Genomic DNA, 119,979 nt, shown 5'->3' with positions numbered 1-119,979 from the left:
ACTTGCGGGAAAGACACTTTCCGTAAGAGTTAGGAACAACCTTTTTTTTCTACAAGCGCATAAAATAAATTGAAACTCAAATGTTTGATTAAATATTCATATATACATCTGAATGAAGGACGTAATTCTGCATGTCGTTACCATAGTCATCCCGGTTTTTCCGCACCGTGTGGCTAATTGACTCTTGGTGAGTAATGCGTGCGGAAATAGGGTTTAGAGCACACGCTTGTAGAAAAAAAAAACAACTCAATATTGTCGTGATTACAAAACCAATTAGTTCAGATTTTGAGTGTTCATATGAGATAGCAAGGTCTGTGCAAAATTTCAAGCTGATCACTCCATCAGAACCATATGAAATTCAAGGGAATATCGGAAAAAAATTCTTAATATTTCTCTAATTCTGTGGTTATTCCGTTCATTCTTCCACATCTTGTAGAACAAAATCGTGCGAGAATATATCAGAAACGCACAGTTTTCATGGTTATATTTTATTATCATATGTTGGTACTCCGAACTTTCCGCCACGGCTTTATCTGTCAATTCATCAATTTGCCTTGAAGAAATCAGTTCTGCCAACCAACATTTTTCAATGCAAAAATCACTAAATGATATTTATGGAAATATTTCATTAATTACAATTAAAATGCAATGAATTAGAGAAAATAATGTATAATACTCGTACAGAAGGCTCATTCTACCACTCGTTCATTCAAAAACTAGCCACTTCGTGGCTCGTTTTTGAATTTTGAACTCGTGGAAGAATATCAATGCCTTCTGAACTTGTTTCATAAATAACTATTCCGTGTTAGATTTTGCGATATATACAGGGTGTAACATGAGTGACTGGCCATAGCCTAGTGGTGAATGCAGGTCATTCAGGCCTTTCAAAAAAGTAACTTGCTTTGTATCCTAAGACTGTTAGTTTCGGAGATACAGGGTGATTCATGCAAATTGGCCTTAATTTGTGATCTCCATAACTCGGGAATCAGCAGTCCGATTTTGTTCAAATTTTGTGTGTTTATTTACTTCATCCAACCCTTCAAAGCAATTAATGTAATTTCAATATTTTCAGAGCAGTACTCAGATTATTGAGTTTTTTTATTAGATATCGAAATCTATATTTTTTACACGTTTTGGAGAATAATCGTTATTGGCATGAAAAAAGCATAATTCAGTCTAACCAATTCAATTTTTACTTTGAATAGCACGTTTCTTTCAAAGGAGCAGCAAACGAAAGAATTCATGTATTGTATTATATAACTTTTTTAGAATTGTTCGCATTACTTTTGTGATAATATTTGATGTAATCTGATAATTTCCTCAGATTTGATAGCTTTCTGGTTCAACTCTCTTTCATTGTAAAACTTCAGCACCTACTGATTGTTGTAACAGGCTGCTTAAAATATCAATTAGAAGTATGCTCTTGATGAAACAGTGAATTCTTTTGAAACTAGATGTTAATTATAATTGAAAGAGCTCAGACTTCAAGAATATTTCATCTCGGTAGAGAATGTCGAACAATATCATAATCCCAATTTTTCAGATTTCAAATAGGTCCGCAGTTATCCAGAAACCTCTAATAGGCATTGGATCTTCGGCCACCCTTATTTGTTCAGAAATAAACACCCTTAAATCCTTCAACGAGAATACATCTCTTATTAATCCCTTCATGCACTACAAAAGACTCTAACCCGGAAAGAACATTATAGTTGTGAACAAAATGCCACAAGTATACTTGTGGCACTTTGTTGTCTATTGACATTGACCTCGACCATCTCATTTTGTCAATACCTAGACGTGAACGCGGCTGTCGGTAGTATACTCAGTTTTGGAGTAACCGAATACATTAACGTTTTTACCTAATGCATGTTGACAACATTTTTCACAAAGATTTTAGTTTCATTTTCGATGTGAAAACTTTGTAAAAACATATCGGGTACGGAGAAACTCTTCTTTCTGGGTGTAAAATAATAATAATGCCACTTAATCAAATGTCGTGCTTCGAATTCGAAATGATCCAAACTCTGCTGGAGTGTTTAATTCAATTCACGTAGCCAGACTTGTATTATTTTTTTATTTGAACTTAAATTACAACTTTTTAAGATCGAACTCAACAAAGTTCAATGGGATAAAAATATTACATATTTTCTGCATGCAATTCAATTCCAAACATGAAATTCAATAACCGTTGTGCAGTAATAATAGGTCCTTTTGGATTAACATATAATGTTTTGAACAGTTTTAACAATCTACAGACACAGATGAATTACAAATAATTTCAGGAAATCAAATAATACAGATGAGTAAGATTGAAATAACTATTTGGAGATAATCACATGAAATACGATATTGTATTACATACGACTAAAAATGGCGAAACATGCACATTAGTATAAAATGGACTACTTTGGAATTTAATTGATTATAATCAGTTTTCTTGGCAATTTAAATTATTAATTAAAATAATACTAAATAAATCTTATTTAAAGCTGAAATAATATGTTGTCAGTATAGAAATGATTCCATTCTCTCAGAAAAGTCATGCAGAAACATTCATGACTAGTTAGATACCACGTTTTGTTAACCCCGTATCACACTAGACCTTTTTATTATCTATTTGATGACAATTTTCATGTATGAAGAGTCATATGTCAATTGTTCTGAGTACCTATCTTTTGCTCTATTCATTGAGTTTTTCTCCCTGAAATGTCTAAGGGCAGATCGATCATCCCGGACATCTGTCAGAAATATGGACACGAAAAAGTACTAGGGTAATACAGGGTTAGAAGTCTATTAATCAGATCAGAACTATGCATGAATATATAGACTAAAGAAGATGTGACCCAAATATCTTTCACAACATCAGAATGGTTAAGAGCGACCAGAAATGTCTCTGGACATTTCACTCTTATATAGTCCCTCCCAACACAAATTCTTAATACCTGTACAAGTCATATGTTATGCAATGAATGACGAAGAAACTTCAAAATTCTGTATTTCTCACATACACTTGATACATACTAACTGCAGATGTTTCCTTGTATACTCAGTTAAGTTATATACATGTATTATGTAATGTATTTAGACCACAAATTCCAAAGAAATAAACTAACCGTTAGTGGAATATATAAGTTTTGAAGAAGGCAGGCATTAGACTTAACCCTTTCCAGCCACGTGATGCTATATGGTATTATCAGCAATAAGCGCTCCCATTAATCACAAGATGCCACTAAACACCTTGTTGCTTATTTATATTTCTATAGACATCAAACATTTCAAGTATTGAGTTATATATTTATGTTTATGCACTTTTGCATCTAATAACTTGCAGTTTATATTAATAATCATTTTTATTCATAAAAATTGAGAGCACAATATATCCCTACCACTCCCATTCTTTTGATAGATGTAATCCGCCAAGTTGTTTTCAAAGACTACAGCACTAACATAGGTGTGCGGACCAACATGATATGTTAGTGGAACTTAACCCAATAAATTTTACTGTCAAGCATTTCTATCTCCGAATTTTTTTTCAATATAGTAGACATGTTAACTCTTGGATATTGTACAAATGGCACATGATCCAGAAAAATGATAAAACATGTCACTAATAGTCTTCTGATCGCAGAGAGCTGATGGTCTCCTCAAGACAGAAAAATAACATCCAGCGAGTAAGGGAGAGACCTTCCTCTACATCAAATTCACCTTTACCTATGCATCAAAGCCCAATGAGGGTGTAAAATATGATAAATATGACCTAGGCACTAGAAATCAATGAACAAAAGCAGCATTGCAAATTTTGTGTCACAGCATATTCTATGGATGGAATGCAATATTGCTCTATGCCCAACAAAAGGCAGAATTTGTTTTTATCTTTTCATTCGATATAAAATATTATATAGTAAGATCAAATAAATATTTATTCTGTTGAAATGAAGAATTATAAAAATTCTGTCGATGTTTGGGTAACTCCCAATGATGCCATATGGTATCATGAGTCCTGCAAAGATCAGGACACTTTTTAACATCCATTTCTCATATATTTGTGTTTATGGAGTGTATCTGAATTTCTTTTAGTGTATAATTTTTTTTTTTTTTTATAATTGATAATTTGGACTGGAAAGGTTAAGTCAATTCGCGGAATTTTAGCATTAAAAACAAAGTTAGTCTTCTCTTGAACCCACCCTCTTAATGTAATGTTCAAACAATATTTCAGCTTCAATAGATCGAAACAAAACATATTCAATAAAATATCAAATTACACGCAAAACCTTCTATAAATCTAAAATGAGGAAATCACAGAAAGAATAGATGGTACGTTAATAACACGTATCTCTGAAAGTTTTCAAATACCATTATGGTCATTTTTTGACTAGTCTTACACTTATCGTTAATAATACTAAAAGGTTGTGAAGGAAATGGAGCAAGTTGTATGGTGTCGACTGCATAGAGCAATTTGATTAGGTTCAGTTCTTCTGAAATTGTAATTCTCTCACTATATCGGGAAGCTTATTGTGACAAATTTGTGAAGGGAATTATTTAAATTCATATTTCAACAACTTTTCACCATCAGAGTAATTTTTCATAAGAGTGTATTTGAAGAAGGAACTTTGAACTTGTATGAAATATGGTAGTTAATCCTACTTAATGGATAATCAAGCAAATAACTAGACAATTGCATTCAATTTTAAGATACCATGAGTTCTAAATAGAATAAAACAAAGTCATTTCCACAAATATATTTTGTTTTATTTTATTTATAATAAATTTCCATCAAGTGAGGACCGTATCCATTAAATACCTTCAGTTTTATCTAGGATTTCATAAAGAGTCCTTATTCTTAATTTGTTCAAAGTGAATGAAAAAATAGTATGAGTGCAGAAAACTCAGTTATAGAGTCGTTAAATAAGACAATATATCTTGAAAGCGGTGTGGCGACTTTTTGCTATCTCGAGATATGGGGCCGCTCGCTTCGCGATTCTCGGCACTGCTCGAGACATAAACCCAACCGATCTACGGCAAAGTTATCATGCTCCGCCGGTGAATATGACAGGGACCATTGAATTGCCATTGTATTTTGTCTACACAATTTCGAATTAATTATGGAATTCTACTTCTGTATTCTATGTACTCAGTCAAAATTAATAATGAACAGTATTTGCTATTTATTGCGTAAAAAAACTCTAACTCTGTACGTTTTCATCAGTACTGAATCTTTTTCCTATAACTCGATGAAATCTGACCATACACTTGCTCCTTATAGCTAGTTCGAGGTGCCATACAATTGATAAATATTTATCGATAACATATTACACACACTATTAACCTTAAGACATAATGAAACAACATGAAATTCTAATCTATAAAATGTGAAACACTTCTGACACAATATAATATAGCTAGAAGAAAATACATTGTTTAATCCTTCGGTCCCCGAACAACGATAAACATTCGATGCACAAGATTCGAGATTGCGCCAAAATAACATTTCGAGAAATGGTATGGAGTAATTTATTTGAGTAGAAAACGATAAAAGACTAAAAAAAATATTTATATAATATGAGATGAAAATGAAGAAAAATAAATGTTTGAAGACAAAGACAATAAAATCGAATACGGAAAAAGTAAAAACGTAACTAGAAAATATACAAGAAATACTGTTTGAAATATTCACGCCTTTAGAATAAAACAGAAATGAATTTAAAAAAATAACAATAATACATAATATAAAATATATAAAAAAATCAGTCAAATGAATAAATAAAATCAGACAATGTGTTAAACTGATACTCAAAGCAACAGTACGTTACGGGACTTGTCCTTTTTTATTCTTCTTTAAGGATACATCATCAACGTCCTCGCCTTTCTTAACTTCAGTGAATCTCTCTCCTTTAAGACTCACGATTTTGTTGTCTCTGTAACGTATAAGTTTTTTGGGTTCTACTTTAGGGGCCACAGGGCGATGCTCTTTAGTGAAAGCATCTTTATCAATATACGAATAGCGTTCTATAATCCTGTTCTTGAGTTCCGTGTCATTGATGGTGGATTTGCTGATGTGCAAAGTAAGGGAATTATTTGGAGAAAGACACTGGCCACTTTCTTGCCGATCAATGAGGATTTGAGTTGCTCTCTCTAAATCCCCGCAGGCAATAGTTAAGCAATGTTTCACCTGTAAAATTAATACTTTCGATATACTCCATGACTCAGTCACTCAGATAAATAATTAAAGTAGAAACCAATCAGGCACCATCATAGAACCATTTTCATCTCGTTATTTAGAAAATGATTTACGATACTTTACATATTAAATATTAATATGTATCATATGGATTACACAATGGCAGTATATATTACACATAAAAATGAGAAAAGCACTGGTAGAAGTGAAGCCAGGAGCCTTTGATCGCATTCATGAGCTAATTGCATCCATATGACTAAACTAGGTGAATTTTTTTCGAATAAAAAGTTGATGATTTTGTAGGGAAATCCCACTTATGCTAGTTCCTCTTCCATTGCCTTCACTCTTGTGTGGGGAGGGAATTGACTTTGGAATTTAAAATGGTAACTCCTGTTTTTAAAGCAGATCCGTATTCTACGGCAAAAAGACATGAAGACGTTTTTCTCGATAACGATCGTGGATGTGTAAAGATTACAAAGGACAGAAATATTTATGAACAAAATATAGAATTCATTTCATCCTATAGAATCTACCAGCGCCGTACTACAAAACAGTTTATGGGTATCTCCCTGTAGCTTTATTACTCCGACACGGGCGTAGCCAGGTTTCAGTTTCGGGGGGGGGGGGGGGGGGGGGGGGTTTCAAGTCAAAGGCGTATACAAAAAGGATAATGGGAGAAATAATAATTTTTTTAATAGAAATAAATAAGGGTGCGTATTGTGCCTGCATGTACATCATATAGCAAAAATATGAAACTCGTTCTCTGTATATGCCACTGGTTCAAGAAAATAATGCGAATAAAAGTGCTTGACATAACCATAATCATATTTATTATAAAATATATATTTAACCATATAAAAAAACAGAAAAGAACAAGTACATTTGATTTTATTTACATATTATAAAGAAGTCTTCTGTTTTTCTTTTTAAATAACGGGTGTTTTTTTTCGAGGTATATAACTTTAAGTTGGCATTACTGTTCAAGATGGCAACCGATTCAACAGCTGTCAAGTGATTTATTCTCAGTTTGGTTTGGCAATTCATCATGAATAGACTCACGCCTGAACAACGCTTGCAAATAGTGCAATTTTATTTCGAAAATAAGGGTTCTGTGCGGAATACGTATCGCGCACTACGTCCATTTTATTTTGGTTAGCGATGAAGCGCACTTCTGGTTGAATGGCTACGTCAACAAACAAAACTGCCGCATTTGGAGTGAAGCTAATCCTTAAGTGTATGTCGAAACACCGTTACATCCAGAAAAACTGACTGTTTGGTGCGCTTTATGGGCTGGTGGAATCATTGGTCCGTACTTCTTCAAAAACGATGATGGCCAAAACGTTACAGTCAATGGTGATCGGTATAGATCCATCATTATACTAACTTTTTCATTCCTGAATTGAACAACCATGATGTCCAGGAGCTGTGGTTCCAACAAGACGGCGCAACATGTCACACAGCTCGTGCCACAATCGATTTATTGAAATACACGTTTGGTGACCGCCTAATTTCACGTTTTGGACCTGTGAATTGGCCTCCAAGATCTTGTGATTTAACACCGCTAGACTACTTTCTGTGGGGCTATGTAAAGTCATTGGTCTATGCGGATAAGCCACAAACCCTTGACCATTTGGAAGACAACATTCGCCGTGTTATTGCCGATATACGGCCACAAATGTTGGAAAAAGTCATCGAAAATTGGACTACATCCGAGCCAGCCGTGGCGGTCATATGCCAGAAATCATATTTAAAATGTAATGCCACTAGATTATCTTGCGGATAAATAAAATTTATGTCAATCGAATGATCCATCGTTGTTTTATTGCAATTTAAAGTTCTATAGCTCTAAAAAAACACTCTTTATATCAACTTCATGAGAGCCAACCCATTCAGTCTATTTTCACTAGTTTTATTTCTCAAGTATGTTTTGAAAAAAAAGCATTTTCACTTTTTGAAATTTAGTTTATTTATTTACATCGATTCCTATGAATATATTCAAGAAATAAATATCGTCGCGTCGTTGTATTTATACAACAGAGTAGTCAAATTGAAATTGAAGTTTGAAATACAATTCTGTTATCGTTGACTGATGAAATAGCAAGGTTTTTGGGTATCATAGATAAATTATGGCGTACTCATGTCATTTTATCTTATGAAATTACTTGAAATAGTAATTATTTGTGTTTGATGATAGTAAATATTTGTGCTCGATCCCGGATACAAGAGAGACGGAAGTTTAGTGTCGCCAATCACAATGGAGCTAGTCGATTGTGTCTGCGAGCCATAGGCGTGGAAAATATTGATTTATGAGGAATCCTGTTTTCATAACTTCACAATAGCTTAATCGTTAAACTGAGAAAAACATTAACCTTTTCGAAACACGAAAGAATTTTTATGAATAAATCACATTGTAACTATTTTTGAGCTGAATTGATAATTTTGAAATCAATCAATTTATGTTATGCTACTGCTATAGTGTTCCGTTAGACAAGGAGTGACGAATGTTGGCATCAAAACAAATGCATCAGTTACAAAGCAATTTCCGTACTTCTTATTAATGTTCTTAGAGATAGATAGATAACTGTTCTTTATTGAAATGAACAAATATCCATCGTAATAAATTATACGTGTTTGTGAAAAAAACAAAGATATGGCTGATTAGGAGCAAGAGCGTTAATAATTTCTAGAATTCATTGAATTGTTAAAGAAAAATGGGAACATGTTGACGAAATCGAGCCTGAAGATATACATATTTCAAATGTTGTTAAAGAAAATAATCAAATTGGCCTTTTTTCCATACAATATTCATAACCAATTATGGAGAAATTTACTTAAAATGAATAATTATCTCTTGTAATGAATTATTACTGTTCCCAAAAATATTTCAGATTGACACAGATAAATTTGAGTTTATTCAATATACGTACATATTGAAGACTGATAGCGTATTCTACTGGCTGCACCAGTTCGAATTAATTCGTGCTTTAGCACTACAAAAATTCGAATTAATTCGCACTGGTGCAGTCAGTCGAATATGCTATGAGAATTAATATTATAATTTTAAACAATTGTCAGTTTGATTTCAATTTTTGAAATAAATAACAGGCATTCATACATTAATGCAATGGAAAAGAAAAATGTCAACCAAATATATTTATTTTACAATAAAATCAGGAACTATTCATCAAATATAAAAATATAATACAAGGAGAATAAACTCTGTTATCTATTCAAGCCATATTTTAACTATGTCACCGAAGATTCCAGAGGTCAAAGGAAACACTTTATTCCTCTACCACTTTTTTCCGATTCGGCTCGGTTGAAAAGATACAGGCTGTTGAAAATCGATAAAAAATATGATTTTCGGCTATATCTCTTTCAAAGAACTAAATAGAAGAAAAAAGTGACATGAAGTAGGGAGGAAAGTCTCCCGGTCAGACAACAGTAGAAAATAGGAGAAATTAAATAAGAAGCGTAGGGGATGTAAATTCCGGACCTTAAACAAAAAGAAGATCTGATACACTTGTTTCTTCACAATAATATGTACTTAAATATTAAGTAGAAAGTAGAAATGAATAGTGAAAAGACCCTATGAAATTTTCCTTCTTAGAAAATAATTCCCTGATTAGAAATTGAACAATTAATTATTTTTGAAAATCGGAGAAGCCTGGAATTTGAAACAATATGGAAGAATGGGGTTTCGAAAATATGAAACTGACACAATAAATCTTACCTTTTATAGTTTAGAAAGAAAATGATATCATTCGAATCAGGAGTCCAAAGCTGAAAAGAAACTATTTACACCAACACCGTTCAGTTGAAATAAATATGATAACTATTCAGAAGAAATACCAAACAAGTGTCTTGAATTTTGCATCCCTTTCACCATACAATATCGACGGTGGCATGTACCTAGATTTCAAAGGGATGAAGACAACTTTAGTGCCACTGTTGCGCGAATTTATTGCAGACAGAAAAATTGGAGACAACATACAGAAGCGGAACCTTTTTGTTTTGATTTAATTTTTTTACTGAATTTTTGCTCTAGGACTGGTCGCGTTTCATGTGATTGTGGCAATTTACACTTTATTCGCCCTTTTTTTTTGATTTGATGAATCTTTTCCAAAGATAAAATTCTATCTAAGTTCGGTTATTTCCAGAATGCCCGCTATACTAATTGAGAAAAGAAAAACGATTCGGAAAACATAGTAAAGGAAAAAAGTGTTTCTTTTGACTTCAAGAATCTTGGGTTGAAATACACACATCGTCAAGAGTCTTGCCCCCCTAGATTTCTCAAGGAATAAACAATCTATGTTCTGTAAGAGCCCGTTCACATGACAAGCGCTCAACGCGCGTTTTGACTACGCGCGTTTACAAGTACATGAATTTTTCTTCGAAGCGTACACATGCCAACGCGCGTTTTTATGGAGAGGGCGTAGAGCCAATACCTCCTAGAAAGTAGTCTGTAGTCTAGGAGGTATTGGTAGAGCGCTGTTGCGCGCGTTGGCTCGCGCTTTGAGATCATAGGTTTCTAACCGTTCAGATGAGCGCGCTTGCACGAGCTGATAGATGCCAGAGACGTATTTAAGTATTTTCTTTCGATCCGTTCGGTCAGAAATATTTCAAATCAGATCAAATCAAATAATTTTATTCCCAAATCAATGTACAATACATGAAGAAGAACATATCATAACAAAAATAGAATACAAGTTAATATAAATCAGCTATACTAATCCTTTACACTTACAGTGATCTAAATATTCTTGAACATTATAAGGTTCAGTTTCAATTAGAAAGTTTAATATTTCTCTTTTAAAATTTTTGAAATTATCGATTTGTTGAATCTTTCTTGGTAAAGAGTTATACAATTTCAGGCACATATATTTGACATTCTTCTCAGTCAAAGTTAAAGAGTGTTGTGGAAAATGAAAGGGAATCATTTTCCTTGTACTATTAGTATTTCTGAATTTTTCGAAATAAGAACTTTGCTGCCGGAAGAAGAGTAGGCACTTTTTCACGTATAGCCCCGTCAATGTTAGTATTCCATTCCTCCGAAAAACACCACGGCAGGAATCTCTGTATTTCATGTTATTCATAATACGTATTGCCGATTTCTGTACAATAAATATATCAGATGCATCAGAAGCATTACCCCATATCATTAATCCGTATTGTAGGAGAGACTGAAAGTTGGCAAAATAGACCACCCTGAGAAAGGAAGAATCTACTCTCCTCGACAGTACTCTCATTGTATATATTACCGAGTTCAATCTTTTTCTCACGTTTAACACCTGAGAGCTCCAGCTTATATGGCTATCAAGGATTACACCGAGAAAGTTGGTTGAAGACTGGAACATCTTTCCGCCACCTTCCAGGGATACTCTATCAGGAAACGTCAGTTTGGAATTATGTGTCGTAAATAAAACACACTCTGTCTTCTCCGAGTTTACTATTATTTGGTTATTCTCACACCATTTCAAAAAAATTTTATATTCAGCTTTGATGTCATCAACTGCGTCATCTAGGAGTTTTCTAGACACTATGATGTTTGTGTCATCCACAAACATCAGAAGCAGACAGTTTTGGACACAATACGGAAGGTCATTTATGTATAGAAGAAATAGTAGGGGACCAAGAATACTTCCCTGGGGTACCCCCATCTCCACAATCCGATCAGCCGAGAAATAGTCTTCCCCATTCAGCTCAATTTTTACCTTCTGAATCCTGCCTCTCAGAAAGCTCCGGATCAGTTCCAGTTGATTGTCTCTGATCCCACAGTGGAACAGCTTCTCCAGCAGCAGGTCATGGCTAACGCAGTCAAATGCCTTACTGAGATCCAAGAACAGACCAATTGAAGGATTTCCATTCTCTAATTCCGAAATTATTTCATCAACCATTTCAAATATTGCGGTCTCTGTGTTCTTCCCTTTCAAAAAACCGTGTTGATTACTCGCAAAGATATTATATTTGCGAAGAAACTTAATTTATCTCACTGATAGTATTTTCTCGAATATTTTTGAGAATGCGCTCAGAAGACTGATAGGTCTGTAATTTCCAATATTGTTGACATCATTTCAAAATGGAACCGGACGCTCCTAATACTGAATTATTCATAGATGAAATTGAGAATTGTTCTGTAATATGCGACATGACAAGTAGTGTACATTCAGATAAAAACTCAAGGAGACGGGCTTGGGAAGAAATCGTCATCATATCCCGTGAAGGAGAATAATATATTATGTGAACACATAAAAATGATAATAGCTCTTTATTTAGAAATCACGAGATACACGTAGAACAAACACAAATGAAAAAAAATAGTATCGAAATAACATTCACCTACCACTTAACAGCCGAAATCTTCTATACTATATGGTTCTAAATTTAACAATAAATCAAATATCTTCTTCTTAGATGGTTTATAATTATTTATTTCTTTGATTTCATTAGGCAGTCTATTGGAGAACTTTAAACAACTGTATTCAAGCTTCTTTTTGTGTTGAATTTAATTTACATTTCAGAAAATTATATGATATTGTCCTTGTGTTATATTTATTTTTGATATTTTGAAATGGTAGGAAAAAACATTTATTTTTTGCATAAATAGTAGACAAATAATTTTTCTACATATGATGTTATTTTGCGTCGTTTGAAAATAAACCGGTGTAAACTTAGCAGACCGTTTCCAGCAAATATTCACTAGATCGGATATTTATTTAGGAAGTGGGTTCCGTATAGGATTCAGAGTATCCGTCGGAGGTAATATTGATTTTCTAGAGACATCGGGATATTTTAGCAACGTTTTTATTCAAATTATCATCTGTCTAATTTGAAAAATTCGTATCTCCGGAAGTACGCGTCGGAGCATAACCATATTTAGCATGTAGATTACTATTAGCGATATAATAAACTGTGGAAAAATTAGTGACTTCCCTTGAGATCCAGGGGTAATTTTTTCAACCCTTTTAAACTTCGAAAATTCGAATTTCCGGAAGTACGCGTCGGAGCAGAACCATATTTAGAATGTAGATTACTTTTGTGAATAAACTGTAAAAAATCATTGACTTCCCTAGGGATCCAGGGGTTTTTTTCAACCACCTTTCAGGTACTAATTCAGTAGTTGAACACTACGATACAAAGAAAGTCGACAAAGTTGCCAATGGATGCTGGAATTTCTCTGTCTTGAAAGATATGCTACTATGTAACTAGAAAAAGTTACTCTAGTTCTATTCTCATAAAATGAATGTTTTGTTACCGAAATACATGTTTTCAATTGTTTTTCAAATACGGCTCAGTAAAAAACCAGTTCTTCAGTTTTAATTGATGAATAATAGAAACTATTCGATCTGTAATTACCAATCAAAACTTAAAAAAGTTGTTTAATTTTCACCTAAATCTGATACTGAATCAAGATTCAAACCAAAATGTAGAATTCAAACTTGCGGCAACGCGCGTTCAGCGCTTGGCAAGCGCGTACCATGTGAACGGTATCCAATTATCCAGCGCTCATTCAACGCGCGTTGAGCGCTTGTCATGTGAACGTGCTCTAAATGAGATGAATATTTTCCTCTATTTCAACTGCAATATATTTAATAGAAAATCTTTATTTGTTACTCTTTGCTTCAAGCAGGCTGAGACGAAATAGGAAAAGGGAGAAAAAATTGGATTCAGTTGTGGAATCCAATATTATTCCGTATTACCACCTCTTCTTTCAATCAACTGCCCAATATACCTAGGCATCCAAGAAATCAACTCATTAATGAAATTTTCAGGCATATCGTTCCATTCTTCCTGAAGGGCTAAACTCAATTCCTAAAAAATTGAAGGTGGGTTTTGGGGATTAGAGATTATACCTCCCCAGCACATTATTGATACGCCTAGAAAGGGCACAAATTCTCGGACTCTCTCTAGTCGCTCTATTCTGCCTGGAACTCCTCAAACTCTTTCTCGTCGACTATCACTTTGAAAACCGAATCGTGACTCGTACGAAAAAATTACGTTGCGCCATTATGGTAAAAGTCAGTCTTGGTGGTGTTCTGCACATTGCCGACGGGTAGTTCTATGGCCAGGTGATAGGCGAGGTACTCTTGCCCTTATAGATAGATAGATATATTCTTTATTTCAAATTAAACTGTTGAAGATTTTAATGCACATATAGGATGGATTTTTTCTGTTAGAGATAACTTATGCTGTGGATAATTTATATTGGCCGTTCTCGTATTGTATGTGAAATTAGTGTTATTTCTAAGAAATTCTACTTTGTTTTTGTGTAGGTAGAGAAGGCACTCATGCAGATATAGACCATAGACTGTAAGTAACCCCAATGACCTGAACTTGTCCCTGCAGGAATCTCGGTAGGTACCCCATATTCAAAAATATTCTAAGTATTCTTTTCTGACTTATGAATACTGATTGTACAGATGTACTCACACCCCAAAATATTATACCATATCTAATTAAAGATTCATAGTTAACATAATATAAATTTTTTTTTACATTTTCATTTATATATTTGTGTACCACTCTGAAGGCAAAGATCATCCTATTCAGTTTTCTTAACAGATCATTAATATGTGTATTCCACTTCAGAAATTCGTGAATTAATATTCCTAAGAATTTAGTATTCTCAACAGTGTTATTGACTTGGTTGTTAAGACTTACTTCTGCAGGTTTTTCTTTTGAATTGCTCGCTCTGAATACAATTACATTAGTTTTACTTGTGTTTATAACCAGACCATTTTTTGAAAACCAATTCTCTACACAACTATATAATGAACTTCAAGCTTCCTTCAAGCTTTCAGTGTTCTGTCTCGACACCAGAATATTAGTGTCATCTGCAAAATTTATAATTTCTGAATCTTCTACTTCATTTGTTACATCACTCAGGTCATTTATGTATATTAAGAAACGTATCACCCCTAAGATGCTACCCTGGAAAACACCAAATTCATTACTTAGCCATTCAGAAAAGCGAGTTTCATTACATTTTGCTATTTTAACGCACTGCCACCTGTTGGACAGATAGGAGGCAAACCAGCTCAGGGCACTTCCCACTATTCCATATTGTTCTAATTTTTTAATCATATAGTCTCCATTAATGCAGTCAAATGCCTTTGAGAAATCTATAAATAGACCTGCAACAAGTTTATTTTCTTCCAAAAATTTCAAAATATTGGTTGTTAACTGAAAAGTCGCAGTTTGAGCTGATCTACCCCCTAAGTTTCCATGCTGAGTGTGACTGAAAAGGTCACAATCATTAAAATACTTGATAAGACGAGTGGCCATAGCAATTTCAAAAATCTTAGAAAAACTATTTGAGAGATTAATTGGTCTATAATTTTCCAATTTTCCTGGATCTCCAGACTTGAAAACTGGCACTATCATGGACATTTTCAGTTGATCAGGAAATATTCCAAATCTAAAAGAGTTATTAATAATATAACATAAAACCTCTTTTACATAAACTATACTAAGTTTTACAATGTTTATCGGAATTTCATCAATACCGCTACTATATTTATTTTTCAACTTATTTGATAAATCTGAAATTTCCGATGGGAGAAAGGGTTTCAAGTACATCGAAGTATCAGTCTTAACATCACAATGAAAGTTTGACTTATGACAATGTTTTAATAGGTTTGGAACTATGGTTATTAAAAATTCATTATATTTTATTGAAATAGACCCAGAGGAACCATGTATTCGACATTCTGTCCCATCAGATATTTTTCCTTGAATTTGTTTACAAATGTTCCACATGCTTTTATTCTTATTGTCAGATGCCAGTATTCTGTTATTATAATATTCTTTTCTTGATTGAATTAAGATATCATCATATTTTTTTTTTCATTTCTATACTAAGTTTTATATCTTACATCATGGCTACTCAAACAAAATAGCACATCTAAACGATGTTTGGACTGTGAAATTTAAGGATCATCATAAAACTTTTCTTTTGAATTTTCATTTTTTACTATTATTTTTTTTTTAGGAAAATACTTTTCAAAAATTTGTGAGAATATTGTGAAAAAACAGTTCCACTGTCCATTCACATCATCAATTCCAAAACTAAAAACATTTAACCAATTCTGGTTACTTAACTCATTGAAAAAATCTTGTTTAGCTTCATTTGAATATAACCTGATTTGTTTATATTTAACATACTTATCAACTTCAACCTTAAAACATATTTTCTGCGCACTATGATCAGAAATATGATTCAAAATTATGGAGCTATTCAGTTTCTGTTAAATTTGAAAATATGTTATCAATACAACTGTTTGTGTTATGAGTTATTCTAGTATCCTCAGATATATGTTTCACCAATGAAAACGAGTCAAAAATTGAAATCAATTCAGTCCTGAACCCGTTCTCTGCTCTGAGTTCAATGTTAAAGTCATTAATTTATTATTTTGTTTTCTTTATGTATAGCAATTAGTAAACCCTCAATATTTCCTTATTTCCATTACATGGTCTGTAGATTGATACCAGTATGTATTTCCTGTTGTGAAGTTCACATTCTACCACTGCACACTCCATCTCACCTTGTACTGAACACTTACTGAGCTCACTTCTATGTATATGCTTCACTCCCCGTCGAACATAAATTGCAGCTCCTCCATGTTGGTTTTCTCCCCTGCTAGATCATAGTTATTTATTGATATCGTTTTCAGCTGCTCCACAGTTTTCCAGTGCTCGGTTACCATAAAGAATTCGCATTCTCCCTCTCCATGAATGAAACTCTGAATTCTGTCCAATACGTTGCCAATTGACTGTACATTTTGATGAATAACACAAATAATAGCTTCCTTTCTGTTTTTATTTTTCACCACTACATTTCTATTCCTAGTACTCGAACTTAGGACTCTTGAATGCTTTTCTGAAAATTTCCGCTTCTTTCACTCAAAAATTTCTTATTTTTTTCAAAGTCGAATCGTTTAACACCGACATTTTTGGGCCAAAATTCTGGTTGATACATTATATCTTTTTTTATTAATGGGGCCGTAACAAGGAATATCTTTAATTGATCTTCACCACTTGGAATTTCTTCTACATTAGTTATATGTTTGTCAAATCCAGGTTTGTTAGTGATATAATCAATTATTTCTTTTTCTGTCGTTACCCTGTTGACTCTGTATATATAGAGCCAGACTTTTCTTTCTCCACCAGAAAACCCATTTTTAGTTTCATCTTCACTTATTTCAGCTGTTCCTAACTTTTTTTTTGGTCTCTTTTTTTTATATGTAACCTTTTTGAATTCCATTTTTTGTATCTGACTTTCCGGTTTGTCTTCCACTATTTCTTGTTTGTTTATATTTGAGCGTGCATCTTTGTATTGTCGACTGTCATTTGATGTATCTTTTCTAGATGCCTGTAATGAGGATGTAAACACCTGTTGGATCGGTGTTGTACTCATTATGCTGCTGTATATTACATTCTTCAATCTGTTACTTGACATCTGATTATCCGGCTTATCATCTTTCAAAATTATTGGAGTTTTTGATAATGAAATATTTTCTCGTTTTTCGATGTTTATAGTAGGACAATTTTTTTCTTGACTGCTGTTTATATTAACTATTGGAATTTCAGTATGCATTTGTGTTATTCTTTCCATCAAAAATCTATTATTCTCTCTGAGAATTAGGTTCTTATCATTCATTTCATTTAAAAGCCGTTCTTTGTTTTCTTTTTGTCCATTCAATAAATATTTAAGTGATTTATTTCAGCTTGGAGTATCTGTTTTTCATACCTCATTTTGATGTTTTCTTCTTTGAGTCGAGTATTTCATTTTCTCGGCCTCCGTTGGAATTATATATTAGTTCCCCCATTTCACAGCATTTCACATACGTTGTGTCCAGGAATGACAGACCCGTTTTGTTTACTAGTTTTCTCGGACAAGAATCGTGATATGCACCACCACAATTTTTGCATATTAACGTTGAGCATGTTTTCTTTGTACAACACTTGAAGAATTTGTAAATTTTTGTATTTTTCACTTCAGAATCAGCACTTATATCAGAGCACTGATCATTCACGTCATCTACACTTTCCGCCATCTTCAATCTTCAATATATTTGCGAAATGCAACCGCCTCCTTATGGTAATGGTCTTCCCTTGCAGATGTTAGTCTGGGTCGACCAGGTACCGGTCTCTGGGCAACACTAACACATAGCCGGTTTCCAAGAAAAGGGCCACTATGCGCCTTACTAAAGTTCATGGAATATTCAATCGACAAAGCTTCTTGTCCTTCTTGATGTAGAGCTAGTATTGAGTATTCTTGCCAGGTCAAACTGAGAATTGGATCCCGGCATTTTCCACGAAATATTCTCAATATTACAACTCTCATTATTCGCTGAAAACTGATTAACTTCGAATACCCTTGTATTCTCCCGTACAAAACACATTTTTGCTGGTTTATTGTTTTCATTATTGATAAGATAGTGAAGATTCCCCACACAAAAAATTGTCATATTACATTCGCCAAGTTGAGAGTAGATAGGTGGGCCAAGACTTTTGATGATGCGTGTATAATGTATCTGTACAAGTCAAAGACTCACGCTGTATTTAACTGCATTCCTTTAAATACCAGAAGAGAAGAAAAATGTTGTAATTTTTGAGAGGCAATTTTTCCTTGATTTTCGAAGACCCTATTGTTTGAAAGAATTCCATTCAACATATTATATACAGTGGCGGATCCATGGTAATGTTCAGGGCTTGTAATGAATATTCAAAATCTCATATGACGAAAGTAAAATATGAATATACGAAATAATAAATAATATAGGAATGAGAACGAAAAATTTTTAATTGATTACCCGCTTTAAACTCCCTCCCTTGGATCCGTCATTGGTTGTATGTATATTATAGGTAATCCAATCCCGCGCCAAAATATCAACCCCGCGGATCCTCAAGAATGCGGGATTGTTAACAATATATACATATACTCTTTGTACTCAACCTATTAAACATGCTCATAAAAAGGTCTCGTCTCATACTATTAAAAACATACTGTAGTATAATAGTGTTTATTTCATGACAACAGCAGACAAGTTTTGCCGAGAGTAAACTCGAAAAATCTGCCGACAAGTGCTGTCTCGCAGTTTTTCCAACTAGAAACCATTTGTTATTCAAAATGAGCGTTTGTGATTGGTGTAAATTAAGTCGATGGTCGGGATTGTAAACAGCTTCAAAGTATGTACCCACCTATTCCATCTGCATTCAAAACGGGTTATTTCACCTTTTAATAACTGGTCGAGTGTTGTTCGTAGTCGTGCTCGTACAGCCATAGAAGAAGCCTTTGTCTGGTACCCACGAAGTACGAATACTATGATACGATTCCTCTTCTAAATTCAAAGGCTATGGTTCACGTCTCGTTGCTAAATTAGATGAAGGTACTTGATCCTCATCAGCATATGTGAAATGGTCTTCGGTTTGGGATTGTGTTTTGTCTCCTAAAGACGTCTGGCCCGAAGAATAATTATGCGGAGAACCATTGAGGGATGGTACCCGACTCAAGCCATGAACCAATATTACATAACTTTCACTAATTACTGTATAAGTAGATTGTAAATATGCAATAAACAGTTAAAAAAAAATTGCCGCCTGTCAGACAGACTCTCAATTTTATTTCGTAATGTTGATTTGCTATGAAGTACAAATGTATATTCTTGTAGACATTGACTGTTATCCCAGAAATTCCAGATATTTGCCTGGGTTTTCTGTATACGGTACCATACTTGTCATTTATGAACGGCGTTCGTTTATCCTAGACAATAAAGCTTTAACCATTTCTTTACTCAATGTCGAGTTAAAATGACTTTCCGATTTGCTGATCATGAATCGTAGGGTAGTTTCAGCAGTAACTAGTGTTGCATATTCCCTTAACTTACCAGTGGTTTCTGGGACGTTTCAAAAGACGTTTGCGCTTTTATTGTCTAATATGCAATTTTAAAATTGATTCCAGCAGATCCCGCATGGAAAATCCCACAATTTTGATCCCGCAGAATTTAAGAGGGATTCCGCATTTGCGGGATTGGATTCCCTAGTATATTATAATATGGCAACATGATAACACAAAAATTACTAGTTTTAATCGAAATTAAATAATCGAGAATTGCCGAAGGTTTTTCTATGTCACAAGCTTCTCAAGCATGACTCGATGCTTGGAATGGTCTTGGCCAAGCACATCTTGAGCACGGGTTAGAGTTCCGACTATGAGTACGGCCATTAGTGTTTTTCAAATTAGCTTGTTCTTTCTCTGCTATTGAATGACTGCAACTTCTGTTTACATCCTTATCTTGGAGAAATCTAACATTTTTAGACTATAGTATACCATTTTCTTTCAGGACTGGATACGCTTCCTGTAGAAGTCTTCAGCATTCTGTTTTGCATTATTATCATTATGTGTATCTTTAGGTGGGTCAAAGGTTTAAGAAACTTGGCAAGCATTTATTTTTGATAATACACTAGGACTAGACTCAATTCACTGCCTACTTTACTCTGATTGCATCACATATAAGATATGGTGTAATCTTGTGAACATCGTCGGATGTGGGATGGGTCTTCCGGATTCAAAGAAAGTGCCTAAGAATTCAAATGAATTTTGAATATAATGTGAGAATGTTTTTAGAGCTCTGAGAATTCTGCCTTATATTACGAGTACATATCTTCAATTCACTCTTATAAAATGAGGACGAATAACAATCGAATTAGTATTCTCATAATAACAACATGAGAGGTAATGATTTATTGCGCTAAAAAAGACTGAGCAGATCATAGAACCGCCCTAGATTTTGTTGTTTGAAATTTTATAAGAAATTGTCAAGAGGTCCTTGATGGCAATGTTATTATTCGAATTATTGTTGTGTGATTATTTTACTTCTGTTCAAACACTGGGGAGATATCTGAATGAGTGAGGTTACTAATTTTTAATTGTTTGTACTTCTGTTTTAATTTTGAAGCTTGTTCAGGAGATTGCCTCATTACCTCCTTAATTATAATCTTAGGATATTTTTGCGTTTTGTATGACTTGTGCTAAAATGTGAAATTTATATAGGTAGCAACAATGAAATATCAGTATAACTAGTTCCACATTGGAAATTTGGCATTTTACACGTGGAGATTACCGACCTCTGTCCTAGAGGACACAAATATACACTCTTCTAATAAAACTAGCAATAACTTTCTGAAGTGAAAAAATAAACTTACTTCTATAGAACAAACATCTGGAAACATCTCTTGGAGAACATCTACTTCGTCAGCGAAATCACAACAGGAACTATCCACAGAACTTCCGTCGCTTACTTCTGAAAGCTTATGAACTCTCTTTGGCACATCTGAAACCTCTGATACACTTGACGTCCTAGAAGATAGGTGGAATAAATAATGTCTCTAATTTGAAGTCAGAGAATATTTAATAAATACAATAAGAGAAGGGCTATCTTAAAAAATGATGAAAATTGTTTCTTTGAAATTCGCCAAATAGGAGATATTGTCGAGTTTAACGTGTGTACAGGGTGGGCAAATTTCGATGTTTTAGCACTACAACTTTTAAACCAGATGAGATAGACAAAATCTGATACCCCATTCTCGGTCTCTTTTTCTGAGAAACTAACAAGGGTAGTATTCATTTTTGGCCACCTTTTTTTGTTTTCGAGTTATAAGCGAAAATTGGAAAAATGGCAATATCGAAAAACATTGATGCTTTTTCAAAATATCTTTTACACCACAACCAATCAACGAAGTTTCCACCTATTACAACATTATTCAGACGAAATCGATTGTTATCATCAAGCCTAAAGATGCTGAACAAGCGAATTCAAAGACCTAGCTCGACATCATGAGAAATATCGATACTATCGATCTGAAATTGGGAGTCTCCTAAGTAAAATATATTAAAGAAGGAGGCATTCTGATAGGCTGCGATAACCCTGAGGGCGCCAAAAATTTCAAAGAAAAACTGTCTACTGATTTCAGATGCTAAGAAATTTCTAAAAAAAATTAGAATAATTGGCTTAGTCGAAAATTAGTGATGATATTTTGAAATTTCTTGAGAGGTCAAAATAATATTTTTTTATGAGACTCATCTGATAGTTTCGAAAACTTGAACCACACGTAAGAATCCTGGACTCCGAAATATGTAAGGGGTTGTCCATTAATCACGTGATCTTTTTTTAGCATTTTTTAACCCCCCCTCTCCCATTGGTGATAAGTAGTGAGGTTTAAGACCACCCCCCCTCCCCCTTCTCAACATCACGTGTATTTTTAGTACCTACAACGAATCTTAAAATTTTCTGAATATTATCTCAATTTAAATACAGGTATAAACTATAATCTTATTTTATTCTGAAATTAAGGACCATAATAAAAATGTCTACACCAGGTTGCAAGTTTTTTTTGATTGCCATAACAATAATAATAAACGAAGAGTGTAATCATAGGAAAAACATGTATTGTACAGTGCATCCCATTTTGGGTGAGGCAGCCAGGTTTCTCGCTTGTTATTTAAGATAGAGCCTTGCGGTTTTCACGTTCCTGTCCTACTTTTTCGTGAAACTCAAGTTGGTCTAATCAGATTCTGCATAACTCTTTCCGTTCAAAAGATACAGGGTGATTTTGGAAATTGATACTTTTCGGACCCCTCCTTTATCTCCGAAATTATTAGAAATAATGCTGAGCTGAAAACTACGTCTGAATCAGAATTCTGCGTAGAATCCAGTGGCGTACTCAATATTTTCTTTCGGGGTATGGTTTTGAAGATTCAACACAAACCTATATTTTTTTTAATGGAACACCCTATATATCATTACTTCGTTGAATTCGTTATTTTTTTCCCTTCAAAATGATATATGATACTATGTAGGTAGGATGTTCAAAAATGTTAAAAAAACACTAAAACGTCAAATAATGATGATTTTTTGTAAATAGGCCATGAATTTTCTATGTTTCAATAAGAGGATTATTACTTTCGATTTTTAAAAGTAGTAGGTCATTGATGACACAAACATCCTTGTTGTTATTATGGCTACTATGCATTTGGGTGCATTGTTTTATCAAGTAGGCATTGGAGGGAAAAAACCAATCTGATCTAGCTGTCATCGCTATAAATTTATTGTTATCATTATTGATTCTTCTTTTCTATGGAAATCCATTGCGCATTAACAAAAAATCATCATTATTTGATGTTTTAGTGTTTTTTCAACATTTCTGAACATCCTACCTACATAGTGTCATATATCATTTTGAAGGGAAAAAAATAACGAATTCAACGAAGTAATGACACACATGGTGTTCCATTAAAAAAAACATAAGTTTGTGTTGAATCTTCAAAACCATACCCCGAAAAAAAATATTGAGTACGCCACTGGATTCTACGCAGAATTCTGATTCAGACGTAGTTTTTACCTCAGCATTATTTCTAATAACTTCGGAGATAAAGAAGGGGTTCGAAAAGTATCAATTTCCAAAATCACCCTGTATCTTTTGAACGGAAACAGTTATGCACAATCTGATTAGACCAACTTGAGTTTCACGAAAAAGTAGGACAGGAACGTGAAAACCGCAAGGCTCTATCTTAAATAACAAGCGAGAAACCTGGCTGTCTCACCCAAAATGGGATGCACTGTACTAGTACATGAATATATTTAATGTATATTGTCCTCGGACCACGGATTAGCAAGACATTCTTCAACACTAACAACTGGATAAGCATCTTGCAGGTCAGTTGTTGGCACTGTGCTTTGTTGAAAATCAACATCGGTTTCATCAAGCCACTCAGTGTCATCATTTTCGCGCAGAACGCAGAGAATTTCTTTCGATCTCACAACTCATTAAATTCTTTCTGAGCAATACTAGGTTTTTTCCTTTCTTATACTCGGCGAAAAGGTCTTTATACAGATCACCTACTTTAAACATTGTTTTCATGAAAAACGTATAAAGTAACGGTTTACGCATGTATTCGGCGCCAAAACAACAGAATAACTGGCGACTGCATGCCGAGCGGCGCGTGCGCGTGAGGCCTCCGTTCTTTGCCTGGCAACGGCGAGTCAAGGTCACTACACGCCGCGCCGTGCCGCTTAATATTTGTTTAAAAATCGCGCGTTTGACGAAAAAATAAATACACGAGATATCTTACTACACCCCCCCTCCCCCTTGTGTTATTTTCGTGATTTTTATCAAACCCCTCCCCCCCCTTTCAAGCCTCACGTGATTAATGGACAACCCCTAATGATATAATATACTGATTTTGAAAATTCACCCGAAAACCTAGGATTTAGCGTACAAATCTGCAAGTCGCAACTGGCAAGCGTAGTGGGAGATCTGTTAGTCGGGTCTGAAGTCTCTCGGTCTAGACTTGCGTGCGCGATGGAATCAGTAGCAATCCAAAAGTGATTTGCGTTAGACCATATCGGTTTGAAAATTAATTATGTTCAGTTCACAAGAGAAAATTGAACAAATAAAATGGTATTTTGTTGGTCAATCAATTTAGGAGACAATAAATTCATTCATTGTTGCCTTTGAAGGTAGGACGATACCTTCAAGATCCGCGATTTCGAAAATAATTAAAAATTCGAGACATGTAGATGTTTACAACAATGTAGTCATTGCAGAATTGATAGACCTACCAAAACCATAAATGAAAATCGTCTAAATAGAGAGGTAGAAGTGTGTGCTGCTGTTGAAACCAGTGAACCTTGTTCGAGTAATCGAATTGCCGAACAAGTCCATATGAGTGATAAAACTGTTCGGAATATTTTGAAGAGAAATGGTTATCGATCTTATAAGGTTAAAACAACTGGGGAGATTTTTCCAGAAGACCATATCAAACGAATCGAATTTTGTGAAACGATGATGGAAAAAAAAATGAAAATAGTTCATTTTTGAGCAATGTCTTATTTACTGATGAGTCATCGTTTTCCTTGAATAGAAAACAACCCATCAGTAGTAAGAAATTGGTCTAGAAAGAATAAACGTCTGAGTATTCCTGTGCGTACCCAGTATCCTAAAAAACTTAATGTTTGGACTGGAATACTGCGGAATTACATCATTGGGCCATTTTTCATCGATGGTAACCAAAACGCTGCAAAATATTTGGAGCTTTTAGAAAATAGAATTATTCCGACAGTTCGACAGCTACCAATTGACTTCGATCTTGTCTGATTTCAACAGGATGGCTGTCCAAGTCACAACACACGAGCAGTCACACAATATCTCAGGACGACATTTTCTGTGATCTGTGATCGTCATTTCTACAAATGACGATCACGATCAAATGGCCTCCCAGGTCACCAGATTTATCTCCCAATGATTTTTTTCTTTGGGGATATCTGAAAAATTTGATTTATGTGCATGAAATTGACAGAGCGACAAATCTTGTTGAATTAAGGTCCAAAGTAATCGAAATTTGTGCCAAAATAGCAACTATGCCGAATCTGTTCACAGAGATGTGATTATCTCTTTATAATAGATTTGGCTACTGTTTGGCTCAACAAAGTGGATTATTTGAACATTTAATTTAAATTTGTCGATCTCTCAGTTTTTAGAATTTGTTTTTCAATTTTTTATTATGTAGAATACATTTTATTTTCAAACCAGTTATGGCGAAAAATAACCTGATTTACACTGAGAAAATAATTTGTTGCATTTATTGTGGCAAATAAATTTCTCGCATACACACAACAAAATGATCGTAATAACATTAAAATCAAACCGATACGGCCTGACGTCCTACACACCACGTTTGGAGTGCGAATGTTTACTTTTACTGATCGCGGTTCGCGGACCGTTAAAACTCCAGAACAACACATCCCCACTACGCCTGCCAGCGGCCGTTCGCGAAGACCAGATTTTTATTTGATATAGCATCGCACTCATGTTTCGATTTTTCCACTGTTCCATTGGAGCCAGAGCGACTTGCAGATTTGTACGCTAAATCCGATATTTCCCAGTGAATTTTCCATATCTGTATAACGCTAACTTAATTATTTTGGGAGTGTTCAATAAACCAGATTATGTCACTACTTTGTGCAATGTCAGGGTCGAGGCCATAGAGAATTTCATGGACTTTATCGGGTTGAATCAGTGTAATGGGGTATTGAATGCCAACCAAAGCTAGGTTATTAGATCTTGAATGCAGTAAATGTCCCATTGTAGTATGGGAATCTTTGTTTCCTCTCATCTCCATAGATGCGCATCATCCACCTATAGAATTTTCTATTTCTTCGAATTATAAACCGATCAAGTTTCAGGAAGTCACTTTTGAAGATTATAATTTCATTGGATCTAATTTGTCGCGCCTTTATGACATGTTCCTAAACACAAACTTAATTTTTTTGGGAAGAATGCGGGGACATTATTCTGGCTTGCGACGCTTTTTATAAAGTGCTACATCGTGTATTCTCGGAATGTGTACCCCGATTTTCTGAAAGAAAGATCTCGTACCCGCCTTGATTTACAAGTTATGTAAATGAATGTAAAAAATAAATATTTACGCAAATACGAATCAACCGGCGATAGTCAAGAATGTGAAGACGGAAATTGATAGCGCGCAAGCCGATTTCATCCAGAAGGGCGATTCATCTGAAAATCCTAATAAGTTTGGGGTTATTTGAACACCATAAGGGGCACTTCATCTATTCCTGGTTCTATGAATTACCAAAATCGGCAATTATCAACTCTTCAAGACATAGTCAATGCGTTTGCATCCTTTTTTGATTCGGCTTCCATTGTTTCTTCCAACTACCAGCATAATGATTTCTCTGACATCTCTTTCACGCAGTCTCTGGCTATTCCTGAGATAACCGAGGATGATGTACTCAGATCTCTCAAAAAAAAGGCAAATATGACTTCAAAGCCAGACGGGATTCCATCTTTCCTGTTGAAAAACTGCGTGATTATTCTGGCTAGACCTTTGATTATTTTTAGACTATCTTTTTCTGGGCACTTTTTCCCTATAATCTGGAGGAAGGGTAGAGTTAGTCCTGTCGATGGTCGAAAACTATAGATCGATTGTTGCTCTGAGCAACTTCCGTAAAGTATTTGAAAGATTACTCTGTAATATTGTTTACGGCCACCTCGGTTAGGCGTGGTTTTTTAGTGGGACGACCGCCCTTCAGATTCTCTCCGGCGAGTCGCTTCCGTACTTTTCTGGCGGAAACTTCGTCGTTCATCATCGTTGTGAGACAGGCAACAAACTTTTTCCGATTTTCCAAGCACATGTCCCTTATTTTTCAATCGGTACGAGGAGTTATGGTCTTTTTCCTGTCACATTTTCCGGCTCAGTCAGCTTCCAGTTCTTCATTTTTGTCCATGTTTCAAGTGTTGCCACTTACCAAGCACAATAATAATGATATCAGTAGCCATAAAAATTAAACAAATCCTTTAAAAATTCTTTGTTTGCCCCAAAAACTGTCGAAAACTGGAAATTCAATAAATATGAGCACTGCCCCTAATAATTTGGCCACCCACTATAGATCATCTGTAGATCTTTCAGTACACTGGGATGTGTATGTAATGTTTATTGCAACGTTCGAATATATATCACCACCCCGAATGCCGTTCAACCGCGTATAATAAGAAAGTTTCAACTCATAAGTTTCGAATGAATGTGCCTTTTTTGGTACTAGTATACCTACCGTTTTCCCAGAAGAGGATGTAAAAAGGGACAAGTAGTGAAGCGCGAGCTAGTTGTATAGGGCGGAATCATGACTATCATGGTTTGGCGTGTGTTCTCCGCTGTTGCTATGATGACATGGATCGCGCTGCGTTGCAAATATTGATTTTTGATCAACAGTCTAGTAGCCAGAAACTTTCTCGCCACTGAGCTGTGCAACTTTGGTTAGGTAAGTGCAGTATCGAATCGTCAGTAAACAACACAGTGATAACTTCAATCTGTTACTGCGTTCGGTATATGCCCACCGGTGCGGAGCGTGCGGTGTAAACGGTTGATAGGTGACGTGACCACGGAGCAATAGGTGCGTTCTTGATTTGCCGAACGATGACGGAGCTAACGGAGCTAATATCGAAGAATTTTTGAATGTGTTTTGTGAAAAGAACAAGAGCAATTTAGTCGATTGAAATTATTGGAGACGGCCAGACTAGATCTAATTTGTCTCCTCGTGATATCAAGTGTTCATCTTGAAATAGTTGAAAGGAAATAATCCTGAGGATATTGTTGATGAACCACTTAATGAAAAAGTTGGAAATTTTGTAGATATCGAAAATATGTATCATCAATCAGGAAACCAATTAGAAGAGAGTAAAAGGAATTTTATAATCTATTCTTTGTACATGGATGAAAGATTTCTTCGCTGAGATACAATTATGTACTTCGTAAAATAAACCTTTATTTTTAATAATAATATTTGTTTTCTAAATGCCTTTAACATATACAAACATAAGAAAAAACTCTAAATATATAAAGAGATTTCGTATAATAAGCTTATAATTCATGAATATTGTATTTCCAAAATTCTCAGATTCGTGCATGATGTTCAAAGACAACCAATGCATGTACCTATTTTCGAACCAATCCTTGATTTCTAATTTATAGGTTCAAAGCTTAATACGATCTAGCGGATTTCAAGAGAAAATTAATATAATCAAAAAAGGCATCACTTGTAATATTTGTAATGCCCGGTTTTGTCTCCTCTATAAAAATAAATTTATTTCTTATTGTGAAGTCTCCAATTTTCATTTGTATTGTCCTGAATATAAAATTTATTTGTGTTCAATATAACCTCTTGAAATCAAAAATTCCTATCCCACAGAATTTGGCGTACTTCTTTTCTTCATTTTCATGTTAATATTATTATAATCTATGCTCCACAGTTCGCACCCTTTTCTGCGTCTACCTAGGCGGTGCGAAAGGTTAAGCACCGGTGCCATTCGGTTGACATTTACCGAATGCAGAAAAGTGCAGACGGTGTGATTTGCCGAACGCTTAGGGAGCTCACGGACACGGTGGGAATGGTATCGAACGCAGTATATATCGCGGAGTATAGATGAATAACTATGCTCCGCATAAGAACGGTGCCATTCGAGATATATTGCTAGCCAGGGACGTCGCTAGGGGGTAGGCAGGGTAGGCGGTCGCCTAGGTCGGCAAAATTCAAGGCCGATCAACAAAAATGACATGTGTAGAAATTTAAAGTACCAAATGAGATTTAATTCACTCAGCAACAACAGGAAGGAATAACGACAAATTTAATTAACATCAATAACCATCAAAGGTGCCGCAATATACATTAAACACATGAATATCCAGATGTGGCGTAATCCCCTCATAGTGCTGTTTACGAGTTATTGACGCCAACAAAAACACATGCACTCCATCAGGCTTGTCGGGGTAAGCTTTAGGTTGCCGAATTTTATTGCCACTTGGGGTTCTGGATTGTTTTCTTTTCAATTTCTTAATAAGAATGTTGATTCCTCAGAATGGAATGTAAAATATAAGAAAACGATTCCATTTCATCACTTCCAACTGGTCCTTCTTAAGAAATATAAGAAGCTTTATTATTTCATATCACATTCCATTATTTCATAATATTCTCCATTATTTTAATCAAATTAACTAGTATTGGGCGTGGACGCATTCGAATTAAATAATGGTTCATCCGCATCATCCGATTGTTTTACTCGATAATCTTAAATGAAAAAAAAAACAAATTTTCAAGCTTTTTCTTAAATGAAAGCTAGGAACCTGAAACTGCAGGGCTCACTCTAAAAGGGCAGCAAATAATGGAGGGCGGCATTATCTACTTCTCTCGGGACATCTGGATTACTGGAAGAACGAATTTAATATTTTTTTTTGATCTAAACGAATTTCACCAATGATTTTTTTCATCAAATTTACTAATCTTAAACATCTTTGCATCGTGAATATCTGCAACATCTATTCGAATTTAAAATAATTGTTCATTCGCATCATCCGGTTGTTTAATTTAATCATATCAAAGAAAAAAAAACGAAATGTTCGAGCGTTATACATAGGTAGTCAGAACTCAGCAGAAGGATCTGAAACCTGAATTCAATCATACATTTTATCATTATCAGAATTCAGTTGAGTACGTTTATTGTTTTTTACATTCCATTTATCCTAAATCATCTTTTGGATTAAAATTTGAATCCATAAAAAGTAATTAGGTACACTTAAAATACATTTTTTCTTTCCTTGATTACTTTTTATAAAAAAGTGTGGAGTTCTTCACACTTCCACACTGAATCTTTCAAAACAAATTCACCAAACCAACATCCACCCTAAACCCCGCACTCTTTTGCTTAGTACAAAATCTCAAACCTGAAAGGGTTCTGATTTGTATTTTTGCCGAGGCGGAATGAACGCTTGAGCAGGCGCTGGGCCCCGATTATCCAATATTAATTTTTGGCATTCTGCAGAGTTGGGGCGGCAAAATGGGTCTCTGCTTAAGGCGGCAGTTTGGCTAGCGACGGAACTGTTGCTAGCTGAATAGCTAGCAATATATCTTCTCCTATTCAGGAGAACGGTAGAATGGTGCCGCAGGTTATGCAATACTTATTGCTCAGCGGCGCTATTCTACAAAGTATTTTAAGACAGAAGATATAAAACTAATAGCAATTTCCATATAATAAATAAGAAACAGATTAGAATAAATAGTAGTTAGCGATAGTCTATCAACTACCGCATTCTTAGTAAACTCTACATATCGGATAAGTATTATTTTAATATGAGCAATAGTTGAGCGGATTACTCTTGAGGTTCCACCAACCGTAATCAATACAAACGGCTGGCGGAGCGTCAACACGATTCACGAATAATACGGTGAAATTTTCATAAAAATTATACATAAAAGGAACGCTTAATATAAAAATAATGATATAACTACCTTATCTTTGGTTTCAACACTATCTCTGGAAAAGATAGGTCTATAAGAGTATTCTTTTCTTCTGAGTGATTATTCCTTAATTGTGCTTCAAGTTCAAACATCCATTCATACACGGTTGAGTGGTTGATAGATTCAAATTCTGGGAAGTAAGCAGACATCATTTCGCAAAATTCTGTAAACAATATGAAATATCTTCAATTCACAGTTTTATTTATTCTATGTTATGATGAAGTAATCTTTATTTTTATGAAAATGACAACATAGTTGTTGAAACCTTAACCGCAAACAAAATGGGATATATTTGACCTCAACTTTGCTCATTGAAACTATTATGTGATAACTTTGTCTTAGTAAGGAAGAAAGTTTCCAGAATTATTAAAGTTAGTAATATTCAATTGTTCAGTTATAAATAAATCAGCAGTACTTCTGTGTGATATTTTATTTTGAGTGAAAAACCAAGCGCTTCCGGTCTAATTGAAGACCATCATCAGGGTTTTCCTGGCATGTCAAATGAAGTTGTATCATAATGATCAAATAAATAATACAATTAATTACCCGTCCAGGAAATTATCGCAATTGTCAGCAAGCAAGTACAGGTATTACAGCAATAAGTGAGGCGCATTCAAAATGGGGCAAAGCTTAAACTTCGAAAAATATAAAATCTTTTCAACGACGCAATAAAAATTTTATATTTTTCGAAGTTTGAATGTGCGGGACTCGAACCCGCAACCCCCGAATCACTAATCCGATGCTCTACCTGGTAGAGCAATCTTCGTTGATATTTTGTCCGTTCTTTTACTATGTGTACAGACAATTACTTGGTTTTTATGTATGGATTTTTTTTTATGTTCTGGTTCCCACAAAAGGAGATATCCTGTAATTTTCAAAGAACATGGTGAGAACCAAGGAAAAGAAGGTAGGAATTGGCGTTCTTTTTGAATTCCTGAAGGTTATATGCCTTTGAGAACACCTCCCTTGGCAATGTATTCCAGAGCCTCTCTGTTCGCTGGATGAACGAGTCCTTGAAAATAGATTTTCTGCAGTTCTCCAAAGTGACCACAAAGGGGTGTATGTATGTATGTATGTATGTATATTGTCTTTATTTCCAACTAAACTTACATCAATTAGAGAAAAACAAACAAAAATACAATTGATATACAATATCAACAACAAAATATTGTTGAAAATGAAACTGATCCACACATCAGAATACTCAACATTGAAAATACTAATTTGAAGAGCATGCACAAGAGAAAAATATAATTTTGCAAGAAAGTATTATGCTGCTGCATGAAAAAATAAGAATTATGGAATTCTCCCAAGCAAAAAAAAAATACGCAGATGGCGTGGCAGAGAGAGAAGAACCTAATCAAAACATAGTACTCTCCAGCCCAGCCACCATTAAGAGCTTCTCGGTACAGCTCCGAAGCGTACTTGTACTGTTCCAGTAAACAGGGCATCAAGCCCTCGCGTTACCTTCTCCTTTACCCTGACGCACCCCCCGCATTTGCGGGGCTTCGAGCCATGACAGGTGTGAGAGAGAAAGAAGACCGTTACTTCCATAGACCTAATATCCATGGACCGAGTGTCACGTGATTTTTCAGAAGCTCGTAGAGGAGAAAGACCTAGAGAGAGAAGAATATATGATTTCTCTTGATTCGAACAGAGATGCTACTGATGGAAATCTGTAAAGAACCTAAAAGCAATAAAATAGGTGATTTATTACTCTGAGATGGTCAAATGTCAAAATCATCTGATTGAAAGATATAAAGACATGATATTTATTTATACGTTTTATGAACTGAATAGAATGAAATTTACATACTTTTTTATATTTATCATTTCGATTTGCCTAATTCAATGATGGAATAAAATATGGCATATATTTGGATGAACTTCTACCATGTGAATCAGGAAAATTGAGAAATTTTAGACCATACTTCTTTCTGACATTGTGGGGACAGAACAGGATTTAATGTAACAATGAGTTGGACTCGTTGATATCTCAAGGAAATATAATATACATATAAATAATTGCTTATAGGAATCAGCAATACTCTTATTGGCTATAGGTGAAGATAAGTAATATTCGATTCAATCATCTTTTGAATTGGTAATATTTCTTTTACTTCAGGTAGAAAAATTATGCTACAGAAAATTTTTATTAGATAAAAGAGAACATTCATTCATCCATGATTATCAAAATACCATTAGTTCGTCATAGTAACGTTCATTCGAGAGTTACAAGATTTCAGGATAAATTTGTAGTGCCGAGACATAAAACGGCTTTATTTCAGAGAAGTTTCATCTTTCAGTCAATAACATTTTACAACTCCCTACCGAATGAGTTCAAATTGTTGAATATCAATAAGTTCAAGTATAAAGTTAGAAAGTATTTGTTGTGTGAGCAATAATTGATGTATATTATTTCAAGGGTGTGTATGGTTGTAATCTTCATGCTGTGGATTTCGGGTGCTCATTGGGTATACATTTCATATTTTGTTTTATATGTAGATATATATTGCTGACTTGTTAATTATTATGTACTTGTTGGATGCTAGCTCATTGCCGGTTTGGGGAGGGTTGAGTTTGAATAGCAGTCTGCTAGACTTCGCCTTCCGCTGCTAGGTGATGGGTTCATGTATTTCTCTATTTTCTTTTGTGAAATAAAGACGTCATTTATTTATTTATTTATTTATTAGGATTGAGCATTGAGGTTCTATACTATTCCATTCTCCAACTCATGATCTATTTCACCTTTCAATCTATTTCGATTAATCATTTTCCTGAAAATGATTGCTGCATATCCTTGAATATTGAGTAGGAACAAAATTGGCTCTTCTCAAAGCCAATATCCATTCATTTCTCAATGTGCCTGGATTCGGAAAACTGTAAATTCGAATGTTTTTCATCAGTTTTCGTTGCTTTAAAGGGATGATAAAACTTACGAGTGTAATGTTATATTCTCCCCTTTCTTTCTTTTAACTGTGCAGTTATATGCTGAGCAACTTTGAGGCATGATGGATGTTCTCAAAAGAACAAAAAATTTGAAAGTCTTTCCCAACAAAATAAATTTAGTAGCAAAATTCCACTAAAAAAAGTCTCTTCTTCTCACTAGATTCTCTCAAAATAAAAGTACACTGCCTTCGTAAGTAGCAAAATTTGTAGAGCTAGTATTCACAATTCTTTGCTTTAAATTCAAATTTGAAATAACGATTTAACGTTCAACTCTTCGAGTTGAAAGAGATGTATATTGTTCTCTTTCTCTAGGGCAATAAATCAAGAGAGTTGACAGACTTCCATCCGATGTTCCATCTCATTCGTTCTCTCGACTTCTCTCTCTAACGCGACGTCCATGGATATTAGGTCTATGGTTACTTCGCATAAAATACGAGATAGCTATAGAACGCTGGTTTGTTTACGTTTAATTTGACAGTTTGGTTTTGGAGCGTTCCACTCTAGGGATGTGTGGTTCGTTCAATTTCGACGAACCGGGTCGAACCAGATCCATTGCTGAGACGACCCGGTTCAAAAGACCCGTTCAATTGACCCAATGGTTCTTTTCAGCTCACTAGCTCAGATCGAATCATGTACGATTTGCGCATGATTCAAAGATCCGTAGATCTGGTTCTTTCTTTCTTTGTTTTTTTTCTTGTTAAAGAATGTTTATACCAGCTTTGTATTTGTTAATCGGTATGTTTTTAATCGGATCGTGAATTTGTGATAAAGATTTTTTTGAGACATAATCATAAACATAAAGGAGATAATCCATTATCATAAAGAATATAATAAATTGATAGCTGGTTCATGTGATGATTATAGACCTTTCGAAAAAATTTCAAAATCTAATACCTATGTATTCCTCGTTCAAATTGATGATTTTGGAATATTTAAATGACTAATGAAGAAGTAGAAGTAAATCATGAATGTACTTTGTACAGAACACTAAATTCACGAGGTCTCGAATTATTAATTTCAACGAAAACTACCTAATGATCATTACCTGTAGTATCTATTCCAACCAAATAAATACAGAAGATTTGAAATCCCTCAAACTGATATTAACCCTTATTAATATTTCTTGTTCCCGAAAAATATTCATTTTGATCAACTTTACAAAGTGAGGTTTGAATATATAGTTAGAAAAATTCTCAAAAAATAATGAACAATATTTTAGACCATAACATTTTCAAGAAATACTAATTGGTGCATCTAAGAGAGTGCAATTACAGAGCCCAGTTTCTTTTACTATCTATCATCTTCCTTCAAAACCGGTGCCAAGTGCCGAGTCGATGATTCATTTGCGAAATGGATGTATTTTATTACAACCCTCTTTAAGGTCAGTCCAAACCGAAACCCATCTACCTAGGCTCGGATAACGAACCATTCTTTCTATGGATCTTTGGGTCTTAAAAGATCCTCAGATTGAATGAACTGAATGTGAAAGTTTGGCTCATTCGGATCGGTTCGAACGAACGAATCATTTTCAGAGAGACGACCCGATCGAACCATTCGTTCTGAAGACCCGGGTCTTTTGATTCGTTCGTTCGTGAACGACACATCCCTATTCCACTCATAGCAAGGACTCGACGCTCGCCGAGCCCCGGGGTGACACGCACCTGATAATGGACAACGTAAGCAAAGGAAGAAAAAAATCAACATAACCAACAAGAAAGTAAAATCGCAATCGAGCCAAATCAAACAGATCAAGAACATCATGTTATACCATTTTAACCACCAACCAAAGAAATGTTTCCATCTCAACAAAGAGAAAAAGGAAATGGAACTTACCTTACAGTTAACCCTATTTCTCAATCACGGTTGTCATGGAAAACGGTTCTTTCAAAAACACGGAAACGAAATCAAATGAAAACCCCGGCGCAAACAAATTTGGAGATTGAAATTAGTGAATACCAGGAAAAATATAGTGGACATTAAATACAAAGGAAACAAAGAAGTTCTGACATCGGAATAGGTGATAAAGACGAAAACTCCACTTTTAGATCCATCAGATGAAAATACAGTCAGAGACCCAAATAGAAGAATACATTCATAAAAGTTGCAAAACAGATAAGCAGCAAGTTTCAGTTGAAAATTTGCAACTAAAACAAAAGAATATAACAGCTTCATTGTAAGAGTTCCGACTAGTCAGAAAGAAACAATTTACACCAAGGATTTTTGGCCTTATGGAGTGGCTTTCTCACGTTTCAGCTTCTCTAGAGGACACCATTCTTTGGAGTAGACTTGACAACCAATAGTCAAGTAAAAATACCTGATCACTAAAAACTGAGCATTTTAAACCTAAATATACAATGTTTCAGCAACACCAATTCCAACTACTTTTACAAGGCAAAAAATCTGATTTAATAATTCTAACAGAAACTTGGATGAATAATGAGACACTTGGAGACATTAACCCAAAGGGGTATAAGATTTCAGAGGATTTTTCCAGAGTAAACAGAAAGCATGGAGGACTCGCAAATATAACTGACGAAACAATAGAAACAAAGATACTAACAATTACCACCAGTCTAGCAGAAGATATAAACTTTGAATGTTCAACAAATGAAATACAGTATTAGTAGGCAAAAAATGAATTATTCTCAAAAAAAAATGGATAAAATTATATTACTAAGAGATATTCAAAAATGTATATTCATAAACCAATCCACTAAGCTAAGTGAAGAACTCTTGAACAGCATGAGTACTTTCAGACTGCTGCAGGAAACCATCAAGAACTAAGGAAAATGAAGCAACATGTATTGATAATATATTTTCCAATAACAAAAACTACCATTCTGAAAATAGAGAGAGAAATACCAGACAAGGCTTTTGATTCATGTTTTTTTTTTTTTTCTTTTATATGTGCCAGGTTACTTAGACCATCCACACAGCGAATACTTCATCAACTATAAGACTCTTATCAAATTCATAAACCTCCACCAGACATGCACAACATCCATGACCTAGCCAGGATTCGAACCCGGTACCCTCGGCACCACAGCCAACCTCTCAGTCCACTGCACTACCAAGGTAGTCATTGATTCATGTTCATGAAGATACTGAACAGAGAATTCGAAATAACATGCCCCATTGAGAAGATAAAAATAAAAATTCAGAGGAGGAAAATTTCATAGAACATAATAGAATTGAGGGAACTCAAAAATACGCTTGACGCTGTTGAAGTCATTGCAAGATCAACAAACCATACAAGCACAAACAATATATAGAGAAAACCCAAGAAAGAGTAAAAGGAGTAGATGAAAATGGCTAAAAGGCAGTCGAATCATCAGCATATCCAGCAAGCTCATAATACTCAAAAAGCATTATGGGCAATAATTGATGGAATTACAACTAATAGAAAAGACTCAAAATCGCCATTTTCTACAAGAGATTTCTATGAATATAACTCCACATACAAATAAATAAGAAATCTTTTGCACCACAAGAATTTTCTTCTTCAAGTGCTATCTTCGTTCCGAAGTTTGGCTATCATCAAAAATATGCCTATTCTCGATACTGCAGATCTAAACAATTGGCAGGTGTTGCAATTGTACCATTCTCTCAAGTTCTTCAACCATGAGTTTCTTCTTCTTCCTATTGATCTTTTGCCCATTATCTTCCCCTGTACAATAAGCTGCAGCAACTGGTATCTATATCTCCCCTCATAATATGTCCCAGGTATTGCAGTTTGCGCTTTTTAATAGTCAGTACCAATTCTTCCTCTTTCTGCATTCTCCACAAGATCTCCACACTCGTTACTCTTTCTGTCCACGATACTCTTAGTATCCTACAGTACATCCACATCTCAAATGCTTCTATCCTTCTGATATTAATCTTCTTCAATGTCCACGCTTCCATTCCATAGAAAAAAATTGAGAGAAACATTCCTACTTTCTTTCTATTTGAAATAACTGAAAAAGAGGTATCAACCAGAAGGATTCAAGCTAACAAACAAACATCTATGGACATAGCAATGTGATTCTCAAGAAAATAATCATCACCATTGCAGAACCATTGACTCTTCTGATCAATAAATGTTTTGCAGAAGGAACATTTCCAACAGTGATGAAAATTGCAAAAATTATTCCAACAAAAAAAGGGAGCAAAGACAACATGAAGAACTTTAGACCTATCTCTATTTTTCCAACACTATCTAAAGTACTGGAGTCCATACTTAATTTCAGGCTTACAAAATTCTTTGACAAATACAATCTCCTCAACCACAAAAATGGCTTTAGAAAACATAGATCCACAACAACTGCTATTTTCAATATTGTAGACCAAGCACTTAGATGCAAAATAAATCAGTTGAATTGCATGTTGTGATTTATCAATAGCATTTGACTGTATAGACCATACTAAACAAGCTAGAGCTCAATGGGCCTATGGCTTAAGAGGTGATATGCTGAAACTTCTAAAATCATACCTTGACAACAGCAAACAAGTAACTCTATGGAATAGGAAATATCCCAAATGATCTTCCACAGAATATTATATGCACTGACCTTTGCTTATTTGCTGATGACACAAGTGTTTAGAACCACGGTCTAAATATTACTGATGTTGAGGGAAAAACCAAGTGCTCACTGGCACAAGCGAAATCTTGGTTTACAAGTAACAAACTAAAGATGAATGATGAGAAAACTCAAATAATAAACTTCACAGCCCAAACTTCAGCCAAGAAAGAAGTCTTGAAATTCTTAGGAATATACTCCCAACAGAATTTCAAATGGAACAGCCACATGGAAATGCTGACAAAACAACTGTCGAAAGCGACATATGGTATCAAGAGTATCATGGATGAAGCAACGATGCAGGCTGCTATCATCATTTACTATAGCAATTTTCATAGCAGAATCAGTTATGGTTTCATATTGTGGGACAACAGCACAAACATTGACACCTTACTGAAGTTACAGAAGAAATGTGTGAGAATTATATGTAAAAAGCCAACAAGAACTAGCTGCAGAGAATTATACAAGAAACTGAGAATGTTGACAGTAACATCAATATATATCTTGTCTTGCAAATGGTAGTTATCATTACTATTCAACTAGGAAAAAGGATGTGATACAAATACCTTACCATCAACTGAAGGCAAGCCGGCAGGGTATCAACTATGACTGTGTGAGGCTCTACAACAAGCTGTCACTGGATATCATAAAATTGAATAGAAAAGCCTTCAAGAAAAAAGTTATCGCACTGTTGCTGAACAGGACAGAATACAATATGAATGAATTTTTGACAACTTGTACATTTTCTTAGTAATGTTTTGGGGAGTAAATTTATTATTATTATTATTAAATTATATAATAGTTATATGTACCTACTACATACACCAAGAGTGTTATATTAAATAGGTTCCTAATATCATTCTAATATTTATATGAGTATCTGAAAACTGAGTGTAATCAATGTATTATATTATAAAATATAATATTAATTCCTAAGATAGATTATCATAAAATATCAATTGGTTAAGTGAGCTTTGCAGATTGATTATCACTCGAAGTAACTATTCTGTAAAATAGCTTTGGCCTCCAAATTTTACATTGCATACAATGTAACAATTTAAGCCTAAAGCTTATTAATATTCTTTCTTTTTATGATTGAAAATAATTTGGAAACTAGCGTACCTTAAATTTATTAATTTTCCTTATCGCAATTCATTCAACATATTAGTATAGTTATTTCTTCCCTACAGTGAATTACCTTCAACATCAAAATTTGGGTCATCACCAATATCTTCAAGAATAGCAACTGCATAACTTAGAATTATATCATCAATAAGATTCAGGTCTGCATTAGGGATGTGTGTTTTCACAAAATTTAACAATGACTCTTTAATTCTTTTTTCTTGTCCAGCGATCAATTGTTTCGACATAGTGTCTCTGTCCTAGTATAATGCAGCAGTTTTTTGTCTGAAAATTATTAGCAATGAACAAATAAGTTCGATTAATTACGAAAATAAAATATAGTAAGGTATGACTATAAAATAAAAGGTCTTGAATTAAAAATAGTACCCTTTTTTATGTTTTCGCCGAACTATTAATTATATCATACAGTATGGTATATTAAAATTTAAAATCGCAAACTAGAGGAGCCAATGATTTCCACTAACATTGTTTATATTTTTCAATCAATAACCAACAATGCCATGTTTCAGAATCTTATAAGAATTTTAAATGTAGATATTCGGATTACTGGCAACATTGGATAGATAGATGACAGATAAATTCATAGGGATGGGATGATACGGCGATTTTGGAAAAGTAACCGGTTCCAAAGTAATCCGTTACAGATAACGTAGTCACATACTACAGAGTAAAAATAGAAATTGATACGTCGAAATATCTTTAGCGCGTTCGGTAATAGCATTCGAGAGCGGACGGTTATTTTAGTCACGCGACCACAGATTTTACAAACAATCACGATTTATCTGAAATAAACGAACGGTACAGAGCATCCTGAGCTTCAGATGTTATGTCAGTTCTTTGATATATGCATGTGGCGCCCTTCGTGGCTAAATGAAATGAAATCATTAGTAAAACATAAACAATATTCATAATATACACTTTTACTGTCTTGCCTGCTGAAGAGGCGTTAGAAGTTTATGCTTTTTTTAACTATACTAAGAAGTTTTGATTTAATTTTGTTTTCAATATTGAAAAATATGGAAAAATTCTGAAGGTATAGACTTTAATATTATTAATTATTTACTGCAAGAAATTCACAAATTCATTGCTATGTAGTTTGTTGCCACAATTCATATTACAATAAGAAAAAGTAGCTCGAGAAAAAGGAAAGATATGGATTATTAGTGTGAAAAGAGTTTGATAAGAATATTTGAGAAATGATAGCAAATGTCATTTAAAACTCATTGTAGTGCTGATCATACTTATTTGAGAGAAATGGCAACCTGAAGTATTCCATAAAATATGCAGAGCTCATTTTGTGTGAAACGTGAGGAATAATGATCATGAGAGAACTTCATTTAACACAAAGATTTGTAGAGGTTAGTTAAAATTATGTTACGTTTATCTAATCTCATTCTACTTATTTCAGAAGTATAAAAAAACGCATACCTAATTCCTCTACTAAAATGAAAAGATATAAAAGAAAAATGGTCTGATCTTACTAGATCAGACCATTTTTCTTTTGCATAATATCTGATGGTTTTGCGAGGAGGTTTGAATCTAGTTGATTCAGTATCCTCATATGTCCAACCCAATTCCCAGGAAGGGGCTTTCCATTATGGGAAATTCTTATTGCTTCGAGCAGGCTACATTTCCTCACATGTAGGTGTAAGGGAGGCAAGTCTAGTATGACCTCCAGCGCTGCCGTGGGAGCTGTGCGCATAGCTCCTGTGACACCAATACACACCAGCCTTTGCAGTTTCTGCAACCTGATGCGTGTGGTGACCTCCTCTGTTTTTGTCCACCATGCTAGAGATGCATAGGTGACAATAGGGCGTACCACCACTGTGGTTATACATAACCACAGTACAATTTTCGGTTTCACTCCCCATGTCTTTCCAAAGAGTCTTTTGCATGCCCACATAGCAGCCGTGGCTCTGGAAAGAGTCTTATCTATATGTTTCCCCCAGTTCAGTTTACTGTCCAGGATAACACCTAGAAATTTACACTCACTAGAGAAGTGCAGAGTCTGACCATTTAAGACCAGAGCTCTGAGGTCGAGATTCCTTCTTCTAGTGAACGGGATTATTAATGTTTTCGAGGGGTTGACAGTAAGCCCCTCTTCCCCGCACCAATTTTCAATAATTTTGAGAGCAAGTTGCATTCGGCTACTTATTGGGCCCCCATGCTTGCCTCTAACCGTCACCACTATGTCGTCTGCGTAAGCCTGGACGTTAAATCCGCCTGTTGTAAGCCTCTCCAAGAGGCCATCCATGACCAAGCTCCACAGCAGGGGTGATAGAACCCCTCCCTGAGGGCATCCCCTGCACGTCAGCACAGTCACTTCGGTTTCTCCCAGATAGGCTGTAACAGTTCGTCCTTTCAACATAGCTGATATCCACTTAACAGTGGAGGGTTCTATCCCTTTCCTTTTGGCTGCATTGCATATGGAGGTATGTAGGCCCCTCCGATATCACCGAACATTGCAAGCAGAATCTCCTTTGCGTTGAGGGTGCCTTCCACCTCTCTAAGAAGATGATGAAGGGCGTCTACAGTAGATCTACCCGCCCTATAAGCAAACTGTTTGCTGTGGAGTTTTAAACTTCCTCTTATATTATTGTCAATTATTTTCTCCATGGTCTTCAGGAGAAAGGAGGTGAGGCATATGGGTCGATAGGATTTAAGCTCCGGGGAGCCTTTTCGCCCCTTTTTGGGTATGAATACTACTCTCGCCTCCCTCCATGATTTCGGGATATAGCCCCTTGTACAGCTGGCTTTAAAGAGCTCAGTTATCGGAGCTATAAGCACTTCAACACCTTTCTGAAGCATGGCTGGAAAAATACCATCCATGCCTGCTGATTTGAAGGGCTGAAAGCTCTTTATCGCCCATTCAATTTTTTCTGGTGTGAATAGTCTACCAGCTTTCTGAGAATCCCACCTGGTGGGGTTGTATACTTCCCCAGCGGGGGCCCCATCTTCACTGGTAATCTGCCTGGAGCCAGGAAAGTGAGTCTCTAATAGAGCTCTTAGGCTCTCTTGAGGATCATTCGTAAATTCCCCACATGGCTTCTTTATTTGGCCAATTGGGTTAGAGTGATCCTTAGATAGTACCTTTTGAAGTCTAGCTGCTGGGGCTGTTTTATCTATTCCCCCACAAAAGCTTCTCCAGGACTGCCTTTTGGCTTTCCTGACCTCTTTGTTGTAGTTGGTCAGGGCTAGTCTGTAGGCATTCCAGCTGCCTTCTCGCTTAGCCTTATTGAAGGCTTTTCTAGCAGTTTTCTTGAGGTTTTCAAGATGATTGTTCCACCAGGGGACGTCTCTGGAGATCGTTTTCTTCCTGAGTGGACAACTGTTTTCAAATGCCCTCTTCAGACATGATGTGAAGTGAGCAGATGCGTTCTCCAGATCCTCATTGGAGCTGATGTTGTATTTCAGGCCCTTCAGATCTGAACTTATGTGGGCTATGTGAAGTTCCCAGTCTGTCTTCCTGGGTATCCTGCACTCAACATCAGCTGAAGCAGTTGCTTCAATGTTGAATTCTATTGCCATATGGTCTGACATGGATGGCTCTTCTGAGACCCTCCAGTTCTTGACCATCCCCGCAATAAAAGGTGTCGCCAGTGTAAGGTCAATTACTTCCCTTCTGATCGCATTCATGAAAGTTGGACTATTACCCACATTTACTATCTCTATGTTAGTAGAAAATAGAAAATCAAGCAAATTCTCACCTCTATGATTTATATCTGTGCTGCCCCATACTTTGTGGTGTGCGTTCGCATCGCAGCCCAGAATCAGTTGTTTCTTCTCCATGCGGCACCATTCGATGAGGCGTTGTACTTTCTCCGGTTGTGGGCTGATGGCGTCTCCTGGAAAATATCCTGAGGCGATAACAAGCTGCCTCTTGATGTTCTCAGTTCGCACCTCAACCAATGCCGCAGCAAGATCCCTTGTCAGGAACTCTGTAAGTGGAAGACAGGTTAATCCCCTTCTGAGTATTATTAGGGCTCTTGGACTTACTGCCTTATCGCAGTATATCGTCTGATATACTTTGTTTGGTAGGCCTCTTACTTGGCCTCCATTGATCCAGGGCTCTTGTATCAGCCCTATATCAACATGCCTTCTAGATGTTCTCCAGCATAAGGCACTAGAGGCTGCCTTCGAGTGCTGGAGGTTTATCTGAAGGCATGTCAGACATCTGCCCCTTATGAGGTTGGATGTCCGCTAGGCTTTTCGGAAGGGACCACAGGTTTTTTTCCGTCGGACCCCCCCTTATCACGCCTTTGCGGATCAGCCCTCCCCCCAGAGCTGGTGGTCGGTTTTATGGCCTCTTCATTTCCTGGAGGCTTCACCACCTTCTTCTTTACCTCCCCTTTGGGTCTTTTCGACGCCGGACCAGAGGTTGAGGCCTGAGGTGCTCCTCTCCTCTCGGCCATTGTCTTTGCTCCCTTAAGGCGAAGATTTGTTTGGCCGAAAAAGTAGTTTATCTGCCAATTCTTCGCTCTAAGTCTCTCGACCGATGTTCTATCAGCCGAGATGACAAACTCGAGCATGGGTACTGATGGTCCCCTTCGAAGGACTCTCCAGCTGGAGGTTTTGAGCCCTGCGTTCTGATTCTCTACCGCCTTGAGAATTTTCTCATTGGAGAGATCATGGCTGTCGGGGAGATATCCGACCAGGATCTCCGGGTGAGGCAGTTCTGCCTCTTCGGCTATCCTCAGATCAGCTCCCTCCCAAGGTTTGAGTTTTGGCTGTATGCTCTTCAGCCACTCCACAGAACATGTCAGCCCAAGCCAGCCTGGCCTCATATGCAGTTGCTGGAACGTAGGCGTTATGGCGTCCTCGTTCCCCAGTGCAATAATCTCTTCTATTAGCAATTTTTTGATGGCCATTAGTTGGTCCATTTCCAAAATCACCTCTGGAAACTTTGTGCATTATCCCCACCTTCAGACCAGCGGTAACCTGGCTGTAGGTGGGCCCACCTGATGCAGGAACCTTGGGAGTTCCTAAGGGCTGAGCCCTGGAAGCTCCTGAGGACCGTGCGACTTTTGAAGCCTCACATTTGGCACTCTTAGGCGTGCTGTCCTCCGACCTAGTTCTATTGGTCCCTCGGCTTGTTGTCTGCCTTGGACCAATTGGTTTGGAGGCTTCTTTCCTGGCATCGTCAGGAACCATCCCTTTCTTGAGGAGAAACTTCATCCTCTTTCTGGCGGCCTGGAGAGTCTAGGTCTCCTGACCGTCAGCTTTTCAAGGCCAGCTACGACCTCTTCATCGCCGCTCTTCAGCAGCATTTCCTCCGCCATGGGGTCAGGAATTGCCTCCTGTTCCTCAGGCTGAGTGAGGCTCTGTTCTTCCTCAATTAGCACATTAGGGCTAGTGCTAGGCCCTTCTTTTTCTACTATCTGGTCCATATGAAGTCCCACGTGCAGCTATGGAATTTCAGTCACCAAAGGCAGAGCCCCGCATGCCCCTGGAATGCCAATTAAACCAGAGGTCGCCTGGTATCTGGAGTTCGCATATTCAGGACTAGATCCTCCCACTAGCCACGCAGACTTCGGCATACGCTGTTCCACTTTGTCTTGGGGAAAGTTTTTATTGTGTCTTTCATACACTCGGTTCAGGCGGTTAAGCCAAATCCCCCGGCATGTGTCCTCTGCTCGCGAGACATGACCACAGACATCAGATTCCACATGTCGGTATATCAGGCATGAAGGTGCTGATCCCTTGCATACCTGGCATCGTAAACCCCGTGCAATACCCCAAGCCACGACACTACAGCAGGGTATGGGGAGTCGCACCGCATTGGTGATTGTCAGTCGATCACTGTCCAACTCTCGCCCCGAGGAGGCTGCGGTGAACCATGCCAGCACAGACCTTGGCATGGCTGGGGTCGACTAATCCCCCGAGAGCATGTTTGTAGTTACAAATTATCAAATAATATTTACAAAAATGATTCCTAAATAAATCACTCAACCTGTATATTGTATGATCCAATAGCAAATCCTTTACTCTCTTACTAATAACAACTGGACTCAAATTTTTGAATAATCTGGAAGTTATAACATGTATAACTTCAGACCTGTATGATTCGGAACTTTTCTTATTCTGGATGGTCTTATTACAGCACAATTAAGACTTGGAAAAATATCTTTCTAATTGAAAAATTTTAACTTTCATGCTACACAATGTGTAGAGCATATTCTTAAAATAAATCATTTCAAGTTTTAAGAATTATGAACAGTTTTGAACGTCTTATCACCAGATGAGAACACGATAGAGTCACAATTTTTCAAATTCATAAGTGCCATACTTAATCAGACTCTAGCATAATGTTTATTCATTCTTTCAAATTAGCTGGCTTTTCCTCTTCTCAAATATTGGCAGTGGTGCTCAGTATTTTCAGCAGAAATAATTTTACCTGAAATCATAAACAATTATAAAAATAATCTCTATAACTTACTAGAAACTTACCAATGAATAGACATTTGATTTCCAATAATTTCACTGACTCCCCGTTCTTGAAAATAACACCATTCAGAAAAGCAACAAGCCTCGGGTCCGACTGACAAACTTCAAGTCCTTTTCCTGAATATGGTATTTTTTTCTCTGAAACTTTCGTATGATAATAAACTATTAGCTGACACAAATATAAATATAGTACCTTGAATACACTGATCTGGCTTTATATTCCCAATTAATTCCATGCTGGGTATATTTATTGCCAAACAGGACATTTATAAAATACTTCTGGGACACTGATGTCCCAGTCGATACCCTTGAAGGAGTAAATTTCTTCTGCTTTATGCTTTATCCATTACATAATTTCGATATAATAAGGTGGAAAATTCACTGAAGTCTGTCTCATTTATTTAGAAATAATGAAACCAGTCCGCTTCATATATTGTAAACATGGTCAGCTTTTTTAAAAGCTTGGCCTTTTTCTTCATATCCCTAGCTTGAATGTCTATCGCTCTCCTGAATAAACTGAACATGCACAACGCTTTATATAATTACACGAAAAAATTATCTGTCCCCAAAGTCTTAGTAATGATATTGTCCAAAGTCACCACCAGATATCTCATTCCAAAAATATACACACTTCCTATTCATTTGTTATCAGCATTCCATACCCATAATTTTATTTTTCTACATTCATGCAAAAAGCAAAACTTTATTGAACTATATTTAGTGGAAAAAGAAGTTTTTTATTGCACTAGTGCAATAAAGTTTTTATTGCACTCATTTGTCATTCTACTTCAACGTGCTGTCATCATGACAAACAAATATTTCAGCCTGAAGGAAATAACGATGTACAGCGTGGGCAAATAAGCGAGGTAAGCGGCTATATCTCAGGATCCACTCATCGTAGAGACTTGCGGTGAAAAATTTTACCGCTAAAGTGAACAAGAGAACACACTGGAAATTATTTTGAAGTTCATACCTCTACCGCTAGGGGACGTAATAGCTACCGTCGAGTAGAAAAATGAATTTTCCTCGAAAATGTTTCATATGAAGTTGAAGAAGAAATATCATCACTGTAATCCTTGGAAAATTCTCTATCTTTTTAAATTGTCACTTTCGATTTTACGACATCAAATAAGGATAGGTGAAAGAGAGAAATCTGACTGATTGAAACGCCTGTAACTTCAGTTTGGCTCAACATTTTTGAGCAAATTAGATCTCGTCTGAAAGATAATGTCTTGTCGATTGAGGACAAAAATACTCATGATAAATTTGTTTTTGCTGCTTTCGATAAGGGGCGCTAAGTCAGAAGTTCATTGTTTTGTTCATTTTACTCCGAAATTTCAAATGTAATGATAGGATTTTCTTAACAGAAACAGAAATTCCATCAAATTTGCATGAAAAAACCTGAAGGTCGCAAAGCGATAATTTCAGGCGTTCTGAAGTTATGACCGAAAGAAGATATTCTTCAACTGATGCACTGCGAAAAACCAAATTGTGTTTTTAGGTTCTGACAGAAACAGAAATCCCATCAAATTTGTATGAAAAAACCAAAAGGTCGCAAAGAGATAGCTTCAGGCGTTCTGGAGTTATGGCCGAAAGAAGACACAATTTAGTTTTTCAGTGCATCAGTTGAAGAATATCTTCTTTCGGCCATAACTCCAGAACGCCTGAAGCTATCGCTTTGCGACCTTTTGGTTTTTTCATACAAATCTGATGAAATTTATGTTTCTGTCAGAACCTAAAGACAAAATTTGGTTTTTCGCAGTGCATCAGTTGAAGAATATCTTCTTTCGGCCATAACTTCAGAACACCTGAAATTATCGCTTTGCGGCCTTCAGGTTTTTTCATGCAAATTTGATGGAATTTCTGTATCTGTTAAGAAAATCCTATCATTACATTTGAAATTTCGGAGTAGAGTAGAGTGAACAAAACAAAGAACTTCTGACTTAGCGCCCCCTATCGAAAGCAGCAAAAACAAATTCATCATGAGTATTTTTTGTCTTCAATTGACAAGACATTATCTTCCAGACGAGATCTAATTTGCTCAAAAATGTTGAGCCAAACTGAAGTTACAGGCGTTTCAATCAGTCAGATTTCTCTCTTTCACCTATCCTTATTTGATGTCGTAAAATCGAAAGTGACAATTTAAAAAGATAGAGAATTTTCCAAGGATTACAGTGATGATATTTTTTCTTCAACTTCATATGAAACATTTTCGAGGAAAATTCATTTTTCTACTCGACGGTAGCTATTACGTCCCCTAGCGGTAGAGGTATGAACTTCAAAATAATTTCCAGTGTGTTCTCTTGTTCACTTTAGTGGTAAAATTTTTCACCGCAAGTCTCTACGATGAGTGGATCCTGAGATATAGCCGCTTACCTCGCTTATTTGCCCACCCTGTACAGTTACCAAGTACTAGTACGTTTATAGCAGTAACAAATCAAGAAGTGGATTTAAAAAGTGCTTCACTACGAAATATTCATATTGAAAATTGTATCAATTGTTTATTCACTTTCAAAATTGAGGGTAAAAATAAAGTTTGAGTTAAATTGTTCGTAACGTATCAATTCCTGTTTCAATGCAAATCGATATTAATAATAAAGTATTCAAGTTGCAATTTTCATATTCCTTCACCTAGTGCCCACCTCAATAAATCATTTTTTGCTTTTTGCATGAACGTAGAAAAAATGTTGTATGCAACTCGTGCAATAAACATTCACTTTTTGCACTTGTTGCATAAATAACTATTAAAATCCAATTATAGAAGTATAACAAGTTAGGTATTGAAATTTTTCAATACAAACTACGACGAAATGTTAATTTTTATAAACAAACAAGCATTATAGACAGATAAAATCCAATAATTCATAGACAAAGGTAAACTCTGTGGATAAAATCGTTTTGCTAGGTCGAAAACGTCCGACGAAAAAGATTGACATCTGATTGATCAGATTTCTTTGCCGAACGCTACAGATGTGTATTCCCCTCAATCTGGATGTAATAAACGAACGGTTCAGACAAGTCCGAGCGGTCCGAGGTAATAACCGAACGCGCTTTATATATACTTTTAAGGTATCGGTAACTAAAGAATCGATATAAAAGTGTTTGGAATCGTTTTACAGAACATGTCATAAGAGAACATAGACATAAAATAATATTAAATGTCTATGGTTCCAGAATTAAACGTCCACTTTCAGGTTTAATACCATTTTTTTTACATACAATAATATTTGTTATTTGAATTGTAATGAAATTTGATATTTGAAAATGGCTGGATATGATTTCAAGTCTGAAGAGGATGTGAAAGAATTTCTTAAAAATCTTGGTATTGAATATCGTTTTGGATGCTATAGTGAAAAAAACCCGGAAGGTGAGGTTAGGCCTACTCATTTTCTGAAGAATTTTCCACTATTTCATTCGTATTAAATGACTTTTCTAGGAGACTCGAAAGAATTTTAGAAAGTAATTTTTTTTAAACCTTTTTTCGATTATCTAATAAATAAATGTCGCGACACAAGTAACCTCCATAGTTTTTTTCAGTATGCCATTTGTTGGGAGATTACTTGGAATCAATCAAAAAGGATTACGAAAAAGCAGCCACAGTTTATAAAAGTAATTGTGATGATTACAAGTATCCTAAGAGTTGTTTGAAATTTGGATCATATATGTTACTGGGTAAAGGAGTGAGGCAATCTGACTACAAATGTGCATATGATTATTTTAACAAAGGTTGTGAATTAGGGAATGATGCTTCATGTTTACACCAAGGCTTACTGAGTATTTGTGATAACGAGGATAAAAGATTAGTGAGAGATGTAGCTAAGGCAAGTACATTTTACTTTCAAATCAATTTTAAAAGTGAGTTCTTAATGTTGACTTCTTTAAAGCAAGATTCTTGGGGACTAATTTGCTTGAAATACAGTTATCAACAAAATTATGGAATAATATTGATGGGATGAGGTCATAGACCTAATATCCGTGGACCGAGTGTCACGTGATTTTTCAGGAGATCGTAGAGGAGAAAGTATTAGAGAGAGAAGAACTCATGATTTCCCTTGATACGAAAAGAGATGCTACTGTGGGCAATCTGTGAAGGATCTAAAAGCAATAAAATTACTTACTGAGATTGTGGGGATAGAACAGGTTTTAATTTAACAATGAGTTGGACTCGTTAATATCGCAATGAAATAAAAAAAAGAAATTTTTTTTAGGAATCAACAAAACTCTTATTGGCTATAATGTGGAGATAAGTTATAAATTCAAATTTCAAATAACCTTTGGGAGAGAGATTATGTTGTTCCCTTTCTCTAAAATCAAGAGAGTTGACAGACAGCCCACAAGTTGTTCCATCTTATTCGTTCTCCCAACTTCTCTCTCTAATGCGACGTCCATGGATATTAGGTCTATGGATGAGGTAAAGATATAGGTTAGTGCAATGATATTGAAGCCCATGATCATAGCGAATTTGATTTCGAAATGTGTGCTGAGTTACCAGTTTCGGAAATTAATAATCCTTCAGTCGATTCATATCATAGAAGCAACGAAACAATAGCCATACTACCTCGCATACTACTGTATAACAAAAAACGAGCTCTTTCGATCATCATTATAGTTGAAATGAGTGGGAACAGGGAAAATCAAAAAGTTGAATTAAAAATATAATTAAAATGCATTATTGATGTAGAGATGAAGGAAATTTTTTTATTTTCTCACCTTCTGATTTTTTACTGTTAGAATGAGAATTTAAATACTAATTCAAAGTAATAACAACGATTTTTTTTCAATAAATAAAAATAAATAAACGGTTACCAGATAATCGAAAAACACGGACAATGGAAATTTCTCAAAATACGCAAAACAACTATGAAAATTGAAGAAATGCATGGGGTAATATTATTTATTGGGCAACAAAATTAATAGTAACTCAATATCATATAAGAATATATAAATGAAAAACAAATCATTGCTTTGCCACCTATATTACATCGATTGTATATATATACAATCGATGTAATATAGGTGCCAAAGCAATGACTTGTTTTTCATTTATATATTCTTATATGATATTGAGTTACTAGTATCTAGAGTCCATATATTCTCTCCTTGTAGCTTTTTTATTTTTATTGTTCTTCACATAAAGTGAAAATATTTCAAATTTTTCCGCTTCTGTGTAGTGCATATTCCATGAATAGTTTCATTCAATGACAAACGTATGTCATATATCGTTGCCAACGAGATAACTCAAAAAAGGGGATTTTAAATTATCGTAGCCTTGAAAACTTATTACTTAGCTTGCCAGGTGGTTCTTAAAATTTGAAACTCTGTGGTACTCAGAACAAGAGAGATAGGACAAAAATATGTTATATATTCGAAATCAGGGGAAGAAAAGCTAGTCAAATATAGAAAAATCTACATTCCATTTAAAAAAATGAAGTTGCAATCAATATATTGCCCAGTCTTTATATATATATCATTTTTTTAAATAATTTTAAAAAACATTAGCCGATTTCGTGAAACTTTTGTAGAAAACATTTTTTTGTACCTCTTTCAGTAACAAAGTTGAAGGGGGGGGGGGTCAAATTATGGTGAAAAACCCGGTACATTGACATATTGCGTTGTACGTTTCATATAAAAGTTTTCCGTTTTATCCGGACAATAGGCAAGATGACAAATTTTTGAAAATCTTTCTGCATATAATAAAGTTTTAGTAGGCAAAAATTACATTTAAGTTTTCAGATTTAAAATTCGCACCAAAACGCGTGAAAGTGTCATGGCGTCGCTAGTGACGTCAGCTTGCAGCAGTTGACCAGTATACGCTAAAACGCACCAAATATCCCAATCCTAGGCCGCACCTACATTAGGTCCGCATTTCTCCCGATCCGATCCGATCCGACGTTGTCCGATGGTCGGACGACGTCGGAAGAAAAACAAACACCTTTATCTTAATGTTAGTGCCTACAATTGAAACGAAGCTTCCGAATTCTCGATTCCCGACGACTCACGACACTATCCGATTTCAATTGTAGGCACTAACATTAAGATAAAGGTGTTTGTTTTTCTTCCGACGTCGTCCGACCATCGGACAACGTCGGATCGGATCGGATCGGGAGAAATGCGGACCTAATGTAGGTGCGGCCTTAGAATATAGATAGATTATTAATGTTCTAAGTCCCAATCCGATCGATGATTCGGGTATCTTCGTGAATCGGTTGCTTCGTACTTCCTCGAGCTTCGGGTACGAATATTTGGACCGTTCTAGCACAGACTAATGCTCGCCACTCACGAAGCGTTTCTTCCAGCGTTTGGTAGCTAGCGTCGAAGAGATTCCAGTCGGGCAGTCAAGTTCATACTCTGATTTACACTCGTACGGCCGTGTCCCGAGCTGTCTGACTGGAATCTCTTCGACGCTAGCTACCAAACGCTGGAAGAAACGCTTCGTGAGTGGCGGGCATAAGTAATCTGTGGTTCTAAGCTTCTAGCGTATCCTAACTAGTAATGCGTGACGTAATTCGCTCTGATTGGTGTTCAACATATCATGGCGCACATTCGAATTTTATAATTTTGTTTTATGAAAATAATAATTTATCTCGCAATAATTAAGAAAATAAATGCTTGTTTCGTTTTTTTTGACACAAATTTCAATTCAATTTATTGCTTTCTTTCTTGATTTTCCATGTTTTGGTCATGATGATTTCTGCAATTTTCCATCTTGATGGAAAGTAGCGAGTTTTCATAATGGCGTTACAGATATTCCTTATCTTCTCGATGTGATGTCTGGTTAGTGTTTTGTTTGTTGATTTTATCAGGTCCGGGTGTTTTTTTTGGTTTTGGATATTCAACTATTCCTTTAATTTCCTTAGTTGTTACTTCGTCGATTCTTAATTTTCAGTTATTTTTGATTTTTTTTCTGTTGTGTCGTTCTAATTGTATTGTAAATTTCCTGTTTTCAGTTTTGTTAGATTTTCTGCGAATATTTTCGCTTTGTCTCCATCAGATGTTATTGTTTGACTGTTTTGTTTTATGAACGAGTTAGTTCTTTTTTCCTTAGTTAGAGCCTTAGCGATATTTCAGGGTGGTGTTAACTCAATATTACGATACTCGTATACTTTCCTACCTACATGAACATTAGAATTAGATTGATTGGTTGATTACATGTAATGACAGCCAAAACTTCAAGAACCTCAATTTTGAACGAATGATATTATGCCTCTTGTAATATCTTCCATTTCATTATCTTTTATATTTTAAAACGATAATAATTTAACAATTTCTCTTGTACTTCCGAAAGTTGAACTGATCATATAAGAAAGGACCATTTCGGCTAAATCGTTGGTTGAATTGATGGCGCTCCCAATAATATTTCTAGATCTATAATCGGGACGAGAATTGATTTAAATTTTATCGATTAAAAGAACTACGACAAGGTCCAAAATGTGAAATTTTTTCGCTGTATGTATTAAATCCATAGAAGCTATCTTTCCTCATTTTTGGAAAATTGAAACAACTGAAATAAGCATCATTTTCCTTAGAGGAATAATTTCTTTTACAGAAAGAAACACAACATTTCCTAACCATCTTTCTAAGCTTATGATCGCACTCACATGGTACTCACGAATATAAAGTTATCCAAAGAATATTCACTGTTGCACTAACATTCGAATCTATCAAAGCACTGAAATCACTATATTGCAAAATTTCACACTTTATTTTCCACTAAATTATTCACTAAACACAAAAAAAACGAAAGCACGTGTATACAAACCGGTCTCCTGCAAAAAACTATGGGCCAGACTTGTTAAATGTAGAGAGCTATGACAACTGGCAGGAATTACAGTGACTTGATGAGACTATCAAGTCACTGTAGCAGGAATATCGACAAAGTTAATTACCATCAAAAAGATCTCGCATCACAAAAATAAAAACAATAAAAATTTATTATGGTTTTTCACTCATACCAACTCTAGGCTTCTTCGTATCTCCCTGTGTATTTTCTTAGCAATTCCTTCACATACCATTACGAAAGCTGCAATTCCCCAAAATTCTGAGGTCGTCCACTCTTTCAGCTCGTTGGTAGTGCCTCCGCTGTTGCCTGCTTGGGTGATGATGCCCTCTTCTTCTTTAGATTTAGAAGAACCCATGTTTTAGCTGTGATGTCGTCTTGGGTGTAGGTAGTATGCCTTTTTCTATCAACCAAATCTGCATGGGACTGGCAGGATCGCCATGTGATGTTCTTACCAGGTACCAGTCTTATCGTTCATGCAGGGTGAAATAAGACACACACTCAAGGGAGTAACAGATGAGGTTTATTCATTGTATCACCAACTTTACATTACACGAGATCGTGTGAAGAAACAATAATGTCGAATCTAGAACTCTCTAGCACATTTCTTATGGAACTGCCTATATCGGCTTATATGCATATTTATATATGAGAATATAGTTTACAAATTATCATTGACGACATAGTAACACATTATTGGTAATTCAACAATGAATTCCAATAGTAGCTACCTTGCGGAAATATCGCTACTGAAATTGATATTGGAATTTGACCTACATTACATAGTCATAAATATCCAGATTGACGCTGAACTTATTAGGGCTTGTCGACGTTTCCTTTGCCGATGAAGAAATAAAATACAATTGGTAAACGCGTTCATGAAATACGAATATACGTTATACTATTCGCGTGAATACTAATGAAATCAAAGGTCGCCATTCACTATCAATGTAAACCTATCTTAAAGCATCTTATCCTATCGTATTTTAAAGTTATGACAAATATTATGATTGAAAATTCAAAACAAAATTTTTCATTTGACAGTCTAAAAAGCATCAGGTAATTCGAAAATGAAAATTTAGAAAAGCATTACTTGTAAGATTAATCTTAGTTGTTATCTTTACATCTCCCTTCTCCAAGGAACAATTGCGAATGTCGAGGTTGCAGTTGGAATTGTTAGTGATGTCACTTCTAATGAAAATTATGACATTCCTAATATACTTTGTACGGACAGACGAGAAACACTGAGAATTTGAGTGTTCAAAATGCATTTTGCGAGCCGACATTTTGAAATCGAAAACCAAACATTTTTTTTTTATTTCGAATCAGTGGCGACGCTAGGGGGGTGCAGCCCAAAAATTCGGCTGACCTCCCCTTAAATTTGACATACTGAGGCTAAAAGGACTACAAAATAAGCCGAACTCTAATTTCGAATTACTTTGACCCCTCCCTGTTGTTGATAGCTGGCGTCGCCACTGTTTCGAATATTATACCTACAAAGGATCTTATATCTATATAGGGATATATCCATTCGTATCAGATTCTGGTAATTCTGGTAGAGAAAAAAAATATAATGAAGGGCGAGAATACAATTCATTGAAAAGAAGGCGTCAGTTATTCCATTTCATGAATATAAATAAGTTTTAATTACGAATATTTTCAACAGGGCATGTCACTATTAGAGAAGTCTTGTAATTTGAATAATGCAAACGCTTGTTATTATCTTTCTGGAATGTACATATCTGGAATTAAGAAAGAAGAGAAAGGAGAAAACTTGCCAGGTCTTGAAAGCTACCAGGTACCAAAGGATATGAAAAAGGCTTTCGAGTATGCTCTACAAGGTTGTAATTTAGGAAACGTTTATAGCTGCGCTAACTTGAGCCAGATGTACAGAAAAGGAGATGGTAAATATATTGTTTTAAAATCTAATACAAAAATACTTTTATCGTTCTAATATGTAATACTTTTCATTGAATATCACTTATATCGGGTGTCCCAAGGTGAGTGGCCTATTAGATTATTATGGAAACTATTGATGGTAAAGATTTCAAATTTTGTGGATAGATATTTGGCCAGTTAAGGTACATTTTTGAAATAATTTCACATTTCCAGTGTTGCCGGATGTACGACAATTTGGCAACAACTTTGTTATTTTAAATGGGACATCCGGTATTTCTATTTTTTTTATGATACTCCATAAAATATTAAATCTATTCACTCTTACTTTTCCATCCCTATCTTCAACGGTTTTTGAGTTATTAATTATTTTTCGAAATTTTAGATCAAATTGGCGTATTACGAAAATGACTCTAGTTCGCTCAATATTTGAGATTTAAGTCAGAAATTTTGCAAGTCGTTAGATATTGATCTGATCTGTGTCACTGCTCTTGAATTATGGTTGTCAATAATACAGGACGGACCAAAAAAAATCATCATTTGCCAAGTTACAAAATTGTAAAAAAGTCTATTTTTTCAAATTAGACACCTAGTATATTTTTCAATTTTTGGAATCAGTACAACACATTCTACAAGTTTTCTATTCACTTACACAGACTTTTTTACTATTTTGTAACTTGGCAAATGATGATTTTTTTTGGTCCGTCCTGTATTATTGACAACCATAATTCAAAAGCAGTGACACAGATCAGATCAATATCTAAGGACTCGCAAAATTTCTGACTTAAATCTCAAATATTGAGCGAACTAGAGTCATTTTCGTAATACGCCAATTTGATCTAAAATTTCGAAAAATAATTAATAACTCAAAAACCGTTGAAGATAGGGATGGAAAAGTAAGAGTGAATGGATTTAATATTTTATGGAGTATCATAAAAAAATAGAAATACCGGATGTCCCATTTAAAATAACAAAGTTGTTGCCAAATTGTCGTACATCCGGCAACACTGGAAATGTGAAATTATTTTAAAAATGTACCTTAACTGGCCAAATATCTATCCACAAAATTTGAAATCTTTACCATCAATAGTTTCCATAATAATCTAATAGGCCACTCACCTTGGGACACCCGATATACACTGATCAACAATTGCTAGGGATCACTTATGAACTTCTCTTCATTTGTATTTTTTTCAAGTTATCTCGTGAATATCTGTACATTATATGTTCTCTAAGGAAAAAGTAAGATGTTTTGAGTTGATTATATCAAAGTCTTCCTCACTTCATCGGCTCTTGTTCACAAAATCGATTATTATCTGTAGGCTGTTACAGGTGGAGTGAAAAGCAATGTGGTATTTGTTATTAAACCTGTTTTTTTCTCTCGTTCAAACACATAAGGTGACAATAATTGAAGAAATGAGAACAATATCAGCTTATTAGTCATGCCGAGAAGACGTTTGGCAACTGGACCAAATCATACGGTGGATACAGGAAGGTTTGTCCCAGCGAGAAGTGTCCCGGCGGTTGAATGTTGAATGTTTCGCAAAGTGTCGTGAGTCGGGCTTGGAATAGGTTCATCCAAAACGACTCAGTAGCTTATGTTCATGGGGGAGGTCGGCAGCGCAATACAACAGCTGCCCAAGATCGTCTTTTGATCCTCAATGCTAGGCGTCGCGGCTGAATAGATCACTGAGAGTTGCAACAGGAGTTCTAATTTCGAACCAGACTGTAAGACGACGACTACATGTTCGTGGTTTGAGAGCACGTAGGAGGGTACAACATCCCCGTTTGAATAGGGAACACCGGGTTCATCGACGGCAATGGGCTGAGGAGCACCGCAATTGGACACTTGAAGATTGGAGCCGATGTTTATTTACGGATGAGTCTAGATTTCGTTTGGTCAACTCCGATGGACGTATTCTTGCTTGGAGGAAAAGAGGTCGAAGGTATGCAGAACAGTTTATGGTACCCACAACAGCTTTTGGCGGAGGTTCTATATGTGTATGGGGAGGCATTTGTTTGAACCAACGCACAGAGTTGGTTGTTCTGCAGAACACCACCATGACCAGCCAGAGATATCACGATATGATTATTGAACCCATAATTGTTCCGTTTGCGGCTGCCGTGGGCGAGAATTTCATTTAAATTGACGATAATGCCCGTCCACACCGAAGTCGTCTGGTTAATGAAGCGCTAGAAACTCATGCTATTGATAGGATGGACTGGCCAGCTCGCTCCCCAGACATGAATTGCATCGAACATGTCTAGACTGATATGTCTAAACAATTGTCAACCCTAGAACAACCGATCAATAACCTGGAGGACCTTTCTAACGCTTTACGGGATATTTGGACGAATTTGCCCCAAAATTTTATAAATCGTTTGATCGAAAGTATGCCTCGTAGGGTAGAATGCTTGAGATGAGCTCGTGGGGGACCAACTAGGTACTAGCTTAACCGAAACTCCAGCCTTCTTGTGGTTTCATCATAAAATTTTTATGTTATTCAAACACAGAATTTTGAGTGTTCCTAATAAAGTCTTTTTTTCTCTCCAACTTTCCATTTTTTCATTCTTTTCTCAAGTGAACCATATTATCAACTGAAAATACTCTGATATCTGACTAAATTCATAATCTTGGGGCGAATATTTCAGAAATAAATTTAGAACAAGTAAGTGATCCCTATCAATTGTTGAGCAGTGTATTTATATAATTACCTATGTATTCATCTAGTGATTAATCGTTTCACGGACTACTTTTAAACATTTCTGCTTATATCAATCCATAACAGAAGGTATTTAAAAAATCAGAACCTATTTGATTTAGAATTAACGCAATCTGAATGACCAAATCACTAAGGTTGATTATGTGGGAAATTCTCTCAACTAGGTGCTCATAATTTTCGATACAAGCAAAGAGAAGTAGAAGGATAGTTTAATCATAGTATAAGGAATTCTTTTTACTATGGTATAACCATACTATAAAGAATTATTTACATTATGGTACAACTACCGGCCGATACTTAACACGTTCACTTCGACTATAGATTTTGCCCATTTCAATGTGCGGCACATGGCCCCGGGGATACGTGTGAAAATTTTTTTCGGGCTCTATCTAACAAAGGGGTAATCTAATCTTCGATGTACCAACTGTTGGAAATCATTTTGGAAATAGTAATCTACTCAAGGACTCAGCCGCACTTGCCTCCGGTGTCCTGGTGCCGCGCAAGGACTAGATGGAAATTCAGTTCCCTTATTTATTTAGTATTAGTTCGACTTCCAGGCAGAATTTAACAAATATCAAGTCATTTTGTTCTTTTTTCAAGTATTTTTGTTTAATAAAAATAATAAACATTGTTGGTCAGACTATCATCTTTCAAAATGGTTCATAGGTAGTTTATTCATAGTTGTAATATTAAGAGACATATTATCGTCATATTTTTTTCAGAGAACAGAATTATGAATGTGCAGTATTAAATCAACTTGAGCTACTGCTTAAGTACAGGTTTCCCTGTACAATCCGAACAAAAATAAATTACCCGGCGAACTTCTCAGTATGAACAAGGAACGACACGTTTGACACATGCCCCGGGAGGCATGTGCCGCATCAAACTAATGAAACATTAGTTGTGTGCGGCACGTATCCCCGGGGACATGTGTTGTGATAAATATTCGAATAAGTATATTTACAAATAGAAATCATTTGCTATTTGCATCGTTAAAATCGGCATAAAAATAACTTATTTATGGCTTTCGCACTGAAGTAATTCACTCGTGTTTTGTGCCGCACTAACTTTAAGACTCAACACATGCACCCGGGGATACGTGCCGCAGTGAACGTGTTAAGGACCATGGAAGGATATTCTTGTGCGCACACTTACTAATTATTTCTGTTTCTATGATGTGTTGTGTGAAAGAATGCACAGGCGCGGAGGAAGTGGTGGCGTTTATAATAAACGCGTTAATTTAAAACTTGAATGAGGAAACAGGGCCCCCGCAAGGGTCATCAACGCCCGCGTGCCGAAAATATTTTGGCGCCCCTTAAGGGGGGAAAGTGGAGAAAAACGTCGCAGGATAATCGGCAAAAAATGTTTGAGTTTTTGTTAGGAATTTATTTGTAGAAGGGTCAAAAAAACTATCAGCAACCTTTATTGAATGCCTTAAGAACTTTATGCTGTCAGTTGTTGCAAAATACATTTTTTAAATGTTTCATTATTTTATTCAAGCATTCGATCAAAACCGCATTTTATTTTAATTTTGTAATGAAACTGCAGAGTTTTCAAAACCTGAGCTTTATTCTTCTTTAAATTATTCATAATATTATATTAAAATATTAATATTATTATTAATAATTATAAAATATTATTCCATACTCCCAGCCATCTTCTCCCTTTGTTGAAGTCTAGCTTTTTTTTGCTCTCGAAATTTTGCATCAGAAGGTCGTTTTCTCTTGTATGGCTCCTAGAATTTAAGGAAAACTTGATCCAAAATTGGTAAGGACATTCACCCATGATTTACTTTGCGCCATCCCTTTGAGAATAACCCGTATGTTTTCATTTTTATGAATTTAAACCTTAAATCCGAGCCTTTAAACCTAAATGGAGTTAATATTAATAATAATAATAAGTTAAGACCGATCTGAAGCACATACCCTGTTCCTGTTATAATAATTAATTTTTGGCAAAGGTGAAATATAATTTTTTTAGAATGTCAAACGGCTACGAACATCAAATAGATAATACAGATCCAGGGTGCATATTAAAAAAAAATTAAGTATAATATGATGGTGGCCCCAGGAAACAAATTCAAAATATCAAAGTCGATTCAATTTTTTCACAATTACAAACAATACTTCCCTATTTGAAGCAAATAAAATAGTAATTTACGTAACAAGTCCGGAAAATAGGGTTTTTTTCGGACGAATAGACAAAATTCCAGGACGAGCGTAAGCGAGTCCTGGAAGTCTGTGAGTCCAAAAAAACCATTTTCGGGCGTGTTGCGTACAATATTTTTTCGGCAACCATGTAAAATAACACTATCGCTGCTGCTTTCCATATTTTATTGCGATTGCGATAAAAAAACATGCAAATTTTTGACAACTAATTTCATATGAACTGTCAGCCGTTATCTCGGTTGCTATGGATTCTATGATTCTTTTCCGGCCTAGTCCGGGAAGTACGTACTTTCCGGACTAGGCCGGGAAATGATACTTTCTCAGAGAAAAAGCGTCCGGGAAGTGAGCACTTCCCGGACGGTTGCAGAAAAATAATATTATAGTATATAGGTATGGGCTAATTTAGGATGTGCACCATTTTAAACAGAAAAAAAAAATATCGAATTGTATAGACTAATAGAAATGCTAATACTGTATGTGGATAGGTACTTACCATTTCATAAAATTTAATTTAATCACAACAAGAAACAGTAAAACAAACCATAATTACACAAAATACAAATTTTTCCAATTATCTGAGTATTTTAATTTTTTGCGTCTTGACCTCAACCCCTAAACGTTTCGAAACAAAATAACTATTCTTTGGATAGGTTTCTGCTGTTATAGCATAGCAAGCAGATTTTGGTAGTTTCAGAAATTCTCTGTAACATGTAGTATTTTTCCTACAGATGGTGGCGAAAGTTTCAGTAATTCCCCTGGCTAAAAGCTATCGCTTCGGTATTTATGATTGTTTATGTGTACCATATGCGTTTTAGTGATGATCGAAGAAATGGTGCCCGCCGTCCGGTGCAAGGTGGTCCATAAAGAAATCACGTACCGACAAAGGGATGATTATTTATGATTTGTTTACTCGAAAAGAATCGTATAATTGCAATCTGTGGCCGAGGTTATTTTATAGGGATTGTGACGTTCGGGAACTTGTTTGGATGTGTGAAAGATGTCTTAGCACGTTTAAAATTGTTGAAAAAATAAAAAAAATCTTTTTCAAAAATCTTTGGTCTTTCGAATTTTCATGCGGTCTATAAGAGATTTTGGCGCCCCTTAAGAGTGGCGCCCGCGTGCGGTGCACGCGTTGAACGCGCGGTTGCGGGGGCCCTGTGAGGAAATATAGAAAAGCTCTATACGAAAAAGTTTGAAAGAAATTTGGATTTGAAGATTTTGAAGTTAATAGAAATGAATGAATATTAAACTGCTAATGATTACCTATTTAATTCATGAAAAATATCGATAACAAAAAGTTTATTTTTTCATGCAAGTCATTGGTATGATTTGTCTAGACGCAACTCTCCATCTGTTTTTAAAGGTTTTAACAGTTCCTGCTTCGAAAATTGATATCGGAAGGGATTGGGGTTGAAAACCCTATTAAGTGAAAAGTCCAGTTTTATAGATGTTCTGAAAAACTCATGGCTCAGCTTCAGGAGTAAATATTTTTGATCTACTCGTCGAAGTAGTCAACTGCTTTCTTTATTAGGACGATGAAGTGCGTAAGGGAAGCGGGTAGCATTTTTCCGGTTCCTATGTGGCTAGCGCAACCAGGTGCTCTAATCTAATCCATTAGGGAACGGAGGCGCGCGAAACAATTCCGTTCCCTGTGTGGTTTGCACAACTCGCACATTTATTGACCATGCTTCAAGTATGTAAAGTTGCGAGCACACTTTTGACTTAATATTTTTGTAAAATAGGTCATTTCCAAATTTATGTAACAATGCCTTGAACTTTATGGGTGTGTTTATTTCAAATGTACAGGGTGTTCCAAATTAGATGCTCACTGAAAGCATTTCGAGAACTATTAAAGATTTATGATAGGTTTTTGCACCATTCCTAAGAACCAAGAATAAAACGCTAACAAATCTATGAGGGCGTTTATGCACTTCACCTAAGAACTATAAACTAATGCTAGCACTATAAAGTTGATCAACTTTTAACTTAGAACTCTCAGTTCAAATAAAGAAGTGAGCATGCGTTGCATAGAATTTCAATAATGACAAGTGACAGTGTCTACCGTTTGATGTTCATCGATGAAAAGTATTCGGTGTATCTGAAAATAATTACATTTTATTTTTTCACAATCAATATCAATGTCAAACATCAAAGTATAGAACAAATACAAAGAATTTCGAGCATGTGTGCTTTCCTTCACTAAGAACTAACAAGAGAGTGCATTAACGCCACTGAATGCTTAGGTTTAGTTCTTAGGAATGGTGCATAAACCAACAATTAGTTAGAGTTCTTGGTTTTTAGTTCTTAGGGGTTAGGAATGGTGCATAAAACAACCATTAGGGTCGTTTTTTTCACAAGCAAATAAATATTTTTATTCCTCTTGCACAGGTTTATACGTAGATAAAACCTGCGCTAAAGGAATACGTACTCGCTTACATATGACGTCGTCATATGACATTTCAGAATTCGGCATTCACCATCATACTCTTTTATGAGACCTTAAATAATTTCCATTGTAATAAGACTTGATCACAACACAATTAAAATGATCAAACAGATAAACGCATGGCTTGAAGACAGGGACTGCGCGGACGCAACATTTTCGGACGTGTTCGGAGTAGGCAGGCAACTAGCGCATAAGTTGCGCAAACCACATGGGAACGGAGTAATCTCGCGCGTCTCCGTTCCCTTATGGATTAGAGCACCTGGTTGCGCTGGCCATGGGCCCCCGCAGAAATTTTTCTCAGGGGGAGCAAAATGAAAATTATTGAAAAACGATAAGGCGTCCATGATTGTCATTGAAAACCGGAAAATTGTTGAGAATCCATTACGTTCCTTTTTTCCATGCCCTTTGGATTGAGAAAGTAATATTGAGGGTGTTGTGCTGAAAAATGAGGCAATCCAAATCTCAGGGGGGCCATGGCGCTGGCCCTAATACGAAACGGAAAAATGCAAGCGGGAAGCACAACGGTGGGTCGGTGGAGAGACTCCAGCATACCACAATCATTCATTTTCGAACTCTACCATGCTGCGGCATATTTCATAATATTTCGTGTACACATTTGTATTATTCAAAAGACCAGATGTTTTGTGGTTGTAGCCATGAAAGGATTAATAAAATAGATAGGCTATTTGCATATTTTATAAACTTGTTCTGTGAGATCATGGGTCATTGTTAGACCAAGATCACAATAAAGGTTTGGACCGACTTCATCTACCTTATAGTTGTTGGTATCTTTGGGTTATTTTTTTCAATATGAAATACCACATACTTATCCAGATTAAGGGGTATCAACCAATAACAGCATCATTAGGGACTCTTGAAGTCCCTTTGGAGAAGATTCACAGACCTGCCATCTTTTGTATTCTCACCATCAATATTTTGATGGGTTTAGTGGAAAACACATCTTTACCATTCAACACTTTTGTTCACTTTATAACTTATCTTTATTAATTTTTTCAGGTGTGGAAAAGAATGCAGAATTAGCAGAAAAATATAAAGCTATAGCACTAGATATACAGGAACAAATTACTAGTAATAAAACACTTTCTTTCCAAGAAGGGCTTCCAGCTACATGAAGTGTTCTAATTCAACTCAATAGTCATACCAAACATGTTTAAGTATTATCAATGCTTATTATAAATAAAAATGATTTATCTATTGGAACAGTATGTTCTAGTTCCTAACTTTATACATCTCTGGTTTTGAAGGTATATTTGTGCCAAAAAAATGTTAGGTGCTTCATAGAAAATCCAGATTATTCGTCTTTCAGATCTTTTTTTATATCATTATTCTAGATTTAGCTATATTGATTTGTAAGAACCATAAACACATTGAAACACCTGGTGATCAGCACCAATATGTGGGATTCTTCATCAATGCAGTTAATTGAGAATATGTAGGAACTGGACAATTTATTTGATCCTAAAATATTTGTTCATCTTGAAGTTTCTATATTCAGATCGAGATAAAAAAAATGCTCTCAAGTGCGTATTTTCGAAAAAATTCAAATGTTTTCACTCCTCGGAGGATATATTGGATATGGTTAAATAGTGTTGGATGTGCTTGAGCTATGTAGCCTCCTTTTTGTAAAATGTATACCACATACGATATAAATAAAGTCTATTCTCTGTATAATTGAAGGAACACCCAACGAAACTCATTATGCGTCATACCCAATTATAAATGCAAATGCAGGATCCCGCTGAAATTCTGCGGGATTCAATTTTAAAACTGCATATCAGACAATAAAAGCGCAAACATCTTTTGAAATTTCTCAGAAAGCAATAAACCACTCATAAATTAAGCCTCTTTTCGAGGGCGGCAAATTAGCCCAGTTTGTGGCTGCCTTTTCATATTTCTAAAAAAAATAGTCTTGGTTCTTAAAAACAACATGAGGTTGGTCCGCTCCGCAGCGTTTATCAATATTCTCTGCAATAAAAATTACCAAACAGTCTTTACTAAGCCGCCTGTTCAATAAATAACACATGACAACTCAACCAATATAAACAGAATATCAGGAAATACAAATATTCAATCAGTGGAACAAGAAAATTTTTCAATTTGATCTCAATGTACGATTTTTCTGAAGAGTGAAATTCCACCATTGAATAAAATTTTTGGCCAAAATTTTCGGTGAGTTGAATGACGTGCGGTACATTAAAATCTACTGCTCGTTCCGAATATTCCCATCGACTTCCAATATTCCACTATACAGGGTGTTGAATCTCAGCTTGTGAAAAGTTCCATATTTTTCTAATACGGAACTGAATTTTTTAATTATTTCAAAGATCAATCGATATACCTGATGGCATGAATTGTGCATTTCAAATATCAATCAAATATACTGGGTGGTTTAAAAGTTATAAGGAATTGAAAATATTGGTAAATTCATAAACCACCCTGTATCTTGGCTATGGGGAAGATTAGACCTATCATATATAGGTCTTTTGGACTCGTCTAGAGTAGCTCTACCTCAGGTTAACGTATGTACATTTACCAATGAAACACCCTGTACAGACCGATCAGTTTGCTACCCATAATGAGTAGGTGGAGAACAAAAATGATCATTTATAAAACCAACTGTCTCATAGCTGAGAGTTTTTGAGAAAAAAGTTTTGCACAAGATATTTGGACTGCTTCGGAACCTAGTATCACAGTAATATAGTGTAGGAACCAATCAGGAACTACTGGAATTGTACAAAGACCAAGCAAACCTAAGGACTATGGGGATAGAACAAGACCCAGCACTGATCGAGGATAAAAGTGGAGGCGAATAGTACAGTCGGCCAAAACCGACACCAGGTTGTAGAACTATGGAGTAAGCAATTATAAAAATCAACTAACTGGAAACCCAAATTTGGGTTTCCAGACAATTTGTACAGGGAAGGACCAGACAACTGTCGACTGATGAAATCCTGGCCTGAATATCTTCCGCAATAAAACGAATTATTTATATAATTAGTACTAATAAGTAGAAATGTCAATGGGCATCTCACTTTCAATGTTCGACTGTATCAGCTGTCCCAAATTCGTTGTCTAGTGAAGGTATCTCAGAACTCCTTTGACCTAGAAAAAAATTAATAAATAGGCTCGCTTTTTGAGAGAATGAATATGGTGAAAACCTCAACCTAATAAATTAAACCGTCTTTAAGCTATAATAGAAAATTGGATAATGGCATGAAATGAAAAGTTCTCATAACTTCTTTATTACTGGTGCTATAAACATGGAATAAAATCATTCTACAGGCAATTTCATCAGAAGAATCTATTGGTGTTTTCATTTATTTTTTATTGACATTAGTTTTGATGTTATAATACAGACTTGTGTTTTTTTAATGTAAACCATAACAATTGCTATAACAAATAAAATTGCTTTTTTACACTTTTCATAAATATACGACATCATATATGAATTTCTAAGCAAACTAAAACAAATCATCAGAAGTTTCACAAGGCTAATCAACCAAGTGGCTATCCATAATTATCTGTGATAATTAAAACGTGGGGTGGCCATCAATGTCTCCGGATTGAACATCATTTGATGAAGTGGATTGTAAATTAGTATAAATAATAAAAAAAAACAACTAGTAACAAATTTGGATTTTATTGTTATATATATAAATACTCTTCTTCTTCAGTCATAAAAAAATTATTTCATCATGACATGCTAAAAAAAAAAAGTTTTTTTAATATGTTTATTAAATTGTAAAATGATTAATTACCTTTCAATCAGAGTATCCCTCATATAAGTACTCGACATTTGTTTTGAATCCACTAGTTTAAATATTGATTCCACTATTGTAAGTTCTGTTGCTGATGTCTCTAAACCAGCAAAGGCACACCAATCATTTACCACCAAACCAGCACCAATCAAGTTACTTCCTCGGTTAACAGTTCCAGCCTAAATGTATTTAATAATTATACTTCAGCAATAAATGACATTGAATTATATCAAGGAAATTAGGGTAATTATTTAGAATAAGCCATTAATAAAAAATACCTCTCTGATTGAGATCACATTTCATTTTTCAGACTTACCAATTGGGGTCTATATTACAAATATTCAGTGAAAACACTGCAATAACATTTGTTTAAAAAAAAAATTGGTAAGTCTGGAAAATTTCATCTCGATCAGTGTTATTTCTGATTAATGGAATACTCTGAAAAATTCACAAAATTAGTAATAAAACAAAAGAATTATCAATTGAAGATTACCTAGTTAATTGACTTACCACTAAAGGAAGTTGTAACAATGATGAGAGTTCATCAATCTCAATTGTTGTGGAACCCGGATGCACTAAACCTCCCTGATTACTCAATACTGAATAAGTACCAACCAATACATTTTTTGCAACAGTATTTCTAAACACTTCAACTTTGAGTGTATCTGCTATTATTTCTTCTGTCTCCTATAAAATACAACTTGAATATTAGAGTTCAAAATTAGAATATTGAGTATTTCAACAAATATATTTACTCTATCCAAGTCTGGGTGAACCAGTGCAACATAATCATTGCAGGCAATCACATTGCCTAAAGCAGAAAGTCTTTCTTCCACTCGCTGAACCTTTATGGATTCTGGAAGTGCATTTCTCAAATGCTGTAGTTCATCATCTAATGTGTTATTGGGAACCAGAAGGCCGTTTTTATTTCCCACACAAAGTCTACCAACTATTCTACATCCAGCGATAGATGCATGAATAACCGGAATTGTCTCCGATAATTCGGCCTCCAATACACTATGAAATAAAAGAAAACATTAAAAAATTACACAACGTGTTCTAACTTTTTATATCTACCTGAAGTAGTTTTCTGAGGCTCCTACGCCTACCAGAGCATAACTATTGGTGAGTCGAGTAAAAACTCCTATTTCATTGGAATTTTCGTACTGCGTTCTTACTGCCATCGTTATTTATAAAAAAATTAAATTACGAAATAACCTAAAATACACCGTACTTGCCTTTGCTAATATCACAATAGAGATCACAGATGACAGAATTTAGATTAAAATGCTGCTTTACCATAGAATTAATAAAACCAAGTCATAGACCTAATATCCATAGAATTAATAAAAGTTCAATGCCTAATATCACATTTGATATAAGGTCAATGAACCAAATTCAACTACTTCACTGAATAATCCGAATTGTATGTCCAAAAATCCGCGCCATCCGAAAAAAAAACCAATAGTTCATAGAACCATTTATTATTTGAAAAAAAATAGATATTTTTCATCCGCTCAAGTTAAGAATAGTTATTTATAATACAAGTGCAGAAGGCATTGATATTTTTCCACGAGTTCAAAATTCAAAAACGAGCCACGAAGTGGCGAGTTTTGGAATGAACGAGTGGTAGAATGAGCCTTCTGTACGAGTATTATACATTATTTTCTCTAGTTCATTGCATTTTCATTGAAATTAATGAAATATTTCCATAAATATAATTTAGTGATTTTTGCATTGAAAAATGTTGGTTGGCAGAACTGATTTCTTTGAGGCAATTTGATGAATTGACCATATTCACCGTCGCCATATTGTTATGCGACAATACCAACTACCCAGTGTTCCCAACGGAGAAATATTGAGTTTACTACAAAAATACCGCTAATATCAAAAATACTATCAGCCATAAAGACTATTCTTCCACTGACTATTTCCAAAAATGGAGCGAAGCATTCATTTATACACTCGGCCACAATTAATTTGTTCAGAAAACCACCTTTCACTAATCTTTTTATTTCCAAAAGGTGAAATTTTTGCACAATGTTGTCCCAAACAAGCCTATCTGGCGTAGCAGCCAGAAAAGGTACACATAAACTTCACTTATAAACTTTATATTGTGGAATTTTTCTAGTAAACTCAATATTTCTCCGTTGGGAACACTGGGTAGTTGGTATTGTCGCATAACAATATGGCGACGGTGAATATGGTCAATTGACAGATAAAGCCGTAGCGGAAAGTTCGGAGTGCCAACATAGAATAATAAAATATAACCATGAAAACTGTGCGTTTCTGATATATTCTCGCACGATTTTGTTCTACAATATGTGGAAGAATGAACGGAATAACCACAGAATTAGAGAAAACATTTTACTGGCTCTTTCTGGTTTACAATGAATGCCCAATATTATATTTAATAATATGGTTTCGCTGGTGTTGCCATCTAGCGTTAATATTTAACGAAATGGTTTGCCTCATAGACCTATAATAACCATAGACCTATAACAATGGACTGGCCCTCAAGTGCATAGAACAAGTATATACTTACTCTATGCTCAAGTGGCTTCTACTCGCTTCGCTCTGCTCTGCAAAGATTTGTTGCTCTGTAGACTATCGAAGAGAGAGAGGTGTTGTGAAGAATGGAAGTAGAAAGGCAGAAAATGCGAATTTACTAAGGGAATAGCGCGTTTTTAATTTTTTTCTGGAGAAATATTGAGTTTTTCGCATTAGTTGATTATTGAAATAGCTAAATGGCTATGGGAATAAAGCGTTTTTAATTTTTTCAATAAGAAATATTGAGCTATTATGATGGAAATAGTATTGAAATAGCTTGATATGGCTAAGGGAATAACGCGCTTTTTATTTAAAAAAAAAAAAATATTGAGATATTCGGATGAGAATAGTATTGAAATAGTTAAATGAATCACATTTAAGAATTGTAAGGTACAGATTTTCATGTTATCTAAAATTTCTTTCAGAAAAAGGTGAATTTTATTGAGTGCTACCTGAGAGAAAATATTTTTTATTTCTATTCCAGAGTTTTTAGATAGTTCAGTATATCAATAATATTATAGATAATTAAATTTATATTCGATATAGTGTAGCTACAAGTGTAACTGAGCTTTAGGAAATTCAAAATTTATGATAAGTAAAAACACAAAAGAAAATTTATGAATTTTTTAAAATTTTATATATTTTATCTTCAGAAAAAATAGCCCAAATATTTTTAGGAATAGACTGAGGAAATAAAATAGTGGGCGTTAATGGGAATGAAAGTGCCATATTTTTACTATCAAATAAGGACAATTCAGCCGTACGTTCCAAAAGTATACATCTTCCTCTACTCTAACGGTTTAAAAAAGTACTGCAAATTTTATACATGGTTTTATTATATTATTTTTATCATCAAATATTCAAGCACATATGGAAAAAAAACATAGGTATAATAATTATCAATATAAAAAAATTATGATTAACATCCGTCGAAGAGATTCGAATCAGGGCTTCGAAACTGGAATAACATGGTCAAAAATTCATAACTCCGTATCTATGAAGAGTAGGAATTTGCTGTATAATATTCATTATTATTTTAGTAAATTGATATCAGCGAGGATATTGTCAGAGGGTACCTCTTCTTCTTCTTCTTCGTCAGCCTTCCCTTATCCACTCCTGGATGTAGGCCTCTTTCATGTTCCTCTATGCTGTCCTGTCCTGAGCTATCCGAAACCATATATTTCCCGCATACCGCTTTATATCATCAAGCCATCTTTTCTGTGGTCTACGTACACTGCGTTTCGTCGTTCTTGGTCGCCAGTGTGTTACTTTATAATATGTCCAACTCGATTTGTCCTGTCGAGCCACGTGTCCTGCCCACTGCCACTTCAATTCTGCAACACGCGCCATAATATCTACGACTCTAGTTCTTTGTCGGATTTCTTCATTCCTTTTTCTGTCTCTAAGACTGACATTGAGCATAGTTCTTTCCATCGCTGTCTGCATCACCCTCAGCTGGTTTGCGGTCTTCTTAGTTATTGCCATAGTTTCCAGGCCATATGTCGCTACCGGTAATATGCAGGCATCGAAAACTTTCCTTTTAAGGTTTATTGGGATGTCGTTATTCCTGAATATATAATTAATCTTTCCGGGGACCGTATTCTCGACAAGTGATCTTTCAAAACGTATACGTTCATTATACGTTCATTCAGTGTTGTTAGCATTGAAAGAACGTATACGTTTTGAAAGATCACTTGTCGAGAATACGGTCCCCGGAAAGATGAATTATATATTCAGGAATAACGACATCCCAATAAACCTTAAAAGGAAAGTTTTCGATGCCTGCATATTACCGCAGGCAATAACTTAGATGGCTTCTGGGACCGTATTCTCGACAAGTGATCTTTCAAAACGTATACGTTCATTCAGTGTTGTTAGCATTGAAAGAACGTATACGTTTTGAAAGATCACTTGTCGAGAATACGGTCCCAGAAGCCATCTAAGTTAGCCTGATTGATCTTTTTTTTATCTCTGCTGTTTCATTTTTTTTTCCGATTCTTATTGAGTGTCCTAAATATATATATATTTCCTTTCTTTCACCTTATAGGGTTGGTATCTCTTAGGGCCGGGCAGAATTTGCCAAGGCATTTCAGATATATATATATATATATATATATATATATATATATATATATATATATATATATATATATATATATATTGAATAAGATTTTTGAGAGAATAATTTTTGATAAGATCATAAACTTTCTTGAGGCACAAAATATTTTGGTAGAACAACAATGTGGATACAGAAGGGGAAGATCAACAATAAATGCTATATATCAAGCTTTAAATTCAACCATAAAATCTTTAAACAGAAATAAAAAAACAGCGGCACTCTGTTTGGACCTATCAAAAGCCTTTGATAGAGTGAATCATGAGATATTGCTGAAAAAAATGGAGAAATATGGAATAAGAGGCGCTGCATTGAAGCTATTCAGATCATACCTAAAAAATAGAATTCAAAGGACGGTAGAAAAAGGAATAGATGGTACACAAATAATCTCTGATGCAATTCAAATAGAGAGAGGTGTTCCTCAGGGCTCGATACTAGGCCCACTACTGTACATAATCTACACCAATGATTTAATACAGGGGGGGGCCATAGAAAGTCACGGCTCATATCGATTAGCAAAATAGCGGAATTTTTTGTTGGTATCTATCGAGACACGTGTTTTTTTATAGAAAGATGTATTTTAGTATATCATATCAAATTCAGTTTTCAAAATTTTTGTAGTACAGAACACAAGTTCAAACAATTTCATGAATATATGTAGATTTATTTCATGAGAAAACTCATGGCACAAGAAAGTATGAGGTATAGAAAAAAATTATTATTTTTGCATAGAAATCAAGATTTCAATTACCACAGTTAGAATGATCCAATTCCGGTCGAATATGCGCCGTTTTTTTCTTTAACGTGTTGCTATTTTGAAGGTTTGTTTATGCCTCCCTCATAGAAGCCCTAGTCGCTATTCGCAAAAAATTGAGACATTCGAATTTCACGAGCCTTTGTTGAAATGAATTTTTCACCAGTAAAATTGTTTGGCATGGACAGCAAGAGAGGTAATCACTTGGGCCAGGTCCGGACTATAAGGTGGATGCATAAGAACCTCTGGCGAGTCACTATCGATGTGTGTGGCCTTACGTTGTCCCTATGGAACACAATTCCTCTCCTATTGGTTGCTTTTGGGCGATCGCTTCCTTCAGAAGGTCCAAATGTTGACAGTACAGTTTCGAGTCAATATTTGTGCCTTAGGGGAGCAGTTTATGTAGATGATTCCCTGCCAATCCCACCAAATACATAGCAAAACCTTCCTGACTGTTTCCGACAGCTCACCGCTTTTTTACTAGGACCGTTTTCGCTTGACGTTGTCGGAAGTCATCCACTTTTCATCACCAGCCACCAACCGTTTCCAAAATAGGGTTATTTTGTTGCGATTCAGCAGCGATTCGCAGATGGAAATTCGGTCCAAGAAGTTTTTTGCGGTAACTCGTTTGGTACCCATACATCTAGCTTCTTCTTGAGACCAGCCTTATGCAAATGGTTCCAAACGGTTTTTTGTGCAATCTTTAACTCTTGAGCAATGGAAACAGGACCAGAAAATGTCCATGATTTTGTCGATATTTTCGTCAATTGGTCTCCAGCGCGTAATGCATCTTTGACATAGAAATTACCGGAACGGAATCGACGAAACCAAAATTGCGCTTAATTGGCTATTATAGTATCAAGACCAAAAACACTATTTAAATTTTCAGCCGCTTGGCTCGCATTTTCGCCTTTATCGAAGAAAAACTCAAATATAACGTATTTCTTCCTTGTTATTCTGTCCATCTTTAACGCGCGCTTGAACTAAACTGAGTAAACTAATAACAAAACTGTCGCAAAAGATAATGTGGTACGAAATCTCATCTTTCTAACGACATGTAGTGGAATCCGATCGGAGCTATCTATTGGAAAAAAATATTAAAAACTAAATAAGTGCATTTTTCTCGATGATTCAGGATACACTTTTATATTCATAAAGTCCGCGAGGGGGGGGCCATGGCCCCCATGGCCCCCCCCCTGGATCCGCCCCTGCCAACAGGATGCTTTGAATGTTACCTATAAAAATAAATATATTGCAGCTGAAGAGTCCATATCGTTCTTAGGGGTGTACATTGATCAGAACCTAAATTGTTGGTCACAAATCGAACATGTGGCCACAGGCCTAGCAAGATATTGCTATGCATTGAGAAGCCTGTCGAGAACGATTGGTATTGAAGCGGCACTGACAGCATACCATGCCTATGTGCAGTCCAGACTTAGGTATGGAATAATCTTTTGGGCGAATTCGGTTGAAGTTGATAGAATCTTCATTCTTCAAAAAAGATGTTTAAGAAGTATTTTTAGATTGGGACCTGATGAGTCATGTAAAGGTGTTTTCATTGCTTATAAAATTCTAACTTTGTACAGTTTATACATATATGAAAGCGTAATGTATATAATCAATAATTATAATGATTTTAAATCTTTCCAATTAAAACATGAATATAATACTAGGGGCAAGACCTATTTAAGTGTTGAAAAACCAAAACGCACATATATACAGAAAAATGTTACCCATTATATACTAACAATCTGGAATAAATTACCTCAATATTTTAAAAGTAGGCATATTGTACAACAAAAGAAATCGTTAAAAAAATTTTTGCTTCGAAAAGGTTATTATAGTGTTAAAGAATTCATGGATGATGAAGATTTAAATGAACTTTAGAGTAATTGATTATTAGATAGTGTTAAGGATTTTTAGGATAGGTTGTAGCTTAAAGTTAAATAGTAGGTTATAGGTTTTTTTTTTTAATTTGTTGTTGTAACGTGATTCACATCTGTAAGATATAATGGATCAAATAAAGTTAATCTATCTATCTATCTATCTATATATAGATACTGCCATATCCTTTCGCACACGTATTTGTAATCTCAAGTAGTTTTCGAAGCAATACCTGAAACTTTGCACGCCCTACAGCCCATTGTATCTTGTGGTGTGATAGGTAGTCTGGTTATCATTTTTCGATCACACACAGCGTCATGTGGAATGTGGATGTGAAAAATCAGATATAGGTAATACATACTTTACTAATTTCTTACTGCATGCGTGGTAAACAGATAAAAATAACCATTCTAAGGTGAACAATATAAATCATATTTTTCCAATAGCTTTATCGATGAAAAGGACTGACTGTGAACATGTTTTCTTTTCAGCAAAAACTACCCCATTTAGTGATCTTTCGAATGGAATATCTAGTTTTGCACTAGCTGCTTGTTCTCGGCCTCAATATCATGGCCAACATATTACAACGAAAATTAATGAATTATTCAAACCAGATTTCCTTTCCTTTTGAAGAACACAAAAAGTTGAACTGACAAATTACCAACACTGACCATGTATTATATATAGCATTTTTTGTTGAAAATCACATGTAGAATCTCGCCTTGAAGTAGTGGACTTTGTGAAGTAGACACCGCATGTAAAGGGGATTCCGAAATTTATATATGTACAAGAATGAGGAATGAATCTTGCAAATTTACAAATCACTTCCCTGAAGAGATAAAAGTCCTAGCTATATACTGAGCCAATCTCCCTCCACCGAAAGTTGATAAAATCTGACAGTTCTTCAATAGCAAGGAGAGTAAATTCTCCGGCTTGAATTGACAAATTATGTTGGGCTGTCTTTCGACGAGGAACTCTCAATGTAATATTCAAACTTTCAGCTTTGATCAGGAACTCCAATCAGGAATTTAGTACAAAAAAATACCAAAAAAAACCTTCATTGAGGTGTTTTATCATTATATTAAACGAAAAAAATTCTATGAATTTCGCTGTGATTATCAACATCATTCATTCGAGGAAACCAGGAAAAGAAATAAAATGACAATTTTACTGCATCGGGTACACATGCACAATGATAGGTACGCATTGCGGCTTACGGCCAGATTTTCATCAACTTTCTTATTTTGTTGACTATATAATATTGCAAGAGAACAGTGAAGAATTTGCAACATGCTACAGGATTAGTCAGAAAGAAAGAGATCGAAAATCGGTTTTGTTCTAAATCCGATAGTTCTCAAGATACCTATACAAGACAACGAATTTCTCCCACCCTGTACACTATACTCATCATTGGTGGTGGATGGTATGCTTCAACATTGTAATAGAATTAATTTTTTTTTTGCATATAGAGATAATTGGTATCAATGAACTTATGAACTACTTACGATATCGTAATAGTTGATAAAGTGAACTCATTAGTGATTCGGATATTCAAATTCATGAAATCGTTTCTGAAGATGGTGAAGTTGGCTTGCAGTTTTCTAACTTTAGTTTTTATATTGGAAAATGTTGAATGTGTTTCCTATAATTTTGGCGACTGTCCCAAAATAAAAGCGTTCCAGAACTTCAACATGTCAAAGGTATAATAATAATAATAATAAGTTCATTTAAAAGGTATATAGGATGTGTCAACAAGAAAAAGAAATATATACACACAAGCTCAAATTTAAGACAAAATATCAACATATGACCAGTTATAAAAATTTACACTAATATTTGAACCAGGAGTGACAATTCTATCAAAGCCTTAATGCAATTATTGGAAATAAATTAAGGCTCAACTAGATAGGAAATAATTAAAGAATATTGAGATGAAATGAGAAATTATTCTACAATTGTGTTATATTTGGGATTACTCCATAATTTCGTCATAAAAAAGAAAGACATACATTAAGATATTTATTCTCAAAATTTCTATAAAAAACAAATAAAAAACAGATCAGAATTCGGAAAAAATCAATTAAATAACCCAACAACAGAAAAGAAGATATTCTACCTATAAAAAAAGATATTCCAAATTTCATTTTTACAATGCATTTCAAATTCTAATATGGACTATGGTTTAGGAACAGATTCAGTTCTCTTGAACAAAATATAATCTACGAGGAGGATAAAATTCTAATCCATCCTCCAGGTAGCATTTCTATTCACACAGTTAAGGAAATAAAATCTATTTTTACGAAAAAATAACAGAATTCAGAATACATATCTAGGTACCTATTGTGGTCATAATATCTAATTTTTTGAAGATATTGCTGAAGATATGATGATCTATATGTCATCTGATTCATTGTCTTTATATCCAAATTATGTGCTATGACCACTCGACTAGCCTGAGGACTACCTCCCAAAAAAACTTATTCCATAAGAGAGCCAATAAAGGAAAAAAGGAAGTATATAATTTCAGACAATTTATATCGATAGGGACGATAGGTAGGAAAGCTTTCCTACCTTTTATTAAAGGTGTCACTGACAAAATCAGTAGCATCCTACAAAAACAGGATATAAAGATAGTTTTCACAGCCGATAATAAAATAACCAAATTTCTACGAACACCAAAGGATACAATCGATAAAGAGTCTCAAGGTGTATATGAGATATAGTATATCCATAGTCACTTGGAGAGAGCTAAATATTTCTATTATACAAGGGTTTTCCAAATTTCCAGAAATTCCTTTGGGGCCAGTATTTATTGCCTAACAATACTTTCAAATGAACCCCGGTATTTACAATATCGCGGTATCTACTTCTAAGGGACATCTATGGCCAAGCGATTTTATGGACTAGTTCAAGTGACTTTGGATATACTATACCATGTTCCGCATGTCCTAGAACATACACAGGACAAACAGACGTATAACAGAGTATATGAGCACAAACCCTCAATATGCCAAGGAGATCCATCATCTGCTCCATTTAAACACTACTCGACTACTCTGAAACATATCATAATGTAATAAACCCCTTCTTTGGGGGTATATATGTGTCAATGGAAGAGCGGCTTTCCACTGACTAAAAATAAAAAAGATATGATGTTATTGTGGGTTCGGCCCGTCGCACTAGGGACAGGTCTTTTTGTTGATTTTTCTTTCTTGGGGACAGGATTATATTTCCAGGTTAATCAAACTCAATTGATTCTTTAAAATCAAATATAATAAAGCTAAAAATCAAAGTTCCAATATTCAAAAATTTGTACTATTTGACTCAACGGCCAAAACTTTCAATACAGAAAAATATATCTCAAATGATCCACTAATTATTCATTGAACATTGAATTTGGGAGAATCAGGACTACTCAACAAGACAAAAATAAAAAAAAAAAACCAAAAGATCGTTAAACTGTTACTTCCCTTATCCCATGAGGCTAGGTTGGTATACCTAGTTTCAATAAACTCCTTTTCAACTTTTCACACGAGACGTGTAATTCTTTTTTATTCACTTCACCCCCGAATCACGCACTCAAAGCTAATCTATTTCTTTATCAAAACAAAATTGAAACTTTATCAAAAACCCCTATATTTCTACTTCTGAGTCTGACCTAACTCGTATTTCTTAGAGTAAAACAATTTCTTCTTTCTTAAATACTTGAAGTTCCTTGAACTAAATCATCTACGGAATTTTCCCAAAAAAAAAATAGAACTCTAATCTTCAAAAAAATTGCTTTGCTCTAAGTCCGGTTTCGCGACCGACGTACTATTCCCGTTACTATTGACTTCCCTGAGTCCCCGATCGATACTGCCTAATTTTCCTAATCCATTTTCCCAATTGATCTCTTACAGAGGGGCTTAGTTGAGGGAATTAAAAGCAATTTCATGTTATATACCAAATATTTTTCCAAGAATTATTCCGTTCAAATAAATCAGATCATCATAACTGCGTATTGAACCTTGAAAGACAAATTTAAAAACCATGTTGACCACTCAATTTATGTGGCATTAATGATCAATATACTTGAGATACAGAACAAAGATACTGCTGAAGGATCTAATTATGAATTATCGATAATTCGAACCTCTCGCACTGCGTAGAATTTGGTTCGATTTAATTTAGAAGGTTTTACCAATTTCCGATTTATTACAATAACATTGACTTTGAAAGATGCAAGACGATCACTGCAGAGAAAACCCTCACAAGTAGGATAATTCGTGAAGCACTCGAAATCGAAAGACGATAATACCCTCAGAGGGTCATACCAATTGGACCAACCGAATGGGATGATGTACGTTGCAACAAATAAAATATTTTCAATTCGAACTAAAAGCGCGTTCGGTTATTACCTCGGACCACTCGGACTTGTCTGAACCGTTCGTTTATTACATCCAGATTGAGGGGAATACAAATCTGGAGCGTTCGGCAAAGATATCTGAGCAATCAGATGTCAATCTTTTTCGTCGGACGTTTTCGACCTAGCAAAACGATTTTATCCACAGAGTTTACCTTTGTCTATGGATTATTGGATTTTATTTGTCTTTGATGTTTGTTTATTTATAAAAATTAACATTTCGTCGTAGTTTGTATTGAAAAATTTCAATACCTAACTTGTTATACTTCTTTAATTGGATTTTAAATAAAATTATGGGTATGGAATGCAGATAACAAATGAATAGGCAGTGTGTATATTTTTGGAATGAGATATCTGGTGGTGACTTTGGACAATATCATTAGTAAGACTTTGGGGACAGATAATTTTTTCGTGTAATTATATAAAGCGTTGTGCATGTGGATGTACATTCAAGCTAGGGATATGAAGAAAAAGGCCAAGCTTTTAAAAAAGCTGACCATGTTTACAATATATGAAGTGGACTGGTTTCATTACTTCTAAATAAATGAGACAGACTTCAGTGAATTTTCCACCTTATTATATCGAAATTATGTAATACATGAAGCAGAAGAAATTTACTCCTTCAAGGGTATCGATTGGGACGTCAGTGTCCCAGAAGTATTTTATAAATGTCCTGTTCGCCAATAAATATACCCAGCATGGAATCAATTGGGAATATAAAGCCAGATCAGTGTATTCAAGGTACTATATCTATATTTGTGTCAGCTAATAGTTTATTATCATACGAAAGTTTCATAGAAAAAAATACTATATTCAGGAAAAGGACTTGAAGTTTGTCAGTTGGACCCGAGGCTTGTTTCTTTTCTGAGTGGTGTTATTTTCAAGAATGGGGAGTCAGTGAAATTATTGGAAACCAAATGTCTATTCATTGGTAAGTTTCTAGTAAGTTATAGAGATTATTTTTATAATTGTTTATAATTTCAGGTCAAATTATTTCTGCTGAAAATACTGAGCACCATTGCCAATATTTGAGAAGAGGAAAAGCCAGCTAATTTGAAAGAATGAATAAACATTATGCTAGAGTCTGATTAAGTATGGCAATTATGAATTTGAAAAATTGCGACTCTATAGTGTTCTCATCTGGTGATAAGACGTTCAAAACTGTTAGTGAGCCATTTGATGAAGAATTCACAAAAAAATAATTCTTAAAGTTTGAAATGATTTATTTTAAAAATATGCTTTACACATTGTGTAGCATGAAAGTTAAAATTTTTCAATTAGAAAGATATTTTTCCAAGCCTTAATTATGCTGTAATAAGACCATCCAGAATAAGAAAAGTTCCGAATCATACATGTCTGAAGTTATACATGTTATAATTTCCAGACTACTGAAAAATTTGAGTCCAGTTGTTATTAGTAAGAGAGTAAAAGATTTGCTATTGGATCATACAATAATATACAGGTTGAGTGATTTATTTAGGAATCATTTTTGTAAATATTATTTGATAATTTGTAACTACAAACATATTTATGTTTTCATTACAATGACTATTAATACTACTCATTTATAGTTTAAGATTTTTTTGATTGACAAGCCATGTAAACTTTTGATGGCGTATGTTTTTATGAATTTCTTGTGTGCAAATAAATTATTATTATTATCAAATACTGCATTGATTTTACATATCATTTATTTATCCTATGGCAGTAAGTTATCCCATCACACATTCCCTTGGCACCATAGTCCATTAAATTACTGATGAAAAAAAAAAGATATCATCTTCCAAATCACTTGGATCAATTTGACATGAAAATTCCTTTTTTCCTTCTTATTGAAACATTTTTGTCTTCATAAAACGAATGGAGATTTTAGAAGTGATTCCTCCTTGGAAATATACTTTCTACTAGATCAGACCATTTTTTTTATATCTTTTCATTTTTGTAGAGGAATTAGGTATCCTTTTTTTATACTTCTGAAATATGAGAATGAGATTAGATAAACGTACATAACATAATTTAAACTAACCTCTACAAATCTTTGGGTTAAATGAAGTTGTCTCATGATCATTTTTTCTCACGTTTCACACAAAATGAGCACTGCATATTTCATGGAATACTTCAGGTTGCCATTTCTCTCAAAATATGATCAGCACTACAATAAGTTTTAGATGAGAGACTTTGCTATCATTTCTCAAATATTCTTATCAAACTCTTCTCACACTAATAATCCATATCACCATATCTTTCCTTCATTCTCGAGCTACTTTTTCTTATTGTAATATGAATTGTGGCAACCAACTACATAGCACATGAATTTGTGAAATTCTTGCAGTAAATAATTGATAATATTAAAGTCCATACCTTCAGAATTTTTCCGTATTTTTCAATATTGAAAACAAAATCAACTCAAAACTTCTTAGTATAGTTAAAAAAAGCATAAATTTCTAACACCTCTTCAGCAGGCAAGACAGTAAAAGTGTATATTATGAATATTGATTATGTTTTACTAATTATTTCATTTCATTTAGGCACGAAGGGCGCCACATCAAAGAACTGACATAACAGCTGAAGCTCAGGATGCTCTGTACCGTTCGTTTATTACAGATAAATCTGTAATATCCCACATATCTGTGCTCACGTGACTAAAATATCCGTCCGCTCTCGGATGCTATTGCCGAACGCGCTATAAGAACATGAGGTCAATTGTCGCTTTACGACATACGGAAAAAAATGTTTTTGCAGAACACGTTCGGAACCACGAAGAATCTGGAATATAATTCGATGATTGGTATTATGAAAAACAAATTGATTTGGTGGTTTCTAGTGTGTGATATGTACCTTATTTTCAATGATTGATCTAATAAGATAAATATTTTGTTACTTTTCAGTTTCTGGGGTTATGGTATATAGTTCAAGGAGATGACAATTCCATATTATGTGCATCTATGGATTTCAGAGCAGTTAATTCTTCTTCTCCATTTAGTGTTGAGCAAACAGTTAGCTACCATTTTTTACCGATACAACACATTACTACAAGAACTGGACGTTTAAGAATTATTGATAAGAGCATTCCAGCTGGTATGAAAATTCGATGGCATTGGAGTAAGTATGACTACTTTCAAACTCGGTAGAAAAGAATATAAATTCTGAATACACTTATGGAAACTTAGATACAAAAAATCACTTTATGGTAAGAAATTTTTTATATCCGAGTTTACCGAAAGTAAAAAAAAATAATGAAATTTGGAATTCATGAAAAAAGTTCAACAGTGTCAAATGCATCGTGGTTCAACTTCCCTAGAAGACCAGAGGTAGTTTTTTACTGTGTATTCACATCGCTGATATGGTTATGCTCCGACGCGTTCTTTCGGAGGTATGAATTTTGTAAATTAGGCGGATAATTTGAATATAAGGGTTGCTAACATATCCCGAGGTCCATAGGAAGTCAATATTTTCTTTAACATATTATACGACTGGTATTCAAATCTCGTCCTTGTAATCAATCAACAAAATAGGTAATCACAGCTTGACGACTGGTGAAACAGCAAAAAAGAACAATAAACCTTTATTAAATTTGCCAACGTTTTGAATCTTTATTGATTCTTCATTAGGGCTACAAAAGATTGAAAAAAAATCAAAGTAGACTCTAAATGTAGGTAAAAACGAAATGAAGAAGTGAAAGACCGCTCAGTAACAGATTTCAAAATAATCCGTCTTCCGAAAACCATAGGCAACATGAAATACCAATTCATAAAATTATAAGAATGCGTTCAAAAATCCTTCTTTGATTGACCGAGGTTTAAAGCATGAATTCTGGACACTTTAAACACCTATATTCAGCCATAATTTTCCAACACATTGGAATATATTGCAGTAATTGCACTCAGGTTTTGAGTATCTGTTCTCAAAATAACCGTGTTGTTCAAGAAAATGTCAATCATCTCAGACACACATCGCTTGAAATAATGTTTCTCAAAATCTACGATCTTCACCCTATCGAGTACAAAAAATAAATGGCCTGTTTGAAAATGGTGGTTTTTTCCTTCTTATACTTGTTAGTTAGGGGGGGCCCGGAACCTGTTCTAAGCCAACGGCTCCAGCTTTAAAGATAATGTCAGTTTTTGTTGAACCAAGTATTTAAAATAAATAGTTTACCCAACTTTAACTAACTCTGCTAAAAAAAATTTTATAACATCAGTTTGGCGAGTAACTTTGAAAGTAAGCGCTATCAAGAAGGATTTCAAAATGGTTTAATACTTTTGCTATATTATTTCTTGGATTGGGCAAAAAATGTTTAACTTTAAGAATCTGGTTTTAGTGGGATCGAGTGAGTCCATGCATAAAGTTGTAAAAGAGTGAGACAGATTGTGAAGCCATTTTTTTGTAGGAGTTTTCCAGTCAGGTGCGTGTCACTCTGCGGCTTGGCGAACTAGAGCCTCACACCCTATGACCATAGTATAAGGAAAGGATAGTAAGCCAACCGGCAACCGGCAAGGAACTGGTCACTTGGGGTCGCTACTGTAGTTTGAACCAGTGTTTTACGGGTTGCATATATCGAACACTATTGACTACCCAAAGTGGAGAAGTAACTCGATAATAGATGGCGCAGAAATAATACGATAATTCATTCAGTGGCGTGGTTGAAAAAGGGTCGCATGACATTGCCAACAATTTTTATGTTATTATTAAGTTACCACTACATTTGAATATTCGGATATTTATTGAATATTTATTCGAATAATTGCGTTTTGCATTACGATAAAAGTTTGAATGATCACTTAACTCTCTATTCAGGAATAATTAAAACAAATTGATAGATACAATTGAATTAAAATTATTCATATAATAGTAGAAAGTGGTTTCATCCGAAGAAATATTATTAGAATTGGGATATTATCAATGAAAAAAATATAAAAATTGAATATAAGATTCAAACATATGAATTTACCAATAAAGAGTTCTAAAAATAATAATATAAGATTCCACATTCGAAATGTAATGCCGTCTTTTAAATCGTTGGCAAAGTTTTTTCATTTGAAACCTTGCTTTTCTGTTCCCTATGCATTGTGATTTTTAGACATTTCTCTATTTCAGTGGTCAAAATTTTTTTATTCTGAATTGAGAACCGACGAATCTTTCTATTCTTTTAAACCTGGGGTCTTGAAATGTACACACATCCTCCTCTAACTAAACTGAATCAGAAAAACAAAGTGTTTTGAATCATTCATAGAATTGAGGACGAAGTGTATTCTTGGAGGATTTAATGTTCTCAAACTCCGCTCGATCATTCTTTTTGTATCTGTATACCTGTAATGAGAATGAATGCATTTATTGCATTTAGATTGTATTGCTGTGTCCCAGCGTAGGATTACTGCGTCTACATAAGGATCTATAATTGTATTTTGAACGTTGTCATGTAATGAAAATTATTTATGGATTTCCAAAATGAGGTTTTTGATTGAGAATTAGTCTCGAAAATTAGCTCCGCTTTGGATGATCGGTATTAATTTTCTCGATAATTTGGAACAATGAGCGATAATGAATGATACTGCTAGTCTACTTGGATGATTTTTTTATGCAATTTTTTTAATGAAAATTGTTTTAGGGTTTGAGGATGCATTAAATTGAATTTGTATTTCAGTATATCCTGAAACATACTAACTATATTTATCTTAAAATGATAAGGAAATGCCAGGCGGCAAATTTTCCTGTTATGGTTTATTACATCTCTTGTCGTTAGACACTTCTATCTTTTGAGCTCCAATTTCTTTTATTACAAGGTCAGAAGGATTATTGAACGCATTACGACCTAGGGCCGCCTTCAGGACCGGCCAACCGGATCATAAAATACCATTTGGTACCTATTTTGCTCACTCTCAATTGAGCGGTAGTTTTTCTATAGAATTTAACATGTACTTGGGTAAATATCTTATTTTCTCCTTTCTTGTTATAAGAATAAGGTTAAATCATGATTCTGCAGTTTTTGCCCATTCTAATATTATTTCCTGAGAAGGATGAGAAAGAAATTGTGAAATGAAATTGTTTCCCGTATATTTTCCATTCCTCTGAGGAATCAACAAACTGATTGGATAATTGAAAAAAAAACTAATACTTGAAATATCCAGAAGCTATTTCAGATGCGCAATGAAAAAGAACCCTTTTTTAGTAAAACTTTAGAAATGTAATAATTTTCTCGAACAAAAGACAGTGGTGTAGAATAAGAATAGAAAAACTATCAGATCGCTCCCCGAATTTCTAAAAAGTTTCTGATTAGTAGGTACTTAATAAAACTATGTTTATAGTTGTGAGTTTTGACTGATCATGTTTTTTCAAATGATAGGAAATAACGACGCACCCCATAAGCTGATACAAAATATGCTACTGTTTGGGTACTTTTGTGGTCTAAATGTGATAATTGAGTTCTGATTTACTTGACAGGGTTGAAGGTCAGGTTGTTGGAACAAAAACCACCCCTCAGTCCAGTTGCCGACATCAATTGAGCGGTAGTTTTTCTATAGAATTTAACATGTACTTGGGTAAATATGCTATTTTCACCTTTCTTGTTATAAAATAAGGGTAAATACCAGAAATAATGGTTTTGCTGTTTTTGCCTATTCTTATATTTCTTGAGAAGGATAAGAAAGAAATCGTGAAATGAAAAATGAAATTGTTTCTCGTATATTTTGCATTCCTCTGAGGAATCAACAAACTGATTGGATAATTAAAAAAAAAATAATACTTGAAACATCCAGAAGCTATTTCAGATGCGCAATAAAAAAGAACCCTTTTTTAATAAAACTTCAGAAATGAAATAATTTTCTCGAAGAAAAGTCAGTGGAGTAGAATTAGAATAGAAAAAGTATCAGATCGCTCCCCTATATTTATGCCACTGGATAATTTTGGCTGGCAATATTTACCTAATTTGTCTTCTCTTCTGTTTGTTTTATTTACTTGTGGATATTCAATTTATATATGAAAAATTTTTTCAAATACCTTTGAAATATGATATGCAAATTGGTGAACATAAATATTCTATACGGTATAATTTCTCCCAATTTGTTATTTTTGCCAACTTCAAAGAAATAATTGCCAGTTAATTCATAATGATTTATTGATGGTTGCAAGAGCATTCGCTCAGTATCTTCATGATTACAAGGTTTTATTGACTGAAACTGTGTGCTTTTCGAAGCATCAAATTCATTATCATCAGGGCAGCACTGAGACTCAATAACCCTCATCAATATCGTATAGTGTCTTATATCGGAAAAGCTTTATTCCCATAGAAAATTATTTTGTAAAGAATTGGTGCGGGTTGAATTCAAATGATAGAGAGTATCGAAAAAATACATCATATTGTTTCCTTCCAAGAACAAAAAAAAAATCAGAAACTTTTGATTTCTAATTCAGTAAAAATTGAGGAAATCTCTCTAAATTTTTATTGAATTAGAAATCGAAAGCTTCTGACCTGGTCGTACCTAAATTCTTTAATGTATTTCTGACATCTAAATTCACCTTGATACTCACTTGTTACCATTTACTTGAATATTGAAGGGATTGAGGCAATAGGTCCTTTCTCAAATGCTGGATAAATAACAGATTTAGAACAAGATCTTGTAGAACTGATGTTAACCAGAGAGCTAAGAGTTTTAATTAAACACGGATAACAACGATTCTGATTTAAAAAATCATTTTCAGTTCTTTCTTCGTTAATGGTTGAGCTTGGATTTAATAAAGTAGCTTATTTACTTTATAAAAAAAACTGCACAGCACTAAGAGTGGCTATTTGCTTAGTATGTATAGAAGAACTAAAATTCCATCTGTCTCTACCAACTCTTGAACTTTTTTTTATAAAATTTCTTTTATTTGATATTAAAAATGAATTTTCCAATTTTCAAGTTTTTTCCTTCATTTTTACCAAAAAAGATGTATTACTAGGAAACCTCTAATATTTCAAGCTCCTGAGCTATATGAAAAATCCATTGATATGTTCAATCCACAAACTACAACCCGAAAATATTCATTTCAATTTTAAATATAAGGTAAATATAAAAATAAAACATGATTTTATTTATTTTCAACATCATTGAGATCTTTCAATATAATTTGGTTGTTTAAGGTAAACTTTTCTTCAAATATTCATAAAAACATGGGCTGATTTTTCGGTCAGAAATAGTAATTTACGTAAAAAGTCCGGAAAATAGGGTTTTTTTGGACGAATAGACAAAATTCCAGGACGAGCGTAAGCGAGTCCTGGAAGTCTGTGAGTCCAAAAAAACCATTTTCGGGCGTGTTGCGTACAATATTTTTTCGGCAACCATGTAAAATAACACTATCGCTGCTGCTTTCCATATTTTATTGCGATTGCGATAAAAAAACATGCAAATTTTTGACAACTAATTTCATATGAACTGTCAGCCGTTATCTCGGTTGCTATATATTCTATGATTCTTTTCCGGCCTAGTCCGGGAAGTACGTACTTTCCGGACTAGGCCGGGAAATGCTACTTTCTCAGAGAAAAAGCGTCCGGGAAGTGAGCACATCCCGGACGGTTGCCGAAAAATATTATTACAGTCGAATAATAAAATACATAACTCTAAGAATCGTTAAAGGTTGGGAAAAAATGATTCGAAACCAACTGTCAAATGCTAAATATAGCTTTTCAGAAATTTCATTGGAACTTACGACATTAGGAAATTAATGTTGATAGAAACTTTACCTATTCTCACTAAATCTATAACAAAACAATATCAATCGAATATTCTTCAAATACACTCAATTGCAATATAGATATTCCGGAAAATGGAGTTCATTCCATTCATAAATCCTGAAAAAACCTAGAGATATCATTTCATGACGACTGGACCTGATTAGTGATTTCATGATAACTTGTAGCATTGTACTTGTTTATCACAAATACACGCCACTGGCGTAAATTCTTATTGTAGAGCAGAAAAAATATCAAAATATAGAAATCTTCTGACCACTCTATTTCAAATATTTCAGTTCTTCAAAATAACACCAATTCTTTCAGAGGGCTCCACTTTACGGACCAATTTTTGACAGTAAAATTCGAGGCTTAACGTGAGTGCAACTAGATGGCGCTCAACATCAACAAAATCGAAAAAAGCACTACACTGGCTTACTATCCTTTCCTTATACTATGCTATGACTGTATCACCCCAAAACCAAACTGTCAAATTAAACGTAAGGTCCGTCATACCGGACATTTTGCCGGGGCGCCAAATTGCAGGGGCGCAAAGTCAGTTAACAAAACAAGACATCATTTTTGACACAAAAACGATTCCTCAGTGATACTTTGTACTGAAATTAAAAAATCACCAAGCACCAATTTTATTGAAGAAATTGAATAGACGCTCTCAACTAGTTATGAAAATACAAATAGGTACCTACTAAAATACATCTCTAAGAACTTCGTCGTCTTTCAACTATAGATCGTCCTACTTTTAAACAATTGAGGAAATTTTTGATGAAATCGACAAATTATTGTCCTTCGATGAATTTGTCAATTGCTCGCGCCGGCCTTGAATATGAGCTTATCAGGAAGGTAACTAAAACGAGTTGTCTTGGACGTTTGATGTTGACATGGTTTATGAATGATATAGGATCATTGGCAGGGTGATTGACTATCTGTTTATACCCATTATAATATAGAGGTTCTCCAATTATCAAGCGATATATTTTTAATATGATCATTTTTATTAGTTTTTGCTGGATTTTTAGAATAAAAGCCTTCATTATTACAATTATAATTTTTTATAGGAAGAATACATCGATTTCAAGAAGAAATATAAAATAAAAGTTGAAAATAAATAAAAAATGGAGATTTTTTTTACACTATTGTAAAAAAAAATCTCCATTTTTTTTCAATAGTGGAGAAACGTCACACATGAATCACTATCTAGGCATTGGCCGAATCCGACTAAAGGACATTGCTTATTTCAACGTTCAACGGCCTAAAATCATATGTGATTTTAGACCGTTGAACGTTGAAATAAACAATGTCATTTAGTCTCAAAAACCACACGAAACACATCATTTGAAACATGGGGTCAAGCCACCTAAATTTTCACATGAACAAATGAGTGTATTTGTCAGGCAACGAGTAGGAATGATCAGTTGTTTTTTCAACCAACCCTAACTTGCAGTTAAGACAATTACCTTCGGCCAGCATTTTGCGAATATTAAAACCAGATAAGTAGAGCAAAATATTCTCCTTTGAAATAGCAGTGCTACATTATGGTACAAATTTTTCTACTGATTATTGCTCATCTTCACTATTAATACAGCTTTCATCAACATCTAGCCTACATCAAATTTTTTTTCCTCCACTTCCAGATGTGTCACTATCCACATACAAACTATTTCCAAAAGCAGACGCCATCACTTCGTTATGCAGTAAAATTTGTTGTGAATATTACTGGATATTTGGATTATTATTGAAAATCTATAAAACTCAATTCTTCACAATTATTCCATGAGAAGACATACAAAACTGCCAGTGGCGTACCCAGACATAAGTCTTGGGGGGGATAAAGAAAACAAATTTTCCTTCTTTTGAAGAAGTTTTCCAAAGAATTTTGCTTACTCATAATAAGATTGTGATATATAAGGTTGTTACAAATAATGGATATTCCTTCTGGGGGGGATATATCCCCCTTATTCCCCCCTTGGGTACGCCACTGAAAACTGTATTGTTTACTTCACAGATATACATTGATAACCATTGTTTATATCAGCCATGTCAAACAAGAGACTCCGTCATCAATTTCTTTCGGCTCGAATCAAATAGTGCACAAAAGGAAAGATAATGCAGAAATGGACAGTTTAATTGAGAGTATAAATGATGTTAAATATCTGGAGAAAAACATAATGAATACGATAATTTTTGTAATGTCTATCAGCCTGAAAATTTAATAAAAACTTCATAATAGTGGGTACATTTTGTTTTCAAGATTTTCAATTCAATTTTATTTGGGAAGAAAAAAATCAATTTATAAATATATAAAATGAAAAAAATTTGTATTAGATAGATAGATAGATAGATATATTCTTTATTTCAGATTTTAAATTTTCATACACAGAAAAAATACAAAATAAAATAGTGTCAATTACAATGTTTTACAATTTGATTATATAAAGTAATCCCCCAAACAATAGGGTTCCATATTAATCAAGAATTTCTTTGTTTTTGCCTTGAAGATCTTATAGTTCTCAATATTTTTCATATTCTGGGGTAATTTGTTGAAAATTTTTATGCACATATATGATGAATTTTTTTCAGATAGAGATAGCTTATGTTGTGGAAAAGTAATATCAACCGTTCTTGTGTTATACAAGAATATACATTGATTATAGATATCATTAACACTGAAAATCAATCCGATAACAAAAAAAGGGAATAAGGGTCAAACAACCCCCAATCTCCTAGGACCTCAAACAAATGTTTTGCAACCCCCCGGGTCTCCACTATCGGCTTTATTGCTCACCACCGACATCTTGTTTGAAAATCATTATAGAATATGAAATACTAAATATTCGATACTCTACTCAAAGGTTATCATAGACTATGTCTTTGGTAATTGGCAGTTATTACGAAGACAGCCATCTACGGGGCGGGAGCAACATACATGTTTGATGTTATCTATTATCAAGTTTTAGATTAGAATTGAAGAAATATACTTTCTTTACGTATATGAATAAATATTGAATATTTTAAAATTGTGATTCACCAACCTGTAAAATTTTTTAGGTATCCCATCACAGTACATGATTGTTTTCGATACAGATTATTCCCATTATGCTGGAATTCTTTTATGTTCTTCACTGGGGATCACCTCGGAATCAAAAATTTTTATTTTATCTAGAACCACTGTACTAGATGGATTATATACGAAAAAGGTAAGGAAAACAACACTGAAAACCTTTAACTAATATTTATTATATTATTATCATAGATCAGAGATTGAATTTAAAAATGATACTCGAATACGAAGTACTGAGACCTAACTATTGAGTAAAATCATGAATACAATACAAATTAAATTTGGAGTAATTCATATTTACATGAAGTCGATTTATATAATTCTTGTTGAATGAATATCTTTTTTCTCGAGAATTGTTTCGAAACACTTTCAATTTAGTGTATATTGGTATATTGTCTTTTGCAAACGTTTAATGAATCTCATTTTTTCAACGAGAATTCTATAAGATCTTGTGCTCCAGTATAAGGAGTAACTCCTTATAGGCCTTATAGCGGCCTCTCTACCGCTCCTAAATTAGATATAACAAAATAAATGCAATAACAATTGAGAGTCGTAGTCGTAGAAAATGTGCTCATTCAAGACTATATAGGTAATGAAATAATTCGACATTATATCCGGACACCCTATATAGAATAATAAATATAATTTTTTCCGTTGAATACTACTACTTCAAACTGATTTCTTTAATTCTTTCAGATTAAAGAAACTTTAAAGTTAAATTATTTCAGTACTTCAGAAATTACTGAAATAGATCATAATGATTGTCCTACAAAGAAGTCTGAAGATACATTCAAACTGGATATTACACCAAATATCCTATCTGCAAAATCAATTGTTGATGATATCGAAAAGAAAATTGGAGAAACCTTCAAGAAGCTGGATTAGGAGGTCCCAGAGATAAACTTAGTTTCGAGATGATTCCAAGCAGAAATATTGGGAATCACTATGTTGTATTTTTATGTATTGGTTTCTTAAAAAGTAAAAGTTTATTTTGGGTATTTTCTCAAATAAATTCAATCACACATTGTTGGGGTAGCGTCACAACTTTACCTTGAGTTTCAAGATAGAGGATTTGTTAAGGACTCAAGGGTTATGACTGAAAGGCAGATCGTGTGTAAAATGCACTTTATTTCTGAAACTAACAACTATTTATAATATAATTCTAGTGACGTCAAGACCAAGCGTAAATATGATAACAATAGATTTATTGATACAATACAAATTCCACAGTTCACCGGAAATATGAAAGTAACTTGGTATTTCTCTGGTTAACGTACTTCGAACGGAAATGAATATGCTGATTTTATCTTAGAACATTAATAAGAGGAATGGAAATCGCCTTGTAACTGAAGCATTTGTTTTGATGCCAACATTCGTAGCTCCTTGTCTGACCGGCGTCTATGGCAGTGGCGTAACATATTTTGATCTATTTCGAAATAATCAATTGGTGCTCAAAAATAGTTTACAGTGTGATTTATTTAAGAAAATTCTTTCGTAATTAGAAAAGGTCAATGTTTTTCTCAGTTTTATGATTTAGCCGTTGTGAAGTTAGGAAAAAAAAATTCTGATAATTATTAAACATAAATAGGTACGGATAAAATATTTTTTGCTGTATGAATTTCAATTTAACACTCAAATTATTATTTCCCATTTCTCAAGATGTGAAGGGCAGTCGGAATTCGCAGGAAATCTTCTTTTCTGTTGCATTTTCTCATATAAAATATTTTCTATAAATTTCTCAAGAATCTGATTTCACAATTTATTCAACAATGAACAATGAAGTCCTGTGCTTCAATACTTCCATTTCCTTCTGAGTAGATCCTACAAATGTTTTTATGTTCTATGATGATATTCTGAGGAAGATTTTCATTGCATGGAATTAATAATAAATACGACAAATTATGAAAATAAGTTCTCGTTACAACTTACAAAGGTATTTCCAATTTGATTTCAGAAGGAGAAGGCAAACTTCCTGGAATAAACTTCTTTTTTAGGTTTATTAGTCGGAAGCAATCTTCAGGGAAGTGATTTGAGCAAAGATAATTTTTTTTTCCAACATCGTTCGGTTCCAAGAAATTGTCTGCAACCATTTTTCTCGTTCAAGTTGATTCGCTGGAAGTCTTAAGAAACATTTATTAATCGTATAAATTAGTTTTGGATTGTTTTTAATTATAACTGAATATATGCTTTAAGGAAAAATATCAGGATTCTGCACGCCTATGGATGGAACTCACCTGTGAAGACTAATCTCACCTTCCACAATTGTGAAACTACACAAAAAACACTTGCTAGGCATATCTAATATCACTTCTAATGGTTATAAATGGAAATACAAAATAATTAAAACAAGGAACAATGAAGATTTAGCCAAATAAGGTGGTCTAAAGCCAGAACACGTTGCCACATCGACAATTTATCTGAATTGTCGGAAAAATTTTGATCTTCTCCTTCGTTCATTCCTTCGTACTGAAAATAGAGCTGGCAACGTTTTCAATTCGGCTAGCTCAATTGTGATTGGCGCGTCTAAGCTTTCATCTCTCTTGTATTCGGGATCGGGTTCGAATGATTATTTTCCGTTCCTTCTATCTATATTCTAAGGATTTAATAAACAAATAGAAGACACACATCCTTCAATCTACGTTTGATTAAGAAATATGAAATACCTTCTGAAATTATTTCGTATGAATATTAATAGAAAATTATGATATGAATAAGATTTTCTGTACGTTTCGTACACACATGAATTACCCACAACGATTCCAAAACATCAAAAGTAGCATCGATATACCGGTTGAAAAAATCATTCGCGGATTATGAAATTTCGGTACAATATATGTTTGAAGAATACCATTCACAAAGGAAGGAAAAGACTGACAACTGCGTAGAGTCGTTTGAAATGTTGATGCTGGCGACCCGGTTGGTAGTACATAGAAACTAATACTATACTACTGTATCATAATTTTACACAAAACATATTTCATTCCTCAAGGGGTTGAAATATGTTTTCGGCGTAAATTCTCACCTATCTTTTGTGTATCTTTTTCAGTTTTCACAGGCGCTTTCTTGAAAGTTCAAGTTGTTTTGCTTTAGTTTCTTCGTAAGTTTAACCATAGTATATAGAAAGGAAATACTATGGTTTAACTAACGGTAAGTAGGATGAGTATAAATGTCATAATTGATCATCATGTTATCATTAAGATAATCAGTATTCATGTCGCATCACAAAATGAGCAAATATACAGGGTGTTTTCTAATTGAATGTCAATATTTATGGGGGTGATTTTTGGGTCCAATTTAAGAAAAAACTTCATATGAACATATGTCCTAAACGGCTTACCTTTTGAGATACAGGGTGGTTATGTTTTCAAAAATAAATCATTTATTATTAATATCTATACAATACCACTTTAGATATTTTAATGAAATTTGTCTTACATGTACTATCAATCAAGACGCATTTTTTAATGTGTGGCGGCTTCTCATAAAGCTCCACATAGCAACAATAAACACAGCACTCAGTGGCCTAGAGGTTATGAATTTAGACTCACGGGTTCGAATCCCGGCGGCTCCCGATTATAATAAATTCCCCAAGCGTCTGTGACACAGCACACACAAATATATCAAAGTCACACTGATGAGTCTGGTGTGTGTGCCAAGGACGAAACGCATAAGAAGGCATATGTGAAATCTTACATTGGTGACCCCGACGTGATGGGAATGGCCGTCTTAACGATGTGTCCTGGAAAGCAGAAGGTTGATACGTAGCTCCCATATAAATGCAATTTCCAACGAAACTCTAGACGCCCATTCCCATGACGTGCAATACGTGCTCCTTGGCCTGCCGCGGTATAGCGGACCTAAATAGGCGGCATTCACCGTCCGCACGATGCCGCGAGGTGCAGCTCTGATTAGGCGGCAATCACCCGGCTGCACCGATGACCTCGTAACACGCATAAGTTTCGTTTCTCCGTCACTGGGGAGGGAGTCATGTGGCGGCTTCTCATAAAGCTCCACATAGCAACAATAAACACAGCACTCAGTGGCCTAGAGGTTAAGAGTGTAGACTCACGGGTTCGAGTCCCGGCGGCTCTCGATAATAATAAATTCCCCAAGTGTCTGTGACACGGCACACACAAATATACCAAAGTCACACTGATGAGTCCGGTGTGTGTGCCAAGGACGAAACGCATAAGAAGGCATATGTGAAATCCTACAAATGTATCACTTTTTGTAATAAACACCAGTGGCGTTCGTACGTAATTTGACCCGACTATTTTGGCAGACATTGATGGCACGCCACAGATTTTTTCTAAATAAAGATTATTTTTAAAATTCCTAATCATTTAATTCTTATCAAAGTTGATCACTTGACTTTTTTCAATCCGATGCACAGTTTTCGCTTAAAAAATAAAAACCGTTTCTCTGCATTGAAATAAATAACATTATGTATGTAAGAAAGAATTGTTACTTATCGTAGTAGTCTGTAGCCAAGAATTGATATTTCTCTTGTCGAGGCGATTGTCATTATTTAATAATAATAATAAGTAGTGCGAAGAAAAATCTAAGATGAACCGATCGCTCTTTCCAATGGACAGGAGATAGAAGCAATGAAATCGGACGATCTTTATGAATACCTAGGAATGAAACAAAACCGACGAATAAACCATCAAAGAATGAAGGAAGACTTAACAACTGAGTTCATTAGGAGAATCAACAAAATTTTGAAAACAAACCTCAACAGCAAGAACATGACGAGAGCTTTCAATAGATATGCATGTTCAATGCTAACATACTCTTTCGGTATAATTCCATGGAGCAAAACAGATATAGAAAACCTGCAACGCAAACTTGAGAACCTTGATGACAAAAGCGCACAAGCACCATCCGAAAAGTAGCATTGAGAGGACGACACTGCCTAAAGGAGGCAGATGTCTGCCAGACATCATGGAACTTGCTAATGGGCAAATTGAATGCCCACGAACATACTTCAAAGACAAATCAGGCACGTCAGAGGTCTACAAAGTACTTTGTGAAGCAGACGAATCAACACCTTCACAACTGCATAAGGAGCAATTGTCATACAACCCCCAGACAATCCACGAAAAACTGCAAAGATGGAGAGAAAAGCCCCTACATGGACGACATTTCAACGATGTGAACCAGGATCATGTCGACATTGAAGCGTCGAACTATTGGCTCACAACAGGTGCGATGTATCCAGAAACGGAAGGATTTCTTTTAGCCATCCAAGATCAAGTGATCTCAACGAGAAATTAAAGGATCGAACTTATTACTGACGATCGATGCCGTTATGGGTGTCCAACGAATGAGACAATCCACTATATCACGGGAGGATGTCAAATGTTTGCAGGAAATGGATATTAAGAGAGACACGATGCAGTAGGAAAGATACTACACCAAGAAAAAGGAAACCAAATTAAAACTAATTCATTCTGAAAAAGTGCCATACTACAACTACCAACCGGAAACCATCCTGGAAAACTAACGCTATAAACTGTACTGGGATCGTACAGTTTTGACTGATAAAACAGTCCCTCTCAACAGACCAGATATATTGCTAGTCCATAAACATCAAAAGGCAGCATTACCCGCCGACGTAGCAATACCAAATAACAACAACCTGCGTCAAAAGGAGGTCGAAAAAATTTCAAAATATAGGGACCTCGAATTTCAGAGAAAGTGTCAGTGGTAATGATATCATCTAAAACTATTCCAATTATCATCTCAACAGGAATATCAAGCAACTGGGACTTAGTGAGTATATATGTAATATAATGATAAAAATCAAATATTACATAGATGTCCATCAACAAGTGTACATTAGCAAAAAAGTATTTAGATTTTTTCTTTTGTAGGGAATCGATAGATTCCAGAAAATATTCGAGTTGAGTTAAATTTCGAACCAGAATGCTAAAAACAGAAGAACTCGGTGCAAAAAGTTGGAATGATCAAAGCAACACCCCTAAGGGATCTGTTAAAAGGCTTTGCTAACGGTCGAATGGAGAACGGCCTGAATGCCCATAAAACTCGGCATTTCAGGGCGAATAATTCAATTGAGTTCAGTCCAGTCTACAACTACAACATATGTGCAACACTTGCACCGACAACGAGAAGAGTGAAGATTTTCAGATCTGTTCCCGAGACCGGCGAAAAAGTACCTGCGAACGAGCCGCAACGACCCAAGTGTCCAGCGACCCTTAAAATCGATAAGATCTAAATATCATCTTCTTCATACATTCGTAGTGGGTTGAAATAAATTGAATGAGTGTTTTCATCCCGTTATTTTATTTCCCTAATTTCTCCTTGGCCGTGAACTACTTTAGTCACACTATAAGGACCACAACCCACACTTTGAAGATTTATTTAAATTTATATTATTCAATCAAAATAGGATTGAACTTATACTGGTTTTATGATTTATTTCAATATTTTATGAGCAAGTCCCAAGTAATCGACGGTAATTATGAGTTTCTGCTCAGCTGAAGCTCCAGTTGATGGCTCGGTACACTCCCAGCTTCAACAAGGAGATAAAAAATACAAAATTAAAATTAAAAAAATTTTGTATTTATTCATAAATCAATTTATATACAGTTTTATAGTTTTCTTGGAATTTCAAACTTAACATCACAGTATATTTGAGTTGTTAACTATGGATTGATTGTTCTGAATCACTCGAACTTGAAGGCACAGTTTTCATATCTTTCTTGAATTTCTTTTTGGTTTTGGAACTATGTTTACTCTTAGCGCGTTTCCTGAAAAAAAATTAGTATATTAATTGATTTTATCCGCTCACCATAATGTGTCATATAACAAGGCAAGAAATATTCATTAATCTCTATTCAAACCATTAATTTCTTCAAAAAAATCACAATTTCGGTGGAAATTCATAATTTTTTAATGGATATTATCATATATGATATAATTATAGAATTACATACATATACAGGGTGACCCTATTAACAAAAATAGAAAACAACTGAAATTTTTCTAGTCCGGATCTGATTTACACGATTTCAGAAATATTGAAGGATGTCGATAGTGAAGAATGTCAAAACTTTAAAAATTGAAATTATTCGGTGAATTAGTTGAAGAGTTATTGAACTAAAAAAATTCACTCATGAGGGAATGTTTATTGATTAGTGCCAAGCAGAGTTGTAATATTTTGATTATGAATTAATTCTTTGTGGTTACGAAAACGGAAAAAAAATCATAACGTTCACGTACAATAAGATCCAATATTCACAAAAATAGGAAAAGTCTGAAATTTTCCTATACCGGATCTGATTTACTCGATATCAGAAATATTGAAGAAAGGCGATAGTAAAGGGTGACAAAACTTCAAAATTTGAAATTATTCGGTCGATTAGTTAGTTAATTAGTTACTGAACTGTGAAATTTCACTCATAAGATGAGCATCACCCTGTATATCCCAAACGAAGGCACTCAGGAAATTGAAACCTCTTGATACGAGTCCTTAATTCATGGTATCCGTTCTGCCAACAGAGTGCCATCATTTCGTAACGATGTTTGGGGCGCTAATGGTCTCGACCTCGAGCGATAAGGTTCGACTCACCGATGACGAGTTGTCCGTGTCTGCGACAAGAAACGACAGACATTCTTCCTCGAGTGGATTTACCTATCTAGAAACTTGAAATTTTTAGAGTAGATTCTGATCTCGAATATCGCGGTTATGCTCTAAATGAGCTAAATTCGACAAGGGATCCTGATAATTTCAAATTCTTGAATTTATATGGCTATGAATTGATTGAATGATATGAAACTTGGATATAAAATTATAATTTTGAGCTTCATACAATTTTTTGTTGATCACGTCACCAAAATCAGAAATAATTCAATAAGAATAGAGTAAGAAAAATCAATAGTATTTGAATGATATATTCGAATGGTAATTAAGTTTGAGGCTCTGGCAATTTCGCGAATTAAAGTATATGTTGGTTGGTATTGCCAACATGCGTAAATGGAAAAAGTTTTGCCAGTAGAAAACGATCCCCGTCACCGATACACACGATCTAATTAGGTTGCTTGGTTGGACTTTTGGATTGGCGGACACAGCTACACACAGCTCGATTTCACATCCAACCTGACTAAGGTGGGCTGTCGACAAGTCCAGGTTGGGTAGAGTGTAGCCCATTTTAGTGTAAAACTTTTTCCTTCTTCTTCTTTTACATAATGAAGGCCTAAGTTGTTCTAACTTTTCAGATATCTTGGAATATCAGCATTTTTTCCATATATTTAAAGCTCTTCCTAAGAGTCATTCGAGTTTTTGGGTTATCATCTCTGTCAATTTTTGCCAACCTTATGAATGAACACGTCAGAAGACTTTTCATTCTATACTCTTCTTCGTCTACGTTCCCATCGGTTTATGTTTTCCACCTCACATTCGTGTCATATTCTCCATTTCTTTTTTGTCTCTTAGGATGATCACTGAGTTATTTTGAAGTATGTATTCACAACTTTGCGGTACATAGGATACTTTTCATTCTTTGATTGTCTGCTTTTGTTTTTAATGCAAATTTGATGAAAATGAATATTTAGTCGGAATTTTTGAGCGTTTTTTCATATATGGCACAATTGCGATCGTGGAGACCACAGAAATATGGTTGCAAACATCAATGGAAACCATCAGCAACAAATATAGAGAAATAAGAAAATGATGACTGTATAGAGTTCATTGTTCACTAACGCAATTACGGGCCCGTTGATGATGTACGTACGTAGTTTCAGCATTTTCTTTGTTTGCCCGTCTTAACATTTGGTTGGCCTTCCTCGGAATTTTCAGGTTTATCATTCTTAGTTGGCAAGACTCGTAGAAGTGGATCGCCTGCTTAAGCAGAAATTGAGTTTTCCTATTGTTTTCTGCCATGAGCATAAGATGGTCAGTTTGTCAGAGTATGGAAATATTCTGGCTGCCATTTCACTTCGGATTTTGAGGCTGGATAAAGTTAATTGACTCCTCTATTCAATGTTTATATAAAGATTCCCACTAAGCCACTGAGGCTTAGCTTTTTTTTGAGAGACCAGTTCTGCTTAGCAATGACCATCTTTCGAATGTCGTCGGTAATTGATTATTACTCTAGCCTCAACATTATGCAGGGTAGAGATAAGGAGAATAATCTCTTATGGTAGAAGTGTTGAGAAAGTGTCCAACGGAAAACGAATTAAGAAAGGTAACCAATCTAAAAAGGCGAACATATATTCATCCTTGTGTATTTATTGCCTTATCTCCATCAGTTGTTTATGACGTTTCCTATGAAATTCACCCTTTAGCTACACTAGCGTCTACAATTTGGGTCAGTTCAACGGTCATTTTTAAAACGGAAAGATTATTCTCCTCATCTCAACTCTCCATACTCTACATCTTTTCCTTGTACTTCGCTTTTTAACCTGCCAATGGGTTCATGAACTTGAGCCTACTAAGCTTTCTAGTCCCTTTTTTACTCGAAGGGGACAGTTATTCTCCAAAGGTTCCAGTTTGTATCTTTTGGGAATTTCCGTCTCTAGAGAGAGATTGAGAGTCAAGTCCATGAATGCCATTGTCACAATGCGCAGATATCTTTCTTTTGAGTCATGGGATGACAATCCCGGCTCGACCTAGACATTGTGGGCAGGTTTTACAAGGTCAAGTTAACTTTCTAGAAATTTGACAAAAAGCTTTTCTGTTAACCATGGGTTGGGCTGATTTGGGTTTCACAACAACTTTTGTCAGTGTTGGTCAAATTACCACGAGATGATTTTAGTTAAGAAAGTAACTAGAATTGCCTATGTTTTGAAAAGTATTTCGACCCATGGATTCTAGTTACTTTCTGGATAATCTGGATAACACCAAAAGAAAAAACTAAAGTCAACCTAAAATTTGTTTACATTAGGAAATTTTGGTTACTGAATTTTAGATGAATACTTTGGGTATTTATGATTATTCGGAGAGATTAATGATGTAAGTATTAAATGTTTCAATGTATTTGTTAAATGGTATTTATAAAATATATTTCTTGCAGCAAAATGGAAGTTTCTGCTTGTAAGACGGCAAGATCGGAGAATTTTACAAGAGATGAAGAGCAACAGTTGTCATTTTATCGAAATGAAATGTCTTTTAAAAATTTGAAGGAAAAATTTAACAATATTAAGAATAGGACAAAACAAAAATATTCAGAGGAAACAAGGAACATAATAAAGACAGGTGGAGGAACTTATAATTTACTTCCTGAAAATAGTGTTGAAGTGATAGGGAAAGAACTTCAAGGAGAAGGCCTAACCAGTTTTAAGATACGGTTTTCTCGGACCCTCCGTTGACCTTTACGTCTAGGCCGTATCATAGTATAAGGAAAGGATAGTAAGCCAGTGTAGTGCTTTTTTCGATTTTGTTGATGTTGAGCGCCATCTAGTTGTACTCACGTTTAACTCGAATTTTACTGTCAAAAATTGGTCCGTAAAGTGGAGCCCTCTGAAAAAATTGGTGTTATTTTGAAGAACTAAAATATTTGAAATAGAGTGGTCAGAAGATTTCTATATTTTGAATAAATATTCAATGAATATTCGAATATTCAAATGTAGTGGTAACTTAATAATAACATAAAAATTGTTGGCAATGTCATGCGACCCTTTTTCAACCACGACACTGAATGAATTATCGTATTATTTCTGCGCCATCTATAGCTCATGATTCAGCGCCATCTATTATCTAGTTACTTCTCCACTTTGGGTAGTCACGAAATCCAACTACAGTAGCGACCCCTGGTGACTATTTCCTTGCCGTCAAACGGCGGTTGGCTTACTATCCTTTCCTTATACTATGGCCGTATGCTGTAGAGGATAGCGCTTGCCGCCTGAAGTGGTTTGAATTAGAAGGACTGCGACTAATTTATTGGTAGGCTACATACGCATGTACGGTGCCGCCGATCACGTCGGTGCCTTGCACCGTTGTTCTAGACACGCTTAACTGTACGAAGCCGCTGTGACCTAACCGCGGTCTAGCCGCGGCTATCAGCTGAGCGTTCAGGCTCCGTCCAGCTAGGAAATTGCTAGAATTGCGATTGGTCGAGATAAAGTCCACGAAACGTGACGGTCGACGGAGTGTCCGAGGAAACCGTACCTTAAGCAATCTATATGATGCTATAATTGAGATCAATGGAAAAGCGTCCGTCCATGTCATTGATATTGATGAAGAAGAAATAATGATTTGTGGCATCGACAAAAGCGAAGAGAATTTCCAATTACTTGAAAATAAACCCGATGATAATCCAAGCACAAACAGGGATTATAATGAGATAACTCAAGATTGGACATAAATCGGCGATTCGAGAAAACTTTTAAAAATTGATGAGGAGAATGAGAACGTTGAAAAAGGTACCACAAAAAAAAGTTAATTTACTGGGTACTCCCATCATGGAGGAAAAACTAGAATTTGTAAGATTGCAATTTATGAGGAAGATGAAGTGAAAATGGACATCTTGAAAAAAAAGCCCATTGCTGGCCAATGCTAAATTTGATCATATCAGACATGATTGAAATGAATAAATTCAAAATTTTCTTAAACAATGATATTAAATTTTTTGGTTCTTATTTATTTTTATATATCCATAGGAAAGTGTTTTAAAAATTGATGAGATATTGTTCAATATTTTATGTTTATGTTTTCATGTTGATATACATATAAGTTTGAATTAAAGACAAAAGTCTACTAATAATTAAAGTTTAAATGTGTATACAGTTGAGTTCACCTTTAACAAGAGATTGGATATAATTGGCAACCATATACATTTAATGAATTTAAAGATGTTTTTCAAGTATATACATAATATAAATGTTAATAGTGTTTTATGAACTTTTTGAGTATTGAAACTTGACCTGTTTTCCATTCATTTTGTATGATGATCATTCTTAAAATAAATATTATTATTGATTAAACAAAAAAAAATTAGCATGGGCGTTACAAGAAGGATGATAGGACAAAAAATTAAATATGAATTTTTAGAATGTTTGTGTTTATGTCAATTTCACGTTGATTTTTGTTGTTTCTACAGGTTTTTTTGGAGCTGCATATTTCACAATACTTACTTTTTTACACTCCTGGGAAAATGTACCATATTTGAGATATTCATGATTTAACGTTTCATGAGAACAAATTCTTGAATAATGACGCAGTGAAAGCCAAACAAAAAAAAAATTAAAAACCTTTTCAACATATTTCCAAGTATTTTCACATATTCAACTCCTGGTTCCAAAGACATTTAAAACCTTCTAGATACAATTGTCCAATGTCATTAAAGGATTCGACATTTCCCCACGAACGAAATTGCAATCAGAAGCTTGTATTATATATTATTGAAAATTAAAGATTATTTTGCATTTTTTCTTTTTATGATTATTTATTAGTTCAAAATTCGCGATCAGTTTCAAAATATGGAATTATTACCCATTGGTTTTGGAGTACAATTATATTGTATGTATAGTATCGTGAATTGATACATTTTGCGATAAATAGAAAATAATAAAAAATTAGGTAAGATACTTGATTTTTCTCCTTGGGTTATGCATAAATTCAATAGTATGATATGAATTTACCTCTTGTGGGATTTTTTCTTTTTGTGTGATGATTTCCTAGATCTCGAGTCATTTGTTTCATCTGACATTTCACCATCTTCCTTCTCGCTTTCTTCACTATCGTAGTCTTTATCTAGCCTAGGAGCCCTAATTTTTCTATGTTTTTCTCTATCTTTTCTACTTAAGCTTTTTTCACTATCTTTAAAACTTTTAGAGTGGCTGTAATTCCTTGTCTTCGATCTACTTCTGGAAATGAAAATTGATTACCGGAAAATCAAATTTGAATTTGTATATTTTAATTCTTTAATGACAGGTACTGAAAAAAAAGCATTTTTCTAAATTTTATTTTGTATTGTATATGATACAATATGCAATATGACTAAATTCGATTGGTTGAATAAAAAAGATTTTACTAGTTTTTTATAGATATAAGTTATGAAATTTCATTTTATGTGAAACATAAAAGTTGCCTTTGTCTATTTTAAAGTACACTTCTGTAGATATATTGAAAGAATATCATAAAACTGAACACATTATCTTATCCCCTTACCGCGTACTGTGCCAAATTTGGAAGAGGCCTTTTTCAACATTTTTCCAACAAATGATTGGTTCAAAAACGTAAACGCGGCCTGTTCCACTTTCAGCACTCTCGCTTCTCAGCGTTCAGTATAGTGACTATATTCTAACAGTGGCGAAGGGGTCATAAAACTAACAAAAGCCATTTTTTGTCATACATTTTTTAATTGTATATCGTTATTGTGCGGCTATAGTTCATGTTTTGGTCTCAATTCATTTAGGTCTTGACATTATTGTTTATTGATTTGATTAAGTTGATGGTACATATTCAAAATATTGATAAATTCTGAAATATTTAGATAAAATTAATTGCAAATTTTGAATTTAGTTCACATTTTTTGAGAGAAATACAATATAGGTATAACTAGTTTGAAATTGAATTAATGAAAACGGGTATTCAATTTTTTATTGGGCTCACAGACTTTTTTTTTGTCTATTCGTCCAAAAAAACCCTATTTTCCGGACTTGTTACGGAAATTACTATAATTTCACTGTATTACAACCTATTTTACATAAATTTATTTGAATAAGTACAATGTTTTAGTTCCCTTAACCGCAATTTGTGTCATATTTGGCACAAATCATATCAGCTTTTTCAGCGGGAAATTTGCGGCGGGATTTTTCTTAACTTTCTTTTGTATATAATACAGAACATATAAGAAAATAGCAAAACAAAAAAAAAATGGCGCGGTAAGGGGTTATAATAGGTTGGAAGTAGAATTTAGTTATGCAGCCAAACAAAACTCTTGATGTGACGTGTGCAAAAAAGACAACATAAAGATGTAACATGCTTCGAAATATTGTTGAAAAATTATTTTATCATAAAAAACATGAATTTTGTGTTAAGATTACTAACCTCTTTCGAAAACGTATCTTCTTGTCATCATCAGATCCTTCTGACGATATGTATTTCTTTTTTGGCGATTGGATGTTAGACAAATCAATGGTAGGAATAGTTTTCCCACCGTCTGGTAAATGGTCTATATCATTGAAAGCAGATTTCAATTTCAGAAAAGCTAAGGCTTTTCGTTTTCTTTCTAGCTGTAATGCACGATTTTCTCTGATGGCTCCTTTTTTTTCAGGATTCAAATCAAATATATCTGCATCTGTAAAATATGCATTTTGAAAAAAAATTCATGTAACTATCCATATTGATATAATAAATCCGAATCTATTTTCGTTTGGTTTCAACCTTTTCATGCCCAAACGGCTCATCTAATTGATATCATGAAATTTTAAATTTCGAGAGAGGGAGAGGTGGTTGATTGATAAAAAGTAGCAATAAAAATCCAAAAGACTGCAAACTTTAGACTATAGGTTATTTATCACTTTTTAACTTGTAAGCTTAATTGAAAACAAAAGGCTTATCAAATCTTGGAAAATAGTAGATTTGAGTCTAGTTTTTCTGAGTCAAACTCTAGCTCCCTGCCACTGAATCGCACATACAAACAATTATGGGGTTATATTGAAATAATAATATTGAAAAAATTATAATTCCAAAACTGCAAACAATTGAGGTGAAGAATGCAGTAAAAAATATTGTACATATTTGAAAGAATCATAGCAAAATAAATTTAAATTTTGTTATTATTTATCAATATTATATTCTGTGATTCTGTTACTGCGTTCATTATATGTATGAAAAGTAGAGATCTCTACCCTCCATAGGTATATGCCACAGAGTTCGCATCATTCCCACAGTAAGCCCCCAAAGCGTTCGGTAAATCCTAACCAGATACACTGGTGCTTAACCTTTCACTCCGTCTAGATAAGTAAATGGTGCGAACTGTGGACCATGGATTACAATAATATTAATATAAAGATGAAGAAATGAAGTACGCTAAATTCTGTGGGATAGGAATTTTAGATTTCGAGGTTATATCGAACACAAATTAGTTTTAAATTCGGGACAATACAAAAGAAAATTGGAGGCTTCTGAATAGGAAATAAATATATCTTCATAGAGGAAACTAAATTGGGCATTCCAAATAATAAAATTGATGCCTTTTTTGATTAAATTAAATTTCGTAGATAGTATTTAGCTTTGAACCAAAAAATTAGAAATTAAGGATTGGTTTGAAAATAGGTACATGCATTGGTTGACCCTCAGCTACATACACGAATCTGAGAATTTTGGAAATAGAATAGTTATTAATTAGCTTATTATGAAAATCTCTTTTTATATTTGAAGTTTTTACTTATGTTTTTATATGTTGAAGCCAATTAGGAAATGAATATTATAATTAAAAATGAACGCTTTTTTTACAAAGTAAAGAATAAATAAATCTTTCATCCATGTTCAAAGAATACTTTTTTTTTTTCAGTCACCATTCGGAGCTCCTCAGTACAGCTCCAAAGCGTACCAGTCAGTATTTTTACTGTTTCAGTACACAGAGCGTCGAGCCCTTGCGCTACCTTCCCCTTTCCCCTGACGCATGGACACTTAAAATTGCTATTCTACATCCAAATACAAATTTTCATCTTTATCTCATTTGAAGTTTTGAAATGACCAGAGAAACAACATTTCGAACGGATATATTTACGGAACCTCTACTTGAATTTTGTCCATTAACAAATTTGGCAGCGGTATTTTGAAAAACAAAAAAGTTTTCACCTTTTTTTGTTTGTGGGTTATCATGTTTACGGACACAAGCCCGGCCAAATTCGAATTTGAGGACGGATTCGTCATAAGTGAGTCGAAGATTTTCGTTCAAGAACATTTCCAACTCAAAATTCCAAAAATTTCTTACTTTCTGACGAAATGATAAAGCGAATGGTTCGGAGTGCAACGTTCTGAAATAACTTTCTGTTTTCAGCAAACGGAAAATATTATTGAATACATTTTTATGACTTAATTGAAAACTTACTTCTAATTGAATCAATATTCTTTTCATCTTCTGTCAAATCAATCATCTCTAAAATTGGATCATCTTTTTCAGAAGCATTCTCCGTTTTGGAATGGACAATACTTTTTTCTTCTTCTTTTATTACACATTTCTCAGTGACAGATTTCTGATCTTTATCTTGTGTTTCTGTCTTACCACTCTTGTTTTGTTCCAATTTTTCAAATTTATTTTCCGAACGATTGCTCAATGTGCAAACATTCGATTTAGATTCATTCTCTTTTTCCCTAGAAATTAATGATGTATCTATCCTGTATGGTTTTTTTGTAGTATTACTAGAGATTAAAGTTGGAGGTTGAGGATTTACAGGAGCCAGTGGTATAGTTTCTTCCTTGTTAATTTCTTCTTCGTCCGTCTCTTCATCCACTGGAAGCGCGCTTTTGATTTCTTTTGGTGGTTCTTCCTTAGGTTTTTTTATAGAGAAGCTAACTGGCGCTAAAAATTAAGAGATATAATTTTTTCTCAGGAATTTATCATTTGTTATTTCAGTTATCAATATAATTTACGATAGGAGTATTTCAAAGATGGAATAATGAAGACAATCATAAAACATGAACTGGGATATATTTCAGGAAGGAACAATTATTACTTAATAAGCAAAAATGTAATAAACTAACCTATTATTTTTTTCTCTCGGATTTTACCAGCATTGTATTTCAGTAAGTCTTTGATTTCTGCTTCTTCATTAGGTTTAACTTTTTCTCTCAGTTTTATATGTTCTTCTTCTACTTTGTGTCGGTAATATTGATGAAATTCATGGTCTTCCTTGAGGAATATAAATCTAGGATCTTGTCTAGATTTAACAATCTTCTCAAAATCTCCACCGTTTTTCACAACATAACCTGCCATTTTGTCGATCACCACTTTTGTCTCTTCATCTGGTATTTTAAAATTTCTCAACTCCTGTTCACTATCACTTACTTCTTCTTCAGAATCAGAAGCATAGTTTTGTATTAAAGACAATGCAGCTTTTTTAGGAGAATCATCTCTTAGTGAATCTCCTAGATTACAAGCGTTCTCATTAGAATTTTCGCCATTTGAGATTTTTGTTTCATTTGCAGAAAAAATGGATACAGGTTCTTTTCTTTCGCTATATATGATAGGATCCTTCGATATATCAGTTTTCAAATTAGGAGGATGTGGCATTTCTTTACATAAATTTGATACAATTTGCGCATAAGGATTTGATGATTGTTGTTGAGGCTCTTGAGCTTGACTTTGCTGTATATATTGGGAATACATCATTTGTTGGATGAAAGCTTGTATATTGGGATCCACTGACTCAGGATTAGAAGAGGGATCACCTGAAAAAATATTATTTGTTTAGTTCCTTCCATTACCATGCTTTTCACATTGATAAACAGATAATAGAAAATTCATAAATATATTTTGAGGAAATGTTCAAAAAATAAACCGTGATGAAATTTTCTGATAATATTCTGGAAATGATAAAAATTTATATTGAATGAGAAAATTTATCTAGATGAAATAATAAAACAAAGTAATTTCCACTAATCTTTTGAATTCCAAATTACAGAAGAAAGTTTCAGCTAGAATTGGCCACAAGGGGTTGATTATATGTGTAAGACCTTGAGTTCAATTTTAGCTGATATTTCATGAATAATTTGGAATCCAAAATTCAATCTAACACTATGCCGAAATTCTTCCTTTATTAGTATAGATACGTAGACAATATTATATGTTGCTTCAAAGGTACAAATAGACAAGTCTCTTTGTTTACAGGGTTTATCAATAACATTCACCCGATGAATAAATTCATTTCTGAAAATGAAAAAACAACGCAATACATTTTCTTAATCTAACAATAACCAGAACCAACAACTTGCGTAGTTAGAATATTTTGAAGAAACATTCACATACTGATACAACTATCTATGCAACTTCTCATCGCCATTATGAAAATAGATAGTTTATTTAAGGCCATCAAAATATTTAAATCACTAGTCATAAATTTGAATTAGGAATATATCAAATATAACATAAGTACATATGTATAAGAAAAACATATTACAATACTCATCCTGAAAGATTTCACACTTATTAAATAAATATATAACAGATCAGATCAATGATTACAAACGCACATATACAGGGTGTTTCAAATTAAGTCGGCACCATTGCTAACTCCGTTATTATTGATGCTACGATGTCGGTTGAATGGGCGAACTAGTAGCATTTTTAGTGGTCTTCTCGATGCCGAAAACAAACAAAAAATTGACAGTCGCGTTGTCATAATATTTCATGAAATGATATTTTTTTCAATGGAACACCCTATATTTTTTCATCCATTTCGATTCGTAATAACATTCTCAACAACAAAGCTCATATAACCTTTTTTCCTAAAGTGGAAAATGAGTGACTCATTTCGAAATATTTATTTCTTTCACTAGTACAAAAAATTTATTTGTTTTGTCGAATAAACCTCACGATTGTCCAAACAACCATTTTTTGTACTTATACGAATGACAATATTTTGTTACTAATAGCAAAATAAGACAGTTAAAAGAAAAAAGTGCGCTGGGATGTGAACTCGTGAAACCCATAATCATCATATAGCACCACTCAATCGACACCACTAAGCTATTTGATATTAATAGACAAAACGATAATTTCCATCTTAAATATATATACAAGCCATTCCGCTAGCCACATTCATTTTGTGAATCAATAGTGTCAATAGAAGGGCCCAAATATGTGTTCAACAAGAAGGCGGTGTTTTTGACCATTTACTCGATATTTTATAGCGCTTTATCAAATCAGTTTGTTATAAATGTTTCCTATTAACACAACTGTCTTATTTTCACCTTTACGAAAAATAGTCAAATGAGCTTTGTTGTTGAGAATGTTATTACGAATCGAAATGCATGAAAAAATATAGGGTGTTCCATTGAAAAAATATAATTTTATGAAATATTATGACAACGCGACTATCAATTTTGTTTTGTTTTCGGCATCGAGAAGACCACTAAAAATGTTACTATTTTGCCCATTTAACCGACATCGTAGCATCAATAATAACATATAATAAAATAATAGCAATGGTGCCGACTTAATTTGAAACACCCTGTATACACATATACATATGCAAGATCACAAATACAGAAAATACGAATGCTCAATGATGCCGAAGTAAAAATCACAGATAGTTAAAGAGATCAACATTTGCATCATAAGATTTGAGCTCCAAAATTCATTAACCAAATAATATGCTCCCTTGATCAATATACAGGGTGGCCATTTGAAAACGAAACAGACGAGATTACAGACGAAATAAAGTTTTTCGATAGAAATGCTCGGACAGGTCGATTTCTGTTTCGAGGGGGACAACTTAAGATGTAGGTTACGGACGCATAGCGCTTCAACCCTTGCTGCTACAACCCCCACCCCCAATTTTTGAATAGGGAAGATGGGGTGAGTGATACCTCAATTTAAAGGTATTTTTATACTGATTTCAGCACAGTTATTGTTTTTTCATTTTATGCATTAGTTATCAATGAGCACGTGAATTGGAACAATCAATGGAGGTCTGTATTGTCCACAAATGAGTCGAAATATGGACGGTTTTTGGATAGTCGGCGTGTTCGTGTATGGACCCATCCTCTGGTTCCCAGAAATCGCTTATAGGTTCAGGAATTTCATCTGTCTAGGGGTGGTACAGTTACTGTTAGGGGGGAGATTTGTTTGAATGGACGTACAGAATTGTTGGTGCTTGATGCTACCATGAATATGCAAATTAAAAAATTTACATATACCAAGTTAATGACAACATTATTCCATTGTTTCTTACTCATCAAGAACTCAGACGGCTTTTACCACAACTCTGGAGAGAAATTGATCAAGGCTGCTTCAACAATCTGATCTAAAGTATGTATATGCGTTGTCAAGCTGTGGTTGATGTTCAAGGAGGCCATACTCTTTACTGAACTAATTTTTTTAATGAACTGATTTTGTACTACAAATACTAAAAATAAATTTTTAACTGAAACTGTGGAACTCATAAAGGAATGGGCAAACACATTATTTAGATAAGTGAGTAAAAATTTAGATCTACCATATTTAAAAATTTCTGAAAATAATCGGAAGAGTCTCAAAAGCCTTGAACTTCCTTAACTTTTGTGGAGCAGTATATGTCAATTTGCCAATGGAATTGGGTGAAATATCATATCACTGATATGTTTTCATTTCCGCGCGCTTCATGTCAATTTTCATTGCTCATGTTGGGGACAAATTTTTTTTACTGAAAAAGACATATACTCCCTCTATCTATGTTTATTACTCTGAGTTCACAGTACACTTAAGATGAACAGATACATCAAATATCTCATAAAATATTATACTCACTAGAACCTTTCTCTAATAGATGTTTGTAATATTCGTAATAATGTCTCTGCATATAGTACTGATAGTATTGCTGCTGTTGGTCATAAGTCAGATTAGTCACATCTAGTTGGACACCATCTTCTAAATGCATGTTTTGGATCCCCTGGTCCTCTGAAGCAGCTGAATTTTTGGAAGGTTGGACGGTACTTCCAGTTTTAGTGGTACCTTGTATTCTACTGACTAGTTGTGAATAGGCACAGTTTGCATTTGGTCTGTATGGAATGCTAGGTATTGTGGGTTGTACCATCTGTCAAAACAATAAACAGTGTTATTTCTCTCCTAGATTTTGTTTGAAGATTTCTACATGGTAATAGCTTTTCTCAGAATATTAGAAAAGGTATCACAAAAACAATTCAAATTAGATGCCAAACATGTGGCAGCAATATATTCAGTTGAAAATCATTAAAATTCATGTCATAGAAATTTTTTGAATTATCTCAATTATGAAAAAAAGTATGGTGGAAAGTATGTGAGTTTTCATTGTTCTTCTATACTGTCTCTCAGAATGTCAACATGTGCGCGAAAATTATATTGTGTTTTGCTGGGCCCCGCTAATATTAAATTTTTTATGTGAGTAGATCATACATAAGATATATAAATTGTTTAGTGACAATCAGTAATAATAACGGATAATAATCTTATTCGTCGATGCCGAAATATATAAAAAAAGAAAAAAACATTAATGGAAAATATCTACTAATCACATTTTCCACAGGTAATTTTGTTTAGATTATTTCATATTATGTTTGGTTTTAATATAGCACAACCTTTAATTATTGATACTGTAAACGTAAACTAACTGTAGGAATGCATTAAAATTTGATATGAAATAATTTGTAGAGGAAATGTCATTACTTAAATGAAGCATTGGTTATGGATCAATAACAATCCTTAATGAATGTCCTCAATTCCTTACACCTAAATTAATTTAGATTGAATGTTTTCATCTCTTCCTATACCTTGTGCAAGTTAAGAGAACTGGTTGAGAATTTCTCTGTGGAGGTTTTGTTAATGAGTCCGCATCTCTACTTCAGCAATGTTAATTTTTTACTCTGCAGTGAATAATTACGCAGTACCACCAAAATACGTCTTTTTTGAACTAGAGCTTCAGCTCCCAACCAAATTTTTCTTTGACATACCCTCACTGAACATTTGACGTCATTAATTTGTTTCATAAGAATCAAGCTCAATTTCTATTGGGCTAGTAAAAGACTCAAAGAAAACCAACAGACAATCCACAACCTAGATTTGAATTCATACATAAATAAAGTCAATATATGACCATTTAATATGTGAACTGCAATAGAATACGTATGCTAAACAAACACGTCACAACAAAAATTGTTAGAAATTAAGTTGCTGCTGCAAATGTAGCGATCTGAAAAAATCACTAAAACCATATGGTAACGAGGGACCCCTGTGAACAGAAAGAAGAGTATTATTAATTGATCTAGTACTCGGAAAAAATAACAACACAGTATGCTATGTTCATATGTTTATTAAAAAAATAAACAAAAAATTATAAAATCTATATGTACAAAGATGTATAAAAAAATTACAAATGATGGAGACTGCTCTCAAGATTTTTTGGAAACTTCTGTCTAAAATTTATTAGTTAACAATACAATTAAATAAAGGAGTTGTGAAAAACCTACCGTACTGGGAGTTGCAGATGATACCAAACTTGGATGCAGGTAATGGTCACTATTCTCATTTGTTGGAGATGAGGATACATTGAAATCTGAAGAAAAAGAAATGAATATTTAGTAGAAACACCCCACAATTTCTAATATATGGTTGATAATCATCTTAAATTGACTTTGAAAAGTTCAGATCAATGAAAAAATGTTTTTGAGTCAAATTTAGAGAGTTAATAAGATGTAGTAGTACAAATTTCAAAACTAATAGAAACATGTTTCAAAAAATTTTTATTATCGATTATTAGTATGGATTTATACACCATCAAATAACAGTTATCACGCGATAAATAGAATTTAGAAATGATATTTCGGCTGTTATTGTGAAAAATAATAACAGTAAAATCCATATGATATACAATATTCGCAGAAAAAGGTTAGAAGACAAAGTACATATCATCCAACAAGATATCGGGAGACTTATACCATTGGTAAAAAATTCAGCGTTGAGAAAACTTAAAAAAAATAATAAATACAATAAAAGATGACCCCCGGCTACATACAGGCAATGATCCAAACAACGAAAATGATCACCAAATTTTAGACACACCGAAATGAAAATTCATTGTGTACAGTGCATCCCATTTTGGGTGAGACAGCCAGGTTTCTCGCTTGTTATTTAAGATAGAGCCTTGCGATTTTCACGTTCCTGTCCTACTTTTTCGTGAAACTCAAGTTGGTCTAATCAGATTTTGCACAACTGTTTCCGTTCAAGAGATACAAGGTGATTTTGGAAATTGATACTTTTCGGACCCCTCGTTTATCTCCGAAGTTATTAGAAATAATGCTGAGGTGAAAACTACGTCTGAATCAGAATTCTGCGTAGAATCCAGTGGCGTACCCAATTTTTTTTTTCGGGGTATGGTTTTGAAGATTCAACACAAACCTATATTTTTTTTAATGGAACACCCTATATATCATTACTTCGTTGAATTCGTTATTTTTTTTCCTTCAAAATGATGTATGATACTATGTAGGTAGGATGTTCAGAAATGTTAAAAAAAACACTAAAACATCAAATAATGATGATTTTTTGTTAATGGACAATGGATTTCCCATATAAAAGAAGAATCAATAATAATAACAATAATTCATAGCGATGACAGCTAAATCAGATTGGCTTTTTCCCTCCAATGCCTACTTGATAAAACAATGCTCCCACATGCATAGTAGCCATAATAACAACAAGGATGTTTGTATCATCAATGACCTACTACTTTTAAAAATCGAAAGTAATAATCCTTTTATCGAAACATAGAAAATTCATGGCCCATTTACAAAAAATCATCATTATTTGATGTTTTAGTGTTTTTTTTAACATTTTTGAACATCCTACCTACATAGTATCATACATCATTTTGAAGGAAAAAAAATAACGAATTCAAGGAAGTAATGATATATAGGGTGTTCCATTAAAAAAAATATAGGTTTGTGTTGAATCTTCAAAACCATACCCCGAAAAAAAAAATTGAGTACGCCACTGGATTCTACGCAGAATTCTGATTCAGACGTAGTTTTCACCTCAGCATTATTTCTAATAACTTCGGAGATAAACGAGGGGTCCGAAAAGTATCAATTTCCAAAATCACCCTGTATCTCTTGAACGGAAACAGTTGTGCAAAATCTGATTAGACCAACTTGAGTTTCACGAAAAAGTAGGACAGGAACGTGAAAACCGCAAGGCTCTATCTTAAATAACAAGCGAGAAACCTGGGAGTCTCACCCAAAATGGGATGCACTGTACGGTTTTTTTGGTCTCCTGTGAAATTGTTCATTATGGACATAGCAGATTTACACTCTTAGCCGACGATATGAATATCATGATTTATGATACATGAACTATGGATGAATTGTCTGGGGTTATATCTTCACAATAGTTGCTGATGAAAATGTTGACAATACTTTGTTTTAGGTATATGTAATAGGAACGAAAACTGGAAAAATATTTTTCTTGGGGATTGGAAACAAATATTGTTCTATATGTGCTCGCGCTGAACCAATAGAGTCGTCTAAGCCCACACATATCTGTATCAGGCAACGTGATTCTACCAATATTGAAGCTGACATTATAGCTGAGGGATTTAGACAAAATATACAATTATAAAATATTCGAGTATTATGGATTCATTTATTCTGAGTCTATTACTCTCTTGCTTCATACAAAATTGTCAAATTAGATATTCACAGGGACACAAGACAAATCTGAATCTAATTGGTGCAATGTCATACAAATAATGATAGCACCATTTCTTTTTTTAATGATATATTTTTTGATTTGTTTTGTTGGTATTCTCAAACTATAGACTGATTCGTACATAATGTTATTGGTTTCCATAATCCATTTCATAAATTACTGTTTTCTTTTCTGGTATTTATTGCAATTGATTTTGGATCTTTCGGTTCCATTTCTAATTTTATTGAATAAGTATGTATTTGCTTTTTTGAGGCAATGAATAAATATACTTACATGTGAGGAAATAAAACCGATTAACTTAATCATTAAGTTGAACTGCCATTGAAATAGCATTCGTAATCTCAACGTAAATTAATGATTTAGCATACAGTGACTTACAGCGTATTCGACTGGCTGAACCAGTGCGAATTAATTCAAATTTTTGTAAAGCTAAATGACATAATTAACTCGAATTAATTCGAACTGGTGCAGCTAGTCGAATAGGCTATTAATAAACCACAGAGGTGACTCTCTTGGTCTCGTTTTTGATTGGCTGAGCCTAAAGATGGCGGTTTTTTGAAAAAGTGTCAGTTCAGTTCAGTCAATTGTAATATTAAGTTGGTAAAGCCATATGGTTCGCCATTTTTTGGCTCAATTTGAACGAATTGTCGCACTGTGTTTTTTTAAGTCACTGTAATTCAGCACAGAATGTAGCGCTTTTTCTCCGACATTTTGCTGGTTCAGCGCTGTCTAGCGCATTTCACAACGTTGACTTTCCGAACTCGCCCTTAATCTACTTTCATCAGTTTTTCGGTGTAACCAGGGTACTTCCAACTTTCCAAGAACGAAATATGCATCGAATAACAGTAAACTCTTCAGTATTACCTGTTCATTAAATACATAAATCGGTGAAAATATTTATGTAGTATGATAGTCATTACCGAAGATTCAGTCCTGCCATGGGTGGCAAGATTTTTTTGTAGGAATAAACGAATAAATATCCACGGAATAATCACTCAATTATCATTGAATATTCACTGAACATTAATTTAATAATCACTGAATAATCAATGAATAGTTGAATATTCATGACTACTCAAGAATAATCAAGAATGAATTTTTCTTTGACTGAATTATTCGAATAAATTTAAGAATGAATATTCGAATATAAAAAGACGAAAGAGTTCCAGTCCTAATTTGAACGCCATAAGACAAAATCACGGTACGACCTAGAAATAATAAACGTTACATTCTTAAAATGAAGAAGAAGATCAATTATCGCGCAATGTTCTGTGTCAGAATATTTTGCTCATCAGTCATCACTGCATTTTGGTTATAAATCGAGTATAGTAGATCTGCTGTTAAAAGTAAGAGCTCGCTTATTAAAAAAAAAAACTTAAGATGAATGATGAAGAAGAAACTTACAAATTATGGAGAATTCGTGAAACAGCAATGCAGGTATGGTTATATTTCTGTTTATGAACTTATTTTTGGTATTTTTATCTAGTAAGAACTTTTTTGTTTCAGTTATGCCATGACAGAGGATATCTTATAACTCAAGATGAATTGGATCAGATTCTTGAACAATTTAAAGAAAAATTTGGGAATAAACCAAGGTAAACATAAGATTATTAAACATTAAAATTTTGAAATAAAGACATCCATAAATATACATGGAATAAGCCATCTAGAAGCTTGCGATCTATAATTGACTACCTTATCGTTCGCCAAAAAACTAATCTGAGAATTCTCGACGTCAGAGCATATAGAGGAGCAATATGCGGCAGCGATCACTATCTTCCGAATGCGAAAATAAGCTTTATTCATAAAATTTCACATCCGCAAACTCAAGAATTTGATGAATATGAAGAACTCGAATCTATCAAATACAACCTAGAGAGCTTGGACCAGGAAAGTACCAAAAGCTCATACAGAAGAAGATTAGACGAGAAACTGCAGTCCAGAGACTTCGCCAACACATCAGACCACTACAACTACATCAAAGATTGTCTACATGAAGCAGCAATGGAGGCATTGGGATTCCAAGAAGTCAAGAGACGTCTGAGACCTTACTGGTGGGACGTGGATATCGAAGAAAAAATATCAAGGAAAAAAACGAGGCATATCAAAGATATCTAAGCTGCGAAACGACCATAACAGAGAATCATACAAGAGATTGCAAGCCAATGTTCGGAAAATGATTACGCTGAAAAAGAATGAAACCTGAGAGAGACGCTGTGGCAGATTAAATACGTATGTAGGAGGAACCAGAAGCTCAAAGTTGAAAGCTTCTGAAAACTCTTCGACAAAATAACAAGAAAGAGATCATATCGCCCATTTCACTAACAAAATGGAATACATACTTCAGTTCCTTACTCACAGAAAACCGAGAATCGCAAATGGACACATCTGAAGAAACGGACGCCATAAGAGTCACCGCTTCACCAATAAGACTTACAGTTGGAGAATTAAAGGAGACATGCAAAAAGTTAAAGAACAGAAAAGCCCCTGGACCTGGAAATATACCTGCAGAATTAATAAAAAATGGCACACCTAAGTTATTCGAACATCTAACCAAGCTTCTCCAAAAATGCATAAATATTGGACAAATACCAGATGAGAGGAAATTATTCTACCAGACACCCATTCATAAGAAGGGGAGTAAAGAGGACTGCGACAACTACCGAGGCATCGCAGTCATGTGCACGGTGAGTAAAATCTATGGCAAAGTGATAAAGGAAAGAATAGAGCGAGAATATATGGATACTGAGGCAGAAGAACAAGCCGGTTTCAGAGCAGGAAGATCAACAGTGGACCACCTTTTTTGCCTAACACAGGTCATTGAAAAAATCACGGCGGTGAACAAGGAGTTGCACATTCTATATGTGGATTTACAAAAGGCTTACGATAGCGTTCCTCTTACTAAGCTTTGGGAATCATTGAAAGCAAGGAACATAAACACTAATCTGATCAAAGCAGTGAAGGGACTATATACCATGGACGTGAAGTGAAGGGACTATATACCATATCTTTTTTCGGCCATAACTCCAGAACGCCTGAAGCTATCGCTTTGCGAGCTTTTGGGTTTTTCATACAAATTTGATGGGATTTCTGTTTCTGTCAGAACTTGAAGACAAAATTTGGTTTTTCGCCGTGCATCAGTTGAAGAATATCTTCTTTCGGCCATAACTTCAGAACGCCTGAAACTATTGCTTTGCGACCTGCAGGTTTTTTCATGCAAATTTGATGGAATTTCTGTTTCTGTGAAGAAAATCCTATCATTACATTTGAAATTTCGAAGTAAAATGAACAAAAAAATGAACTTATGACTTAGCGCCCCCTATCGAAAGCAGCAAAAACAAATTTATCATTAGTATATTTTGTCCTCAATCAACAAGATATTATCTTTCAGACGAGTTCTAATTTGCTCAAAAATGTTGAGCCAAACTGAAGTTACAGGCACTTCTTTCAGTCAGATTTCTCCGATTCACCTACCCTTATTTGATGTCGTCAAATCGAAAATGACAATTCAACAAGATAGAGAATTTTACAAGGATTACAGTGATGATATTTTTTCTTCAACTTCATATAAAACATTTTCGAATAAAATTCATTTTTCTACTCGACGATAGCTATTACGCCCGTAGCGGTAGAGGTATGAACTTCAAAACAATTTCCAGTGTGTTTTCTTGGACACTTTAGTGATATAAATTTTTACCGCAAGTCGCTACGATGAGTGGATCCTGAGATATAGCCGCTTACCTCGCTTATTTGCCCACCCTGTACAGGGTGGGCAAATTTCGATGTTTTAGCACTACAACTTTTAAACCAGAGGAGATAGACAAAATCTGATACCCCATTCTCGGTCTTTTTTTGTGAGAAACTAACAAGGGTAGTATTCTTTTTTGGCCACCTCTATTGTTTTCGAGTTATAAGCGAAAATTGGAAAAATTGCGCTAATACTGATGATTGAGCTCTGAAATAAAAACATTATACAGGCACTTTTTTACGTAGAATCCAGTGGCGTGCTCGTATTTTCAAAAGAGTTTTTAATTACGATTCTTAGCTCGAAGCTGTATGTGATTTTGAGTAATGATCTCGCAAAATTTGTGAAGAACTCATCTTCATGTAATATAGTATGTTTTGCGAATGATACAAATATTCTCGTTTCTGGTATTGATATAGAACAAGTCAAAATCTCTGATGCAAATACTTACAATGATATTTTTGAATGGTCAGAAAAGAATAATTTGTTGATCAATTGTTCGAAAACTCTCATTGAGGGTACCAAGACAAAGTGATTCAGATACCTGATGGCGAGATTCATTTCGTTGAGGGCAATTTATTTTGCTAGCACTGTCACTTGAGATATGGTTTGTTAAATTGGGGTTGTACCACTGATGTTGAAAGAGTATTCATACTGCAAAAGTATGCAATAAGACTAATTACAGGGATTCCTTTTCAAGAATCATGTAGGGCAACCTTCAAAGATTTGAAAATACTCATTTTGGTAGGAATCTACATTTTTGAAGTTCGTAAATATGTATTATATGGGTGGTAAAATTTTTAATAGGTTACCTGTAGAAGTACAAAACTATTATATTTCTGGGTTTTTTGAATGAATATGTATTTGTTATAAGACCTGTATATTGAACATAAGAAATAAAGATTATTATTATTATTATTTATACTGCTGTGCATGAAATGACTCAGCTCGGACCGTTTTGGATATCCTGGAGAGTGACAAGCTACTATTGGGCTTGCTCTTTGATTTATTGAAGGGGTTCCACCGGGTTAATTATGGGAGATTGTTGGGAAAATTGAAGCACTACGTTGTAATAGATTGTCAGCTACTCTTTATAATTAGTTAGCTTCCTGATGAGCATAACGAACAATATTCCCCAAGGTAGTATAGTCGGCCCTTTTCTATTCATCATTTACAGAAACGATCAACCAGTAAGCCTGCGGGGGTTAAATCACCAACTGTGTATTAACGCCGATGATGCAAACTTAGTATGATTATTAGATTTTGTTTCACCAATTTTGAGGATATAAGTTAAGTTTCGTTAAGTCAGCTGTAGGTAGCGCTATTAACAAATTATTACTATAGTGACTCAATAAACCACAGTGGCGACAAGCGTGGTCTCGTTTTTTATTGGCTGAGCCTAAATATGGCGGCTTTTTATTTACATTCTCCATTTATCTGATTTTTGTAATGTAAGGCCCA

At 34.5% G+C, this 119,979-nt stretch overlaps 6 protein-coding genes and 1 long non-coding RNA gene across 9 annotated transcripts in view; 2 read left to right on the top strand and 5 right to left on the bottom strand.

The window, feature by feature from the left end:
• Positions 1-2,055: 2,055 nt before the first annotated feature.
• Positions 2,056-40,302, bottom strand: LOC123675046 (CUE domain-containing protein 2-A). Its single transcript, XM_045610279.1, has 5 exons — positions 40,065-40,302; positions 39,754-39,962; positions 31,039-31,210; positions 21,386-21,539; positions 2,056-6,169 (listed from the first exon to the last, which is right to left on the bottom strand). Exons 2-5 carry the CDS (start codon positions 39,923-39,925, stop codon positions 5,807-5,809), a joined length of 861 nt encoding a protein of 286 aa, XP_045466235.1. The 5' UTR covers positions 39,926-39,962; positions 40,065-40,302; the 3' UTR covers positions 2,056-5,806.
• A 3,577-nt stretch (positions 40,303-43,879) lies between these two features.
• LOC123675307 lies at positions 43,880-44,578 on the bottom strand. Its single transcript, XM_045610655.1, has one exon. It carries the CDS (start codon positions 44,576-44,578, stop codon positions 43,880-43,882), a length of 699 nt encoding a protein of 232 aa, XP_045466611.1.
• Positions 44,579-44,597: 19 nt separating this feature from the next.
• On the bottom strand, positions 44,598-46,877 carry LOC123675045. 2 transcript variants are annotated; one of them, XR_006746748.1, is made up of 3 exons: positions 46,336-46,877; positions 46,146-46,286; positions 44,598-46,092 (listed from the first exon to the last, which is right to left on the bottom strand). It is a non-coding gene; the product is annotated as an uncharacterized LOC123675045 (long non-coding RNA). The 2 variants fall into 2 exon arrangements; XR_006746747.1 differs by having other exon boundaries at positions 46,146-46,280.
• Positions 46,878-49,284: 2,407 nt separating this feature from the next.
• Positions 49,285-64,373, top strand: LOC123675044 (cytochrome c oxidase assembly factor 7 homolog). The gene is made up of 4 exons (XM_045610278.1): positions 49,285-49,509; positions 49,680-49,963; positions 55,586-55,823; positions 64,170-64,373. The coding sequence occupies exons 1-4, from the start codon at positions 49,407-49,409 to the stop codon at positions 64,283-64,285; spliced, it is 741 nt and encodes a 246-aa protein (XP_045466234.1). The 5' UTR covers positions 49,285-49,406; the 3' UTR covers positions 64,286-64,373.
• Positions 64,374-66,797: 2,424 nt separating this feature from the next.
• On the bottom strand, positions 66,798-68,200 carry LOC123675043 (eukaryotic translation initiation factor 6). The gene is made up of 5 exons (XM_045610277.1): positions 68,009-68,200; positions 67,687-67,948; positions 67,442-67,618; positions 66,932-67,110; positions 66,798-66,876 (listed from the first exon to the last, which is right to left on the bottom strand). Exons 1-5 carry the CDS (start codon positions 68,113-68,115, stop codon positions 66,867-66,869), a joined length of 735 nt encoding a protein of 244 aa, XP_045466233.1. The 5' UTR covers positions 68,116-68,200; the 3' UTR covers positions 66,798-66,866.
• Positions 68,201-75,742: 7,542 nt separating this feature from the next.
• LOC123675039 (apolipoprotein D-like) lies at positions 75,743-91,418 on the top strand. Its single transcript, XM_045610273.1, has 4 exons — positions 75,743-75,935; positions 81,526-81,739; positions 90,408-90,556; positions 91,117-91,418. The coding sequence occupies exons 1-4, from the start codon at positions 75,795-75,797 to the stop codon at positions 91,303-91,305; spliced, it is 693 nt and encodes a 230-aa protein (XP_045466229.1). The 5' UTR covers positions 75,743-75,794; the 3' UTR covers positions 91,306-91,418.
• Positions 91,419-96,983: 5,565 nt separating this feature from the next.
• The window catches only part of LOC123675033 (protein suppressor of white apricot), a 28,248-nt gene continuing 5,252 nt past the window's right edge, over positions 96,984-119,979 (bottom strand). The window contains exons 5-11 of one of the 2 annotated variants that reach the window (XM_045610263.1): positions 112,538-112,623; positions 110,844-111,129; positions 107,099-107,785; positions 106,446-106,916; positions 104,435-104,684; positions 103,024-103,245; positions 96,984-97,193 (exon numbers count right to left, since the gene is read on the bottom strand). In XM_045610263.1, coding sequence (XP_045466219.1) covers positions 97,085-97,193; positions 103,024-103,245; positions 104,435-104,684; positions 106,446-106,916; positions 107,099-107,785; positions 110,844-111,129; positions 112,538-112,623 — 2,111 coding nt within the window. In that variant the 3' untranslated portion in view covers positions 96,984-97,084. Of the gene's footprint in view, positions 97,194-103,023; positions 103,249-104,434; positions 104,685-106,445; positions 106,917-107,098; positions 107,786-110,843; positions 111,130-112,537; positions 112,624-119,979 lie in introns of both variants that reach the window. The other variant, XM_045610261.1, reaches the window with a different exon arrangement.

This window comes from Harmonia axyridis, chromosome 3, assembly GCF_914767665.1.
Source record: "Harmonia axyridis chromosome 3, icHarAxyr1.1, whole genome shotgun sequence".
Taxonomy (NCBI): domain Eukaryota; kingdom Metazoa; phylum Arthropoda; class Insecta; order Coleoptera; family Coccinellidae; genus Harmonia; species Harmonia axyridis.
The sequence above is the reverse complement of the archived record's forward strand: the minus strand, read 5'-3'. Positions and strand labels throughout refer to the sequence as shown.

What these genes read in the sequence shown, in the direction of transcription:
- LOC123675046 (XM_045610279.1), bottom strand. Translation starts at nt 39,925, where the DNA reads ATGTCGAAACAATTGATCGCTGGACAAGAAAAAAGAATTAAAGAGTCA. An exon ending in CCCAAATTTTGATGTTGAAG is followed by an intron (nt 31,211 to 39,753) that starts GTAATTCACTGT and finishes TATTGTTTACAG; the next exon opens with AATTTTGCGAAATGATGTCT. An exon ending in CAGATGTTTGTTCTATAGAA is followed by an intron (nt 6,170 to 21,385) that starts GTAAGTTTATTT and finishes TTAATTTTACAG; the next exon opens with GTGAAACATTGCTTAACTAT.
- LOC123675307 (XM_045610655.1), bottom strand. Translation starts at nt 44,578, where the DNA reads ATGGACCAACTAATGGCCATCAAAAAATTGCTAATAGAAGAGATTATT.
- LOC123675044 (XM_045610278.1), top strand. Translation starts at nt 49,407, where the DNA reads ATGGCTGGATATGATTTCAAGTCTGAAGAGGATGTGAAAGAATTTCTT. An exon ending in TAGTGAAAAAAACCCGGAAG is followed by an intron (nt 49,510 to 49,679) that starts GTGAGGTTAGGC and finishes AGTTTTTTTCAG; the next exon opens with TATGCCATTTGTTGGGAGAT. An exon ending in TAGTGAGAGATGTAGCTAAG is followed by an intron (nt 49,964 to 55,585) that starts GCAAGTACATTT and finishes TATTTTCAACAG; the next exon opens with GGCATGTCACTATTAGAGAA.
- LOC123675043 (XM_045610277.1), bottom strand. Translation starts at nt 68,115, where the DNA reads ATGGCAGTAAGAACGCAGTACGAAAATTCCAATGAAATAGGAGTTTTT. An exon ending in GCCTCAGAAAACTACTTCAG is followed by an intron (nt 67,949 to 68,008) that starts GTAGATATAAAA and finishes TTTATTTCATAG; the next exon opens with TGTATTGGAGGCCGAATTAT. An exon ending in TGTTACAACTTCCTTTAGTG is followed by an intron (nt 67,111 to 67,441) that starts GTAAGTCAATTA and finishes AAATACATTTAG; the next exon opens with GCTGGAACTGTTAACCGAGG.
- LOC123675039 (XM_045610273.1), top strand. Translation starts at nt 75,795, where the DNA reads ATGAAATCGTTTCTGAAGATGGTGAAGTTGGCTTGCAGTTTTCTAACT. An exon ending in AGAACTTCAACATGTCAAAG is followed by an intron (nt 75,936 to 81,525) that starts GTATAATAATAA and finishes GTTACTTTTCAG; the next exon opens with TTTCTGGGGTTATGGTATAT. An exon ending in ATGGATTATATACGAAAAAG is followed by an intron (nt 90,557 to 91,116) that starts GTAAGGAAAACA and finishes TAATTCTTTCAG; the next exon opens with ATTAAAGAAACTTTAAAGTT.